General features: G+C 41.1%; 2 protein-coding genes across 2 annotated transcripts; both read right to left on the bottom strand.

Annotated features, from left to right (window-relative positions):
- Nucleotides 1–24,124: 24,124 nt before the first annotated feature.
- On the bottom strand, nt 24,125–113,933 carry FNIP1 (folliculin interacting protein 1). The gene is made up of 18 exons (XM_065410107.1): nt 113,845–113,933; nt 73,969–74,095; nt 62,718–62,861; nt 53,280–53,380; nt 52,912–52,986; nt 52,265–52,356; nt 49,796–49,879; nt 48,494–48,565; nt 47,476–47,611; nt 46,418–46,619; nt 45,528–45,613; nt 37,831–37,977; nt 33,849–34,018; nt 29,581–31,018; nt 29,009–29,177; nt 26,810–27,007; nt 26,183–26,298; nt 24,125–25,107 (listed from the first exon to the last, which is right to left on the bottom strand). Exons 1-18 carry the CDS (start codon nt 113,931–113,933, stop codon nt 25,029–25,031), a joined length of 3,525 nt encoding a protein of 1,174 aa, XP_065266179.1. The 3' UTR covers nt 24,125–25,028.
- A 7,737-nt stretch (nt 113,934–121,670) lies between these two features.
- On the bottom strand, nt 121,671–141,029 carry MEIKIN (meiotic kinetochore factor). The gene is made up of 12 exons (XM_065409028.1): nt 140,899–141,029; nt 140,537–140,615; nt 138,819–138,879; nt 136,508–136,636; nt 135,144–135,263; nt 134,867–134,906; nt 134,216–134,280; nt 132,079–132,173; nt 130,718–130,900; nt 128,073–128,156; nt 125,938–126,094; nt 121,671–121,717 (listed from the first exon to the last, which is right to left on the bottom strand). The coding sequence occupies exons 1-12, from the start codon at nt 141,027–141,029 to the stop codon at nt 121,671–121,673; spliced, it is 1,191 nt and encodes a 396-aa protein (XP_065265100.1).
- Between the last annotated feature and the right edge of the window lie 3,150 nt (nt 141,030–144,179).

Below are 144,179 nucleotides of genomic sequence, written 5' to 3'. Positions count from 1 at the left end.
GCAAGGCTTGGAGAAGTGGGGTGAATTGGGGGCAAAGGGCTTCCTGGGGGAGGTTCAAAGAGAAGTGGACTGGAAGGGTCCAGGAATTGGGGGGTCAGTGATCAGGGGTAGGTGAGTCTGGGAGGGGGATTCAGGAAAGGATCAATCCCGTGTGAGGGGGGGGGGGTTAATGAATAGGGGCCTGAGGTCAGTCGGGAGAAGTAAGGTGCCAGTGATTATGGGCCAGTCACGGGTGGCGGCGGCCCGTGATGAAAGGCCGGAGACGTCCGTGCGTGGGGGCCAGGGTCACTGACGAGGAGCCAGGAGGGTGTCAGGGACGAGGGGCCAGGGTCGCTCGGGGAGGGCCATGCGGAGGTGCCGGGGAGGTCTGGGGCTCAGGGAAGCGGGATCCGTGGCAGGGGAGGAGGCCTGTGTAAGGGAGGTGCAGGGGGTTCCCGCTTCCCCCAAGCTGCTCACCAGGCGGCTGGCTCCTGCTCGGGGCTCCGGGCTCCCAGCTCAACGGCAGCACATGCGGGAGACGGAGGCAGCCGCCACATTCTCCCCGCAGGCGACCCGGCTCCCCATGCCCGGGGACCCCTGGCAGCGTCCCAGCCACTCCGGCGCCGGCGAACGTGAGGCGAAGTCTCGGGACGCGGGCGGGCTGGATGGAAGTTACCGGCCGGAGTTGGTCTCCCTCAGCCCGCCTGCTTGCAGGAGCCCTGGCTGACTAACTGTGAATCTCCTTCGGTCCAATGAAGAAGGTGAGCGGGCGGGCGATTAGTGTCGCGCGCGGGGAAGAACCCAGACTATCCTCCGGGGCATACAAGCGGGCCACCGAGGATTCAACCTAACACGCCCCGGACGCAGTTTCCCCTGCCGTCTACCTCGATTGGAAATTTGGCCCCGACAAAAACTAGCGAAAGCGGGCACGTAACACTATGTATTAGCGAGAAGGGCGGTGGAAAGGGGGTGGACCCCGACGTGGGGAAGGGGCGGTGATTGGGCGTGGTGGCACCAGGTTCCGCCCTATCCCGGAGATTGAAGGAGGAGCTGAGATTCAAAGCCCCAACTGGAAGCATCGCGAGGGTTGATGCTCAAGGAGGGAGGGGTGCGCGCGCATGCGCAGTTGGAAAACCAAAGCGTCAGCCTGAAAGGGGCGAAGGGCCGGGCTGTGTTTTTCGCTGACTCTGTAGCCGAAGAGGAACGTGGGGTTCCTGGGGGCTCCCAGGAGGCGGGTTGTCGGGGGGTGGAGAGAATGAGGGGCCCCACAGCGCCGGGGCCGCCCTCTGCCGTGAGAGCGCGAGCGCCCCCGGCCTTTCCCAGGTCCCCGCGTCCGCCGCCACGTGAGACTGGCTCAAAAATCATAAGCGCTAAAACGGGGCTGAGCTGCTTGAGACTTGGTAAGAGTGAGGGGCTTGTCTGCCATGGCAGCAGCGCTGTGGGTCGTGCCCACCGCCGCTCCGCCCCTACGGCAGCGGTTCTCAGACTTTTGGACCAGTGACCCCTTTCACAGAACAAACCTCTGAGTGCGACCCCCCCTTATCAATTAACACTTTTTAATGTATTATTATAAATGCTGGCGGCAAAGCGGGGTTTGGGGTGGAGGCTGACAGCTCATAACCCCCATGTAATAACCTTGTGACCCCGACCGCCAGTTTGAGAACCCCAGACCTACTGTTACCTTACAGACCACTTCCGTCCTAATCAGGGATCCCAGACTAACATACTAACTACACAGAAATCTGTTCAACCGTTGAATCGCAGCTGCCTCGGAGGAGTAACAGGAGCGTGACAATAAGTTAGGATGTGCAAAGAAGAATATTGTGTTTAATGGATGCTGCAAGGGAAAACTCAGAACACCAGTACTCAATTTAGAATTAGGTAGCAGCCTCAAATTAAAGCACCCACCTCACTTCAAAGTGCTAGAGGATTTTTCACAAGCAACAATGTTGGTTTTATATATCTCTTAGCACATCCTAGAATCATAAGACTGGAAGGGACCCCGAGAGGTCATCTAGTCCAGTCCCCTGCACTTGTGGGAGGACTAAGTATTATCTAGACCATCTCTGACAGGTGTTTGTCTAACCTGCACTTAAAAATCTCCAATGATGGAGATTCCAGAACCTCCCTAGGCAATTTATTCCAGTGTTTAACCACCCTGACAGGAATATTTTCCTAATGTCTAACCTAAACCTCCCTTGTTGCAGTTTGAGCCTATTGCTTCTTGTCCTATCCTCAGCGGTTAAGAACAACAATTTTTCCCCCTCTCCTTGCAACAACCATTTATGTACTTGAAAACTGTTATGTCACCGCTCAGTCTTCTCTTTTCCAGACTAAACAAACCAATTTTTTCAATCTTCCCTCCATGACTGGCAGGTGAAGCCCCCCTTCAGGGAGGCTAGCCCCGTTTCTGCTCCTTCCACCCATCCCCTTTTTCCCTATGGCCAGAACCCCAAGACACCACCACCCACGGCCAGAGGAGCCCCAAGCCAGCTGGAGCCCCCCCACGGCTGGAACCCTAGAACCCCACCCCTTCTCAACCCTCAGCAGCCAGGAGCCCTGAGCTGGCCGGAGCCCCGAGCCCCTCCCCCTGCGTCTGGAGCCCTGAGACCCTCCGCTTGCAGCCACAGCAGCCCTGAGCCAGCCAGAGCCCCAAGACCCCCTCCCCCAAGTCTATTATACCTACTGCCCTGCTTCCCTCACATGTAATGTTTTCTAGACCTTTAATCATTTTTGTTGCTCTTCTCTGGACTCTACAATTTGTCCACATCTTTCCTGAAATGTAGTTTCCAGAACTGGACACAATACTCCAGTTGAGGCCTAATCAGTGCGGAGTAGAGCGGAAGAATTACTTCCTGTGTCTTGCATACAACACCACTGCTAATACATCCCAGAATGATGTTTGCTTTTTTTGCAACAGTGTTATACCGTTGACTCATATTTAGCTTGTGGTCCACTATGACCCCCAGATCCCTTTCCATCGTACTCCTTCCTAAACAGTCATTTCCCATTTTGTATGTGTGCAACTGATTGTTCCTTCCTAAGTGGAGTGCTTTGCATTTGTCCTTATTGCTCCTACCACTAAGAGGGGAAAAAGCAGGATCTCCAACTCACTAATACTTTCGTGCATCAGGTGTCACTTGGAGGACTTCTGTCCACATACTGACCAGGCCCAATTTACTAAATTTGAGAACACAGCATTGCAGCCATATAAACCATGTTTGGCCCCATTCTCTAATCTTCCCTACGGGTGACTAGAAATGTTTAAGTGTTAGAGTAGAATAAAGTGGAATTGAGCCCTGTACCCATAAAATCTTTCATTTGCATCTAGTATTTGAAATTAAAATCCTGATTATTGTTACCCCCATTCTAGCTGTGTGGTTTAGCAGTAATCAAAATATCCCAGGAATATATAATCCATATAGGAATTAAAATGAGTAGAATAAGTGCTACTTGCTTTTTCATGCAGTCTTATGGTATTGTAATTTATTAAAACCAGAAGAGACATCCTAGAGTAACTAGGATCAGTTGGCATATGCAGTAGGAATGAAAGTCTGTATTTTAATTTGTGTATCTCATTACACCTGTTAAACAAGTTTTTTCTAACTTACAAAAACCTGATTTTGGTTACCACACAGCTAATAACTGCTGCAGTTATTTCAGTGGCTATTTTAGCCGTCAAGTTTACTTTACAAAAAAATCTTGAGAATTTTCGGCACAGGAGAAGTGAGTGGCATGATCTCATCTAGTTACTGGTATAAGGTACATGTCTTTACACAGTAAAAGCTACACAGGTCAAAGAAGCTTTCACATGAGTAATGCTGGGGCTGGTTTTAAAGTATGTGGTCAAGTAGAAAGTTTATTCATAATGAAAAAGGAAAACTTTACTTCATTTTAAAGCATAAGTCTTTACTGAACATCATTATAATTTGCATTCATCCCAAAAGAAACAGAACAAAGCATAATATGTCATCTTTTTATGCTGAAAAACATATTAAGGAGAAGGATCAAGACCATCACAGGTGTTTTTCTAGAATGGGTTCTGCTTTAAGGTAAGATTTTCAGGCTTTAACCTCTTAGTCTACAAAGATAAGTTAATGCATGAAGAGATGCCTACTGTTCCCCTTTGTCCTGCTAAAACAGCTTCTGACGGAAAAGGATATGTTCTTTCAGTTGTTCAGTTTCCACAGACTCTCGCAAAGCCATTCTCTAATCTCATGCCTTACAACACCATGCACACACTGCAAATTCTTTCAATGTGGAAGATAGGTTCCTCACCGCTCCCAACTAGAATATATATATCAATTGCATACAAATTGCAATTAATTCTGTACATTTCTGTGTACATTTCTTGTTGCCTGTAAATTTTTACTACAGCCTGGCAATTTGGTTCCTCTGTTTCCCAAATGCACAAGTATATTATGGCTCAGTAAGCTGAGAACATTGTTTTTATGATGGTTTAACTTTGAAAATTCCCTTGAGAGGTTAATTCAAGTGATCGTTATTGGTTAAGCATGAACAGTGTGCTCACTCTTCAAAACCCAAGTATCTACATGTTCTCTGCCCCCAACAATTTACAATCAAAGGGCAGGTCTGCACTACAAACTTGCACAGCTGCGCCACTGTAGCGCTTCTGGTGAAGATACTCTAAGCTGATGTGAGAAAACTCTTCCGTCGGCTTAATAACTCCAACTCTGCAAGAGGCGGTAGCTATGTCAGCGGGATAAGCTCTTCTGCCAGTGTAGTGCTGTCTACAGAGGACATTAAGGTAGATATAACTATGTTGCTCAGGGGTGTGGATTTTTCACACCCTGAGCAACGTAGTTATACCAAAGTGTGTAGTGTAGACCTGGCCTAAATAACAGACAAAGTGTTTTGGGAGACCCAAAGGGAGGAGTTGCTTTAAATACAGTTTTAACATGCATTCTTGTGTTGGATGCATTGTTTAGTGTGAATGTCTGAACTGTAGGTGTAAGGCAATTACAATAGCTTTTGCATTTTCATGCAATTTTTGCCCCTGCAAAGTTTAGCCTTTTTATGAAATGTGACATCAGTTGGTTTTTGTATCAAATTCACTTTTTTGTCATATTTGGATGTGAAAGTTAATCTTTGTATGAATAAAAATTTGAAATTCAAAATTTCAAACTAAAGTTGTTCCAGAAACTGTAAAATTTCACCATTCTTTCCGTAAAATAAAAACTCTGAAAAGCTCCGATCGATTTTGAGACTTGCAAATTCCACCAATATTTCCACACTGCCCTAATGTTTATCCCCTCTGGGGCTAAATTCACCACCTCAGTTGTGCTCCCAGCTCTTTTAGTCAGAGAAGCCAGAGACTGGAAATCAAACCTATGTCACCTAAATGCCAGTGTCCTATATTCAACTTGAACTTTATAATTGATTTATCTTTAGTCTGCAGACCATAAAAAGCCCCTGATCTTGCAATGATCTTTGTGCAGACAGATCTCGGTATCCACATTCAGCACCATTGTTGTCAATGAGGCTGTGTCTGGATGTGGGAGTCCACCTACATGCAGCTCACTGCAGGATTAGGGCCTAAGTGATGAGATAATTTCAAAATAAAAACATTGAAATAAGATCAAACCAAGTTCACCTAAGGAAATAGATTATAACAAAAAGTGATATAAGCAAAGAAATTCATGCAGTAGTATCTATCCTTGTATAGGTAGATTTGGGGGTCACCTAACCATTTTGTTTACATACATCTTTTACTTGAGTTTCAATGCAAAGTACAGTATCAAATATAGATTAAGAATTAAAATGAATGAGATTATTGTAACATAAAACATTTAAAACTAAAAAAGCTTTCCCTTTTTTAAACAGTTTAAAAATGACATTGCTTTCCACATACAGATTTTGCCAGAAGTGTAAGACTAGAAAGCCATTTACATCTCAATAATTATAGAGATAAGCATTAAAGCTGAAGAACAACAATTTGGTTGTAATCAGCTACAACACCAAACTGAAAAAAAATAAGACGTAGCAATGTTTTACATATGGGGTATATAAGGAGAAGTCATGCTTTATCTTAAATTGTGAGGTTCCTTGCTTTTTATGTTCCCTGTCACACATCCTTAACTTTCTCTAATGTGGTGACTGCTATTGTGAATGTACTGTGAATACAATAAGTACTAAGACTGAAGGGCCTTGAGACCACATTAACATGCAAGGAGACAAGGATGACAAGTTGCAGCTGCTCACTGAAAAAGAGCAAACAAAATATCTCTGGCATGGAATGATTAAGCAAATCATATATGTCTTACAGTTTGACAGAAAGAAACATAGCTCTACAGTGCAAGCAGTTTATAACATATCTATAGGAATAGATGGAATTTATGAAAAACATGGTTATGGTTAATAATTCCTATTTTTAATCTGCTATCCAACTATTAAATCATTTGGTTGATTGCTTGTAGAATAAGGAGGAGAATTTTCACTTACGATCCAAAAAAAGTTAGAAATGATTTACTAAAGCAAACATTAGATGACTAGATTCACTTACTGACATTCCTAACAAAACTGACTATCCAAGAACACAGCACATCTGAAAGGTGCCAGTGTGAAAGCTGTGGAAATTGCAGTCCTTTATTTATGTACAGTGGTAGTGCCTTTCCCCCCCACCAACCCCCCCTGCTCTTCCCCCCACACAAACCATTTTCCTTCCAACTCAACCTGAAGAGACCAACTCTGTAAAGTACACCTCTACCCCGATATAATGCGACCCGATATAACATGAATTCTGATAGAACGTGGTAAAGCAGTGCTCCGGGGTGGGGGCCTGCGCACTCCGGCAGATCAAAGCAAATTCGATAGAACGCGGTTTCACCTATAATGCGGTAAGATTTTTTGGCTCCCGAGGACAGCGTTATGTAGAGGTGTATTGTATTCTGATGAATCACTCAACTGGCATGCCAACTGTAATTATATTGGAGATCTAAGCATCTGCCCATTAGGTACTAGACTAAGGTCACCAACCTGCCATCCAACTACCAAACTGTATCAAATTTGAAAAGCTGAATTTAGTATAGTTAAAGGTCCATTACTAATTCCCCGAATCACCTCGTTTGCCTCCAAGCACATTTCAGTATACAGAATTCTAACTAGTGTAGGAGACAGCAGGAACTGACAAGTGCTTTGACAATAGATATAAAACACTATCTAAAATATAATCAGCTGCCATCCTCAAAGCTGAAAGACAATGAAAGAACTGCTGTCCTAAGCAGAGGTATGCATACAATAATTAAGCAGTTCCGTTTCTTTTGTTTGAAATGGGTTCATAATAAAGCTCGCTACTTTAAAATTCTTGTGCCATTTTCCTTGTTTATTATACAAAGCCTATGATATTTTATTGCTCCCTCAGTACTTTGACAAAAAAAGCATTTGGGTCTGTTTAGATATCTTAGGCACCCATCAACAGAATACAGATGTCCACTTTCTGGTTGGGGGGGCGGAAAAGTATTGACAAGAAACATTCTGTGTTCTATTGACTACATTGTTTGCCTTGCCTTTGCCATTAAGATCAAGGTTATCTCTAACAAGAATATTTTCTTGAATTGTTAGCTGGACACCCTTTGCTTTTGTTCTTATAACCATCAGGAAAGAGAAAGAGGATTTGGCATGGATAAATGTGAATATTAAAAAATAGCATTCCCTTTCCAAAGGTAACATTGCTCATCACTTATAATTCAGTAGCCAAAAACCAACACATCCCCTACTCTAAGATGCAGCATCCCTTCTAGTCACTCGTGGGCCTCCCTTAAGAAGAGCAGTTCCCAGTGGTGCCAGATTATGAGATGATTTCATAAGTATCCCAACTTTTGTGAATAGTAGCTGTTATCATATAGCTGTTCAGGAGAGAAGATGCAGTGTTAATTGAATAATTATTTAGAAAGGCAGGAAGCCAAACACATGTTCTACCTATTACCACCATTGTGGTTATCCAGGATATTTATACATAGATAGCACTTCAGCTGATACTGTTAATCTGTCAAAAGAACTGAGTACACCATGTGGTGAATTTCCTCACCGAAGAGTCCATCAAAACAGAATTCTGTCCAAAAAATAAAGAGCTCTTTTCCAGTAGCTCCAACAGAACCAAAGTGATGTAATTGGAATAACCCCTCTATGCATGACAATAAGAAGAAAAACCAGTCAGAATAACCATAATAAACCACCTTCCTGAGAATGAATAACCAACCACTGACATAACATTTCTCTGGGGCAATGGATTACCTTTTCTACTTTTCATTTGTGAAATAATTCAAAGTACCAGCAAAACATTTGAACAAGGAGCAAAGCTGCAATATGCTTTTAAATGATAGTTTGGAGCAGGGAGTGGTGTTAAATGATATCTTGTACCAGTGGTAACGCTTTTGGTATCTGATAAGAGTACATACATTTTGCAATTTAAAAATATTCCCATCATCTTTTCTCTTTAGTAATGGAAATATACGCCAGTGTAGGCCAGCCTGGAGGGAATAACCAAGGGACCCTCAGTGCTGCTGCAGGATATTTCTTGCCACTTTTGGGGAGCTATAGTAGCCCCTTTGCTCACTCCTTTCCTCAGCACCCCCACCCACACACCAAAGAGAAATTAGAACTCAGATAACCAGCTGGCAGAATGGGAGAGAAAGCAAAAGTGAACTTGTCTATGCAGAAGCCAAGGGGGTCAGTTCTAGAAGCTAGTGGAGCTGCTGCAATGCTTCTGCTTATATATATATATATGCATTGCTTAATTAGACAAACAAGTAAAATGATTTCATAGCCTGAGTACAGAGCTGGGAGCCAGGAACTCCCAACTTGCTGTATGGTCTTGGGAAAGTCATGTAGGCCAAAATTTTCAAAAGCAGACTCTGATTTGGAGTGTTAGACTTGGACACTGACTCTGGATTTGATTCTTAGAGGTGCTGAGTACACACAGGTCCTATTAACTTTAATTGGATTGTCAGCACTCAGCTTCTTCAAAAACTCAAGCCCTAGCTGTCTCAAGTTGGATATCTGAAAATTGAAGCCACCTTGGGGATCTTAAATAGAATCCACTGATTTTGTCCATCTTCTCTTGACATGCGTCCTTGTTATTCTCTATTATCTGTACTCCAGCTTTTACTGGTATTCAAGAAGTAATGAGATACTTAGTTACCCCACCCAGGCATGAGCACATGATATGAAAATAACAGGCAGCACAATTCAACTATTAAAATCTCAATCCAAAGGTTCTAGTCTTCATGTGCAGAAACATGCCGCTCACATGATGCCAGTAGAACAGAGCAAGTCGCCTTTCAGCATGTAAAATCATGTTTATTTTTAACTCTAAAAAAAAATCTGCAACTGACTTTTCTTCCATTTTGAATTTTTTCCCTTCCCACTATTATATCTCGTGGCTTTGTTAAAGCCATACAGTAATTCCACATCACAGTAGGTGTAAAAGCAATGGGCCGGATCATGTCCCTGAGAATTTCAGCCCCATTTCTGAGCCCATGAAGGCCTCTTCAGTGCTGAGGTAGGAGGGTATCGAGTTGAGATTGTCCAGGCTAGGAGATGGGCATCTTCTCTTCTCTGCCCCACAGACATTAGTCAGAAACAACAATATAGCCTAGGGCTCCCTTGCACTTCTGAGGGTGCTGGAGGCAGTTGGGCCAGGAGGAGACCTTGACATCTAAGTCATGCTGCTAGAGAGCTGGGATTAGGGGAACAATGGATCCCAAAGCCAGTGCATAGACTTAGAACCTCCAGACAGATGACCCTGGCCTCCTGTGGATCCACCAGATTTGGGGTGGGTCCCATGGCCTTTTCCTGGAGGGTGGCAAACTCTGCCCTTACCCTTATGATCCACGTGGCAGGAGAAACACCCCGCTAGTGGATTTTTGCACAGGAGGAGATGCTATGACTAACATTAAGTAGTGGAGTTGGGGGCACGAGGGGTGTTACTCTGTACTTTACTTTTCAGGGAGGTGATCATATGGTTATATTTTGCTTTTTAATAATCCAGCCCATTTCTGCTGTGAAAAGGAGCACTGTGCTATATGGCTTTCTCTCTTGAATGAAAGGAAGCAGTGTATACAGAGCGCAGTAACAATTTCTATTAGTGTAATTTATCAGCAAAAGTAAAGAGCAGTGGAAATACCAGCAAAACAGAAGCTAGGAGGAGGTCATATGACTCTATGAATCATAATCTGTTGCAAACTATCAAAGACTCTGTTCAGTGCACCACTGAGCAAAACCAGCTGGCACTTAGAGTATCCAATTATATCCCTAGATATAAAAAATGGCTCCTGCTTAAGGCAGAATTAGCAGCTCTTAATTTTTAAATTCAGAAGCATGAGATTTCACAGCATTATAATAGAAAACATCAGAAAAACTAAGCACAAATAGATCAGTCAATCTGAACAACAGTTCTTATATTGAGTCAAAGGACTCTTCATTTCATTTCAGTTTGAAATTCCCAAAACTCAAGAATCCAGTGTGAACTTTGTATTTACACATTAATGGAAGCATGTCTAGGAAGGTATTTACTAGTTTAATTAAAAAGAGGGAGTCCACTGAAAGTTATGTAAGGACCCTGTCTGGTCTGAAGGAAATAAACTTAATTCCACAAATACTCTAAAGCCAATAACAGTATTAACAAGGGAAGACAACTTTTATAAATGTCAGTTTAAATTTTATACCAGAAAGTTTCCTTTGACTGCACTGGGGGCAGCATCAAGACCACTGCAATTTTGTATTCAGATATCATGCATGAATTGGCCTATAATTATCTTACCCCCTCTGAAACCATTACTAATACTCTGAGCAGTCAGAGAGTATACTGGACAGAGAAACAGGCAGTGATGTTACTAACACATACCTGAAAATCGGAGTTTTTCAAACTCAGAGTAATTTTCTTTAAGATTTGGCTAGCGGGCAGATTCTTTTCAAGGAAATCTGCATTGCATTTAAGCAATTGCCTTTCATTTCTTTGGTCTTCCACTATAAAATTGCCTTTGCAATAAAAAAAACCCACTTTTTTTATATATAGTAAGTTTGAATCTGACCAGTACGTGCTATTTTGTGGACTACTAATTGAGTCTGACTCCAAGAGAGCATTATGACTGTGCTGCATTTTGCAAGAAGGTAACAAAGGAAGTGGAAACCATTGCTCAAATGCCAGTTAAGGAGACATTAAGCCAACAGTGACCACCCGTAAGACTTTTCCAGGCATGGTCTAAAGGCAGGTTGGGCATAAAATGGGTAAAGATCAAGAAGCTGAGAGTCCTGTAATAGAAGAGGATAATCAGAAACTACAGAAAATAATAATAAGATACTAAGATATAAGAAGAATAAGATAATAAGATACTAAGAAAATACAGAGCAGTGGAAGCCCAGGAGCTGGAAAGTGTGGTAGGCAGGTAGAGTCAGGGGAGGAGTAGCTGACAGCATGAGAGGCAGTAATGGGAACTAAAAAGCCTTGGGATTTGGCTAGGAGGAGGTAAAGGTCATTTGATACATTGAGAAAAGTTCCTCTTGCGTACAGCAGACCGAAGCTATGCTCATTGCAGCCAAGCCATGGAAGGAGATGAGCTATACAGACAGAAGGGAGCAAGAAGTGGTGAACGCCACAAGGTCTGCCAGTAAAGGAGATGCAGAGATGAGACTCTTGGTGACACCATGGAAAAAACTTCTGAGCACTGAGGTCACATTCTGTTTAAGATGTAACATTTTCAAGTTACATACTCAGCTTTTCCAAGTACTAAACCCAGCTGGCCGCCTTGTTGGCCATCTGAGCAGGAAGTGGCCACGGAGCAAGTGAACCATAATGATGTAACTAATTTGACACCTTGATTGCAAGTGGTCAGTGGCTAGGGTGAGGTACATTTTTAGGGGTGGAGGGGGAAGCTGACACGGATACTGCCTATATTGTACTTATTCTGTAAATAGAGGACTTTGTCTACAGTTCTTTCAGGATACATCTACACAGCAGCTGGGAGAGGGATTCCCACATAAGGTAGAAATACACATGCTAGCTGTGCTTGAGCTAGTACCTAAAAATAGTGAGGACATGGTGGCATGGGCGGCGGCTGGGGCTAACCTCCAGAGTACATACCCAGAGGGTCAGGCAAGATTGCAGCTAACCCAAGCCAGATCCTGTGTACACCACTAATTTTAGCATGCTAGATCAAGCAGAGGTAGTGCACATACATCTACCCAAGATGGGAATTACACCTCTCAGCTACTGTGTAGACATACCTCAGTCTGGCATTTTTCCACTAGGACTAAAAATTCACCTTATTATTCATACAGTGCCACTGATGTGTTTCATACTTTACAGACCAATTACTAAAGAAGACCCTGCCTCAGGCACCCGCACTCTAAATTTGTCATAACACAATTAAGGATGATAATGAGAGAGAGCTTGGGGAGAAAGGTACAAAAGGATGAGGATTCCAACAGTGAAAGACAGCGAGATAAGTTTATCTCATTAAACTCGCCCAAAAAATTAATCTATTAAAAAACTTGAGGGGAAAGTATGCAAAGAGGAATGGGGCGAATATCAGCAGTGGAAGGGTAACTGGAAGACATGAGTCTGAGGGTGGATTTGAACAAGGAGAGTGAAGTTCATGGTACACAGGATCAGAGATGATGTTTAGAACATAGGGGGTGGCTTGAGAAAAGTCACAGAGTCATTTGCAGGAGAAAGAGACCAGGGGAAGCAACACGGTTAACTGAGCATAAAGTGTGAGCAGAAGTAGTGGGCAGCTACCTGACATGCAAGCACAGGTAGTGCTGGGCAAGTCCCTAAGGGTGAGGATGTGGAAATTAAACAATCGAATACATTAAAAAGGATTTGTTTACATTCAAGACTATTTCCCTCTAAAACTGAAGAGCGAGATCCTGGTTTAAATTGATGTAGCCACACTAAAGCTACATTGAGTTATAATCAGAAGATCGGGCCCTCAACTTTAATGCTGAAATAGCTTTGGCCTACAACTCTCAAAAACGTCTGTTACCATGGGAAGGTTCTGTTTTTCACTACCCCATAATTTAAGAAATGGTTAACATACCTAAACTATATTTTGAAAATATAATTTGCCTCTAGGCTGATGCCTTTTACAGTGTACCAGGTTTCAGAACAATGAAATTTGAAATGACAAAGATTAAGACCTTTATTTAAACCATTTGAGCCATTTAAGAAAATGGAGGCTTTAGAACAAAGCGAACACGATCATTAATTATCACAGAATAAGCAGCACAGCTGTAATTATCTTGTTCTCCTAGAATATCTTCCTGAAATTTTATCAGTCATATGTTAATATATGCAAAAAGGAACACTTCTTCCTTCCCTTTTGCAAGTAATCCACATTATACAGTATTTCCAGTTACAGCTGCTATTAATAAATCTACTCCTTGAAGATGTAGTAGTTAATTTCTCAGGATTCAGTGCATTTAGTAGTCTATTCAAAAATAGAACTGTCCCTCCATTATTGTAATTTTGAGGTGATTACACAAGAATTGCTGACAGAGTGCTTTTAAAAGGAATCTAAACCCTCTCAAGTAAATAGTGTCTTAAGTAAGCAAATAAAATCCTCAAGCCTTTTGGTACCCTACACAAAAATCACTGTTTATAAACACTTTTATTTAAAATGTTCAAAATAATGATATTTCTCACCCCCATACACTTTAAATATGGAGAATATCATTAAAAAAACCCACTATCCACACATTCCAAATCTTTCCCTCAAATTCTAGTGGTCCCGACCAGAGTCCCAGTTACAAAAACAATGCAGAGCTTTGCAGTGATCACCTTTATGTATGGATTAGATTCTTGCACCATCTTCTCAGGCTCCGTTTGCACAGTTTATAGAACCATTTTCTAGCGTTAGCAATGCCAAACCATTCTATACAGTCAGCTTATTAACCAAGACTAGAAACACTACAATTATTTTTTCTTTCAAAAACAAGAAAAACCTCCTTAATGTAAAATACTATAACAATCTCCACCTCTCTTAGCCATACCACATGCACTTCCTTAAGAAATATTAGTTTCATTTTCTGTGATGTGTAAGGGAATACGTTTGTTTTCTATTAACACCCTAGGCCAATTTCCACTTTCAGATCTACGGTGCAACCCTAAGGATGTCAATATGGTTGCATAGGTGTAACTGAGAGCTGTGAATGTAATCCATTATATCTGAGAGACAATTAACAGTAAAAACATCATAAATTTCACTTAACATAGTTGTTCAACTTTATCTTGCATTAATCAATCAACTTCTTAGAGTTCTCTGACTAGTACAAGGTAAAAAATTAGGAATTTGGTATATTCTATCTCAAGCCAGTTGAGTCAAAAAATCACAGAGGCCTCAGATCAGTGCACTAGCTTGTGATGGTCCAAGCCAGGGCTTAAATTCTCAGATTATTTCTTGGGGATCGGGGCTTCAGCCCATGGGAGGCACCCTGGTTTGGGGCTTCAGCCCTGCGGGTTTGAGAATATTTACCAGAGCTCTGCTTCAGACAGCTCCAGCTTAATTTAAGCCCTGGTCCAAGCAGAGCGCTGTGAAATTCATTATTGGTAATCTAAGCATTTCTCATGGGGGGAAAAAGTGAGTTTGTTCCACAGACATTCCTGGTAATATCAAAACTAGTGCTAAGGAGTTAACAAAAGAGAAAAGTAAGTTCCAAATTAAACAAACATTGTGGGTACATGGTTAGAAACAGAACACAAAAAGAACAGCCAAATATACATGCTGGTCACAGAAAGTTCCTTATTTTCTGTTGCACAGAACAACCCTCACCTCCCTAAAAAACTTAACTCAAATGCCAAAGTCAAACACTGTGTCTATAACAATTCAGCATCTGATGGAAAAAGCAGATTCTCTCTCCATAATCAGAAGTAGTAATTTAACAGCATAAGTATAGGAATTGGAGCTACCCTCTGACTATATTGTAATTGTTAAATACAGGTGTAAAGTCTGACCCCTAGTGGTTGCAACTAAACCCACACTAAAATATAACTTGGGACAAAGATCAATGGAGAAAGAATTTAAATTCTTAAGAAGAGAAAGAGGAAGGAAGTGATAAGAAGATATAGGACTTGTTTTTACTATATGTAGTTCCATTGAACTGGATGTGGGCAGTGTCAGGTTTCAGAGGCAACATGGTTCTCTTTGTTCATATAAAGTAATTGTTTTGTGATAGGGAAAGGATAGCATGTACAGGGAACTTCCTCCACTGCTGTCTGCTTGTTGTTCCAGCCCCGCCTTGGGTGAGGAGGAGGAAGGGGTATGTTAAACGCAAGAATGCAGTGATCTCAGAACATACGTGCATTACTGAGAGGATCTCATTAGAAAAGCTCAAGAGTTTTCTCCAAATTGAAGTTTCTAGAAACTTCTACAGACTTCTATAAATCAGCCTACGGTAGGTACTTATATGACCCCAATCAGTGTAATATTGCAGCATGCTGTGAACATTAATACAGTTCTCCCGGCAATGCCCGTGAGGTACGGTAGTATGGTAACCCCCTTTCCAGATGGAGAGTTAAGGCACCTAGATCATGTTTTTAGAAGTGCTCAGCTCTTTAGGTGACAGTGTAGGTGGCCAGGTTCTCAAGAGGGCTTTGAGTCCTGAGGTTTTGTGAAAACGTGGCCCAGAGTAACTTGCCCAAAGTCACATTGGCACTCAAGAGAACTGGATCCCTGGAGCCCAGCCTTAACTACTCGACCGTGCTTCCTTTCTGCAAAACTTAGAGCCATTCTCATGCAACCCTCAAATAGCTGCTCATGTCTCACAACTAACTGATAAATTCACCTTGTAATTTATATTTACTATTATTATAGAACCTTTTCTTCTTTGTAATTATTACTAAGGAGGTGCATTAAAAATATGCTTGAGTCTTATGGCTGCTGCTGCTACTTATGAGGCCAGCTGAAGATAGCATCCCCTCTCTTCAACTTCACCCAGGAGACGTTCACAGCTTCAAATGAGGAATAAGCAGCCGGAGGTTTGGAAACAAAATATATCCCACTTCTGTACAACTATCTTTGGTAATAAAAATTCAGGAACAAGGGCCGTGTGTGTACGGGGGGGACAGATGGGAGTGCTGCCTTGAGCTATTCTGATGCACAAGTGAGGGTGTGGGGGTACAGGACATAAGGAATCTCTTCTCCACCGAGAGCAAAAGGGCAAGATCTTTCCATCGTGCTGAAGATGGTGACAGGAAGGTTAGCAGCAAACATGCTGGCCCAGGCAACATATCCCCAAAGGAGTCTGGTTTGAACTGTAGGGTGTGTCTAGTACATGTTGCATTCGGTTGCTAGTACTATCCAGAAGTACTGACCTCTACACTATTCCCTGACCCTGCATCTCTGTGAGGAATCCTTCCCTGGCTGATAGCATACCTATTGTTGAGAACACATCAGGAAGCATCTCTTCTCTTTCCTATGCTAGCCAAGGCAGGGTTTGACCCTTTAATATACAATTGCTTCTAAAGAGAGCAAGTTTAGAACTTTCCCACAATGCAACTGTCAAATGGAATTGTGCAGGTAAAAAACTTGGTGAAATGCATCACATGCACATACAATAAATGTTTTTCTGTTACAAATAACATAAAATTACTGACCAGAGATCAGCTTTTAACTCCTGCTAGGTAGCCTAAAGGTCATGAATTATCTCTGGCACTGTCAGGCAAGAGACAAATTCTATAGTATGGTCCTACTCTTTTGTTGCTCAAAGCAGCGAGGACTCAGAGATCTGCACATACAGTTTGCATTTTCGGGGAGATGAGAATGCTTTGCTTTATTTACCACTAATCCCCCAATGACTGGTGGACATTGCGAATCAGCCACCCTCTCCAGGGAAAGGTATAAGCAGGTCAATGAGGTAACTGAGACACTGGACCATATTGTAGCTTTTCTGTAAATAGAGTTCTTTAATTTGTTCTTTTAAGAAAACCCCACACACAATACACTGCCTGGAAATCAGATTTCTCTCAGAAGGATAAAGGCCTGGGTTGATTCTGCCAGAATTTGTGCAGGTGGTTCAATGAATTTTCAACCTAAAGCTTAGTTCTGTAGACAAGGAATTTAAACAAATCAGCCAGCCCCTTGTGGCCAGGGTGCCTTTGCCCTGCCGCCTTCTTTATCCTCCCTCTTCCAGGTCCTTTTACACAGACTCCACTTGCTTGTGACTCCAATCACCATCATTACTGAGTGGGACTGATTCAGGCAAAATGAACTCAAAAGTCTATCTGAGGGCATGGCTCTTACCTCAGAGCCTGGGTGACCAAAACAGTTGCTTCACAGGGTCCTTGCTTCAGTCCTTAGGCTGTGACCCACTCTGTGGTTCAGCTTGCCACTACCCTATTCAGAGCTGACTCCCTTATAAACTTTCCAGAGTCAGCTCCCCTCAAGAACTGCTTCAGCTATCTTATAAGGTCGCAGCTGCTTAAGATTCCCTCATTTAGCAAGCCTGATCCAGGCTTCAAATCTCCTGCAGGCAGCTCCCTCACTCCCTTTGCTCTAGTACGGTAACTAGATAGCAAGTGTGAAAAATCAGTATGGGGGTGGGAGCTAATAGGTGCCTATATAAAACAAAGCCCTGAATAGCAGGACTGTCCCTATAAAATGGGGACATCTGGTCACTCTACTTTGCTTTCTCATAAGGAAAACAATATATTTGTGCTCTGAACTCCTTCAATGTTCCCATTGAATCTGAAAAACCAGTTGATGGTTTAAACAAAGAGTGCACACACCCACATATAAGTAGAGGGTGTTACCTTCAAAACAAATCTAAACAAAAAGGCCTACCTGTTTCATGGGTACATGCTGATTTTTCCTTTTACTTACAAAGCTATTCAATTTTTCTCAATGATAAAAGTTCAGTTTGGAACATACTAGGCTCTTGCATAAAGGAGAGAAAATACCAGCTGTATGTCAGCAACAAACTTGTTAGCAATTTCCTTATGTACAGAGAGTACAGACTTAGCTGGCTACTCCCATCCCATAGTTTTTAAAGATAGTCTTATGATCAGTTTGTGCTAAGCCACACAGACTACAATCACAAAGACTTTTGCTGGGCCCACTTGAGCATGGGAATACTGACAATCTTTCAGGGGTGAAAAGACGGTATTGATCCATAGCTGTTGCACTTCCACTGCTGCCCTGCCACTGACTAGGAAAAGGGGTTAACTAATGACTCTCCTGGAAAATGTAGGAATTCATTAAAAAGGAAGTAAAAATAGATTTAAAAATACTGGACAGCAAGTGTTGCAACCAAAGATCGTATAAATGCAGAACTAAGAATGAAATAAATGTTCGGTATTGTTAACATAAGTGCTTTCTAAATTCTGCACTAAGCACATTACTGAATTTACTCCTAGCATAACAATCTCTTGCCAAAGCGCCACACAGACTCCAGGCCAGTTGGCTAACCTCATACATGCAGTAGCAGGAGAAAAAACTCATGATTATCTGCTGTGGTAACACAGGCTTCTTTCTAGTCATTTATCTAGAGGAGCAGTTTTACTGGCCAAACAAGTTCAGGGACCTGATAAACATTTGAGCAGGTCTGACAATCCATAGAATATAAGGCAATAATACACAAGCATATGCACCAATACACTGTAGTAGAGCTCTACCACCACTTATACTGCTCTAGCTAAAATCTGAGCACCTCGTTATGCTCTCTGACTTCAGACCTAATACTGCAGTCCTTATTCAGGAAAAACACCTGTGACGCTGCACGCCATATGTTTTATGGAAATATGTATGAGTGTGAATATGATGTAACTGGAATATGCTTTATGCAAAAGGTCTCTTGTACAGTATCATAACAAAAGTGATAACCTACTGAATATATTCCTCCTATTTGTACACATGTATCATTCTTGTAGTTGAAGCTAGAAATATGAAGTATAACTCTGAGGTCCTATTGTAATTATGCAAAATGTGGGTCATTAATAGTGGTTTAGAATCTTGATGGCTCCCATTGACTAGGACAATTGGTTGTAAATAGTTTATTTACCTGCAAACTTTCCTCTAGGTGTGGGCCAGTCCATGGGGAATAGAGACTAGGGGTCTTACAGTGACATGTGACCACGTCACCTGATAATGAAATCCATCTTAAAACTGGTACTTTTCCATTTAGAAGGCAGGGGTGGGGACAAGCACAGACAAAAGATTCCCACCTCATGCCAAAGCTATAAAAGGGGGGTGGAGCAGGACAAAAGAGGCTGCCAGTCATGAGAACACCCCTGCTTACCACCTGAGATATCCGCTGGAACTAACCAGGACTGTACCGGGGAAAGGATTGGGCCCAGACTAGGAAGGAGTCTAGTCTGTGAAAGAAGCTTATTGGAACATCTCTGAGGGTGAGATATTACCTGTAATCAGTTTCTTAATGTATTAGACTTAGACTTGCATGTTTTTGCTTTATTTTGCTTGGTGACTTACTTTGTTCTGTCTGTTATTACTTGAAACCACTTAAATCCTACGTTTTATACTTAATAAAATCACTTTTGTTTATTAATAAACTCAGAGTAAGTGATTAATACCTGGGGGAGCAAACAGCTGTGCATATCTTTCTATCAGTGATATAGAGGGTGAACAATTTATGAATTTACCCTGTATAAACTTTATACAGAGTAAAACAGATTTATTTGGGGTTTGGATCCCATTGGAAGCTGGGTGTCTGGGTGCTGGAGACAAGTAATCTGCTGAGCTGTTTTTAGTTGAAGTCTGTACCTTTGGGGAGCGTGGCCCAGACCCTGGGTCTGTATTGCAGCAGGCTAGTGTGTCTGGCTCACCAAGGCAGGGTTCTGGAGTCCCAAGCTGGCAGGGAAAACGGGCTCAAAGGTAATTTCAGCACATCAGGTGGCAGTCCCAAGGGGATCTCTGTGACTGAACCCATCACAACTCCCATTAACAGTTGTGCCAGAGATTGGCCCCTGCATCTTGAATCAAGACTAGCTCACACTGTACAAGCTGTGTGCCAAGCAGTAAACTCAAGACTTGTGATTATTAAAAGCCCATTGATTCTTTGCTCAATTGCTTTTACATTGCCCTAACCAAAATGAAACACTAAGTCATTTGATACTTGCTATGCTGCTCAGGAGAAGGAAATGAAGAAATGGAATTTCAGAATGGAGTATGAACAGTTAATCGGTTTCTTTTCTTGCAGTCATGAAAGCTTTCATAACGTTATTGTGATGCTTGAAAAACACTTGAGTGTTTTGTTGCTGTTTTCATTCCTCCCAGAGATGTACAACTCCCCCCCCCCACACACACACTAATAGATACCATCTTACAGTATAGGCCGTGGCATGTACAATTCAAAATCCTAGCAAAAATTATTCTAATGATTTTTGCTCTAAAATAGACTGGTTTGCTTAACAGTGTTTCCACTGTGTATGTTAGTTGTTCTTAAATTCCATTCAGACTGGGGTCTGCTAAAGGGAAATCCTCTCTTGAACAACCTCCCTTTCCAATCTCAAATCCATAGCTAGCATGAGCAATAGACTTAGTTACATGAAAGAGATATGAGGAGAGTGTTGAGACCAGAGGGAGAAGCAAATTCACTTTAAAATGTGGCTATGTGGCTACAGCCCTCTCCCCGTTTTTTATCTGTGCTGGTTTATTTCCTCTTGGAGGATGTAGGACTTTGCATTGATTAGTACTGAATGCCCCTGGCACCCTCACTGGTACAATCTCTCCTGGTTAGTTCTGTGCTGTCCTAGTGTGTGTTTACTACCCTTAAGTTTTTGTTTTTGCAGCACATTCGATCATGGTTGAATTTACACCCAGGCAAAACCTGAAAAAGGAAAAACTTCTTAACAGATCTTGCTTCTGCACAACAACCCGAAGAGGCACAGGCATAGAAGTGAGCTCTAGGAATCGAAGGACACTGTGCATGCACAGTTGACACTTTCTGTGATGGCAGAACCATCTCTTGATTCAACCACTCATGCATCACCCTTGTGAAAGAAGCAGCTCTGCAGATAATCTGGAAATGAAGTGTGGATCAATGTTTGAAAACCTCATATCTATGCACTTGTCTTTCATTTCTCGTTTGTTTTGTTTTGTTTGGTTTGTTTTTAAATAAGATTGCTAAGAATAATCCAAAAGACAAGGTGGGTGAGGGAATATCTTTTATTGGATCATCTTCTCTACTCAGTTTCTAGAAACTTTCAACCTCCTTGGCTGTGGGGTTCCACTTTTCTCAGATGTACAAGAGCTCTGACTCAGTAAATGTATCTCCTGTACATCTGAGAAAAGTGGAACCCCTTAATCAAGGGGGTTGAAAGTCTCTGGAAACTGAATAGAGAAGTTGGTCCTATAAAAGATATTACCTGACCCAGCTTGTCTCTCTGATATCCTGGGACCAACATGGCTCCAAGAACACTGCAACAAGAATAATCAGGCCAGCTTTCTTCTGGGATAATCTTAATACAACTCTTTGGACGGATATTGAGGCCAACATTTTCAGACTTCCATACATAACATTAGACACCTAAATCCTAATCAGGCATGGAATTAAGTGATCTCCGCTCCTCTGATAATCATAACATTTAATTAGGTGCCCAAGTAGGGATTTCAGGTGTCTGATATTAGGCACCCAAGTTTCAAACCTGTGGTCATCATGGTTTATATTTTCACCCCCCCCCCCCCAGTAAAAAAAAAAAAAAAAAAACACAAACAAAAGAGTCCCACCAGCAAGTAAACTGACATACTGTATTTATTGCACAATTTTCCCCTAAAATTGGGAATGGTTATTATAATACAAGTCCACATCTTGGGAAATATATACAAAAAACAATAGAGATAACAAATATGTACATTTTACCCAGCGTTTTACACATACCACCATCTAAATAATTTAGAGAAAGCAAAAAAATTGTCATAAAACATCTGTCATAACGAACAAGGAAAATGTATGCAAGGTGTAAAATCCTGTTATTATTACTATTAATTATTTTTAGCAGACCAGTGTTTGCCAATTGCAACAAAATAAATGTGCTAGTCTATATGTTTAGTATACTTAATGTTTTCAGCCTAAAAATTAAGACATATTAATAGAGGTTGGGAATATTGAAGAAAAAAAATCAAACAGATTAGTTTTCTATTCACAAAAAAAGGTGTGATACATTTTAAAAAGTCAACACTATAGTGTTGTTAAAGATCCCTTTTTTTAAATTATTCACCAAAAAAGAGCATGTACCACATTTCTCATGTACCATAAAAGATAAGTTACAGGAACACTGCCCATCATGCTAAAGTTGAATTTGCATATTTACCACAACGGCAATATGGTTAGGAAAAGTGTCCATACATTTTAGACCTAAAGCTCAGATATTTGTCTCTAGCATCGGTGACCTGATAACCACAGTGGTGGCAGAGTGGCCACTTTGTCTAGGACTGACTGAACAAATGATTGCATTAAAACGGTCTAAGGGAGTTGTGTTAGGCAGAAGAAAGCTGAAAATGATTCATCTTAATGACAATTTTTTCTCTCTCAAGTAATTAATTTCATGTTGGCAGAGGCCATGTGTTTCTTAGAGTCAACCCCAATTTCAAAATAATGTCCAGAGTTTTCTTAGTGATGAGTATACAGAAGAGAACATAGTATTTTCTTGTAATAATTCATTAGGGGCTCAATCCTACAAGGTGCTGAGCATGGTGCTGATCCATCAAAGCATTTAAGCACGTGCTTAATTTTAAGCATGTGCTAGTACCATTGACTCCAGTGAGATTACTTGTGATTAATGGGACTAGAACATGCTTAAAGTTAAGCACATGCTTAAGTGCTTTGATGGATCAGGGCCAGAGTGCTCAATACATTGTAGTACTGAGTCTTGTAGCACTACTGTGATCAGGTTATATTAACTGCAAAATATGTACAATGTTCAGAATTGTAATTATTGGCTACATACTGTATTCTAGCAAAAATAGTTTAAAATTCGTATTTTAGAACGCAATCCTACATTACTGATGTGTGTCTGTAGAATCAGGCCCTTAAACATTTGTTGTGTTCATTCCAAAACCCAGATGTAACATAATCGTGGGCTTAAAAGAGGACATTTAAACAATAAGCAAAGTGACAAATTAAATCTTTAGACTACATATTAAATATGAAAGTCTTCCCTGCAGCAGTCAGCATTAGATTTTGTATGCAGAAGAGTTTCGGGACACACTGCCCATATTAAAGTTTGGCTTACTTACCAAGTTAGATCCCAATCCTACAAGGAAAATGGTGCAGGTGCAAGTCTGTCCATACGGATCCTTGTAGGAATGGAGTCCTAAGATTAAAGTTATGATTTTTTATAATACCACCAAAACACACTGGGTGAAATCTTTGCCCTGTTGAAGTCAGTAGAGTTTTGATATTGATGTCAGCCGGGCTGGGATTTCACCCATTGTTTTCAAGTTTGAATGGGGGGTGGTGGGGGGAGGAAATTGTTTTGTTTTTAAAACAACATCTGCAAACCACAACAGAGAGCATGTTACATGATTGAAAAGAAGCTTATAGAAAGAATGAGATATTATAGAATGGTAAATATAGTTTAGTGAACGAGGGACAGTACCTTTCACTTTTATTATGGATAGTCTGTGAACTCCAGTATACTGAAAATGATCAATGAAAACAATAACTGTAATTAGCTACATGAATTGGCTGCTAGGACAAGAAAGCAAAGAGAAGCATATAACGCAGTATCCAGTTAAACTGAGGTAGTAGAGCCTTTTGAAACATAATCACCCACCTACTGTACATTTACATTACTTACAGCAGATCAGTTCCACATCAGCTATTTTTACAACTACTGTGTATATGACGGCAAAACAATGATGAGTGAATAAAGGAGAAATGCTGAGAATGGAATAAACAGCATTTCCTGCTGGTAGCTACTCAAATTGGTAGAAAAGGGATTACAACAACTTGCATCATTGGGATATTTTGTCTAAAAATAATTTTGATATTTCTATGCAATGGCATAATCACCCATCCACGTTGGTAGAACTTTTTTTAAAAAAATATAGCAATTAGTTACCTGAGCAATTAAGGTTAATAGTCTATTTTTTCCTCCCCCAGTGCTTTGGTACGATTATTTCTAGCTCATTATTTCACTCACTGACTGCTGTAAAAACAATCTATTGCCAGAATATTATAGACTGTAAAAATATTAGAGGTAATAGTCATGGCATTTTTGGGATACCACAGGGAAATTTCAATCAACATTCTCTCTTTAGCGTTTGTTTTGTTTTGTTTTGTTTCAAAATTGCATTTCTTCTATTTTTTTGTAAGTCATGAAACAAAAGTATCACCATAAAGCAACATTTAAACATTATAGCCTTTGAATACCTGTTACAACACCAAGCCAAGAAAGGGGAAATAGAGTCTCGTTTGCCAGTTTGTTTGTTGGCTACGCCCCCCCTTGAAAAAAAGAGTACAAATACATTTTTAGCTGAGTGTCATTAGTAAGCTGCTTACAAAAATCATTTTTCCTTTGAGAAATATCCACAATTTGACTATTTAGTGAAAAAGTAGAAGTTGTTACAAATCACGGCAGTTTGAGAGTTAAAGATCTTAACACACTCCTAAGAGGTATCAGCCAGTCTCAAGACAGCTGCTTTCTTCTCCTGTTAAAGTTTACAATCAGCAAAAGCACTGTACATTATTACAAAGCAGTTCTTCCTTGCATTCCCTGTTTTTCATCGTACATAATTAGCCTCCTTGCAGAAATTGCCCAAACCATTTGCAGTTCTTCAGCTTTTTCTAAAATCTTGAGTTTTCTTCAGTAACCTCAAACTCGGGCTTTTCAATTACGATTATAGTTTACATTCTTTTTTATGAATGGCCAAATGGGAGAGGGGGGAAAAAGAACTCTCCAATTGTTTGTATAATATGCAGTCAGTGACGGAGACCCAGACAGCTCAGCAAGCTGTTCAGTTCAGTTGCCTCCAGCGAAAAGGAACCAGGACAAGTGTGTTTCATGTCTGTCTCCTTGTCTTCCATTTCATTTCCAGGAAAAAAAAAAAAAGTTCATCTCTATGCCCTTCAGCATTTTAAAGTAGTATCTGGGCAACATATGGAGAGTGAGTGCTTGCTACGGCTGCCAGTAAAGGGAGGTCGCTGGATTCAATCCTAAAAGGAAGAAGAGAAACACTAAATCTAACCCAAAATGTACATGTGCATTAACTGCTAGATTATCCATGCCAAGCTAAGGTATTTGCAGTTGGACTATTCAAGGCGAGAAGCTCTATATTTTATTTATAAAGCTTTAAGCTGGAAGTCATTCTTAATGTAAAATTAAAACATTTGCATTTCTGAACTCAAGGCAACATCACCATTTGTTATTAAAAATAGGAACAATCAGTTCGTTTTTAAACGGACATCAAAATTAATTCCTGATCTGCCTGGTGACTCACTGACAGATCTTTATTGTCATGCAGGAGACTTGGGTTCCATTCCTGCCTGTTCTCTTGGTCACTGAGCTAACCGTGCTGGCAAGGGAATACACTGGGGGGAATTCATCCTACCCGCTGCGCGCACACGGCCTGAGTAAAGGAGCTTTATGTGGGGAACTCAGCACAAGTTAGGAGCAAAGGAGGGAGTGGAATTCATTCATTCCCCACTCACAGCAAGCCATGGCACTATGCTGCAGCTCGTCCCTTTGCAGATACTACTTCAGCCTGTGGCCCCCCCCCCCAACACACACACGCACGTACATACACACACACACACACACATCCCAGCCTTCAACCAATACCCATCTGCATAATGGAGTATTTAGAGCTGGTGAGGAGACCGCCTTCCTAGGATCCGTTAAATGGCCTCTCTGCTTGTGCCCCATTCCCACGGAGGGGTGCTATGTGGCATACATGATACAGAGAGTGTTCTCTGTGCCCTCTGCCATGTGGGGAATGTCACCCTGGAGGTATCAAGTGCCTTGTGTTATTCAACAGAGACTGGCCACTTAAAGAATGGTTCTGATGAACTCTGGAGTGGTGAGTCCGGAGCAGGGGAAATGGAGAGGGATCTTAGAAGATATGGAGACAGCCCCAGAATGAGAAATTCATGTCAAACTAACGGTCCTGATCCTGCACAGGGATCCACTAGCGCAGACCCTGTGGCTGTGACAACCCTACTAGTAGGTGTGGAGAGGATTTATGGTGGGGGAAACATGTGGAAACTGTACTGAACAATGTTGTGATCATACCCCAGTACCACGCCCAGCTCCTTGACATGAACTCGCATCTGGCCCTTGAGGTATTCAGACAGCATCTTGCTTTTGAAATACAGCTCTTGCAGCCGATCTTCCAGGTGCATAACACACTAGGAGCACATGAAAACAATCACATTAGAAACAAAACACCTTGCAGCCCCCATACCAGCCAAATTCCAAAGGGGAACAGCACAGTCCCCATAATTCTATTTTCTATAGTGGGCCATGTCAAGGTAAATAATTATTTGAAAGCACCTGGCAATAGCAGGGGAAGACACACAGCTAGAATGATGCAAACTTTTGTTTAGATTTCTGTTCTGAAAAGTATTTTTTACGTAAAGGATGGATCTTACTGTCCTACTCCAGCAAGACTCTCACCTATTTCAGTGGAAATTTTGGTTGCATATCAAATCAGGACCAAAGACAGCTATCTTCATTAAAGAACAAAGTTTAACTGAATATCCCAAATAGGCACAACTGGAAGTTAGATAATGCACAATATGATCAACTGTGGCTATGTGGAAGTATGAGAAATATCAACTTACAGCATCTTCGTTAACACACTAATTTAAATGATATTCTCAAAACATATTCAGCCCTTTAGATCTCACCCATACTTACAAAATTTGGAGATAAATTATGCTTGTAAAGCTGAAGAGTGGAATGAAGCAGGTTGGAGACAAGGCTAGAGACTAACACCTCTTTTCCTAGTTTATTATCAATCATTCGCCTTTGGCTACTGGCCACTTGCACTGTCCATTTATCCGTGTCTGCGATAATGCAAACAGCCTCTGCAATTGGTTCATCCAAAACAGGATGCTAAAAAAAAAAAAAAAGACAGAAAAACAATAGTTTAAGTCTGAGAGTAACAAAAGACAACTCAATTTTTCCAAAAATAATTTCTTCCTGAATAGTGACGGCATTTTTACACACACTGCAATCCCTTAAAAATTGATCTTTATAACAGAAAAGCTACCACAGTTTTAAAAGGATAAAATCCTACATTTTCCAAAGTAGTTTTCTTTTTATTATCCTCTATTATATCGAATATCTTCTTCCAAGAATGAATATGTTTCAGTGCCTACAAATTTTCCCCTTGGACATTCAATAAATTTTGATGTGTCCTGTTTGAATGGAGCTGAAGTTAAATGGACGTAGGTTAAAATCATATTTTAAAAAAATCACCATGTATGCTGTTATTTATTTTTTGTATTTCACTCAGTTTGGACACTTTAAATAGTCTGGTCAGTTTCACTCCTGTTACTAGTCAAGTTTTCCTTAATGTCAGCAACAACTCTGGCAATAAGGTTTGTAAACTGTTGCTGCAGAACCAGCAGAGGGAGCAAACAACGACATCCACACTCACTCTTCTAGTGCTTTCAAACAGCGCCTTTACAAAACATTTCTCTGCAATGGATTTTTTTAAAAGAAATATTTAGAACTCTGTTGGCCCTTTTCCCATTAGATTTTTGGCTTAACTGCTTGAGAAAACATCCCTTTACCCAGAGCACCACCATATGTGGTGCTATGGTACAGTATGATTTTATTTGAAAGCCAGTGTGTAAAATCTTGTCTAATATTTTATATATCCTGCCAGTGCTTGATGTTATCGATTCAGTTGAAGTTTGTTAGGGGGAAAAAAATCTCTCTTTATTTTGTGGGATGTAAGAATGAAGCATTTGTTTCATTCCAGTAGTCACTCTGAGATACTGAACTGGTTTCTCAAAGTTCAGCTGGGCTTTATTTATCAATGGATGAAATCCATCCAGGTGTGCAGGGCAACTCAGTGGCTGATATGCACCTGATAGGGCTATGTGCAGGGAAGGGGAAGAAAACTATGGAAATGACCACAGATACGGGTAGCCAAACCTGCTGCACATAAAATGGTGCTATTACTGGGGCTTTGTGACAGAAGGGATCGTGCCAGAGGGCCTGTTTACTGCTCACAGAACGTGTTCTTTTATCTTTGCTAGGGACTGATCCTGCTCCCAATGAATTAAGCTATTGGCTTATAGGGACGCAAGATCATGCCCTTCAATGGCAAATGTAGGAAATGATGCACTTCCACCCCATACACTCCTCCCTCCAACCTGCCCAGTTTCCAGCCTCTTCCCCAGTACAGATCCTGGATTATGCGGATAGGACTCTGTTGGGGAAGAAACAGTTCCACAGAGTCCCCATTCTATAGGATATAGTAGGAAGAGAAAGGGAAATCAGAGTGCAGAGAGTCCTGCTCCCCATGTGACTCGGGGTGGGGGTGGGGTGTTTGTCTCTCTTTTCCCCACAAAGCCAGCACCGTTGGGTCATTACCTTTTATGAAAAAGAAATAACAGTACTGGGAGATCCCAGTATTTCTGAGGACTGAATGTTAATTTCACCACTGTAAGTTCTGCTCTGCAGACATTCGGGACACCAGCAGTTTGTTGGGGAGACATGAATGGGGAAGACTGTATGGCAGTTCGGACTCCATACCTCATAATCACTATCTATCAACTGGGTTGCTGCACCTAAAAGAAGAGAGACTTCATGATTTCTCTAAGATTTAACATGGATGTCTCTTTTCTCCTAGGGCATGATCCTTCTTCACTGGCTTCAACAGGGCCTTACAGTGCAAATCTGGAGCAGATAAATATAACCATGTTACTCAGGAGTACTAACTGATAGACGAGAGCACTGAGAACAAACCAGTGAAATGGGACTATGGAAACTAGAATGGAGCTGTGACAATAAATATTTCCAGTTCCAGCAGGTTTGCCAGTTCAGAAATATTTGCCTCTCTTTATTGTGAAAGATACATTTCATTGGATATAGTTTAATTACCTGCACCGCATGCGACAAATCCGACACCAAACAGTGTCTCAGTTTTTCATCATTTCCTACTCCTTGCAAAACAAAGTCAGGTACGCAAGATGAACAGTAGCCACCTAGCAAGGACCTTCCAAAATTGGCAATACTGGGCTGGATAGAGTTCACTTCAACTAATTTTGACCTGCAAGAAAGGTATATCATGGACATGTACTATAACTAGCACTGATTTCTACTCATTTCAGCTTGAGCAAGTGTGACATTTTAGTTCCAATCATCTCTCCTCTAAATGTGATCAGCTGTTCAACCACATTTTAAAAAGCAACTTCAGTTCAAAGACAGTTTAAAGTAGTCAGCCCTGTGCATAAAATACTGTAGTGGAACAAGATACGAGCCAGGGTTGCAATGCATAATTAATACTGTTAATATCCAGATCACCACTCTCTTTAAATTCATTTTACAACCACCAAGCCCAAGAGAATCTTTCCAACCACTGATGCAAAAATAGGCTACAGTACCTCAAGTCATGTGTGTGGAGGAATGAGGAGAAGAGATTATATTTGCCTGTTATTGTTGAAAATACTTACCCAGGAAAAGGGATCTCATCTTCTTCTGTCCAATCTTCGTGCTCTCCTACGTAGTAGTTACTGTTTTGTCTGGTTAGATCATGACCTGTATCTTCACTTTCACTGTCACCAAGAGCACTATCTGAGCTCTCATTTCTTGGAATGTCCCAATCAGATCCTGGGGCAACTTTTTTCTCTGAATTCTCTTTATCCCCATGGGGGACACAAATAGAGATTTTGTCTCTTTGGTCCTGCTCAGCAAAACAGTTTTTGCATGTCTCCTGGCGAACAGATTCCATAAACTTACAAAATTCACTGGGTAGTTTGCTGTTCGTTGTACCTAATTTTTTAGAAAGTTCTAAACTACTGCCGTGATCTAGAACCTCTATAGTTGCTTGCACTGGAATATCATCAATAGTCCTGGTTTCAATCGAACCATCATCCGTAAAATACTCATCAAACAAACTCATGCTCTCTGCATTGTAAGGATTCGGATTCCAATTCTGGTGCTCGCTGGCAACTCGAGGGAACGGTTCAGCTGTCCCACAGTCTCTATTTTGGTCCTCAACAGTTTGTTTTGCTTCACAGTTCTGAGCAGCACTCACTCCTTCCTCCATTGCTGCTTGGTTGTGATGCCTAGCAATTTGTTCCACGACTGCTTGACTTCGGAGTTCAATATCTGAATCAGGAGACATGGAATCTCCAATCAGGAAAGTCACCTTTGTCTGAGCCTCAGCAGTACTACAAGGAAATGCATCAGACAAGAGCTTATCCGGAGGCTTCTTTTCCACTGCTATACCTGTTGATCTTGTTACTCTGATGGCCTGGTTACCAGACTCCAGTGACTCCTCAGTCCTCCACGTTCCTGCTGTTGGCTCTAATCCCGACTCTGCCATTGCACATTTTTCCACTGACGCTGACCCTGTGCAGATTACGGTCTCCAATTTGGTGTCCAGACAAGATGTCAATTTATCCTTGCACTGCTTAATGTCATCAGCATTTTCTTGGCAGTCAGCAGCAGAAGTTGTCCTGCTCTCATCTGAAGAAGTCTCCAGCTCCACCTTAGAGGCATTTTGGGCATATTCTCTCTCTTGATGCGAAACACCCTCTGTATTTTGCCCAAGAAGAAGTGGACACTTGCAATATTTACAGCTACAGTTAGGAGTTCTCATTTCTTCAGACTCTCTAGATAGCAAATTGCTTCTGTTCCTGTGGATTGTTATGAGCACATATTCAGATTCCTCTACCTCTCCTTTTTCCAGCGTAGTAGTAATAACTGTTCCCGGCATTACTATGGCTTCATCTTCCCCATTTTCTAGAAGATGCGTCTCTTGTAGTTCAGAGCATCTTATGAAGTAAGTGAGGAAATAAAGCAATCTCTGGACTAGATCTTGTCTTTTCCCAACCACCACTGTTTTTGCTAATCTCACAGGTGATCCAATAGCCCCATACAAGTCTCCTACGACAGAAAACAAAGCAAGCATAAATATTTTGCAGCTTTAAAATAATCATGCTGTTATTATACAGATGCTAGTTTTCTAAGCCAGCACAACAATAGATGAGATTTGTGGGTAGAGCTAGACCAGTGAACCTCCCTAGTGCAGACACAGCTTATACTGGCAAAAAAAGTGCTTTTGCTGGTACAATTGTGTCTACACTAGTGCTTTAGCTGGTATAGAAATGTTGCCCAACAAAACACACACTCCTAACCAATATTTTTACACTAGCAAAAGTTTCTAGTGTCAATGTTCCCTCAATCAGCTTGGGCGTCTCTGTATTTAGGCTTGACAGGATTGACTTTAAATTGTTAGTCGTTGGTAGACATGGATTTCACATGGCAGAAATTGATGGAAAAAATCACTAAGAATTGGCAAGCGCAACCTCCCCCACACCTAGTATCCACAAGGATCTAGTGTCACTGGCCCTGTTGTCATGGCCCCACACTTTCACTTTGAGGAGCACAGAGGCCACCCCTAGGCAGGAGCCGTTCAGCCATAGCGCGGCCAGGAGCTCCTCCTTGGGGCCCTGGTCAAGGATCTCTGCTCCCCTGGACTAGGACCGCCTTCCTCGCACTTTGTGCCCCTCTGCTGCACAGGGAGTCCTCTGCAGCCCAGACATCAGTTCTGGGAACCCTCTACCACCGCACTGTCAGTGCTGCCCTAATCCGAACCCCAATATTACCCCCCTTAATCTCCCACAACTATGAAAATTAAAATGGTTAAAAACGTGCTTAAAATAAAAATTGATATTAGTTGCCAAAATTACAAAGAATTACCAATTCTGCCAGGTGTATCTGTGTTGAATACAGAAAATTGTAATAGTGCTGTTTGACTCATACAGAAGATGACGCACTGATCAGAGGAACATGAGCTGCCCTATTGAGTTCCAGGGGAAGGACGTGTGTTTTCTTTTCAAGGGGTAATTATTTTTAGAGGGACCCTTCCACGGGCAACAGCCTTAACAGCAACCGTGAAACTATGCACCGGAAAGGGGTTACTACGTCAGTCTCACCATTACAGTCCATAGGCAAGGGAACCTTTCACCTCTATGTCACCAGTTCAAGTCTGGCCCAGATTTACAGCCACTGAAATTTATCCTCTGCTATCACTTCAGAGATCTGTGGATGATGATTAGATGGGTCTCACGCTCTCACTTCAGTTCCTACTGAGCAGGGGTTTACAACACAAAAGCCAAACGGGCAAGCTCAGCAGAGAAGCCGAGAATTCAATGATCACGGAAACTGAGCTAAACTTTTACTTCTACAGGAGACTCCTCCAGATCAGGGTTTGGGGTCACTGGCAGGGCAGTAGCGGGAAACTTGTGCTGCCACAGCCTGTGCTGTACCTGTTCTGTGGCTACAGAGGACTTTGCTCTCCAGGGCTCTCTATCAAGCACCTTTAATGAGCACTAAATTCATTCAAGCATGTTTACAGTGCAGCTCTGCTCACGGTTGTCGCCTGTTATGAAAGTGAGGATCAAGGAGAGTAAATGGCCAGAGATGGTCATTCTGGAGGCAAAAGGGGCCCCAGACTGATCCTCTCTTTCTTTGCACCGGTAGCCCCACCCCTGCTCAGGCAGTACACCACCCAAGGCAGTGGGTGGAGACAGATACAGAAGCTGGGTCAGCAGCACCTGCCGGAGGGGATGAGATTGCTCCTGATACTACCATAAAGAGCCACATCCCCAGGAGGCTGGAGGAAACCCCACTCCCACCTACAGGAGAGCGAGCTGAGGGAAAAATAAACCTGGGCCATCAATCAGTGCACAAGGTGACTGTGAGAAACACTACCCAGCTGCAGCTCTTCCCTCCCACCCAGCTCTCTGCAATATTTTGAATGGAGGAGGAGTTCTACTGGGCTCTCAGAGCTGCTCTGGTTGTTTTGTTGTGCAGGCGAGTGGGGGCTTGGCGGTTTTAGAGGTGCTAGGAGGTGGAGACGACTCACAGGGAGCCAAAGGGCACTGCAAAGGCACAGCACCTCCCGCATAACGGCTCTGGCTTCCAGCAGATTCCTTGAGTTCTGGTACATGATCCTCTCGCAGGCCACCCCTGCCTATATCAAAGTGGGAGAAATTCTATGAGGGGAACCTAAGTCTTCCTTTCCCCGACCAACCCACTTCCATGGGACGTTCTGCCAGAGGGGGCAATAGGACCGAACTGTAGGAGTCTTAAATCTTCCTCTCTGTTGGCCAGCCATGAGATGGTGACATGAATAACCACACACAGGGTCTGATCCATTGAAGGCTTTCCATTGGTTTTAATGGGCTTTGGAACGAGTCCTTAGCCAGAGCATTACCTATGGGTTTTGTGCATTAATCATTCACTGCACCTTACCATTCATGGTCTCTTTAATTGACAACACAGCTGTTTCTTATTAAAATTAATCTTTTTATTAAGTTTTTAAGTAAGTAATTTTCCTGTTTCCTGCCATCCCCCCCAACTTGACTTGTCAAGGATAGCATCCCAGCAGCTAGAGAATGCAGTTTCCCTAAAGAGATCCACAAGGGGACCAAAATTCCCCATCACCATCAAGGCACTTTAAGACCTGCCCTGCATAACTTAAAAGGGACTTTGTACTTTTCTGCTGCGGCTTTATTAATGGTTGTGCTTAAAGTAATTACATAGTAAATGCAGTGTCTCTCTGTAAGCTTGATCTACAGAGCTGTATCTTGGTCTGAGGACACAGGTTTTTACTTGTAAATGATCAATGGGATTGGTTAGCAGAAGTCACTGCATTCATACACATTTATGTGATGCTCTAATGGATAGTTTGGTGAGGTTTAAGATATACCTAGTTGTGCCCACAGTGGGTTGTATGGATGAGTCTTGGCCAACATGTCCACACTCTGGGAGGAATGCTTTTCCAGGAAGATTTTTATAGGTGGCTGTCCATTTGGCATGACTGTCGGGACCCAGGCCAGGTGGTTAGTCAGAATTGCAGTCAGAAGGGCTGGTAAAAATCTGAAAATGAAACACTCAGTGTCACTTTTTCCAGTCAGGCATTCATAGCATTAAAGCAACAGCAATTCTACAATCTACAAAACGCAGGAATGCTAGCTTCCTAATAAGAACACAGACAGTAAAGACCACTCGGCCTGCTTGGATTTCTTTATGCATCAGGCTGGAAAAGAAAATGTACTGCCCCAAGGTGAGAGGCATTTCTTGGAAGGGATATAAAATTAAAACTGTAAAGCATTTCCATATTATGGGCATCTTAATTCCTCAGTTTAGCAATATTATGAGAATTCTATTCACCAATGATTCCACGCATAGCAAGCTGTTTATTGTAGCCATAGATTGTGCTAAACATCTCTTGTGAAACCAAAAGATCTGGTGAATATATTTCCTAATAGTACACAGAGTGCCATACTGCCAATAGAACTAATTGTAAGTCCAGTTTATTATTAGAAAACACTAAACATATTATAGAAATTGCATCTAAAGGTAAAGGGTAGGTTTTAATTACTTTGACATTCCACTTTAGTAAATCTTTCACTGTCCAGTAGTTCTTAGAAGAAAAAAATCTTCTCAAAACACAAGTTATTGGGCTTTATTACAGGAATAAATTGGATGAAATTCTATGGCCTGTGTTATACAGGAAGTCAGATGAGAATATGATCTAAAGAAATGATCCTTTTTGGTCTTAAAATCTGTGAATCTACGAAAAAGAACATCTCAGGAAAGAAGGATCCTTTATAGTTACTATCAAACCCTGAAAACAGAGAGTCATTGTGCTTTGTGCATAACAGTTATGCAATTTCAAACTGATAGTCTCTTGCTTTAAAAAAACGCTCCAAGTTCTGTGGCATCAACACATAGCTCTGTGACTATCAGCCAGGAAAGGTGCATCTCTGACAGGCAAAACAGTTGTCAATTGCCAAGTTAAAAAGTTGGGTGAAAAAGCTTTTTGAAAAACAGAACTACTAGATTTAATGTAATGATATAACATGGTTATTGACATTGAACCGATACCAACTTCACATTCAAATATAAATTGGATAACAATCACTGGGAAGACTTTAGATAATCCTTTTGAAAGATGAGATCAAACAATTCTTCATCTGAAATAGGACTTTTACTACTGCAGATTTGAATTTAACATCAGTCGTATGCTACTTTCACTCCATCAAGGCATGACAGAAAAACCTACAAAGCAACATACTTCATACGATAACCAAATTTTAAATTTGCATTTATGCCTAAACACTACATTAAAGTATTTTAAAAGTCATCAAGGTGACACTTTGTTGTGTCTAAATATGGGAGACAAAATTACGTGCTTCCCTTCTTTTCTTTGGTTTTGTCCATTTGTATTTCAACCAAATTGCGTTTTCCATAGGCCTTTGTTTTGCAGAGATATTAAAGATAAACTGAGTCATTCAGGACAGAGAGAGACCTTGTATCTTGCAAGTGTTTGAAGTGCTTTGTATGCTTATGGCACTCCAAATAAACAACACTGATGCATCTATAGCTAATCCTATCGGATGGGAAATTTAAAGTGTTAGTGGGTTACAGACTCTATCCCTATCCCATATTCCTGGTGGCTCAGTAAGGTTAAACTGAGTTCAATGGAGCAGAACTCCTTGATCTATTAAAGCATTATGAAAAGGTAAACTACTTTTGTTTGAATTATTTTCTGTAGGCAGTATTCTGCACAGATTCCCGCTGCTGAACTGAACTGAAAGTAATTTCTTATGTTGAGAACTGTACACTGAGTGGACATTTAACATTTAAAAAGTCCCATTTGTTGGGGAGAGAGAAAAAGTGTATGTGGGGAAAGACAAATATGACGGATCCGGGGAGGTTGTGACCTACAAAATGTCATCGTTTTCCTGCAGTCACCTGTAAGGCAGTCAACTATTGGCAAATCTTAAAGGAGAAGCAGCACCTCATAGGGCTTCTGAGTTTTAGTAGCATTTTTGTTTGGACATTTTTCCACACATTCTTCCCCCCAGCAATGCTAACCAAAGGAGCTGCAGGAGGCCAATGAGCAGAAGAAAGGGTTAATAACTCCACTTCTCCTACAGATATTTGCAGAGAGGTGACCAAGGACCTGACATCCCAAGATTCCTCTTCAGACCAACAGGTGGTGATGGTTGGCCTGACTACAATTTCAGGTGCCCCTACCAAAAAAAAAATCAAAAACAGCCCCAGATCCCTCTGGGCCTGAGTAGAACAAAGTCTACTTAAATACAGTTTTGAAGATCTTAAAAACCTAAAGGCTTTAGTCCTCTCCCTCTTGATTGCTGGCTGGAGAGAGTAAGGTGGAATAAATGAATGGAGATTTGGAACTAAACTAGAAACCTACAGGTGTTGGGTTTGATTCTCCTTCCACACCAATGTGTATTAGAAGCATTTCTATTGAAAATAATGGAGTTACATCAGTGTAAAACTGGGGTGACAGAGTGAAGAATCAGGCCCACAGACTTCAATGCTGCTAATACCCTCACTGGAGCATTTAAAGGACAAACTCCATCCTGCCCCATTTAAAACAAAAACCAAACAAAACCACACTAGAAAATATATCTTAGTGTGTACAGTTCAGAATGACTGTGGGCTGAAGAGTCTAATCTTGGCCAAATGCTTCATCCCTGTTGGAACTTATTTGGGGGGAAACATTTTAAATTCCCTCTACAAATCATCAGGGCTTTTCACATTCCACTGACGTCTGCTGGCACTCATACTGCTGCAAGAGATCCCTTACTTACAGGAGGTGGACCATGCTGCACGATAATTGTGACCTTCCTGTCAGGGGGATAAGGATTGCAAAATTACCACTCAGAGGCAAAAGTAAAAGACTCTGAGGAACAGCAGAGTCACATTTTCCTTTGAGGATGCCCGAGCAACACTGACCAGCTGCTGGATCTTCTCCTGTCCATTTCTTTGAGTTAAGAGCTGCTTTGCAGTTCTATTCTCACTCAGACTTCACATATTTGTGCGTGGTTTAGGAGTTCAGTGAAGCCAAACACTTTTTAATCTCCCATATTTATGCCTTGGAGGAAGAGGATGAAGAGAAGACGAAAGAGTGAATCTATAAGATTCCACAGTTGAGTTAACCAAGTACTTTTTTATTCTGAATTCTTAGCACCTGCTTAACGCTTTACTCCTTCAGGCCCCGTGGTGGGTTCTAATGTAGCACAAGTCCTCATTCATTCTTCATGAGGCCCTGGCTTTTTGTGGAAGCCAGGCTAACAACAATTTGTGATCAGACTCTGCCACCCATGTGGCTCTTACTGAATTTCTGACCTCGTTCATTACAGCTCTCCTATTCACTGGTTTTGAAAGGTAGATTAATGCATTCATAGGATGTTTTCCCTCCTCCCCTCACACACACACACATCTGCCCATCCCTGGTTTTCTATAGCCATCTTTTGAAGGCTTATTCTTGAGTTGGGATTTGATGAGATTGTGGGAAAGGCATCTTTAAGAAGAGACTTTTTGTTTCTTCCTCTTGTCTTGCAGACTAGAATGTTTGTGGACTTTCAAGTACATCGACAACGTAAAAACAAAACCCTGCAACTGCGAGTCTCAGAGCCCAGGTCAACTGACTCGGGCTTGAGGGACTCCTGGGCTAAAAATAGCAGTGTAGACATTCAGGCTCGGGTTGGAGCCCTAGCATCTATACGGCTATTTTTAGCCCCATAGCACAAACCTTGCAAGTCTTCTTTTGCAGCTTAGACATACCTTTAGCTCCCACTAGCTATTTCATCAGCCTTTGTTTATGTTAAACACTGACAGCACTAAAAACAAAACAACTAAACTAAATAACTTACTGATTTTTGGAGGCATTTTCCATTAAGAAAGTGAACTCCTTCATGAAGCGATGGCACAGCTGGTTCTTTTCTGGGATCCCCGACATCATGGTAAGCCAGACAGGTTCGCCAATACGTGGCATGGTATAGAGATTGCAAATAGTTGTTCTAAAATAAATTTAAGAAGGGAAGGTCATATGGGTAAAGAATTTATGACAATATTTAGTTCCAGTGGCTATTTATGTCAAACGTAAAATTTGTATCATCAACTATTAGCCAAACTCCACAGAAACAAAGAACCTTTCACTAAATACACCAAATTCACCTTTCCGCCTTTGCGAGTTAAAACGCTAGAAACTCCTTCTCAAACTGAACTGATCTCAAACACAAATTTGCTCATTGTCAAGATTCAACAGGTTCCCTATTTAGAATGCAAAGGAAATGAAGGATTCCAGACAAATAATTGGTTCAGCATTCCTTTTTTGGTTTGTTTTAATAAATTTCCTGCTTTTTATATATGGCATTCAAGCCACATAAATCCTTCCCAAGTCTGACTTATTTGGTGAATATGGCAGTTTTTGTGTGTGCATACTTTATGAAGTATTTTCATTTGCTGCTTCGTTTAGAATCGACAAATATCTCCACCAAATCCATAAGTGTATGGATTTGCAGAGAGACATACCAGTTAATTCTTTACATGTAAATTTACTGCAGGTAATTACTGGACTGAAGGGTTACTGCACCAGTCCATGCCTTTTTAGTCTTACAGAGGACAGTAAATATATGATTAGAACTTTGGCTGTTTGCTAAAGCACCAGATTAAAATCTCTCAGATTACTGCCCAGCTTTCATCCCCATCCTAATGAGTTTTGTTTTAAGTACAGCACCATTAAACAAAATATTAAACCAGCAACATTCCAACGCTGTCAGCAACTCTGAAGAAGTCAAAGGAAATGCCTGACCACTTCAACTGGATTTTCCCCAACTAAACTACTACTTTTTTTTTTTTTTTTAAAGAAGAATAGAGTAACAAACATCTTTCATCTAACAAGACATGCGTGTCTCAGTTCCTGGTAAATCATGCCTACTCAAATCTCTTGCTTATAATGGTGTTCTCCAAAAGCTCAGTGTATTGGCCCCAAACTTATCCTCTGCTCAGAACGGACACTTCTAGACCAGCAAACTGACGGTTATGCATGCCAGGAAGATGAATGCACTCAAGAAGCAGCTGCCAAAAAAGCTGAACCAATGAAGATTTAGTTGAAGATCTCTCAGAAGCGAAGCAGCTCTGGATGAGAGCAGCTGCGATGCAAGCCCATGGAAATATTCTAGTATGACAGCAGAATTCAAAGGCAGAAATTGCTCCCAGGCAATTGGGCTCCACGAAAAGAAAAGAAAAAAGAAAAAAAACCCACACAATGCCAGGAACCTCGAGCAGATGGAAAATCTCTGCCCAGACAGAACACAAAGGGCCTGTCAAAACTTCCAACATATTGTACAGTGTTTGGCACAGCAGTCTGAGAAAAGGGGAGAGGGGGCTTTTTCTCTCTTTTTAAAAATGATTCGCTCTATTGATTTTCATTTTTAAAAACAAATTCCACCCGGTGTTAGTAACATTCAGAACTGTCCCTCTCTTCCTCGGCAAAATCTCTACAGTAAGAGCTCGAGTCTCAGTTACTCCGTTCCTGCACTTGTGGCAGGAGAGAAGTGGGATGGGAGGTAGAGGGGAGAAACACCTGTGGCTTTAAAGCCACCCTTGTGCTCACCGTATTCTCAGGCAGCCTACGTGGCCCTCAGAGTTAAGTTAGTGCCCTGAGGCTGCTCTAACTTACACTCTGCTTCTCATAGCTCCGTGTGGGCTCTGGGAAGCAATGAACAGTGGCAGGGCAGTGTGCTGTGGCCATGGCTGCGTGCATGGCCTGGGGTGGTAGGGAGTGGAGTGTGTTTGTGCTGAGGTATCAGACCTTGAAGGTCTCAGACACAGTGCTGCTGCTTCAGTGCATTGGGGAGTTGATGCCTTCAGGGTAAAATCGCCACACTTATGAGTTATGGCTAGAAACAGAATTATCAAAAGAGAGCCTCCCACCAGCCCTGATTCACAGCCCCTTCTCTTCAGTGGTCTTTACATCTGGCTAGTCGAGTGGGAGAGATCCTGAGTATCAGAGTGCATATGACAGAGCTTAAAACTGGTGTCAGACTCTACGTTGTGAGACAGAGCTGACCTTAAAAAGCTAGAGGTAAACCGAAGAGCTCAACATGTAATAACCCCTCTGTGCTTCCGTTAGTGCAGACTAACACCAAATCAAGCCCTATGCAGCTGTTCAGCTGTTTTCAAAGGAAAAAGAAATTATTTCTACACTAAAACCAAGATATTAAAATATTTGTTTTTGTTGAAAGGAGAGCTTGAGTCTTGTGACTTGTTATTTACTATTCTGGTAACCGAGGCTGCATCTGCAACTGATAGTGTTTCCTCAGAGACAGATCAGATTCCACTGGCCACCTGCCAGCAGGCATGTGACTGCAGTAAAGGGAACCTTCAATACCAGACATGTAAGTAATGGCACAGAAACCAAGGGCAAGGATTAACTGCTTTGCAGCTCTGCAGACGGGGGGGAAATCCCTCCTTTAACTTCTCGGAAATATTTTTCCAAACAAAACTAACAAATATTCCTGCTTTCATCGATCATCAGCCGTGATCTGCAGCAAACACCGCATTTAACAGACCAGCCCCCTCCCCTTCGCTATTCAGACCCGAACTTCCCCAATTCTGTACGCACATCAGCACCTTAAAGTGACAAGTCAAGGAAAGTTCACTTCGTAAGAGACTCTTTTCTTGTGAAGGTTCCAGTACGTTAAAAATGGTTCACATATAGAAACGCGTAGGGGAGTCTGAACTTTAGCCTAGAACTCGCAGACACTCATGGTGTGGTGGGCGAGCAGGCATGTCCCTGGCAGCACAGGAAACACTAAAGAAAATATCATCTCTCATAATAGATTTCTCAGCTTTGAAAACATACACAGACACACACACAAAGCCTTCGGAGAGTTGTGCTGTGTGTGCCTGTGGGTACAGAGAGCACCTAGCACACCCTGGCTGCTACCAGAAGACAAATAACCATAATGCTTATTAAGAATGCAGCAGCAGTGTTGACTACTGGTTAGAGCACAAGACTATGAATCTTTTCCCTACCCTACACTCACTGTGACACCCTGGGCAAATTCTTTCACTCTTGTAGCAATATAGGAGCCCCACTGGGAGAGGCACTGCACAAAGTCAGATAAAAAAGATGGTCCATGCCCCCAAAAGACTTCTCTCCATGCCTCAGATTCTCAGTCTGTGATATGGGGGGGTAATAATACCTCAGAGAGGTTTACTTCCTTGCTGTATGTAAAGCTCTTTGAGGTTCTTGAAGGCAAAGTGTTATTAAAATACTATTTTATGATGAGAAAATCTTAAAAGCTGCTCAAAGTATTTTTCTTTTATGTTAAAATAATTTTGCTGGCTTGCAAAATTCACTAACACTTACATTTTCCCTTCCCCACTCCATTTTATTTTCCTCTATAAAATGGGCATTTTCTTTAGACATGAAAATATTACACTCAGAATGCAGGATTTTGGATTAGGAGCATGTGTGTTCTTTTTTGTCACCGTACCTTCTGCTGCTCTGGGAGAGCCCATGCAATATGCAAGACTCATGCACCTTGCTGAGTATGCATAATGTAAGGGGCCATACTGCACCATCAATTTTTAAGCAGTACTCTCCACTGAAGTCAGTAATGTAATCTGCTTAAATATCACTGGTATGAAATAGGCCTAAGTCTGGTGCAAGCATGTTAGAAGAGGTGTTTCCCTTGTTATGTTTTTAATGTTTCCTCATCTATCTGCATATTTACCACACCCGAAGATGCCACATGGATATTATTCAAATGCATAATCAGCGCTATTAATGCACTCTGTTGTCTTGGCCCTTAGGGTTTTGAGAGCATCTGAACGTGTATGCAAGCACAGTAGCTTATTTTACAAAGCACGTTTCTGCGTATCTGAGCTCTGAAGACAGCCTTCAGCCTCTGAGTCCAGTGTTAACAGCTAAATCCATTAGTAGATTAAACAATTTAAAAATATTTTAAACTGAATAACAATGCAAGGTAGATCTAGAGTTTGATGTGAACTTGCAACACATTTATTAATATCAACAATTTGCAGCAGGAAAAAAATTTCAGTCTGGGCCATTCATGGAAAAAGCTTTCCCTCTCTGAGTATGAGGTAAGAGGAGCAAACCAGGGCACAATTTCTTCTTTAGTTATATTGTAAGGTCTCTGGGGCAGGGACTGTCTTTTTGTTCTGTGTTTGTACAGCACCAAGCACAATAGGTAGGAGCCCTAGTTGTAGACAGGACCCCAGGTGCTATGATAGAACAAATCATAAGTAAGAACATGTGCAGGCAGGTAAATGTAGAAAATCTAGAGGGCCAGATCCTCTCCTGCGTTAGAGCAGCTTGACACTGCCATACCAGCACAAAGCTGACCTAAAGCCATCTTTTTCAGCCCCAAGAGGATCTTCCCTGCATAGGTGAGTCTTTGGACGGTAGCAGCTCTTGCACTCCTACCATCCCCAGCAGCCAGTGCAGAAGTGTGTAGCCTGGGAAAGTTATACGTCCTAGTGATTCATGGGCTGCTGTCAGAGCCGCACGGGGCCAGAGGCAGTTGGTGCCCATTAGATTTAAAGTCTAGCTTGGTCCGCATCTTTAACATACAACATATAAAAAGCTGACCATTACTTTAAAAAACAAAGAAACCCAGAACCAGACTAACTTCATGGTAAATCTCTGTATCTCGGAAAGTCACAAGGCAAGGCCTCTGTTCAAAATGTCTCTTGGGAATCCCCATTTGCGTGGCCAAGGGTGACCAAGGATGTTGCAGGTGATTGACTAGATGTCCCGTGGGAAAGGAGGAAAGACAGGCTGCGAGATGCAGCATTATGCTACTTACTGCAGAATTAAGCTCATGCAGAAAGGCTGGAGGGTGGGGGGAAGTGGGGAAGGGGAATTCAGAAAAAACAAGGCAGGTCCCAGAATATAACAATGGACGCTGCCTGTGTACATAGTGAGAAGAATGATCCCCTCAGGATTCCCCTTCCTACCAGCTGCCCAGAACAGATTTTTGTGGGTGGCAAGGAGAGGGCCACGGGTGGACCATCCTCATGTTCACTTTACCTCAGAGAAGTACATCAATTAGTCCTTGGTGGTAAAGCAGGGAGCCCCACTCTCAGCAGATATAAATTAACCTTGTGCCATTGACTTCAGTGAAGCTATGCTGATTTATACCAGCTGAAGATCGAGTCAAGAATGTCGTATTCTCGTTGTTAGCAAGGGGATATACTAGCAATGCCATCACTATGGGGCTAATGGTGGGGTTAACATTTCACACACACCCCCGACAAACACACACACAAAAGAAATTGCTGAATAATGCAGAAATCAAAGTGCCTATCCAGAAGATAGTCCATTTACCCCCAAATGGATTTTTGAACTCAATAATCCAGATGTTGACATTAAGATGCATCTCTTGTATTACAAACACTTTATTGATAAAAAACAAAACAAACCAAAAGCAAGTATTTTTCTGTTCCATAACAACACTTTTTATAGTTCGCAAGTTACAATACAGCACTACTATCCTGTACAGCGCAGAGAAATAAGGTTCTAGAAGGCTGCCAAAAGCTGCAAAGGGGCATTTGTAGCATACATACTTATTAACACACTTAGTTAAAATATAAGGCTGCAGCCCCAGGAAATCCATACTGGATTTAATTCACCCAGTTATGCTGCAATGGAACAATATTTAAAGCATCATGGAAACACTGCATAAAACTTGTAGCGCATCCATTGAGGGTTATTTAATCAAAGTGTCGGGAATAATCCCGTTTGACAATACTTTAGAGCAGGGGTCGGCAACGTTTGGCACGCGGCTCGCCAGGGTAAGCACCCTGGCGGGCTGGGCCAGTTTTATTTACCTGCTGACGCAGCAGGTTCGGCCGATCGCGGCCCCCACTGGCCACGGTTCGCCGTCCCGGGCCAATGGGACGAGGGATGTGCTGGCCGCGGCTTCTCGCCGCCCCCATTGGCCCGGGACGGCGAACTGCAGCCAGTGGGGGCCGCGATCGGCCGAACCTGCCGCGTCAGCAGGTAAATAAACTGGCCCGGCCCGCCAGGGTGCTTACCCTGGCGAGCCGCATGCCAAACGTTGCCGACCCCTGCTTTAGAGCCTCAGAAAACGAGCCTTTCAATCTTGCCCTATAAAGTGGGGTGTTTCATTTGACTTTTCCACGTGCATTTTCACCCTACAAGTATGCAGACGAGAACCTTCGACTTCTCGATTCAAACTGTGCACGTCATCTGCACTTCAGCTGGAGCACAACCAAACAGAATTTATTTAGAGGGGAAGAACCCATGGGTGAGTTTCTTCGGTGCTGGGCCTTGCAGAAGCACAGCACAGAACCTGCATCCTAAGGAAGGGAGCCTAAGGGCGCTTTAAGCCACCTTTGAGCCTGCCAAGTCTCCCGATGCCAGGCTGCTCCTAGAAATAGCCCCCAGGATAGCATATGCAGCCCAGGTGGTGCTGAAAAGGCTCACAGTGCTGTGCATTACAGGCCTGTCCCTCCATCCTGGACAGACAGCCGACAGCATAAAGCAGCTGCATGAAGAACTGAGGATTTGGCTCATTATGAGATGAGAGATGTTTGGAAAATATAACAACTGTGCTACGTTTGCCCTTAAATATCACATAATCCATTGCTATTCAGTAACACGACTGTAATTCTGCTGACTGAAACTAAACTGAAAAGTCATTTTTTTCAGATGAATGGTCCCGCAGGATCTTTCACTGCTAAGAAAAACACCCTGTGAGTGGAAAGCAAAAGGTTAACTACTTTTTTACAATATAATGTTGCCTTCTACAGGGCTTGTTAAATGTAGTTCTAGTCTCTCTTTTTAGGGGCATCCTGCCACTCCTACCTAAGTGATGACAAATCACTAGAAACAGACTGATTTCATTTTTCTTCCGCCCTCCATCCCCCACGCTACCTGAATTACTGAAGGAAAATGCCAGCGATGTACTCATCTGTGTTATTTCTCAACAGAGCTGAATAGATGCTAGGTTTTGATATTGCCCCTCTCCAATGTGCAGGTGTCAGAAGAAAGGCTTAAACATTTTTTGAAAGTTGCTCCTCCCCTCCAACTACCTGTCGGAAATTCCTGTAGAGCAATAACTATGGTTCCCCTCAGAGATTTGAGAGGGGGAAAGGTTACGTTCTATTCAGATTAGGAAAAGATGAACTAGAACAATTTCTCAACCAGTGGGTCGTGACCTGCAGGGTAGACCATGAAAGGCAATCAGAGGGGATGTGAGACATTGAAAACTTTATTACAATGTAAAGCAAAGAAAATCTCGCTCACCTGCTCCCCACACAGCCCTGCCCTTTCGTGGTCAAGTACTCTCTGACATCCTCTCAAAACACACACCCAGGTAAATTATACAGGCTTTGCAATGGTAGCATTAATATAGTTTTCACCCTGACTTTTACAGTAAAGGTAAATGGGTCAGCAATCATTTTTTACTTTGAATAAGAGGTTGCCAATCTGAAAGAGTTGAGAAATACTGCACTACAAAGGATCTGGAAGAACTCAAGCACATTAAAAGAAACAAGACTAAATACTCACCTGAATTCATTTAGGGCGTCTACAATTCTGTTATATGCCAAGCTCCGCTGACTGGCATCAGCTGATCTACGGCTCATTTTCATAGCCTTGAAAACAATCATTAAACAGATAACGAACACCAGACATGGCAACAGAAGTAAAGAAAATGGAAAACAAAGTCATGTGTTTGGCTTTATCTTTTATGCAACCAGTCAGGCAAATAACATTTTTTTTAAACATGATAAATGATGGTACATTGCCAACTTTCATATGTAGGGAGAGTTATATGTATTTGCAGTCTCTTTCTCCTCTGCACTTTCAGTCATTAAAGCTAGAAAAGGGTTCAAAGTTTTCATACATTCACTGCTAAAGCATTTCCTAGAAATGGGGTTTGAGACGAATTTATATGTAAAACTATTCATTCATTCTTAGAAAAATCTGTCAAGATTAGGAATCAGCAAAAAACAAAAAATACTAGAGTTATTTAGAGCCCATACAAGCCCGTTGAAGGATCCTGAACCTGCAACGCAATCCACTAGAGTGGACTCTTGTGTAGCTGAGGGAAAGAGGCAACGGAGGTCCTAAGCCACCTTTCAACCTTGGTTGATATCAGAGCTGGCTGGGAGCTGAAACTCCAGTGCAAGTTAGAGCAGCCTAAGGACTGTTCTAGCTTCCAGTGATCCTTGCAGCATAATGCAGCATGCTTTGTCCCCACCCCAACACACTCCCTATGCTGTCAGTAGGAAGCAGGGTCAAAGATCTGGTCCACTGAGCATAAATCATTTCTGGTATAACTCCATTAGCAGAGAGGAATTTGGCCCACTGTATTACAGATACATTAGTAAGATGCAAGGGAAAAAAAAGAAAAAACGACTAGAGAAAGTGCAAGAATCCCAAGAGACTGTGTTTACCTGTTCTATTGCACTCTTCAGTTTGTTCATGTGACTCTCGAAAAGAGGGAAATGTGAGAAAAAGAACTCATGAAATTTATTATTTTCATCTTCATCCTTGGAGAGTGAAAATATCACACCAATTGCGATCTTCTTTTTCCTAACAATTCCCGGGCTGGGACCAGAGCTGTCATCTGACAAATTAAAACTTTCCTCTATGGACCTTGAAGGGGAAAAAGAAAAAGCTTGAGGAATTCATTGCTTTAAATGGCAGCTTGAATTCTATGTAATTAAATATCAGAACATTTAACTTAAGCTAACTCCTTTTGTTTGCATTTGCTGTTAAATCATCTTCCTTGGTAACATCGGTGTTGTCACTCTATAAAAGCATGACACATTATTGAAAGATGGGCCTTAAATCTCAAAGTCCAGATCTGAAGTTTGTGAATTGAAATACCAGATCCGAACTCCACACTTATCTTTGCCAACGGTTTGCTTTTTTATTAGGATCTCAGGGCTCCTTCTCTTCAGAACGTCAACCCATATTTTTACCTGCAATTTGTTGGCGGTTTCTATTATGTGAAAAAACAGTAAACACTATGAAGAAATAAACCATAAAAAGCACCAGAGATCCAATTCTAATTTCACATACACCAATATAAATACGCCACAGCAAGTACTGGTGTTACACTGGTGTATGCCAGAGCAGAATCAAGGTACGTCTACACTACCCGCCGGATCGGCGGGTAGCGATCGATCTATCGGAGATCGATTTATCGCATGTAGTGTAGACGCGATAAATCAATCTCTGATCGCTCTCCCGTCGACTGCTGAACTCCAGCTCGGCGAGAGGCGAAAGCAAGTCGACGGGGGAGCCGCGGCCGTCGATCCCGCACCGCGAGGACGCGAAGTAAGTAATTCTAAGTCGATCTAAGATACGTCAACTTCAGCTACGCTATTCTCGTAGCTGAAGTTGCGTACCTTAGATCGATCCCGCCCCCACCAGTGTAGACCAGGCCTCAGACTACAGGAATTTGCAAGAGTCTGAGGTAAAACCAGCTTTATCATCTCCAGCTCACCATCTAGGGAAGACCCCATTCTCCAAGCTTGTGGTCTGACTGCGACGCCAGCGTCTTTGGTAACTGCTGGCACAGCTTCTGGTAAGTGAAGAGCCCGGGGAGGGAAATGGAGTGATGAGCAGGCTGCTAAGAGATGCTGTAAAAATTAGAAAAAACAAGTGAAACACTTTCTACATAGCTAAGGCACACAAAAGAAAAGAATATTTGGGAAATTATGGTAGCAGTTAAGAGGGACCCCACTAAATGCATCTGACATAACTCAAACATCTGACTCGTCCTTCCTAGCTATATACATTTCTTATTTTAAAAATGTCCAGTTGACAGTAAAACCAGCAAAGTGTTCCAGCACATCAGAGCTGGAACAGACTTTAAACCCTCCAGTGTAGAGGTAATAAACACCACAGGCACTGTACATATGCAGATACCTGGCACTGTCTCTCCAACCCCACAAGGGTGAGAGAGAAAATTCTCCTTCAAAAGGTAAGAAACTTGGGAGTTTCAATCCCTTAACTGCTCTCCAAAGGCAGAGGTGGAAACAGACGGGAAGGATGGCCTATTAGATGCAAGTCCCCAGTAGTAACAAGCCCAGCATCCTGAGTTTACTGGGGGAAATTACCCGTTCTAAAAGCTGGAGATTATTATTGCCCTCAATAATAACGGGGCACAATATTTTTGAACACGTTATGAGTTTGATTTGAGTCTTTAAATTGCCCAGCTCATTGGGAGTGGTTATATATTCAATTGTACTACTGCGCTCAGCGTATTTCTGTGAGGTATTTTTAAGTATATCAAGGGTGCCTAAAATATATGGATAGGTGCCCTTCTCTAGCATTTGCATAAATATAAATAAATGAATACATACATTTCAAAACAGATCATTATAGTAGGGAAAGTCAGATTTCTGGGATTCTGGTTTTAGGGACGTCACCAAGCAACAGAGAAGGTGGCTTAGGTAACAGGATAGATGGATATCTAATAGCAATCATTCATTAGTGCTCTCTAGTGTGCTAGGTTTTACCAGATCTTGCTATGCCGCTGTCTCTATCCTCATTCTGCTCCCTCCCAGGCATGTCCATAGGGTTGCTGTGAACTGTAAAATAAGGCATACCAATTAGCAAGAGAATATACATTTTCTGTCCCTGTTTTTAGTGTTCCATTTAATTAACAAAACCAAATCATGCTCATCTCATTGCATTAATTTAGATATTTTTCAACACACTGTGCAAGCCCATCACCAAGAAATGCTGCTAAGCTGAACAAGCCAAAACATTTATTTGAAAAGCTCTTACATATTTTTCTGAAGTCTGCCTCTTTATTTTAAACACAAAAAGAACCAGACCCACATTCATTCTCTCTCCTACAAAAAGATTTTGGAGTAAAATTCTAATGTACCAAAAGGGTAAGGAATGGTGTCCATAGCCTCTGTTTGTCAGAGGATGGAGATGGATGGCAGGAGAGAGATCACTTGATCATTGCCTGTTAGGTCCACTCCCTCTGGGGTACCTGGCATTGGCCACTGTCGGTAGACAGGATACTGGGCTAGATGGACCTTTGGTCTGACCCGGTACGGCCGTTCTTATGTTCTAAGGATATTAGCCAAGCAGCTAAAGCCCTTTGTAAAAGACAAAAAGAGTAACTTCGATTTTAGATGTGTATAAACCAGTAACGTTGAATAAAAGCTTTACATACAAGTTTGGACCATGTAATTAATATTTCTTCCAAAATATTTTACAACGTAGTCAGGAAGGAAAAGGGTTACTATTAAAACTTTATATAGTGAATTGCTTGTTCAACTAAGCCTTGAGCAGCATCTGTATTCACAGCCAGTCCTTATGTGTACAGAAGATCAAAAGTGTCTCAATCATAACCTTAAATGTGATCTATTTTACAGATCTGTGAAACAAAAGCTACTCAGCCATGGAAGTAAGACCCAACCACTGAAAACAAGAATTGTTCATTTTATATGAACCAAAAGTGACTACATATTCTTATAAATTTGGTTAAAACAAGTTCCAAATTAGTTTGGAAAGCAACTAGTGTGAAATATTGCCTCCAAAAATAGATATGCACCATGCAAATGGCCAAGTGTCTATAAAACAAAACTCATTAAGAACTTTTAAAGCATCTACTGCTTTCTAGGATAAAATTCCCACAAATGATAAAAAGCTAAAAAGCAGGCATCTCTGCTCACTCTGCATTTTCCCCATGCCCTCCAATTTCACAACTGTATTTTTAAAACATATCTTATTTCCATGGCTACACTACAAATCCACACCTCTCTGTTACATAAACTAGACTATGCACACAGCACACTGCAAACCTGCAAAGAAAGAGGCGCTCCGGATCAGGCGGAGCGGACCTTGTTCAGAGAACGCTCGCCTAGGGCTGCAAAGCTGTGAAAGACCTACATGGCAGAACGTAAAATACATATGAAAGAATGAGGTTAGTAAAGCAGAGCAGAGTCTGTAGGGGAGAAAAAAAAGATATAAGCCAACATAAATGCAGACCAACAGATACAGAAGAATACAGCTCTTACGCTCAGCAAGAGTTACAATCCAAGCTGAAGTACCTATGGTTAAAACACTGTATTTCCAATATTTTTTAAAACAGGATCCAATTTTACATTATCTCCCATAAAAGGGACTTTTAAAATGCAAATAATTAATTTATGCAGGAAGTTAGGAACACCTACGATCTCAAAACTATAGCTCGATTCACAGATTCTAAATTTAGCCTGATGTAAAACCTTTGTTTTAATATCTCCATTGACGAGGTGGCTACGGTACTCCACCTTCGAAGAAGATGGGGGGGGAAAAAGCATGAATAAATTAAGTTTAATAGAGTGGTGAGAAAAATTACAGGTCAGAATCACTGCTCATGAAAATTAAGAGTCAATACATGACGTTAGGCATAAGAATGGTGGACAGAAAATAAACATTACCAACTTTAAAACCATAGAAAAATTCATTATTGACAGGTAAGTTACATCAGGGAAATACCTTATGCTTGTTCTACGTACATAAAAACATAACACTGACATTTTTAATTAGTTAATTGCCAGCTGCACCAAAAAGCTGAATTTGGGAAGCTATTGTGCACCCAAGGTTTTCTATGTAAATTGATTAAAAAATTCAGAAGGCTGCACTTTAACTAAAGCTCCCTTCCCATCTCTTTAAATGACTTAGGGACTAGTTTAAATAAAAAAAAAAAAAAAAAAAGCAGGCATGTATGAAAAGACCAGTGTGTAAACAGTCCCCAACCAAAACACACAGAAACTTTTTTATATCCCGAGCTGGCAAGAGTCAGTGGGTTAGCAGCATTTTTTTTATTTAATTTAGTTATTACAAATGCTCCAGTTATAGATTAACTTCTTGGCCCTGTCTTGCCCATTGTTCCCTCTGCCTTGAAGTGGGAACTGTAAACAAACACTGATGAAAGGATTGAAAGTTCGTGCAGTTTCATTGCGGTCTCTGTATTTTTGTTTCTTCTTCTGAAATGCTGTCATTTGTTAGCCCCGTACCTCTGTGACTCCTAACTGATGTACTGACACCTCCTACAGCAGCACACTAGGAGAGCTATTTTCCTTCTTTTTTCCTGCTGTAGAAGGCCATCATTGTTATGCTTTGCTACACCTAAATCACTGAATCACAACAGTGACAATGCCCAAGTTTTAATTTTCCCTGTGGATTTTTTTTGTGGGGGCCAGGAAGGTGGAGGTTGGCATATTAACAACTTTGCCGGACAAAAGCCACTGTCTTACAAATTGCAGAGGAAAGGTGAGATTTTCAAACGTGCCTGAGTTAGGAATGTCTTTACTTTGGCTCCTAACTCACTTAGGCAATTTTAAAAATCTCACACAAAGCCCAAAGGAAATACTGAGTAATGAGGAGGATGTACAACTTTGACTTTCCACAGTTTGTAAACGTGGATGCATTTAATGGACAACAGTCTCAAACCCCTTTACAAGGCTTCCCTTGTAAATGAATTACTGGCAAGAAAAGTAGAACAAGCCTATTATCATTATTATACCTCAATTAGCTTGCAAATGATGATGCAAGTTTTAAAGAAATGTGTGCCACAACAAGGAGTAAAAAACATCTGTTGATGTTTCTGAACCTTTTTAAAGCAGGTTCATTTCTGCAGTTTCAGCTAGAAAAATTGTTTTTAAAAGAATTACTTCATTTCTGATCTAGCAAGGCACTCAAGCACATGTTTAAATTTAAGCACAAACGTCGTCCCATTGAGATTCATGAGGACATGGATGGACCCTTGTTCCCAAGAACTGATGCCATTATTTGGTAGTCAAAACCCCATTTTGTGCTAACACGACATTCATTTAGCCTCAGAGGTCTGAATGCTAGAGCAGAAGAGTATGTATGTCCACTGATAATCTTGGAAGCTGATCACTTAAAGTTTTAAAATTAACTTTTTCCAGCCAATTTTATTCTAACTACAACAGAACCTTGGCTTGAAAATTAAACTAACGAATTAAGGGAAAGTTCTGCTTATTAAGCAGGGCTGTATTGGTGTTTCTTGATATAGGCTGTATTTAAACCTCTAACCAAGATGGAAAAAAAGCTGTGTCCCATTACCAAGACCTAAGCTGTATGGCTTACTCTCCCCAAATCCATGCCAAGGTTTCTTTCTATAAAATCCCTTGCTACTGTTTCAGTGGGTTTTATTAGCTGCATAATAAATGTTCATATATGGAATTTTTCACAACAGTCTGAAAATCTAGTGCTTATTCAATTAACAAAGATACCAAGAAAGAAAATAAGCTTTTAATTACCTATGTTTCCAAGGAGTCCATTCATAATTGTACTATGGTCTGGCTTTAATGTATTACTGTCCTGATTAATGAACTCAAGACTGTCCTGCAACCTAAAAAAAAACAAAAACCCAACAAAATCAGTAATTCACATTTTGGTACAGTGCTGTCTGATTTAATTTATAGTCGGAATGGAACAGACTAGCAACTAGTGCAGGCTTTCATTAAAGTTGTGGAAAACCCCCTACCACCTGATAGTGTTCACAAAGCCAGGCCAGCTGTACAGTTAGCACATGCAAACTGAGCAGCAAGTAGCTCAAAGAAAGACCCACTCCGTAACACCTCACTCCCAACAGGTATTATTGAGTGCCTTCAACTCTCATTGATTTCAGTAGGAATCAAAAGCGCTCAGCCCTTGCAGGATCAGTCTCCAACTGCCAAAGTGCCAGCACCTGCTCTGAAGGAACAGTCCATCCCTTTGCTTAAGGCAAGGTGAGGTGGAGATGACCACAAGCAAACAGTGGAGAGGCAAGCCACAGGAAACAATACAAAGTTCCTTGTGATGTAGAAAAAAGAATTTTGAGGCTCCTGACACGGTCAGAATTCTCTTCCAAGTAATGCTTAGGTTCAGCTACTCAGACTAGTGATACTATTTCTAATGTACTCACGTGTTTAGACTTCCATAGATGCTACTTCCAGTTCGAGCTGTAAAAACCTTGCTAAGCATGAGCTGAGGAGGGGAGCTATGAGACGAAAAAAGGAAGAGATCAGTACCGAACTATTGTCCCAAGACTTCCTTTTTTCCCTCCATTCACATCCCTTCAGAGTTTAAAGGCTTAAATGTATAGCACGACAATTAGCCTAGCATTATTATATGTCTAAAACATTATCGGGATAAATATTATTTGTACCTAGAAACTGCCTCTGCTCGGCATTGGGAACATTCAGTTGAATAACAATTTTACCCCAATACAGAATCTTGTGAAAAGGACATCAGTTAAAAACAAACAAACAAACAAACCAGAATGTGTCTCACCGGATCTGGTGAATTTTCAATGTAGAACCCTTGTAGCTCATGGCCACAGAGCCAAACATCATCTCCCCGAGCATATTGGCATCAGAGGAGCATCGAGAACCCTGCAGAACAAATCAGTTAATTATTTTGTTATGCACTTGAGCACTTCAAAGGCATGTTTTCAATTAAGGCAACACAGAAACAAGGGAAAATATTTAAAAAATGCTTTGCTCTGATGGATGCAAATATCAGGTACATTTGCAACACACCATGGTGTAGGCCATTTAAAAGCCTATGATTGGCTGAGATAAGTTCTACTCCAAGAAGCAATCTTAAGGTGGGTTTGTGGACTGAACCAATCAGTACAATTAACAGAACAAACCTATCTCTATGGGAGGTGCAGTGCATTTCAGTACTGGCTGCTGGCAGTTGTTACTGAAGACACAGCTGAGTCACAAGGGGTGGAGTGGAGTGTGATATATTCTCAGGAATTGATAAGGGATCAGTCCCCAATTTCAAGGCCTAGATTAAGGGGTAGAATTCTACAGCCACAGGCAGGTTTGTATGAAATGCAACTTGTTTATAAAAATGTACAATTCCAACAGACTGCTATACAACCTATCTTCCCAATTAAGATTTCTCCTGTTTGCAACATAGGTAATTATAAAGAAAATTAGAAGACCTAAGTAGTCTGGACAATATTACACATAATAGTACAGAAAGCATTTCTAGAGGTGACCGAGTGATGCAAAAAGGGATTTGTAATTATGCTCAAATAAATTATTGATGAGTTTGATTCACAGTTATTTGTACAATCTTATGAGTTATTGTTCATGAGTATTCAGAAAGTCACTCTGGTATTTGTGAAACAGTTCACAAATACCGAAAGTCTCACAAACTTTCGTAACAATCATTTTCCATCTGAATCTTTTTACTAGCAGTAAGTTATTTGTAATTCATTATTTTCCTCTTTAAAAAGTTTCAATTATCCAGACAAGAAACAGAAAAAAAATATCAGGTGACTTAAAGTGACCACTGAATAACGAATAGTAAATTGCTGAACAAAAACAGTTCACAGTCAGCTGAAATGTGGTCACAAACTATTCCCCCTCCCCTGGTTCTCCCTTTTCCACTGCAAACAAAAACTAGGTCTTCACTTTTAAGGCCATTCATGGATTAGCCCCACCCTATCCATAATCTTTTATGTACAATCAAGCCTTCAACCCTCCACCCTTGCCTTGCCAATGATGCCAGCCAGCCTTTATCACCCATCAAGCCAATCGTCCCCCAAACACCTTACTGCTTTTGCCCAGGCCACCCCTTATGCATTGGGAGGAGCTCCCCGTAAAAATCCAAACAGACACTATATTGTCCTGCTTCAAAGGCTCTCCTTAAATCTCGCTCTGCCATTTACCAGATATTTGACAAAGGCTAGGCAGTGGGTGTGCTGTGTCTGCTGCTTCTTACACTAACAATAATTGTGTCACTGTTATCTTGTGTTCTTCCCACATCTGTTGTATCCACCTGTTGTCTCTTGTCTTATATTTAGGTTGTAAGCTCTCAGTTCCTCCACTGATTACTGTCACTCACTAGTTGTGGTACTTTTTCCCAGGTGATAACATGCACTGAATAAGATCACCCTTTTTCATAATGCCACAATAATACCATCTTTCCAGTCTTGTACCACTTGTTCTTTCACCCGTATTTCGTCAGAGTTTTATTAGCTGCTCAGGCAGAATTTTCCCTCCTGCCTCCAGTACATCTGCTTGAATTCTGTGAGCATCAGGCGTTTCCCTTGTTTGAGGCCTTTGATGGCTTCTTTAATTTCATTGGGCGTTATTGGTCCCTCTTCTATTTCTAATTTAGCACTGGCATTTCACTCAAACCTGCGCATGATGGTTGGCTCTGGACAGTTTAATCTGGAATGGAAATATTCTTTCCAGGCTTGTTCTTCATGCATTTTCAACGTCTGTCCATGACAGTCATTGATGGGCATCACCTGTGATGACCTAGTCTTTCTGAGAGGTCTTTTCACTATTCTATAGAGGTGCTTGAAATCTCCTCTCTTGTGCTGCTGCTTCTGCCTCTGCAGCCTTCTTCTGAACCAGACATTTCTATCTTGCCTGAATTTCTTCTTTATTTCTTTGTCCTTTTCTCTGCATCTTGCATCTGCCTCTAAGAGTTCTGCCTGTGTCTTGCACTATTCCGTTTTTGCCTTCAGGGTTTTCTGTTTGTCAATTACTGCCCATGTTCCAGATGTAATAATCTATGCACCTTACTTTTGCCCTCTTTGGAGGCCCACTACTTCCTCTGCTGTCTCGACTACCATCTTCTTCCAGGTTGACCATCTGTCTTCCAGACTTCCATCGGTCTGGTTCTGTAAAATACTGGAACGGTTGCTAAATGCAACCTGATCTGCATTTCTTTGTCCTTCTCTATTGCTGTAACATTCTTTTTGTCCATCTTTGTGGTCTTTTTGAGTTTAAGTTGTAATGTAGCCTCTCAGAGATAATGATCCGAGCCAACATCTGCTCCTCTGCTGACTCTGACATCCCTCAAAGACGACGCTCACCTCTTAGATATACACACATGGCCTCTCTTTACGGTGTTTGAGCCACAGAGATTCAAGAGCCATTCATCATTATAAGTCTGGATGCCTTCTGCTGCTGTGCCCAGGACACCTTACCAGCCAATCGAGTTGTTGCCAGTTTGTGCATTGAAGTCACCTATCATCAAACTGATGTCTTGATTAGGGATGTCATCCAATACTTGCTGCACCTGCTTGTAGAATGTATTCTTTTCACTGTTGCCTAATGCATTTGTTGGTCATATACTTGGGCTACAGTTACACTACAGAGCTTACAGCTGCAGCACTGCAGTGCAGATGCTCTACGGTGATGGGAGAGAGCTCTTCCGTTGACTTAATTAATCCACCCCCAACGAGCGGCAATAGCTCTCCTGCCGACGTAGTGCTGTCTACACAACACTTAGGTCAGTGTAACTTATATCACTCAGGGAGGTGGCTTATTCACACCCCTGAACGACATAAATTATACTGACGTAAATTCTAGTGTAGACAAAGTATTGGATTATTGTACGCATGTTTTGTTTGCAGTCTGGCTGTTATTATTCCTTCATTCACTGGTTCCCAAGCCAGCAGGGTTTTCGCTGTGATATTATCCAGCATAATTCCTACACCTCTTTCATGGGTTCCTCCTCCTCAGTGTAAGATTGTAGCACCATCTTGCCACTCCCCACCTACCTCATCTCACTGACACCAAGTATGTGCAGATGGTATTTTTTCATTTCTCGGGTCACTTGTGCCAACATTTCCGTACTACACATAGTAAATACATTCAATGTGCCTACTATTTTTACAGATTTGGTTGTCAGGATTCAGTGTCTCCAGTTCTCAGCTTCCTTTTGGCTTTCACCGAGATCTGTCATACTGGGGTTTTGAGCTCTATGTGCACCTACCGTCCTCAAGTAATGGCTTAACGGAGCGGCTTCTGTTGCAGTAAGGTTAACTCTGCCACTCTTAGCAACAGTGCCGGTCCCACGCTCGGATAAAAAAGGTGGATTCTGCAGCTGGATTTGCGTCCCACTCAGGTAAAACCTTACTGCAACACAAACTGTTCAGTTAATTATTATTAATCCTGTTTATTATGTTGTACCAAAGGGCCAACCAAGAATGGAGTCCTATTGTACTGTGCACTGTACAAACACATAGTACTAGACTTCCCTTCGTCATCTTCCTTGTCCCAAAGATCTTATACGCGAATAATAAAGAATAACAATAATCATGTACAGTGCCCGGCACAATGAGGCTTAATTGGGACTATTTGACTCTACTGCAATATAAATTATTTTTATTATTTACAACAGTAAGAGCACTTATGAAAATAGGGCTAAATTTGTAACAAATAATTTGACTAGCTCTGATTTGCTGCATTCCATCTCCTTTTAATTTTTATTTGGCAACTTCTGCCTTAAAATACCACAGTTCAGAATTTCACACATATTTAACACCTGGTTAAGAAAGATTTAAATCACTTGGCACCAGCTGAATGTGTCGCTATAAAGGATAATGTACACTTTCATGATTAAGCAGCAGGCAATGGCATTCACTAACATTAATCTAAACAGTAGAGTGTTCATCTGGGTTAAGTTCAGCCCCATCAGGAAGGAAGATGAGAGGAGGGGGTTGTGTACTGTTCTAAATTAGTATGTGTGTGTGTCTTTTACAGAAATTATTTCCTCAAATTACTTTTAGTAAATATAATTTCACATCACATACAAATCTCAACACTTCACTAATATCAGACAGGCCTACACCATAGTAATACCAGATATAATGTCTGTCAATGCATGGGGGAAAACTCAGACTGAATTATAGAATATAATAAAGAAACCATGGACTATCATATGGAGAAAGTGCAATAGCAACACAGTATACAAGTACTTATTGAAAAACATGTGGGTTTGGAAAATCTTTTTTAGCCGAAGATTAAGACTGAACATGCAAAGAAGTTCTTGCAGTGTGGTATGAGTAGGGATGCTCACTTACCTTCTTTGCATATTAGACAAATCAGGGGATGTTAATTCTTGTTTCCCAAATAATCCAAATATAAAAGCGAAGGCTCACAGAGTTTGTTCGATTGCTTCCTTAGGGCCTGATCCATGGTTCACTGAAGTTCATATGAGATCTTTCCATTGACTTCAAGAGTCTTTGGATCAGGTTCACAATGTACAGTAGAACCTCAGAGTTATAAAAACCAGAGTTACAAACTGACCAGTCAACCTCACACCTCATTTGGAACCGGAAGTTCAGAGTTACGAACATTTCAGAGTTATGAACAACCTCCATTCCCGAGGTGTTCATTAACTCTGAGGTTCTACTGTATATGTAACGTTTAGGAGTTTGAGCAATTGTTTTTTTCTAGATTCCAGCAGAGGGCAGTTCAGAGGACAAATATGGTGCCCCCTGAATGGCACATATTGAGGAAATAAGATTTTAAAATGAAGTAGGAATTCTAAAAGGGGAACTGAAAGGGTTTTTCTATAAATTAAAATATTTGTAAATATTCCAAAATAAGAAGTATCTGGGTGTTTAAAAGTCCAATTAATTGTGAGTATCTAAAAATAATAATTAATTGCGGTTTTCAAAACACATTCTTTTTAATCCATTGATCCAAACAGAATCCTGGCCATAATCCATCTCTGCGGGCGTAATACCATGTGTATAAAGACACAGACATCAGGTCATGGGTCCCAAACCAAAAAGCATCCCTACAGAAGTCAACGAGACTTAAACAAATGCCTGGAGTTAAGAATGAGCTTCAGTGCTTTCCTGAATGAGGGCCTTAGAGCCTAAACTTTTCTTTTATGTGATCATCAGAGTGTGAAGAGCTATGTGTTTACTGCTGATCGTTCTATGGAGATCATGGATTTTGGACAGGCTGGACCAATGGCTTCTTGACAAGTTAAGGGTTGACTCAATCACCTGTGCATAATATTTTGCATTTGACACACTTCTGTCTATTGTTATTGTGCTGATTGCCTCCTTCAGTACAAGGAAAGAGCACATGACGCCATGAGTAATCATGCATTTCCTGTTACTTGACTGGTGAGAGTTTGCCATAAGCGATACTGATTGAGCACAAAGGAGGAATGACACGTAACATCATATGCTAGATAAAGTATTGCACACAACAAGCAAAAATCTTCAGACTAAAATTAAAAAGTTACCCAGGCCAATCAACTGAAGATGTTCTTGCAGCTGATAGAAACTCATGCCACTCTTTCCTCTCATCTATGTGCTCTCTTTCCAATCATATTCATAAGTAAGCAGGGTCACTTTTTGTACTCCTGTTCTTTTTTGCCAGCAGTTCCTCTGGCTCCCCCGCTAGCTGTGCCTGACCCTGACTAAATTAAATGCCACAAGGGCTCCCGAAGCTCAGACACTTCAGAGCTGCTGCACTTGGGCACTAGGCAAAACAACAACAAGCCACATCCTTTGACTTTGTCAACTCCAGATGGCGGAGCAAAGAATTTAGAACAACATTTGCAAATGTGGGTGCCTAAAATTAGATACTTAAGTGCGCTGATATTCACAGGGTACTAAGCATGCACAGCTCCTATAGAAATCTATGGGAGCTGGGGTTGCGCACCCTCTGGGAAAAGTTAGACTAATTATTTAGGTGACTAAATATGGGTTTAGGTAACAACCAAGTTTGGCCTAAATCTAAACGACTTTCCCAATGTCACAGAGTGAGCTAATGGCAGAATCAGAAATAGAATCCAGGCCTCCAGATCATCACCAGAAATAATGAATATGTAAAGAAGGCCACTGAATTCTTCTACTTACCCTACCCATCAAAATAAGAACAAGGAGATACTATGAAACTCAAAGACAACTCATTTAAAACATAACACTTTCCGCTACTTAGCTCTTTGAATCTTCAAAGCAGTTTGCAAAAAGGATCCATTACTAAGGTCATAATATTTTAACAGAATACCTAACTTCTGCAACTCACTATCACTCCAGGAGCCCAAAAAAGATGGGGCATGAATAAAAATAGCAACTACCGCTATAAAAATGAGGATATAATTACAAGGAATATTAATCTTCATGTGTCACGGCAAAAACTGATCACTACCAGGATCATGGCTAAATTCCCATCCTCATCTCCCATGGTATCATATTGCCTAATTGGCCAGGTGCATTGTAGGTAGTCTAGGAAAGATTAGATTTTAATCAGTAAATATCACCCAAGAGCCTAAAAAAAGTGAGCGTGGCTCTAGAAAAGTACTTTTGTACATGGAACACTGAATAATGATCATTACAAACTATTAGGCACAATTATGATGATTTTTATCTATGGATATAAATTGCAGGAGTGCTTATGTTTTGAATATAAAGCATTTGAGGATTGTTTGTTTTTAATTTTCTGCCAGTGCGAAAATTTAAGTCAATAAAAACTGGGGGGGGGAGGGGGAGGAGGAAATACCCAGACACAAATTTATTATCAAAAATCATGAAAAGTGAAAATCTACTCATTTCAAACCTAATTACAGGAGGTTTGTCTTTCCCCTGCAAGATCGGGAAGAGGCACTGCCAAAGACAAAGATCCTGATGAGATGCCCTGCTTTGGTTTGGCCTTCAGATGTGCCTAATGAGGATGACTCTACCTTGCATTACCACAGATGCCTACATTTATTGTGAGAACCTTGCTGCTGTTCAACCACCTGGGCCTCCAAGTTCTAGAAAATAGAGGTCACCAAAGACCAAAGTGAAGTGCGATCAGCCAAGAAAAGGGGTTAAAAATTAAAAACTCGTATGAGTAATAACTGAAGAGCGTATGGCAAAAGGGCACGACTCTAGGGAATGACGACTTGGAAACAAACCAATTCCCTTGCTCAAATTTCTGAGCTCACATAAAAACAGATCATAAATAAATTGCAAGTGTTTGTTATTACACATTAGCATATTAGAGTCAGTAATATTTGCATGATTTGGAAATCACATTTCTGACTGGTAAATTTGTAGCATTTTAAATTTCTACTTACTGCACATATTGCACAAAATAACCTTCTACACATATAAACAGAATTGCAACACAGTTGTAAAACCCGGGTCTCATGATCAAACAAACCTTCAGCCTGGATGAGAAAAAAAAATACTAGGGCAAGATCCTGCAAACACTACCAGGTACAGTACATTCTACTGTGGGAAGTCATCTACAAGTATTAGCAATATCAGACCTTATTTAGAAGCATCTGAATGTATTCTAGTGACATTTGTGAGTGCTTTAGATGGGACCCAATCAGAATACCACACAGCAGCCTGGGACAAAGCACCATATTTCATCTTCTAAATCACCTACATCATAGTCACATATATTTAAATAAAACTATTATAAAACGTGCTATTAGCATTATGTTATTGGGACTTCCACTTTGCAACTGCAAAGGTTGCACATACTACATTATATATACATATATATCACACCTTTATTCTCCAATGCTAATCAGTGTTTGTACAAAGCCTGCCCAATTGAGAAGAGAAATAAGTAGCTGTAGGTCTAGACCAGGGGTAGGCAACCTCTGCATGCGTGCCAAAGGCGGCACGCAAGCTGATTTTCAGTGGCACTCACACTGCCCGGGTCCTGGCCACCGGTCGGGGGGGGGCTCTGCATTTTAATTTAATTTTAAATGAAGCTTCTTAGACATTTTAAAAACCTTATTTACTTTACATACAACAATAGTTTAGTTATATAAAGAGACCTTCTAAAAACGTTAAAATGTATTACTGGCACGCGAAACCTTAAATTAGAGTGAATAAATGAAGACTCAGCACACCACTTCTGAAAGGTTGCTGACCCCTGGTCTAGACATTGGGGAGCATAATGTTCTCTTGGTTACATAGGACACTGTGGGGGTTATGTTGTGCCAGAGGAAGCACACCAAGAGAAATGGAACAGCTCTTCCTCTCAAAACCACACAAAATACCCTTCCAAGAAGGGCAAAAGGGCAAATAGGACTTCAGTCACCCTATTGAAGCTATGGAGAAGAGCTGATGGGAAAGAAAAGACAAAGGGAATACATTTCTGGTCAAATATAGCAACAGCTAATGTGATGATGGATAAAATCAATGCAGAAAGTTTGTTCATTTATATCACTGATGGGTTGAGACATCAGTAGTACTGTACCTCAAAATAAGTTGTGTAAGGGGCAACTTCCCTCAAACATGCAATTAATTCATTACAAAGAGTATAAAGGCTCAGTTCTATTTTAGGATGGCTTAGTATAAAATGCTTGTGATCCATGGAAGCTGAGATGACAGAAATATATCCGTGTCAGATGACTCTGGCTACTCTTGTAACCAAAACCTCCACACTTTTGTAAAATTTAACTCAAGTTATATAGCACTGTTACATAGCCTTCATCTACAGATTTACAGCTGTATGTTGCCACATTACCTTTTTTTTAAAGTTTCCCCTGACACAGAACATTTGACTTTAAATATATTTGTAATTCAGAATATTTAAAAATATCATGAAGCCTAGGGTCTGTCACTAGAGAAGGGCCCATACAGGTCCAAATACTCAAAGGAACAAAATGTCCCAGCCTACCATTATGGGTCCAGTCCCAAGTCTCATTTCACAGATGGGGCTTATTGTCCAGGTCCTGTTCAGATATGGCCCGAAAGGGCAGACCTCTCATACTCTGGAGATACTTCTGCCATTCAAGGCAGCGCTCTTGAGAGAACAGTTTACCATGTTTTAGTGCCCTGGAACCCAAAACCCTAGTCTCGATTCACGATCAAACTGCGACCTTAGTCTAAACCTTGAAGAAAAACTCCTGCCTCAGGCCGTCTCTAATTTTAAGCATTTAAAAACATTTGATACATCTGTTGCAAAATTTGACAAGATTGAAATAATATAAAAGAATTCTCACCTGGTATTTTGGGCATTGTTCTTTCGTATCGGAAGACGAGGAGGATGAATTGATGGAACTGTCCAATGAAGAGGAACTGTCTCCTCCAGGCTTCAGTTGGCAACATTTCCCAAAGACTCTCACCTGAGCATCACTACAGAGTTTCTGAAACACAGACCACATGCCTGTCATTAGATTTCACATCCCTACAATCATTGTTTAATGGCACTAGAACGATCTGGTCTTGTATTCCCAGTTTAGGAAGCATATTTAGTGGCAAAAAGGTTATATGCCAAGGCAAACACTAAGCAGAATGAGGATTTATTTCTCCTCCAGACTGGCTACAGGGAAGGAGGCTGGGCTGCTTTACTTAGAAAACTGAACTGGTAGCTAATACAACACTCCTTGTTCATTTTCTTAAGAAACTGCAGGCAGTGAAGCTGCTTTGAAGTTTTACAGAGAATAATTACTGGGCACAGGAGCAGGAGATTGGGTGGCAGAGAAAGGGGTGAATGCAGGGAGATATTCCAACTGCCTTCTCCCCACCTTACGTACATACTAGTAAGTGTTTATAAAGTCTTGTGGTTGGCATAGCACTTCATAGATGCAGATGACAATTTTAAAAATTCGGCTTTTGAGCCCTAACAGTTGTGAAGAAAAGCCTGAAAATGCACCCCAAGTGTAAGCAGAGTCTGCAAAGGGCCAGAAACAATAGCTCTGAGAGGTGTGAATTGCCCCAGGCATCTCAATGGGATGGGCGTCCTGCCAACACCACCTCAACAGGGGGCTCTGTGCATGTGTCAGCTGGCAGAAGGAAAAAACTGCAGGGAGGCCCAGCCCATTCATCCAAGCAGATACATACCAGCTGCCAGGATAAGTACTAGGTCCCAGGGCAGCCCAGAGGGGGGGGCAAGTGGGGCAATTTGCCTGAGGCCCCGGGCCCCAGAGGGGCCCTGCAAGCCCTGGCCTGGCAGCGGTCCAGGTCTTCGGCGGCATTTCGGCAGCGGCGGGTCCTTCAGTGCTTCCGAAAACACGGAGCGACTGAAGGGCTCCGCGCCGCCGAAATGCTGCCGAAGACCTGGACCGCCGCCGGGTGAGTACAAGCGCCGCAGCTCCCCCGCTTTGCCCCAGGCCCCCTGAATCCTCTGGGCGGCCCTGCTAGGTCCCTGCCACTCCTACTCCCACCATTGGCCCTGTGCAGGGAGAAGATGGTCCCCTGCTGCTCCTGGGGGAGGTGAGGTGAAGCAGAGGGAGAAAGGAGCACCATGTCTCTGCCCCTCCCTCCCTGGGCGGGGTAGAGGCCAATGCAAGTGGCGTGTGGGGCTCCATGTGTCATGGTGTATGTAGGCCACCAGCTTGCTATAATCTGGCCCCAAGTGTAGACAGGGCTCATGCGCTCACTAACATTTTTCCATCAAGTTGCCCACACTAGTGTTTGCACTGTTGCTACCACGAGTGAAGCTACTCCAGTGGGAAAGGTTAAGGAAAAATGTATAGACAAACTAGTGAGTCTGTGGCAGAGCTGGGAATGGAAACCCATTCTCCTGACCCCTAGGCTTGTGCTTTAGTCACTGGCACAAGTTCCCTCTCAGAGGAACCACCTCCCATTATGACACACTAATCCTTATGGGAAGCACACTGAAGTCATGCAGTGTGTAGATTTGCTAGTGGCTCATATTTTTGGCTTACGCCTAGTACACAATGCCTGGAACATGTGAACGATAATCATATGACTTTAGTAGGAACTCGTGAACTAGAATTGCATTTTATCTCTGACAAATAACAATGTCCTGGGCTAGGCTAGGCATCATGTGATAAAAAACCACATTGAATCCACAGGGTTACAGCAGCTTGTGCAGGCAAACCACATTTCAGCTTTACATTTTCCATCAGATGTTGCAAGTTCCCATAAGAAGATGTGATAATAACTTGGCTTACTTCAGGTTAGAAATATATTAAATGCATTTATGTAAAGGGAAAAACTTCTGTGCATTAAATGACAGTCTAAAAAGTGAACATTTTGCAAAACCTAATCATTTCTCTTCACTAGCACTTGAATATTTTCAGCATAGTAGCTTTTCCCAGATCCGCTGATGAGATCCGTCTTGAAATTATAGTTTGCTATAGAGGGGAACAGACATTTGATCTTTGCAGTGGAACGCAAAATGAACTAAGGAACCTGTGAAGTAAAAGAGGTCAAATGTTCAAGATCTTTTAGATACCATCTGTCAGCAGCTTACAAGTAGCAAATCATCTGTAAAACGCAGAACACTGACAAATTTTGGAACATGCAATTTTAGAATCCAGCATGTGCTTAAGTATAACCCATTGGACTATGAGATCAAGTATCGGTAATGCGCCTCCTCTCTGTAGTTACGGAATTTGAATGTCAATGAAATATTAGATGCTACAAATTGCTAGATATTATGCAACAAGGGAATAGGCCCACTTGTGTTCCAGTATAATATTCCAAGCATTTTCAAGTCAGATTTCCCAAAATAAAGAGGTAACTACAGAATTCAATAAGCTGCACAAGCAAAAGTTTCAAACCTATTCTCTTTTTTCCCAAATGTACATAGTGCAGCAAATCGAGTCTCTAGATAAAATACTGCTAGCAAATCTCTGCCATGCACAAAGTTGCCAGAAAGGGGAGCTGGGAAAGGGGGTCTTTGCATCCCCTGGCCAGAGTTCTTATGCACAAATTGCTGACAAGACTCAGCTGCAGATAGATATGCACTAAAGACCCACTACGAAGCAGCTCTCACCCCAGTGGCCTTGCTTCTGGACTTCTACCACGTACATCTGCAGCAGGCTCTTTCCTAAATCGTCTTCCCCAACCTGCCTCAGCAATGCCTGATCCTGCTAAACCCCTTGATGGTTTTACAATGCACTGTCACTGGCTCCATCAACTCTTCATTGTATGGGCAGGGCACAAGCAGCACTTTTGCTTCTTCCACCACGAATTAAACAGAACAAGATTAAAATGAAAATAATGGACTCTTTAAAGTTATGGGAAGCCAGAATCAATGGGATGAACCCTTTGCAAACACTCATGGGAAAGTCAGGGTAAATGCATGTGGGGGAAGGTTTCTTCTCCTGCCTGTATAGGTAAGGGACTCTGGTTTCGGAGCTATTGATCCCCATGTGGATAAAATGCCTCACCATGCCCCAAAGGAGAATTGCCGTAGAAGTGAGGTCTCCATTAACGGAGCTCAGACTGAGCTAACATTTCCAACATCTCAGAAGTAACAGTCTCCATTAACGGAGCTCAGACTGGACTACACAGAAGAGCTAGCATTTCCAACACCTCAGAAGTAACAGAGCTGCTGGGAGAGGGGAGCGTAACCAAACTCAGGCTGGCCCTGGAGCAAGCTGCATCCTGACTGACTAGAGAGGCCTGAAATAAAACAGAGAGAAAGTCTGTGAAAGAAAACAGGGAGAAGGCTCTGGAAGGCTGTAGGACTCCAAAAGTCAGACTCTCAGCAACTGCAGGAAGGATGAGTTTCCTGAGGCAGGTGATGGAAGCACCAAAAATGAGAGTAGGGTAGAAAAATCCCATTTGAAGGGGACCTAGGGTATTGGACCAAAGCCAAGCAGTGTGAAGGGGTGGGTGCGCATAAGAGAGAGAGAGAGAGAGAGAACATTCATCATGCATTTTATTCTTTTGTCTGCCATAGTAGGTGCTCAGATTTCACTGCGATGGGGACAATATAAGAAACCAACTATCCAAAAAGAACACTAAGCTGCCATCGCTTGAGAACTGTCCATCCAACAGCCAGGCTACTTGAATCCTCAGAAACAAAGGGACCATCACGCTGATGAAAAATGAATCTAGAGAAATTAACTCTCACAGTTTATGAACATCAGCCTGAATGGCTGCTGATGTCCTGAACTGCGGCTATAAAAATATGAGTGCATCCGCCTAGAATATTAGATTGTTGCACATTTTTTCAACTGCCAGGTGTTTTTTAAAGTGAAGGTAGCACTCCTGAAAGTTGTCAGCTTTGTTCCCAGTGTCGTCTAACTCCTGAAAGTATTTACAAGACAAGCAGGAACAGTGACCGGGAAAAACATCCCTCTGCTGGCCCATCAATATGCCTCCAGTTCTGACTGAAGGGAATACTGAGGGCTGAGACGGCAGGATTCAGTATCTGTGCTGCAGAGATGCCAACTATAACAGTAGTCTCTTGCTCCCCGAAAACTTGTCCACGAGGAAACAGTTTGAGACCATCATCTCAATTTCACAGGTCACCTCCAGGCAAATGGCTCCATATTCTGTTACTAATCCCTTAAGCAATGTAATGCCCAACACTTACCCTATGCTTAAGCATAATCAAATGTGTGGGTAATCCTGGCCAGTTGAAAATTATGTGCCTTTTTATGCTTTTTAACCAGTGTGGCAGTTGGAGTCAAAGATTCCAAATGAGGAGGTCACGGACTGCACTAGCATTTGGTTAAGTGTCACTGCACCAGAAACAGTGGCCTATGCAGCGCGGTGAAAATGAAACTCAGCAGCTCCCCAAACCCTCTTGCTCTTCCCAGCCTTGTGAGTAACTCTCTGACACATAATGCAACTCCATGCAGTATCTTTGGGGACCACTGAATTTAAATGTATGAATGGTTTAGGTATGAATGTGTTCTGCTCTATGTGGGAGGGTTACCACAGCTCCTCCAGGAACTAAAAACAGTGGCAGGCTGATTAAGGCACATCACTGAAACTGTAAACAACCCCAGAGAGGTTCCACCCCTGTGGTAGTTTGCATATATTTCTTCCAACTGGGTTTCTCAGAGACCAAGGGACAAAGAGAAAACTTGGGCTATATAAAGGCTAAGTATAAACAGACTTAGGGTCTTTCTTTAGATTCAGCAAACAGACAGGACCACTGATCCTAGGGGGACCCCAACCCTGGAGGGAGGGGTTGGAAGGGCATTGGTCTACCAGGACCCCATAACGTTGATGGGCTGTTTCTGGTACATTAGTAAGCATGTAGGAACCTTTATTGTTTTTATATGTTTCTTCTGTAATGCTTTTACCCTAAGAATATATGTATGCTGCTTAGAAAGAACAATGTGATTACGAGTAACTCCTGGCAATACACTGGTCATAGCCCTCGGAAAGAAAGCAAAGCACAGGCACTGGCCTTTAGGTAGACTAGCTTCCTGGGAATATCACAGTATATGGCACCAGTCAGAAGAGAGTGGCTTGTATCCCTACCCAGAAACGGGGCATGGCTGGAAGTCTGGTACCTGACTGGGCCTTCCTGGAGCGGACCACAGAGTGTGTGTGTTGGGGAAGGGGGGTGGATACAGGTGTAGTTACCCTGAAACTGTGACAAACTCCCTTGTCCTCCATCATCCAAACTCCTAATGCTAGACTCTCGTTTACTCCTTCCCAAGTCCAATCCAGCTGTCGTCACATCTTGTTCCTTTGCAGCATCTCTAAGCTCCACCCTTTCCTCTCCAACACAACTGCTCAACAACTTGGTTCCCTTTTGCCTTGTCTACTGCAAACTCCTTTTCTCAGCCTCTGCCTTCATTCCTTCTGACTCTTCCTCCTTCTCCCATTCCCTCTATTATCATTCTTTAACCTTCTTCACTACACACCTCCTTGCAGGTTTCCCCTTATGCTTAGAAAATTCTTCCACTTCTCATGTGCCAGTCAGCAACCATTTTCAGTCAAATCCCTTTTTGAGAATGCCCTTCACCCACTAATCTTTGAGCCATAAACCACCAAAGGACAACACAAAGCAAAAACGTAACTAACAAGACATAATGACAAAAACAAAACACATGCACTCTGTTCTCTGGGGAAAGCACTGATGCAGGATTCCCCTCCTAGCGTTTACTTTGACCTCCTCCCTCGCCTCCATTTTGTGGCATCACTTCTGTGGTGTCCTTGTCAAATTTGACTGTAAGCTCCTTGGGGCAGGCACCTTGCATTGCTGGTTGTTTTTACATACCATACACATTCATGATCCTATATAAATAATGAACAATAACAGCTGAGTACAGAACTGTGTGGTCCCTGCAAATGGCCAATGTAAATGCAGTGTCAAGGTTGAGAAGTCAAGCACTCAGCTCAAACATCAGAAAATACAGAGTGAAGGCTGAGAGCTCAGCACTGGCTCTGTCCTCTGGGGCCTATACCTTAAAATAGGGGTGAAAAATCTGTCTTTCCATTGCATATTTGCATCCAAATTCAAACCAGGTCGGATATTAGTTTTTCAAGGATTTCTAAGGAACATTCTTCCTGCTCGTGTGCACATAAATTTTCATTGGGACCCAGTGAGGAAGCATATTTCTAACTAATCTCTGGGTTTGGGTTTTGCAGATAGAAGGAAACAGCAATAAGGGAAAGGACGCTAGGGGAGAAGGAGCAGGTTCAGATGTGACGCTACCAGGAGGCATTAAAGTGATAGACAGACATTATCCCCTAAAAATAAATTAATAAGGTGGCATTATGCACAAGCCTCATAGTTGTATGAAGTGCAAACACTGAAATCTCTATGAAGGCAAGTAGATCAGATTTACAAAGCTGCCAGGGAGGAGTTTTGTGACTGTTTCCAACACCTGACTGACTGATAACTAGGGCCCTACAAAATTCACGGTCCACTTGGGTCAATTTCACGGTCATAGGATTTTAAAAAATTGTAAATTTCATGATTTCAGCTATTTAAATGTGAAATTTCATGGTGGTGTAATTGTGGGGATCCTGACTCAAAAAGGAGTTGTGGGGGGAGGGTCACAAGGTTACTGCAGCGGGGTTGTGGTACTGCAACCCTCACTTCTGGGCTGCTGCTGGCAGTGGCACTTCCTTCAGAGCTGGGCAGCTGGAGAGCAGTGGCTGCTGGCCGGGAGCCCAGCTCTGAAGGCAGAGCTGCCGCCAGCAGCAGCGCAGAAGTAACGATGGCATGATATGGTATTGCCACCCTTACTTCTGTGCTGCTGCCTGCAGAGCTGGACCCTCAGTCAGCAGTCACCACTGTCTGGCCGCCCAGCTCTGAAGGCAGCGCAGAAGTAGGGGTCACGGTATTGCCACCCTCTTAAAATAACCTTGCAACCCCCCTGCAACTTCCTTTTGGGTCATGGCCCCCAATTTGAGAAACGCTGGTCTCCTCCATGAAATCTGTTATCTGTATGGTATAGGGTAAAAGCACACAAGATCAGATTTCACGGTCTGTGACGCGTTTTTCATGGCCGTGAATTTGGTAGGGCCCTACTGATAACATGTGAATGATGTAGGTGTTATGTGTGGCTATTTGGTTAAGGCGTTGGTAATGTCTGCACTTTTCATCACACTCTGCCCTCATGTACTCTGTATGCAAATGATTCCTGTTCTGATACATCTTCTCATGATCTGATGTCACAATGCTGAAAAGGGCAGTCTCTTTCTCCTGAGATACTGGCAAAACCAAAGTGGAAGAAGCCTTGTCTAATTTTCTGCTGCTCGTAGGGAAAGAGAATAGTCATCAATTAATTCCAGCACAGTACCTAAGAATTGTGTAAGGCCCCTGGATACAGAAGGCTGACTAATCAGTAGGGACATAAAGTTGGGAAAGAACCTGTTGTGTCTAGTACCAAAAAAGGCACAGGATACACAAAAGGAAGTCACTTTGCCCTGTCCTACACGCCAAGTGCCCAGGCATCACAGCTGTCTAACGTGGATCTCACATCTAAGTGACAATGCCTGGCACACTGCTCGGCCAACATTCTCAGTTCCTGCAGCCTGCACAGTCCTTGCCACGCGGCCCCTTCTCAGCCTTACCACAGAAGTTTAACCCTCTAGGGGTATGTCTACACCGCAAAAAAACCCTGCAGCAGCAAGTCTCAGAGCCCGGATCAACAGACTCGGGTTTGTGCTGCAGGAATAAAAATGACAGGGTAGACATTGGGCCTGTGCAAATCCATCTGGTACCGTAGAAGCTTAAATATTCAAGAGACTTGGTTGTCTCAGACAAGTGGAGTCTCCCTCTTAATGGCTGTCAAATGGCTGTTGGTACCGAGATCAACAGGGTCACTGGGATTGGATCTTTCCACAGGCTGGAACCCAGGCGCCAAGACTCTCCTCCTTTGCCAGGTTTCAGAGCCCAGGCTCCAGCCAGAGCCTGAAAGTCTACAGGGCTATTTTTAGCCCTGTAGCGTGAGCCCCACCAGTTCTAGTCAATTGATCTGGGCGCTGAGACCCATGGCCACAGGCCTTTTTTTTTTTTTTTTTTGCTGTGTAGACGTACCCAATAAGACCCTGGAAAAGTAACAACTCTCCTTCAAACTGAACTATAGGCAGTTTTCACCATGGCCATCAGCTGTACTATGATCCCAAAGTAATAAAACACACAGAGTCACTCATTAGGGAGAGTGTCTATTTGTCCCTTTCTTTGTATTCCATTTGTTTCTTTCAACAGTCTTAATTTTCTCAATCCTGTAAAGCCAAGGAAGAACGATGGATTTTTGCATTGTAGGGTGAAAGCAGACCGTTATGCAGACCTCAGACTGCAAAGTCAATGTCTGCAATTAGTTAATTCCTCATTCAAATGCAAATTTTAACATACAACGTTTATATATTTCTTCCCCTCAAGTCATCTAGCATAGCAGCAATCATATGGTACCTCAGATGGAAGGTTATCACCCATTAGCCTTCACTGTAATTCTGTTGTGAGCATTCCAAAATCTCATTTATTTGGCTTTTTGGATTATCAGAGGGCAAAGAGGCAAAAGAGAATTATTTAAGGATTTCATCAGACATTCTTTCTGATATATAAACATTTCCCACACACAAAAAACGTTATTAGGATGTCCAGTAATGTTAGATTAGATCCCACTAGAAGAGGATACTGCTGGTTTGCTGGACAATTTAAGACCATCAGGGTCAGCTTTTAAATTCTTCATCTAACCAAAATTTAAAGCCAAGCATCCATCCAACTGACTGATTTAAACCAAATTCTCCTGCCTGGAATACACGCCTCTCTGGAAAAGAAGCCAAGGTGTGCTTTACATTTCATAACCATATCATCCCTTTATAGGGTTTAAACTGACTGAGCTACATTCACCCTTGGTTCATCAGATGTAATTCTGATATATGCAGGGGATTATGCATAGACAAAAGACAGCTGAGTATATCTTGGACTGCTGCAAGCACACTACTACTAAATCATCGTTGTGTTTAGTTGCATTACACTTTTCACACACAGCAGAAAATCAGGGATATACAATTTTTACACCGCTAGCTACATATTAAAAAGAGGCATTCTATGATAACATGCTGCTTTAAGGTGGGATTTTCAAAAATCACTCAACAATGGCTTAACTCAGTTTACTTGAATAGGAACAGTTGGGCCAGTGCTGAGTGCTTTTGCAAATCTTCCCCCTTAGTGTATTTGCAAATGCACAGAGGTATTAATCATATTAGGAAATCCAGGGAAAAAGCAGAGGACATTGCCTTTGGAGAGGCAGTTAACAGATACTCTTTCACAGCGGAGAGCGCCCATCCCACACAAATGTCTTACTGCAAAAGGGCAAGAGTGCCTTGGAATGTGCTTAGAGCCAAGATCTAACTTTATATATGCAGGGAGTGTCCTTGTTAAAATCATAATAAATGGGAGAGAAAAATCAAACCAACACAATTCCTTGAAAATTTCCAATATGTACTAGTAACTATACAAGTCTGTACTGCACTAGCAACATGCTGAGTTAAGGATTGTTGTGCACATTTTTACCTGCAAAATGTAATAACTCTTGCAAAGATTTGCTGAAAGAAGGAAGATTGCATGAGATGGCCAGTATCGGAATCATTTCATTAAAGTGAGACTGAAAGTTGGGGAAAGTGGCAAGAAATGCATCATCATAAATTCCCTTTCAAATACCAAGAATGTGACCAACAATAAAATAAATGAAGTCACAAGTGGCTAGCACTGGGCATTCCAGATTTGCAGGCTGGGAACAATTTTTCCCCTGCATCCTTACCTCCTATTTCTTCCCTGTTAAGAAATGGCATAAAAAGTAGAGATTGTGGTGATGTGATTTCAGATGCTTGTCACCCTAGTGAAACAAGTCTATTTTTAACGGAACTCTGTCGCTACCAAGCTGTCATGCTGAACTATGTATTGTAATGAAACCAATAATGATTGAAAATTGGCTGTGTAAGTAGAGACACTTTTTAGATCTGCTCTGAGGACTCCAGTAAATCAACAGGAATAGGACAAGGGGGTCCCTATTACAGACTGCCACAAAGCTTTGCTTAATTAGCACAGCAATACCACAGGCAGATCCAATATATATTTTGTTGGTTATGTACTTTTGGACATTTAAATTGGTCTGTTTCGCAGTGGCACTTGCTACTGTTACGGCAATTAAGCTTGTGTTAAGTACCTAACACCTAAATTCCCAGGAAGAACAAGGAAATCCAGGTCTTGAACTGTGGATATAAAATTGATGTATTCAGCTATGAAAGTCATGAAAGTTCATGCCCAAAGCCACACAAATTACTTCCCAGAGTTAGAGTGAGGTAGCCGGCAATCAGAACTCGGATGAGAAGCAGCATGGTTTCAATAGGCGGGACCATCTTCAAACCTGAAGTGAAGACAGGGGTTTTGTGGTAATGTATTGTATTGTCCCACTTATAGAACTTAGCTGTATGTGAGATCCTAATGCAAAACTAACCATGACCACCAATTTGCACTCAGATAATGACTTCTATTTGAAGATCTTAATGGCTTTGCAGGCGTTTTACATTTTACAAAACAGAGAAAATGAGGTTCAGAGAGAATTCACACAGATAGTCTATGGTAATGCTGGCCTAGAGCTCAGCTTTCCTGTGCCTACCCCCAAGAACATCCTCCTTCATCCTGCTATAGCAATTACACTGCAAATTCACAGATCAATAAACAGCAGTTCATTCCACTGATGAAAGGAAAAACCAAAAAGATAAAGTTTTCAAGTGACTTTCCACCAAAGAGCTGGTACAATAGTTAGAAGAAGAAATTTTCCACTGCCTCTCCGTCACCATACATGGCATTGCTCAGGCCAAAGAAAGCAAGACATCTCTTTGAAAGAAAAGGTTAAAAAGTCCACGAATAAAAAGACCACTGTTGCAGGGAATCACAGAAGCTCAAATACTTTGCAACACAATATTTATTTTAAAATAGCATAATGTGGATCTTTATGTTTGAAATGTGAACATATATACAAAGCATTTTACGTATTAATCTTGTGCTACTTTTAAAAGATATACAATATACTGTAATCAAGTTTCAATTAAATGATTAGCAATGCTCACCGACACGGATACGTCCTCGGTTTTTCTTTTAGAGCTGGAGTCAAATAAGACAGTTCGCCCTCTTCTTTCACAGTCCTCATACACAATCAGTCGGATCTGACTTGGGTCAAACTCCGGCAAAGGCCAGCTTGAATGGAAAACAAAAAGGACAGAAGTGTCTATTACCACAACGAGTTATTACATCATTCCTTTAACAATTGTTGTATGCCTGACTTTGTTAAAAAATAAAATCCAGTACATGCAATGGCAATTTATTAAATATGTTGAACCTATGACAAGCATCATGCCTATGTAGATAGAGGGCCAAATCACACACTGGTGTAAACTGGTTTAACTCAGCTGATATCAGTATTCATCATAGTATCAAGGGGTTCCCAATTCTCTCAGATTTACTGTGAGTCTGGTGATTTTTAGTGTTTTTTCTTAAAGCCCCAGCTGCTGGAATCAAGAGATTGCATGAGAACCTTGGCTTTCATTAAAAAAAACAGTGGTAGTAATTTTTTATCCCTCATGGTTTCAGAGAAAAGTTTGAAAACGTAAAGTGAGTGCACCCTAAAGCTTCAGTAATCTAAAGGCAAATAAAGAGACCAACATTTTTTTCCAATCTCATGATTTTTAAGCCAAACCTCATGATTTTTAATGCTTGGGGTTGGCAAAGCTGAGTATCCATCAGCATTTAACTGCACAACTGAAAAGAAACACACAGAGAAGCCACCCACCCTCCCCTTTTATAAGGGCCCAAAACACTGTGAAAAATGACAGAATGTTTGTGTTAAAACACGATTACTCTGGTGATGTTATTATAGATGGGTCCAAACCAAAACCCTAGATTAGAATCACCCCAAATACTGGACAGTCTACAGATGGATGTGGCTTGGGCCTATCTCCAGTTATTATAACTGCTGCATTCCGACGCAGAGAGAAAGACAATTCGGGCCACCATCATAGGCATTATAAGATCTGGTGTTACTAGACAGGGCCTTTATTGAGATTGTGCTTTCTGGGTCCCCTGAAGACACATTTATCCCCAGCAATTCCTCCCGTAGCCTGGTGAGCCTCTACAAGCCTTCTGCATTCAGGACTCCAGTGACTTAAATTAGTGTGAGCTCTGCAAATTGATAGCTTGCAAGGGGTCAGGTCCACAGGGTACTTTTTACCTTACTACAGATGGTATTGCTTTTACGGCTGCATCATAAACTTAATGTTATTTATATTTTTAGCGTGTGGAGTAAAGTTTGCTTTGCAGCCTAAAGAGAGAGGGAGGCCATGAACTGTGATTCCACAATCCAAATAAAAAAAACCAAACTATTATGGTAGGGTTGCCACCTTTCTGATGCCTGGTAACTGGACCCACCTCTGCCTCTTCGCCCAAGCCCCACCCCTGCTCCACCTCTTCCCTCCAAAGCCCCGTTCCTGCTCCGCCTCTTCCTCACAGATTAAAAAAAAAAAAAAAAACAGACACAAATGGCACCCAAGACACACCAGCCAAAATCCAGACTGTCCAGGTGAAAACCGGATGGGTGGCAACCCTATATTACGGAGTAACTAAAAATACTAGGAATCTGTAAAAGAAATTCATAAGTGTTACTGCTAGATTAGTGGCAGCCTGGGGGAAATTTAAGCAGCAGCAATAAATACAGTTCTCTGGGCCTCTTGGGAGAGGAAGTCCATTTCCTAACAGCTTAACCCCACAATTTAGCAACAGAGGAGAAAAAGAGAAGCTGCAGACAGGATACTATGCAACAAACAGTAAGAGGGAAAAAATACAAGAGAAAACTTGAGCAATTTACAACTGAAATAAGTTGATGTCCAGAGGTTTGAGTGTAAGAGCCTGGTCTTGTCTTGGTGTATGCTCATCAAGCTAGTTACTCTCAATGAAAGCTGCATACCTCAAAAGGAGACCAGACCGCTAAATAACTGAAAACTATACAAAAAAAGTACTACTCTTTGCTAGGACAGCTATTAAAATGGCACAACAGAGTCGGAGTACAGTGCTTGCAAGCAACGCTGGTCCTCTGCCCTTCTCCTACATCTCCTACCAGCAGGCCCAATCCTGCAGCTTACTGAAATCAATAGGAATTTTGCCATTACTTCAGCAGCAGCAGATTCTGGTCCATTAACACTGCAGGTTCTGCAGCACTAAACAGGTTCTGACTGATAGCTGGTGTGAGAATCCATTCAAGATCTGGTGATGCTCTGCTTCATGGGAGAGGATAAGTGTCACTTACTGTGACACACAAACACACAACTATTGGTTGGGATTGCACCAGAAGAGGGTTATTTAACTGAGATAGACACCAAACCACTACATTTGGGATTGTTTGGCCCCAAGCCAAACCCCTACACCCAATCTCTAGTTACTGAGGCGAGGCCAGTAGATAATCTCACATTCACAGCCCCAGTAGGAACATATGGCTGGGGCATCTCCTACCCCTAGGTAAAGTGGGTGGAAAGTTTAGAAACCATTCTCATGAGCTATGCCATTGACACTATTATAAACAGGTAATAATAATAATCCATTGCTTGCAAAAACATTATTTTCACTTGCCCCACTCCTTCAATGCATTTGAATTTGCTTCTCTCTTAAATAAAAGCAGGACTTCTATTAGTCAGTATTTCTGACATTTGACTTTGAAATCGCTTCACTATCCTGGCAAAGAAGGGCAGGAACCGTTCCAGATGTTCAGGAAAGTCTGCTCATAACAAGCTCCAAGAGCAGATTACACACTAAGAGGAAAGTAAGCTAAATATAAAACCCTTGCTGCATTCTGCAACATATTTGATCAAGATAACAAAAGCCTGTTTGCTTCTCCGTTTCTGCACATGTCACTTTAACTTTCTTGATACAAGTATTCAACGTGTACTGTAAATCATATTCGTGATAGTCCCAGTTAAGTGTTATCTGTGTTACATAATATAGCTCTAACACACAGCTTTAGCCTTGCAAAATATTCTCTGGCAGTACTGGAGTGTTCCCTGTATCAGAAGAAACTGAAGAGTACTAGCAGACGGTTCAATAGGACAGACAGTAAATAGAGGGAGGCTGGCCCCTCAAACTCACACCTGTCCATTCAGCAGTTAGGGTATGTCTATACTGCAATTGGACACCCATGGCTGACCTGTGCCAGCTCACTCGGGCTCAAAGGGCTCAGGCTCACAGGGCTGTTTAATTGCAGTGTGGACGTCCGGGCAAAGGCTGGAGCCCGGGCTCTAAGACCCTGTGAGGTGGGAGGATATCAGAGCCGGAACCCCGCAAACCCGAATCAGCCGGCACAGGCCAGCAGTGGGTGCCTAATAGCAGTGTAGACATACGCTTAGACACACATTTTAGCAGGAAACAGGATACACAGAGTAGTTTTGCTCTCCTGTTTAGCAGATGTAAAGTATTGTTAGGCTGACATCTAAAAAGAGCATCTGGAGAAAATATACAAACTACTGTCTGCTATATGTAGTGCGCCCTCCCAAAATAAATACTGCAGGGCAATACTCTGGGACAGACAGTCAGTGGTGTAAAAGAAAAACTTACACAGCTAAGGATCTGCCCATCTGTATTCCCAAAGTGTGGGGGATTCTCTTCATTGCACAGGAAGATGATGGTGCAGTGGTTAGAGCACTAGTCTGAGACTTGAGGTTCAAGTCCCTGCAGTGCCACAGACTTCCTGTGTAACCTTGGGCAAGTCACTTAGTTGCTCTTTGCCTCTGTTCCCCATTTGTAAAATGGGTATAATGGTACTTCTCTACCTCATAGGGGTGTTGAGAGGATCAATATATTAAAGACGGTGAGGCACTCAAATACTACCGTAATTGGGGCTACCTAAGATAGAGGGCCCAAGCAAGGCTGTCAAAACCATTTAGCTCTTAACCTGAGACTCAAAGGATGCAAAAGGACTGCCTTGTATAATGCCCCTCTATTGCTGGCAATTTCACTTGTGTGGCATAACAACCTTTGGGGAAATTATGGTAACACGCAGAGAAAACTTTTTCTTTGGGGAGAAGGAGAGCGAGAGGAAAGATTCATGGAAAATACATTCCCTTAGCTACCCATATAGCTATATGTATATATTATTTTCTTAAATGGTACCTTACTATGAAGTGTAATTGATATTTGGTTGAGGTTTTCACAGCATTCTAGGGGATTTAGACTCAGATGTTCTACTCATGTTAATTGAAAGCCATGTCTAAACCTTCCAATACTGCTGTGAAAATCAACTGGTTTTGCTAATGAGACGTTTCTCCTGCATAAGCCAGCTGCTGCTACTTGATCTTCCTGTGGAGCTGATTTTAAGAAATCTCAGTCTGTTGTCATGATAGAGGACTGTGATGTCACAAATTTCATATTCTGACCTCACTGAAGGACCAACAGAGGAAGATGGGATAGACCATTTCATTTAGCACCACAGAGCACCCGTCCTGATGGTTTTATTGTAGTTTCCATAGGCCTCAAATAAATAATAATTCATATAGGGTGAGATTTTCACACGCACCTAAATAATTTAGGAGCTTTTGAAAATCCCATCCATAATCAGCAAATCATATAAAGAATATGGCTGTTTAAAGATGGGAAATAAGAGAAAAATAGTCTCTTTAAAGGTTATATAAATAAACAGATTCTTTAAAACGCAACTCAAAAATTTAAGTCATTTTCTTTAGATCTTAGCAATGAAGTGCTGGAGCCTGGCCCCTAAATGGTGAAGAATGACTTGGTTCTACAGGTAGACTTCCAGATATCACATAGTAAGTTAGTCGAACCTGCTGCAATTAGATCGTAAAGATGGACTTCTCTCCAAAGGGTAATACTACACAACACAACCAACTGGGTGCATCATTTTTAACTTCATCACCTTAAATGTCATGGTCATTTCTGCTCCTGCACTGAAGGTGGAAGAAGTGGGGGCATAAGCAAGTCTCAGAATACTACCTGGCTGAATCACCAAACTAATAAAGTAATTTTCAAAAAGTCACAAATGTTTGCAAATCTTGTTAGAAGTAATATTCCTAAAACATCCACTCATGGAAATTCAATGGTCAGACATCCTCTTTGCTCTTCCTTTCCCCTCTTTGAATCCCATTGAATGTAATTTGTTTGCAAAACTATTTAAAACACCAATGCTGAGATTTGTTCAGCAGTATACAAGTCACCATTCTGAATTCCCTCTGATAAAGGATTTTCTCACACACCTCTAACACACAGCATTTGTTGCTATCACAAATATTTCTCTTGGGGGTGATGGGGTGATCTTAAGATGATGTTATACTGCAGCACTATGGATTTAATAAATGAGACAACACACACAAATCCTCCCTCAGTCCATTAAAAGTTCAATTTTTTTTCTGTAACTAGAAACACACAAAGCCCCCTTGTTCTTCTTTATAATATCAACAGAACCTTTTTCACCACAGTAAGAAATTACCTTAATGTTTTTTCTCTCTTGGCAAAGATTTTACCTTGAATAAGATTTCATGTCTAAATGACTTGGGGCACTACTAGGTTACTTTTTAATAACTAACACAACATTTTTGGAAGTACAAATGAATTCAGAGCAAACTAATCAAGACACCAAATAAATAGAAACCCGTAACTTAAATTACCAAAAAGCCAAACCTCTTTAAACAAAGATATGGCCAGTTCTCCAAACAGCAAGCTAAAACTATCAGTCAAATTATTGTTCTCAACATCATGTTACCCATAGGTATGAAAACTGCCCAGTGATGAATCACTTCGAACTATTTTTAAAAGCATCTACGCAAATGATATTTATAGTTTACAGCAGCTTATCTGTTCTGCATGTTTTTCATGTTAGCACCTTTTTAGAATGTTGATAGAAACAGCCATACTGGAATAGAACTTTGGTCCATCTCGACTGGTGCCCTCGCTCTGATGATGACCAATGCCGGATGCTTCATAACACAGCTAGCGGTACAATGCTATGTACTGGGGGGAAATATTTTTTCTTGGCCCAGCTGGTGATCAGTTACATTCTGAAGCATGGGGATTCACAGCCCTTGTGGTTTTAACTAATTTACCTGCAGATGCTATTCTTAGAGGAGTATTATTATTATGTGTATGGCAGTTGTGATTAGAGTCCCCAGTCCAGGACTGGGACCCCATTATGTTAAGTCTTGAACAAACATATAACAAAAAGTTTGTCCCTGTCCTGAAGAGCTTAGATTCTAAGTCTAAAGGTGTAATCCATTTCTGAAATCTTTCTAAGCTGTATGCATTTAAAATATCCTGCAGCAAAGAGTTACACAGTTTATCTACAAGTTACATAAATATATATTCTTTCTATTAGGTGTACATGTGCTGCCTATTGATTTTGAGAGCCCTTCAGTTATTTTATTATGGGGGAAAGTAAACAGGAGCACCTTATTGGCTTTCTATGTACCATTCATTACATTATCTCTATTACCTCTGATCTTGTTCTATCCCTTGTCAACTTAAGTACTTCCTTCCCTTTACCACTCCCCACTCCACAATCCTCCAGACATTTTTGCTGTGTGCTCCTGGATCTTTTTCATTCCTATGCCTTTGAGAAGATGTGACTAAAAAAAAAAAAAATGGAATGCAGGACTTGCAGTGAGGACATACCATGTTCTCTAGCATTTTCTCACCACAACTGAGTAACTCACTCACTGTTTTGACTGCTACTATACTTATACAGATGTATGTTGAACTATCCAGGACGCATAGATCTTCTTCCTGAAAGAGTACAACTAATTTGTAATCCATCAGGTATGTAACAGGTGGTATGTTGACAGTGTTTCCAGTTTTAATGTAGCCATTTTTGCTAGGGACACCAGAAATGCAAATGAAAGGAATTATCCAAGAATGAGGAATCCAGTTCATACCACTGCTTTGCATGCATGGTGTTTTTAGCAGGGAGGTCTACTTAAATTTCTGTGACATAATATGGCCTTATGGTTGCAGATGGAGGAAGGAAATAAGCAGATTCCATTGCTAGTGCAATTACAGGACCAATACTGAGAAAAGTTTTGCAAGGTACAGTTGTCCTTAAAAGGTCTCAGGCCACTGCAGGGTTGTGTGTTCATTTTGGTGAATTTTAGGATGTACGGCCCAATCCCGCAGAGACAATTCTGAGATTTGACAAAGGTCACAGTCAGTGTCAGCTGATTGGGAGGGAGCTTACCCTAATGCCCTAGTCGACACTGTCTCCTACAGCTGTGAACTTAGTCTGGAATCTTCCAGCAATCAAGGGTCTGTGGCTATGGATGGTTGTCAGGGAATAACCAATAATCTCTAAAAAGCAACAGAGAGTCCTGTGACACCTTTAAGACTAACAGATGTATTGGAGCATAAGCTTTCGTGGGTGAATACCCACTTCGTCAGACGCATTAATAATCTCTAATGCAGGATCACTGACAAGCTTTTAACCCTAGCCATTCATTGGATTGAAAAGGTTACATTTTCAAGGCTTGCCAGGAGGAAGAGGGCTAGAAACTGACTTTTCTTGTAAATGAAAGCTGAGTCTGCTCTTTTACATTTCGTGGTGCTCCAACCCTGGAGGGAGGAAGGGCACAGCTGCAGGCTGCAAATGCCAGCTTTGTGTCACATCTATAAATCTGTCTCATTGATCTACCAGTTTAGCAATCCTCACTTTGAGTAACTGTAATAGCCAGTCTCTGGGATCCTTGAGTTGCTTGCACTGTGCACATACTGTACCACTGGTCACATAGAAAGCAGTCAGACGTTCTGCACTCTGTACAGTATACCGGGACCTAAACTTCAGCTGGTTTCCACCTTTACTGGCTCCTAAATTCTAACTTGCTGTCTGATTCCCTAACTGCAACCTACACTAACTTCAGTTTGTTTTCAATTTTAACTCCCACCTGTTAGTCACTTGCCTCTGTTTATCCATTCAGCTCTCACTGGGATGCCTAATTCACACTCTAAACGCCAATACACTCCAAATGCCTTTTTAAAATGTGGACTTAGTTCTTCTTTGTGGGCCCCCGAGCAAAAGTACACAGAATATAAAGACACAGTATAGACTGGTTAACCATATTATAATTAACATGTTAACCTGAAATCATCTTGAGACTGTGAAAACAAATACCCTAGAGGGTTTGTGAAAAGGATTAAATACGTTGACCATCTTTACAACTTGACTTCCAGCAATCAAAAATTTAAAGTCAACACTAGCAATTCCTCAAAACAGATTTTGGGGCATATTTAATGCATGCCATTCCAGAAAACACCTGTTTAGTTTCTAGGGGATTTACAAACACACACAGACTTTCCCTAATGTGTTCTTTTGGAAAACCACTCTGTAATATATAAAAAAAACACACAAAAAGCAAGAATAGTCCCTCTAGAGTAAATTCATTAGCACTGAACACAACACTTCATTATTTTAGCACATCAGCATTAGCCTTTGCAAAATTATAGCAGATGACATTAATTTAAGGTATTTTTAAAATGCAGAATAGTGCCACTCTATATACAGCTATAGGCATTATTAACTATATGTATTTTAGAAAGCATGACATTTCTACAAAGAAAGTGTTACGGCAGCAAATCTATTGTTAAGATATTTAATAACCAAATTGTTAAAATAATTTCAATAATGTGAGTATTTATCGTACCTGGGAAGCATCTTTGTCCCCCAAGCAGTTCCACTTTTCAAAATCCCTATAAACTCCTGTTATGCCCAGCTGCCAACCCAGGTTAATAATAGCAATGAGCCATATTCATCCAAAACCACAAGACTGTCAGGTGACATATTGAGAGGTCTGAATTTAACTCAAACAAAAGACTCTCCATGCTGCAATGCAAAAAGCTTAATCCTGGCAACCGGATCATAAAACCAGCCTTAAAGAAAGCAGATCCCTGAAGCAAAATATGGGCTTTTGCACAAGGATCCATCTACACTGTCCTATAGTTTCATAACCAATCTCCTGTCCTTCCATTCTGCTGCCCAGTCCAGGATCTTTACTAAAGTAAACATGGTCTGTTTTTCCAGTTCCTCGAGTGTATTACTGCGGAGGACAGAAGATCAGTCTAATTCATTTGATAGCTAAGTGCTGCTTTGGCAGTCAACGTAGGCTGTACATGCCAGTTTAAATCTATCCTTCTTCTTTAGCGAATCCAATATGGGTTGAGCCTCATGACCAGAATCCCCTGGCAACTGCAGTTCTAAGCCCCCACGATCCACATTTGTCAGGAATTCAGACTGATCGAAGAAGAGGGGAGAAAAACAAAGCAGCTTGCTCTCAGACACCTCCCCCTTGACATTCTTGGAAGCTGCAGGATGCTCCAGTCCAACCCTGGCTGACAGGCTGAGCCAGGCGAGTGGAAAAGCAAGCACTAATAGCCATCATGTGACCCAGAGCTGTCAGTATATGCCACCTGGATCTGCAATGAGCCTGCCAGCCAATCCCAGCTCTGCCTTAGTTTCATCCCAGCTCTGCCTTAGATTCACTATTAAAATAAGGCCTTTAAAGGTTTAAACAGTGTAGGGTGCCTGCTTTATACTGGAAATCCAAAAATGATGCCTACAATTATTCACATTTATTGCACAGGTTTGGATTGTTGATACACAGTTATAGTGCAGAACTTAAGTTTATTTCATGCTTAGTGAAAACAGAAACATTTTATGTTTTCTAGCAACCTCCATCCTTCCCCACCATCAATCTCCAATAGGAACAAAGAAGGCACTGTAAGCTCTATAGAGGCTCATTAAGATTACAAGTAATCAGGAACAGTCAAGACAATTGGATGGCAATATACAGTTTAGAAACAGGAGATGTGTAATAAGACCTGCTAAGAAATCCTGACCAGCTTCAGAGCTGTAAACAAGGTTTCATAACTGTTCTTGGGGTAACCCCTGGCCATAGAAGGAACCTGTTTGGTAATACCATCACAAGAGCAAAAAGCTCAGTGTTTACAGGATTTGTCCCAAAATCTTTGGAATTGGGTGGACAGTGAAACATCCAGAAAGGTTCAGCATGCGACAAAAGGTGTAAAATATTATGGATGTGTGTGTGTGTGTGTGTGTGTGTGTGTGTGTGTGTGTAGAAATAGCTCATATTAATTTTCTTATTATCTTGAACTATGAAAAAGTAGGAAATATGCAGAGGTAGAAAATTAACACACAGTGGGGACCACCCTTAAAAATTTGGGAGGAGCCCCACTTTAATTTTACTCTGTATCTGGAGACTTAAGGGTTTAGCTAGCACCAAGGATACCCAGGGAGTTATCAGAATTAGTTTTCCAACATTAGGATTTTCTGCAGCATCTCCCCCATCGCAAAATTCACTGCTAATGCTAATCCCTTCATTTCAGAGAAGCAGAATGAGCTAATACATAGCTTCATAAACTTCATTCCTGGAGCCTGTCCTGCAGAGGATTTCCTACCTTCCAGGGTGAATTCCATTGAAGAACACAGAGTTCCTGTACAAACAGATACCCCTGTGGAACACGCAGAATGTTAGCACATAGGGGTGAATTCCTGGCTCCACTAAAGTCAATTGCAAAAATCCCACTGGCTTCAGTGGAGCCAGGATTTCACCTCAAAACTCTACTTGAGTGGTGTCTTTTTGATCCCTTGTAATGGGAGCAGGAAATGTATACTAGAAGTAGAAACTCAATATAATATCCAGAACTACAATCTCTTGTGCTCATTACAGTGACAAAATTAAGGACCAAAACTCTGATCTTGCAAATGGTTATGCATATGTTTGACTTAACACTTAACTAGTGAGTAATCCCAATGGAATCAGCAGAACTACTCAAATGAGTAAAACCAATCATGTGAGAAATTGTTGGCGGGATTGGTGCCTTAAACCCAGATTCTGCCTTTCATACTCTCAACTCCCTTTCAATGGGAATTATAAATGATAACATTTGACCCTGAGTTATCTTCTTGCTTACCAAGAGGCACAGCCAATAATATAGTAACTAGCTCTTGCTAGAATAAAATTGCTCGAAAACCATCTATGTGACGCGCTTTGTATGCGCTGCTCTCTATAAAAGTCAATGATGTCAAAAGTGACCTTTTTCCTAGGGATGCAGCAGTGAGGAGCTGAGCCCAATGTATTATGTAAACATTTATTTACAGGAGTAATGCCTGAAGTTTCCATATTATCTCACAGTAACTTGATGCACATTAAAGAGATGAGCTTTGAAAGAGGACACAGCCACAGACTAACAAGCGAGCAGGAAAAAATCTGAATGGATATCACTCAAGATGTGCTACGTGAAGTCAAACCTCATAATTGTAGACAGACAGCAACAACTGCCACATCCTCTACCGACAATACTCTGTATGTTTCAGGAAGGCCATGGGATAAGTTAGAAACATGACCACCATGATGCATGCATACAAAAACAGTCCACCTTCTCCTGTATGGCTACCCGAGACACATCCTGTTCCACAGAGATATATGGATAGCAACTGGGCCCCACTTCACCTGAGGACCATGGGAGTTTCTGGTCCCATAAGGAGCACAAGATTGGGCCCCGAGTTAGTAAAGTAGATCTAATTACACTATTGGTTATTTCCCACATACAGTTGTGTCGTCTTCCCTGTGCTATTAGCATGTAATTAATTTTGTGATCGAGTTGCAGCTTCTATTACTGACAGGTGCCTCCATGAAAAAGGACTTCTAAAAATTTTGTAGTTCAGAGAATGTTGCTTCGTTTCCCATTTAAGCCAATGTTTTCTCATTGACTTCAACGGTGGATACAGACGCTCAGCACCTCTGAAAAATCAGGCTGTTTTTTTAGGGGCTTAAATATCAATATGTATATGAATTCAGGCTTTCCCAGCAGCTTAAAATTAGCAGCAACCAAGAGAATGAGGAAGAAGAAGACAACCTATATTTCCTCAGCAACATAACTGAAAGAGCTGCATTTTCTACCAATCTAGAGAAATTTTTAAGAAGATCATAGAATCATAGATCCTGTCAACCTGCTTAGGCCCCCAGATTTATCTTTCTTAAAGAAAACTAGACCCTATGGTTTCCAATGAGAATGCTTCTATATACACCTCTACCCCGATATAACGCGACCCAATATAACACGAATTCGGATATAACGCGGTAAAGTAGTGCTCCGGGGGGGCGGGGCTGCGCACTCCGGCGGATCAAAGCAAGTTCGACATAACACGGTTTCACCTATAACGCGGTAAGGTTTTTTGGCTCCCGAGGACAGCGTTATATCGGGGTAGAGGTGTATATAATAACAAAGCTTTAACGTAGGACCGAATCCTGCAAACCCTTTACACATGGTGCTCACACCAAGTCAAGAAGACTTCAAGTTGGAGTAATTACTTTTATTGACAGTGTAAAGTGGCTTGACCCTAAATAAGAATCTGACACAAAGAGTCCTTGGGCAATGCCACATGAGATTAACCTTCCTTTTCACATGGTAAATGTTTGAGCTTGAGCAGGATGGCTGTCCCCCTTTAAAAACTACATGAAAAATTAAGAAAGTAAAGATGCCTAAAGTAAAAATAAACTATCAGAGAAAGAATCTGATGCATAGTTAAGCTACACTGGAACACTGGTGTTTGTTTTGTATCCAGTTTCCAACTGCCATCTCCTATAAATAAGACATGAGACACCAAACAAACCTACATAATACCAACTGGTACTGCAAGACAACAGGGCATTTTTTCCCCTGCCAAACAGTTATTTTATTGTGCACTCCCGGGTAATCAGAGAGCTGAATAATCTCTCCCTGTAGCTATGAAAAAATAAAGAGTAAATAGTTTAGTGTTGTGTGTATTTAATGGAAAGTTTTGGGAAAAAATCCCAACACAAATCACTCCCGATAGATACAAATAGTTATTGTAATAGAGTGGGGAACATGAACTTGTCTTCACTTAGGTCATATATTTAAAAAGCAAATGAAATTCTCTTGTCTGGAAAGGAAGCCTTTTTTAATTTGTTGATTTTTTTCTGTGCAATTCTGGCAATGTTTTCTTTGATCCTTAAACCCATGTACAAAACTTCTGCTTCTGTCCTCCATCCCTTCTTCACAGTCTTAAAGACAACCTAACATTCAGTGGTGAAGCATCTGCATTTACCGTCTACATAAAATTACCTTGCACACAATACGTCGGATTCCCCCATTAAAACTAGCATCAACCTTTCCTGCAAGTTCCCAACACTGTTATTAATATGAAAAACTAATTTTGGCTGTTTCACAGGGCAGGACACGAAGCAGTCTCAATGCAGCTCAAGGTACTTGAACAAAAACAAGGTTACTAGCTTAAGTTTATGACTTGCTAAGTCTATTTCTTACATGAATAAACGGTGAATTAGCATTTTAAATTTTGGAGGTCATATATATGTCCAATACATCAAAGAACTCAAAAAGGGCTCACTGTGAAGATATGAAAACATTTACTATCAATAGAAGAGAGTCTGAATACAAGATCTCTGCTGCCACTGAATCTGAAGGTGTGTGGGCCAGCTTCTCAGCGGCTATAAATCAGCAAAATTCCATCACAGAATTGTCAATATCTAGCATTCAATAATCATGAATCAGGCCCCCAAAATAACAAAATTACCTTCAGAATCATGAGATTTTAAAAACAATAATACACTTTGGGTTCTTTTTATTTCCCTTCTGGTTTTTGAGCCTTTGGGAGTCATGTTCTCGCTTTTCTCTGCAAGAAGGCTAGAAAAGGTTTTTTTTAAATCAATTAAATCTGGCACTCTCATAAAAATGCGCCTCCGGGAGCCAGAGGTTTAAGAAAAACAAGTATTGTAAGACTCTTGATAAAACTTGTGAGAGCTGGCAACACTGCTATTACTTCCACGGAGCTATGTTGATTTACACCAGCTTAGGATCCTGCCTATCATCTGCTTCTATATCAAGAAAAAGTAAATATTTTATTAAACGGTCATGTACTTTCCTAACAAAAGGACCAATTATAAAAGATTATGGATAGAACTATCCATAACCTATAAACACTAATGTACCTATACAGCATATATCCACACTCTTAATATCAAAACACTTCGCTGGGCTGGCCTGGTGGCAGCAGACCAGGCACAATATGGGATCCCTGCTTTTTACACAAGACATGAAGGTGATATCATTGGGATCCAAACAAAGGTCACCAATTGCACCGTGTTTTCCTCCTTCCCTTCTGGTCAATTGATAGAAGAGCATTAAATGAAACCATCTCTTTTCTCCTGTAAGGGTGCGTGTGTCTATTCCCAGAACTCAAGGGCTCTGGAAATGACAGAATGACTGGGAAACTGTCACGTCTGCCTGAAGAATTCCCCCTTTGCAGCAAACCAAGTTGACTGTATTTTTTTCCATTCCCCTGTCTCCAGCTACAGCTCAGCCAGTCCACCCTGGAATGCAAGAACTCATCTCAGCAATACAGAAAGAGAGATGGATAGGAACTCCCTCCTCACAAGGGGACGTTCTCTGCCATTGCTCTACCAGACGACTACCCGCCTCAAATCAGTACCGCCAACTCTCATAATTTTATTGTGAATCTCACAATATTTGGTGTTTTTCTTAAAGCCCCAGCTCCGGTAGTCGGGTGATCACAGGACAATCTCAACTTTCATTTAAAAAGAAAAAAGTACCCAGCCCTCGTGGTTGCAGAGAAAAGCTTGACAAAGGCTCAAAAACCAGAAGGCAAAAAAAAAAATGTTGTATTTTTAAAATCTCATGATTGTTGAATGCATGGAGTTGACAATACTGCAGCTGCTATGATACAGTATTTGGAGCATCACTGATTTGCTGTGCTGATTCTAGCAAACTGCACGCCAGGCCACTCTGGTCTGTAACTTGTTGGCCAGCAGAGCAGATTTCCCCAAAGCCAGCAGCCATGCACTGCTTTGTAACCCAAACAGACCATAGCCAACAAACTCATGTTCAACAGGACTGCTGTCCAGCTCAGGGGATACACATATGACCCCTGGTGGACATCTGCATCCTGCAACTACTGTGTGAGGAAAGACTCCAGCTGTAGGGGATGAGGGCGGGCAAGCCAGTCTCATGCAGACTGAAGTTCCCAATAGGGTTGCCAACTATCTAATGGCACAAAACCGAAAACTGGACACCTGACAACCCTAGTTCCCAATGACCATCCCAGAAGATCCACACATGCCGCTCTGGAGCCCAGTATATGACAGAGGTTCCCAGCATCAACGAAGCAACCTGTTTATATATTTTAAAAACGTGCTGCAGGGTTTGTTTCCCAAATCTTATAAGGGAAAAATACTGCCTTGCTTGTGAAACGGATATGGCTTGAACATGTAGTGTGGGGATTTGAGCATTCTTTGGCCATAGTCCACGTCCATATAATTGATTAAGGTGGCTGCACTTGTGACTAGGCGATAATTGAGAACCCAATAAATCTCCAGACAAGTATGTGCCAGCCGGACTTGGAAAGCGATTGCGACAGAGCCTCTGTAACTTGATGCAATTAAAAAAAAAATCAAAATTAAAATAGGCTATTAGTTATTTTTCACCCACAAATGCCAAACCAGCCTGAATGCCTCATCCTGCATTCCTTGGCCACCAATTGCATCTACAGCTGGAATCAAAGGGAGTTTGTGGGGTCAAAAGGACCGATATCTTTTAAAAGTCCTCCGATGTCTTGAAAACACATGTGTAAACTCAACCACTCCAACAGCTCTGTCCACTCCCCTCTGTCGCCCCACCCCATGTATCATTCTTAGAGTGTAGATTCTCCTGCAGTTTATTCAATCTATTATCCTGGAGAAAAAAAGTATTTGGTAGTGATTCAGGATTTCTCAGACAAGGAAGAAGACAGACATCAGCAGTGATCCTCCAAAGATTCACAATGATCAGGGTATGAGTAACATTTTACTCCATCCCTCATGTGACCACTTAATTATGTGTTGATTCATTCAGTCATGAGATACGAATGAGACGCAAGCAAATAAGGATGCAAGCCCTAACGCCAAAGAAATAGTCATGCCTGTTCTGCCAGTTTCTATATTAGCAAAGTACAGAGGGGACATCCAGTTCTGACAGGCAAAATGGACATTTCTTTACATATAAGCCAATCTCCAAATCACTTCAACCTTTTGCTAATAAGCAAACATTTGAATGGTCTGGGAATTGGATGCCCCAGAGACCCCTATTCATTTTATCCCCGTCACTGAAGTTAAGACCAGCTGGGATATTCTTATTCTTAAATTTTTTAGACTGAACCTTGCAAGGAATGTAGGTAGAACTCTCTGAGAGCAGGCCCTTTCCTCTGGTGATTCAGGTCTGAGTTGTTTCAGGATATGAAGCATTTATTTTATTTTAAGCGTATGAGCAACTTTCCTAGGATACGATCCTGGCCACAGCAGTATTTCTCAGGTTTCCTTTTGCCAAACAGCTTTTTTGTACTGGGCCTAGCTGCTATAGCAACAGATTCTTTAAAAAAAAAAAAAAAAAATCAATTTTCATTATAATGTAAACCAATTTACAAACGGTGTGGATACTTACAGTAGGAAAAGTTGAGGAAATTAATCTACATGTATTTACTTGAACTAAAGCCTGACATATTGACACTTAAAATACTTTTAACACTTTCAATGTAAAATCTGGTTTCACAGTTATTTGACACAGCATTTCATTGTTACTCAGTGTACGTTAACTCATTATGTTATTGGATCATTTATAAAAATATTCATATAAAACTAACATTAAGTAATGGTGAATGAGTGATTTTTCCACAGACTATATTTTATTTCATTTGGATGTGTTAGATACCTACAGCTTATTTCCATGGGAAAAATACTGCATGGGATCTTTATATACAACCTTGAATCTTTACTAGATAATTTATTTCAATAGTAACATTTTTAGACACTTGTGGCCTTATCCTTCCTCTAATCATAAAGGTTCCTTTACAAATATTAGGCCCTAATTCAGCAAGCTATTTAAACATGTGCCTAACTCTAAGCATGTGAGTAGTTTTACTGAAATCAATGGAAATATGGTATTTAGGGGCTGAAAGTAAGGCACGCATTTAAACACTTTGCTGAATCAAGGTCTTTGGAATGCGCCAAAAATTCAGTCTCAGTTACACAGGAACAACTGCAAGCTAAACACAGGTGTTGATTATCTAAACAAGTGTAACAAATTAAGATATAAAGAATGAAATACAGTACACTTATAAACTATTTATGGTGATGTTCCTATACACTCACATTGCATATTAGCCAATGAACTTCTAACACTATTGAAAATAAATTATGGCCAACACTTGTCATCTCATCACTTCCAGTGATTCTTTGTCATTTGTTAAGAGCCAGGCTCTTGGCTTTGCACAAGACAAACAGGGTATGTCTACACAGCAAATGAACATCCGCAGTTGGCCTGTGTCACCTGGTTTGGGTTGCAGGGCTGTAACGCTACAGGGTAGACATTCAGGCTCAGGCCCGAGGCTGGGCTCTGGGACCCTCCTCTCTTGCAGGGTCCCAGAACTTGCGCTCCAGCCCAACCCCAAACATCTACACCACAATTTTACAGCCCCACAGCCCAAGCCCTGCAAGTCTGAGTCAGCTGACCTGGGCCAGCTGTGGATGTTTAATTACTGAAGTCCCTGAACAACTTAAAATTTGAGCGCCTGATCCTGCAAACATATTACGGAGTACAGCAGTCAATACCTGTGTTTAACTTCAAGTAGTCAAGGACAATATTCATGGCAATAGGAGCGACATTCAGCAGCAGCTGTTTGAAGGGTCAGGACATAAAAGAAAGATGCATCTATCATAAGACGCCCTGGGAAACAGACAGGAAGGTGTGAATTGAGGAGGTTTGTTTTCCCCCCCTCCCCCTCCTCTCATACAACACTGGGATGGAGAAGACATGAGAGGTTAATGTTTGTGGGCACTGCTCTCTATCTTTTCTACTTCGGTGGCCCCCACAACCATAGTGCCTGAACACCTCCCAGTCTGTAAGATAGTTCTCCTCACCACACTCCCATGAGGCTGGGAGATGCTTTTTCCCCATATTACAAATAGGAAACTGAGGCACAGAGACACTAAGTAACTTGTCCAAGATCACCCAGGAAGTCTGTGGCCAAGCAAGTTTTCCCAAGTTCTAAACTATCTTTCTTCTGTAGTCAACTTTTTCTTGTCAGCGTTGCAGAAGATACATTTCAATTTACTTACAACTTTTGAGCCCAGTCATCACTATCTAATTGTAATTAACTTCAGCAAAGGGGCACTAAGCCACCAGTCTCTGGGAATACATCTTCCTTATGCCTTAGTTGATATAACAGACAGCTGTGTCATATGATTAAAAAGTATATAATGATCCTTATGAAAACCAAATTGTTCAGATTGATTAAAAAGTAGTTCTGATACATGCTACTAAAAATCAAAAGCATAAAAGAATAGCTCTGAACATGAGATTAATTTAAATTATATATTGGATTTTCATTATAGTGATAAAGTCAGCACTCACTGACAAACGGGGATATGACCAATCCAAGATGGTGTATCAGAGCACCCTTAACACAAACCAAGATGAACATGTCTCACACAACTAGCCTCTTGTACCTCAATCTTTACATAGTCGTCTAACAAGTACTATTGCTGCCCTAAAACTATCAAGACAGTCTTGCTGAGCCTATGCTTCAGTGACAGGGACACAGAGAGATCAGAGTCAGGATAGTAGATGTAAAAAACAAAATTAGAGTAACTGCAGTTCTAGCATCAACTGTGCTACTAACAGCAATAGAAACCTTTGGAGAATGTTGAAGCACTCTATAGCCTGGCCTTAATGGGGATGTAAAGATAGACAACGGCAGTGGACAACTGAGCATCCTGGACAATTTAACTTAAGTAGCTTCAGATGTCTCCAAACGGTACTGTCTCCTTTTCATTGGTTTTGCTGATTTGTGGCCCAATTCTGCAAGCCCCTGTGTGCACAGAACTCCTGTTTGTTTCAGTTCTGTGACCGGAGGGTGTGCAGACCACCTCCTTAGTTCAGAACAGCCGCCCACCTCTGAAGCAGGTGGCCAGTTGTGCATCCTTTAACAGATGTACTGAAGAATACCGATGCCTCCTAAGGATAGCAACTAATAAAGTGGGACTATACTGTAGTTTGTCTTCAAGGAGGCATAAGGAACAGCTGCCATATGAGGAGAGATTAATAAGACTGGAACTTTTTAGCTTGGAAAAGAGATGACTAAGAGGGGATATGATATTAAAAAGGTCTATAAAATCATGACTGGTGTGGAGAAAATAAATAAGGAAGTGTTATTTACTCCTTCTCATAATGCAAGAACTAGGGGTCACCAAATGAAATTAATAGGCAGCAGGTTTAAAACAAACAAAAGGAAGTATTTTTTCACACAACGCACAGTCAACCTGTGGAACTCCTTGCCAGAGGATGTTGCAAAGGCCAAGACTATAACAGGGCTCAAAAAAGAACTAGATAAGTTCATGGAGGATAGGTTCATCAATGGCTATTAGCCAGAATGGGCAGGGATGGTGTCCCTAGCCTCTGTTTGCCAGAAGCTGGGAATGGTTGACAGGGGATGGATCAGTTGATGATTACCTGTTCTGTTCATTCCCTCTTGGGCACCTGGCATTGGCCACTAACGGAAGACAGGATACTGGGCTAGATGGACCTTTGGTCTGACCCAGTATGGCCATTCTTATGAGGGTATTTCTCTGCAACTTAGTTCAAACTCAAGTAGTGAACAGTCCCACTGAGTTTCTACCCTACGGGGTCTAGAGGCTGGATGGGCCCCTTCATAATTAACTTGCAAAAGAGACAAGAGAGTCCATTTCTGTCTGTTTAAATACTACAAGAGTCATGTGGGTACTGTGAAGAAAAAGTCTAGACTGCTCAATTCTCCATAACAAGAGTGATGCTGCTCACTGCTTTTCCAATTTAAGATCTCTAAGGTGACCTGAAACTATTTCAGGTAGTCCTATATAGAGCAGACACTGAAAGAAACTACATAACTTGACTTTATTATTCTATAACAGCAAGGAGATCAGGACAAATAAAGAATGGACATCTGAACACACTGAACAGAAGAACAGCTCCATTGGAGGTTTGCAAAAGTATTCAACCTCTGAGAAAAATGGAATAGCCTGGTAGTTAAGAAAAAAAGTGAACCACAAACTTGATCCTATAAAATGCAGAGCGCTCTGGTCCCCCGATCCAGCACAGCACTTATGCATGTGCTTAGCTATTAACCTCTGGGTCATCCCACTGATATTATCAGAATTATTCACAGGCTTAAAACTAAGCACAAGGATAAAAACAGCAGCCTAGCATGAGGCTACAGGTGAATGCCCAGACACTTCCTGGATGAGGCCTTGTACCATTACCAGGAAGGAGGTGAAGGAGCATTGTCACATCATCAGTGCTTCGCTGCATGGAACTGCCTAGTCAAATTCAGACTATTGAAAAAATAAACAAATACCAAAGTAAAGACAGGCCAAATCTAGACCCTGAAACCTGGATCCCTTCACATTGCAGTTAGAAGGGAAGGTGGACTGCATTTGAAACCCATCTCTACCACCATGGTCAATCAAGTTAGATCCCAGACTGGAAAGGGATCTGTTTTATAGTGCAGGTACAGCTGAAATCTCTGTTCCAATACATCATTTTGGGCCAGCATCTCAACAGAAAAAATTACAAGATGTTTTCAGAATTACTGAACCCAGACCCAATCCAGATTCAGTCTTCTCAGGTCTGCTTTATATAGAGTTGACTTGAATGTCAAACACATGCTGAGGAAGGGGAGGGGGTATGCACAGAAAGGTTTTATGAATGAGGTTTTATAGAATCACATTATTGCTCCAATCTACTTTTGAGTAGCACTGAACGCATCATCTTTTGTCTCTCTCATATGCTCTTTTCATTGAACTCAGCCAACTGTGAACAGCAACACGGGGAAAAGGAGAGTTTATAAGCTGTTGCAAAAGGAGAGTTTATAAGCTGGAAAATGAAGTATTATTAGATTGGTGGTTTTCTCCTTGGGTTTATAAATTATGCTACACCCAGCAGTACAATAATGAGGGTACAAGGTTGAAAATAATAATACACAGTGCTTGAAAAAAAAAGGATATTCAGATATTTATAGCCAAGATTTTCAAAAGTGACAGGTGCTTTTGGGTGCCCAACTTGAACCATCTAAATGGGGATGGGATTTTCAGAAAAAGCCAAGCACCCAATTTCTGAAAATCAACCTTTTTTTAAGGTGTCTCAAGTAGGATGTCCAGAATCATTAGTCATTTTTTAAAACTGTAGCCATGAACATACACTGTATGGAGATCATGGGTAAAATTTTCAGAAATGCCTTATGATTTAGGAGCTTACGTCCCACTGTTTCAATGAGACTTAGGCTCCTAAGAGTATAAGTCACTTTTGAAAATGGGACTTCAGCTCCTAAGTACCACACATTCAAAGGTATAAGGTGCTTAAAGATGCAGATGGGCACCTAGTGGGATTTTCAATGGGAACGAGGCACCTAATCTTAGGCACCTTTGAAAATCCCACAAGGCCCCTATCTGAATCTCCAGGTGCCTAAATACATTTGAAAATCTGGCCCTAAGTGCTTATGTCACTTTGGTTGGTTGGTCAAACTTAGTACAAAAGTTCAAAACAGAGAAATTTAAAATTAAGGAAGGAGCAGCCACCTTGTCTCACCTTTACTGCGTGTAGGTAATGAAATACACCCAATCTGTACACATTAGAACAAAGCACTGTCTTTATCACTGGGTTCAGGCGGCACATACAAAACAAATCAAATTTGGCCTTCACAATGTATGCAGTCAACAGAAATAGCTGATAAAAGCTACATTGTGCAGTTGGATAGGTTGTATTCTATAGAGATAGACTAAAAATATATGATAAAATCCAGTCGTTTTGTTGCCAACACTAATGAACTAGTTCAGAGTGCTGTGTAAGTCAACCTAGGCCAACACAGCGGCTTGTCTGGCATGGCTAGAGTGACTCCTGTCTGCCTCTTGGTGACACAATCATGCTGTAGCAGAACAAACCGTTTCTGGTGTAGTGCTGATCTGATCCACTGCAGGATACCCACAGTGTCAGCAAGCACATTTTGTTTCGTTCATGTAAAACCGTTTAAAAAAAAAAAAAAAAAAAAGCTTGAACAAAAACCTAGTGTTCCCCCTATTCCCCGGGGAGGGGCAGATTTGGCTTTACTCTCTCTACAGCGCAAAAAGGAACACTAGCATTTTTTGTCTAGCTTTTTTCCTCTATTAAATCAGTTCACGTGAGCATTTGGAGGACGGGGGGGGACCCTACAAAAGCTGGTGCCACGGATATCCTGTTGTGAACCATTAACAGCATGACAAGAAGCCATTTATTCTGCTGTATCAATTAGAAAGAATGGCTCACAAGTTGGATGGCTTGAGTTGTCAATACCACCAGGCTGTGTTCAGACTGGCTTTTCTAAAGGCGCTGTTGGCAATAGAATTGCTTGCTCTGCCCCTGTCCCCTGCTCCCCTCCTTGGCATTGTGTATGTCACTTAAAATTATCCGAGTAAAGATCCTAGCAGCTTTTGCGCTGCAGCCTGTGGTGCAAAAACAGGAGGGAGGGGCAGCCAGAAGGAACATGAAAGAGGGAGAGGCTGAGACAGCAGGCCTCCAAGAAAGGGGGTAATTTGGAAAAGGACAAAAGAACAGGGGGGAAAGTGACCTGGCTTCACTTGTTTCTTTAAAAGAGAGAGAGAGAGAGAGAGAGAGAACATGAATTTCTTTTCCAAAGCAGAGGAAAACTGATGTCACTAGCAGAGAGAACAACAGATAGAATTCAAGGAAAATACAGAAGAAAGAGGTGTGTGGAGCATTCAGGTGAATTAATTCTTTCATGTGTGTCTCTCCTCCCTCCCCTTTATTGTTGCACTACATTTCAGTGTAGTTCCCTTGAAGGCTGAGAGAGAGAGAGAGAGTAGGGTTGAAAGAGAAGTTGCAGAATGTTACCACTTCACATCCAACTAGGCTGACCAGATAGCAAATGTGAAAAATCAGGACACTTTGGGGGAAGCGGGGGGAGAGATATAGTTGTGTATATAGGACAAAGCCCCTAACATCAGGACATCTGGCCACCCTACATCCAACATTCACAGCAACGTTAGTTTTTAATTACGTGCCATTTTTAATGTTACTTCTTTCAAACAAACATGGATTCCAAATCCAATCTACTGCCGTTTTCCTGCAGACATGCTGAAGGTGGAGACAGCACATGCATCTGCTGATAAAGAATAAAGGGGCACAAGTGAGGACACATGGGGTACCTCCACATTGTAGCTGGGAGCGAGCCTCCCAGCTCAGGCAGACAGATTCCTGCTAGCAGGGCTCGAGGCAGCTTCCTAAAAACAGTTGTGCGGATGTTGGAGCTCCAGCCGGAGTTTGGGCTCTCCTGCCTACGGGGTCGGGTGGCATAGCTCAAGTCTGGTCTACCCTGGCTGGGGGAATCGTTCCCAACTGCAGTGTCGACATGCCCATAGGGAGCAGTCTCTGGCCAGTGCATTGTTAGTAAATGCAGGAAAGGAACAAAAATGAGATAACTTTAAAATATCTTTGCCTCTTTTCTCCCCCTACCCTTTTCCTCTCTTACTTGTTGATATTTTAAATAGTAGCACCATATATTTATGTAGCACCTGTTATTCCAAAGGAGCCCTTACAAACTATGGCCCTGATCAGGGAAACAGGTGGACTTTTGTCCCCACAGGGATCCATTTACAGGAGCAGGCCCTGTGTATGTATATACATACAGAATGCACATTGCTCACTTCTAGGGTGAAACAAAAATAATACACAACTCAACGCAGACAACAGTTTATGGCCCTGATTCAGTGATGTGCCTAAGTTTGTGCTTAGTGTTTTGCTGATTAGGGATGGACTTAAGCATGTGCCCACATATATCAAGGTCTAAGAAAGCAAACGTACCCAATTAAAGCAAATATACCTAATTAAAACTCAGGGAGGAGGGGATCTGGGGAAATAGGGTCTTGTTTCTTGCTCTAGCTCAGTGGTTCTCAAACGGTGGGTCTGGGGTGGCCGGGGCTGGCTTCGACTTGCTTCAAACTCCAGCTGGAGCTCAAGTCACAGGCCCCCTGCCTGGGGCTGAAGCCCTTCGGCTTCAGCTTTAACCCCTCCTCCCCCACCCGGGGCAGTGGGGCTTGGGCGGGCTCAAGCGTCAGTCCCCCCTTTTGGGGTCATATAGTAATTTTAGTTGTCAGGTGGGGGTCGCGATGCAATGAAGTTTGACTTGCTTGGCTGGTCTCTTTTTCTTCCTGTTTCATTCTGTTCTGATCTCTCTCTCTCACCCCTTCACCCTGATGGGTTCTCCATACTGGGCCCCAGCTTTCATGGCACTGAGTGGCTTTGACTCCTATAGACTTCAATTGGAGTTGAGGATGCTCAGCACTTTGCTAGATTGAGCCCTTCAGGTTTACCTTTATTTCGAATTTTCTTCTGTGCCGCAGTTACATTCCCTGTTTTCTGTGCTAGTTACCTGTCCATTCAATAACTAATACACTTCTTGAGTTTTACTTTGTTTATATGGCTCCCTCTCCCATTTGGTTGCCGACTAGTGTCCTCTCATGAGCACAATTTATCTGACTTGTTCTGCAGGCTACTAAAGGAAAACAAAAATGAAAGGCAGCCTTAAAATGAAAAGTGCTAAAGGAAGGTGGAAAAACATCTCCTTATGCTAATGGCGAATGGCATTTTACATTAATTCTCAGAAACAGAAATCCCAGCTTCTGTCCCCGAAGTTTGAAAGAATCAGTCTTATTCATCTGAGAAAACACACACACACACACGCACTTCACTTCATATGGCACTTCATTAATCAGGATATAGTTCAATACACTGATCTTTACATTTTACATAAACACATTTAGATTAACCAGTGCATCTAATTTATCTTCATTTTATAATGCTGTAGTGCTTTTGTTCGCTTAATTTGTTCAGGTGGGAGGAGAAAACCTTAACATATAAAGCAAGTTAACTTTATAACCAATGTTATTTTGGCTCATCTAGAAAACAAGTTTTTTAAAAACTGCAACACTTAATTATGTTATCCATCACCCCGGAAGAATCTGCTTCAGCCTACTCTGATCTTTGCCTCTTTTAATACTAGGTTTTCTACGTATGTGTGTTTCAAAAATGTGGATCTTGCCTATTAAAGATCAGTGCTTTGTGTGTGATCTGGATTCAAAAGATGTGGGTAGTTAAGAAACTGAGTTTATTCTAGTCTTTTCAGCTTCTTCATAACCATCCAATTTGTCGGTAAGAGGACTTCCTTTTCTACTAAGAAAGTAGAGTAATTTCCAGTAACTCGAGTCAACTGAAATATGTTTAAGTAATGAAAAACGTTTTTCTGACTGACTATTTTAGTCACCTATCAGATCAGTCTACCTTTAAATAGAAACAGTCAGCGCTGTAAGCCAAATCACCGGCCTAAAATTGGAGACATTTCATTTAACTCTGCCTAATAGATACGTAGGTTTAGAACAAAACAACAGAATGTACCTAATAGCAGGAGAACTCTGGCACATATATTTTTATGTTCACACAATGTCATTTCACCAATATAACGTTCTGAGAAAGAGGACAAAGCACCCTCGCTCTGTATTTGCACACCAGCTCCCCCTTCCCCCCACCCCCCAAGCAAATGCATTTTCCTATCTGCCGCTGAACTTCATTAACATCTAACCTGGTATCAAGCATCACACTATTCACTTTGGAAAGAAGCAAACAACCCCCTCAGCAGCACATCCAAATGGCATGCACATCATTCGGAGATTACGTCTTCTAAGAAGTGATATAAAATAATTGACAAAAAAATTAAGTGATGCCAGACGTTCATTCACTTGCTAGCCATGCAAACTTGCTTTCTTCCGGGCCTGACTTTCACCCTCATAGTAAATGTTGTGCTTAAAAGTAGGCCTGAACCCCCCACCCTCAAACTTTCAATGCATGGACCCCCATCTCTATTTTAGACTTCAGGAATAGCTATCCATGGACTGTGTCAGAAGGGACAAACAAACAGAGGTATACGATAGATGGTGCACACACTTGCGCTAGCTAGAAAGCACAGTGATAAAGCAACAGACTAAGATTCTGATGTTCCTTGCTATAGGAAAGAATTCCCACTAAACTCAGAAAAAAAAAAAAAAAAGAGAGTTGCAATGCTGAGGTTAAAACAAACAAAAATAACAGCAGCAGCTACCGCTAAAGCTTTGTGCTGGATCACTCCCTGGATCAGGTGTTTCATCAAACAATCCACTTCATTTCTTAAGGGAAAAGTGGCATAGGATATTTAGTGAAAACAGGCCAATTTAGCCCTGGCTTAAGTGGGCGGAATGTCAGGATCTTAAACTGGGGCTGTATTTATCTGCATTTGTTATACCCTCCTCAGTTTCTTTATAAATTAGCTCAGACAGGCAGCAGAACCCTGAGATTTGGTTCCTGTTCCTCACCCACTGTGTATTACACGCGTGCGCGTACACACACACACACACTGAAAGGTAATGGTGCTTGCAACACCATTAAAGGTTTATATTTTATTGACACTTTGGCAGGAGTAGTAGAAAGACATTCAGAGACATGCTGAATTAAATATACATGGTTTTGAACAAATCTTGTATGCTTCCTTTCAAGGGTGATGGAGAGACTGGTGACTCGCTTACAGACAGCCCCCCAACCTGAAGCAAATACCAGCAACTACACACCACATAACAAAAACACTAACCCAAGAACCTGTCCTTGCAACAAACCCCGTTGCCAACTCTGTCCACATATCTATTCAAGGGACACCATCATAGGACCTAACCACATCAGCCACAGCATCAGGGGCTCGTTCACCTGCACATCTACCAATTTGATATATGCCAGCATGTGCCAGCAATGCCCCTCTGCCATGTACATTGGCCAACCCGGACAGTCTCTACACAAAAGAATAAATGGACACAAATCAGACATCAAGAATTGTAACATTCAAAAACCAGTAGGAGAACACTTCAATCTCCCTAGACACTCAATAACAGATTTAAAAGTGGCAATTCTTCAACAACAAAAACTTCAAAAACAGATTTCAACAAGAAACTGCAGAACTGGAATTAATTTGCAAACTGGACACCATCAAATTTGGCCTGAATAAAGACTGGGAGTAGATGGGTCACTACAAAAAGTAATTTTCCCTCTGCTGATACTCACACCTTCTTGTCAACTGTTGGAAAGGGGCCATCTTGATTGCATTGGCCTCGTTAGCACTACAAAGGTAATTTTCCCTCCCTTGGTATTCACCCCTTCTTGTCAACTATTGAGAATAGGCCACTTCCACCTTAACTGAATTGGCTCGTTAGCACTGACCCCCCACTTGGTAAGGCAACTCCCATCTTTTCATGTGCTGGAATATATATTCTGCTTGCTGTATTTTTCACTCCATGCATCTTATGAAGTGGGTTTTAGCCCACGAAAGCTTATGCTCAAATAAATGTGTTAGTCTCTAAGGTGCCACAAGGACTCCTCATTGTTTTTGAAGAATACTAGGGTCAACTGGACAGAACAGGATTATTTCTCTTACATGTTCTATTCTGGTTTCAGGCCACAATTAGTGCTGGAGACATAATGGAAACATCATGGAGAAGTATATTGGAGGCCATATGGAGATGGCACTGATGGATGATGGATGATGTTCATGCTCCAAGATGGTTAATTCTGATGAGGATTCCTTCTGGGGGTAATGGATAGGAGACAGCATTCTATATTGATATATCTAACACTATCAGCTGGTAATGCCATTGATCACAAGCTGTTGCTGATTCATGTGCAGGAACTATCTGGGGTGTATGGGTTCTCTCTATAGCAGATCTGTTCATTACTAAGTGGCATGGGGACATCAATCCAGAGAGCCCTCTAATCTGAGGCAAATATGTGGTCTGGTTTATCAACATGGTTTCAACCTATATACAAAAGCCACTTGGAGTGACAGCCTAAATTATGATTTTAGGGTTTAGGTTTTATTTGGGCACCCAGAGGTCACCAAGCACAGGCATCTAAAAATTAAAGGCTATTACATGTTCACAATACAGTGAAGAGAAAGAAAAGTCATTTTGGTGGCACTTGTGCATTTACTAACTCATGTGTTTATAGAGAACTAGAGCCAGGGAAGGAGGCACCGACTTCCTGAAGTGTGAACTATTCTGAGCTTGTATGTGTGTACATTATAAGATAATACACATACTACAGGCTTATGCGGTACTTTGAATACTATTTCCTGTTGTAATTCACACGTTCCAACAATGAATGTATTTTGCTTTTGATTACAATGGGAATTATTATTATTAAACCTCTGAAAAGTACATCATTGTATTCTGAATAATATTATCTACACAAGCTACTGGTTTCGCAATGTGGGGGGGAGAGGGGGAGGAGGTTGCCAGGTAATCATTCTTCTCCATAGGTGCAAATTATCCCACATAAAAGTCTCAGTTGAACATGAAGTAAAAGCAAAATGCATCATTTAAAAAAAATCCTCTTTGAAGCTGATACAGTAAAGGCTACATAATGACTACAGAACAGAACCCACGTCTACATTTATTTTTAGAAATAAATGATTAATCCTTCTGAGGGACTGCCCCTTCTGAATGGAATCTTTATGGTTGAATCCCTTAAGCAGTTAGTCTCACATTTGTATTGTGCAAATGAGTTTTTCAAAGGAATATTTCTTAAATACAAGTGATGTTACTACTCAGCGTAAAGTGGAGTAACTGATGCATTAGCGAGGGATTTACAAATGACTGAGATTATTTTCTGTTTTTAATTGATGGAATTTAGCTGACGTAATTTCTTTTTTCTTCCAGGAACAGTTCCAGAAAATTGTCATTCCCACTGTACCCCAACCATTTTGAGCTTTACTAAGGGCCAAATTCTGCTCTCAGTTACACGAGTGTAAGTCCACCGTAACTGGATGGTGGATTTACCCTGGTGTAACCAAGCACTGGAAGTGACACAAACGTGATTTTCTGGGAGTCAATTTTTCTGGGAGTTACACAAACACGTGATTTTGTAGACACTCTGTTACAGATGTAGCAACAGGAGAGAACGCACCCTGCAAGCACGAAACTGCCATGTACGTTATTTTCCACTTGTAAAATATGCTATAAAGTAGTCATTTTTAGAACTAAGACAGAATTACAGCAAAATAAAATCAAGTTTCAGCCTCAAACTCTTTTGGGCCAGTTTATCCAACAATTCACTGTGACGGAAAGAAAAAAACTGAAGCCAGTATGCGCTCTGAGTGTGTGTTCGCTCAGCAGAATAGAATCATAGAATATCAGGGTTGGAAGGGACCTCAGGAGGTCAGCTAGTCCAACCCCCTGCTCAAAGCAGGACCAATCCCCAGACAGATTTTTACCCCAGTTCCCTAAATGGCCCCCTCAAGGATTGAACTCACAACCCTGGGTTTAGCAAGCCAATGCTCAAACCACTGAGCTATCCAAACACCAAGAGCCAAATCCCCTAAAGAAAAGCGTTGAGGGGATGGAAAACCCCGTAAGTGTCAACGCAAGTAGTTCCTGACATCACTCCAACAGCGGTTGGGGTTGGGAAGGGATCTTCCTCCCCCGGCACACATCACAGAACAAATCGGAGAGAGAATTTCAGGGGCTATTGTATACTTCATGCTCCCAACCCCTCGAGCCCCTCCACCTAAGACCTGACATGGAGGAAGAACAGAAGGATGCTGTGCAGAGCACCTCAAACTCCTCTAAGAGCCCTTCCTACCTCAGTCATCAAACCCACACTCCCTTGACTATGGGGAGAGGTGTTTGCGTTCCATTACGTGGAGGTAATTTTCACATAAGGTAACGCTGACAGCATATCTGCAGGCTCTGAGGATCTCGCTCTCTATCACCATGGAAACAGTACCCACCCCATGCCTCCTCTCCCAAGCCCACCGAACCCTAGCCTTCCCCACGTCACAACATCTGGCTTACTTGCCACCATGACAACCCAATGGAGGAAAGGGCAGCCAGAAATCCATGTAACACTTTCTTCACAGAATGTGCTACACAAAACAAAAAGGCTGCCAAGCGTAATCAGAGTAATGCATGAAAAGCTACCAATCAACCATAGGAAGAATCTCTGATCAGCTGGCAAGAGGATTAGAAGACCTAGGCCATCTAAGCAGATACTGTGGAAGCCATTTTAGTACATTGGTTAGATCACACCGCATAGGTCTAACCTAGGGTCACCAATTCTGGTTGGACAAATTCCTGGAGCTTTCATCACATGACATAATCTTTAATTAGAGATTAAAATTTAATTCCTGGAGACTCCAGGACAGTTCTGGAGGGTTGGCAATCCTAAACCCCTTAATATAATTCATTTGCTATAGCTTCATTTCAAATAACATTATCCTAACGAAGAGACAAGACACTGGGAGTGGAACACAGCGAGACACTGCTCCAGAGGCAGCCTGGAGCAGATCAGAGATTAGATCGCAACCCTTCTTCATAAAACTCGTGCTGTCCCAGCATGAGGAAGTGATAATGCAGAGAATACAGGAGGCTGATACAGGCACGTATCACAACAAACTCGTGATCTTTACAACAGCCTACAGCACCTGATCTCACAGAACACAAAAGAAGTGCTTGGCCACTGAAAGAGCCCGACCAAGATGGAGGGGAACAAAGGGTGACTTCAGTGTTTTGAAGTTGGTTGCTTTCACATCTTTTAATTCCTTTTTTAAAAAAAGTTTAAAGGCATTTGCTAATCAGCAGCAGGGGAGCAGAAGGATCTTTTCACCTACTCAGTTTCTCCCTTGAAAAGGGCCAGATTGTGACCATCCTGCACACCACAAAGGAGAGTGTAAGGTGCTACTTGTATCACTGGAGGGTGGAGGACAGCCGCCCCAGAACCACTACAACCTCTCCCATACATGCAGAGGAAGTGGGAGTAGAGCATACACAGGGTATCAGACTGGTGCAGGGAACATTCTCCCTGGAGCATGGGGCAGTTTTCAAAGGCACAAAGGGCAGCTAGGCTCTTAAGTCCTCCTGACTTGCAATGGAAGTTAAGTGCCTAACTACCCTCTATGCCTTTGAAAATCTTCTTCCCCTGTGACTTGCTGTATCACAATCTGCTTTCTGGAGCAGCACAATCATGCATTGCCCCATACATGGTGCTTGCAGCACAGGCCAAATTTAGCCCTAACAGACCTTACAGGGACACTGTGAAACTGACTATAAACAATGTGCCATCAATACATAAAATAAACAAACTGAAAAAAAGTAGATGAGACTCTTTCCCCTCTCCCCTCATCTCTTTCTTACTTATTAGCTTGACACTACAGTAGGTACAACATTTTCAGACAGAAATGTGATTTTCAAATTGACATTGTGCCTTTAGCCGAAATCCTTATTTTTGCCCACCTGGAGAGGAATGCAGGACTTCTAGACCCGCAGGGAATTCCAGACTGACTGTCACAGGCCTGGTATAAAGTAGGACTTGGATGGTGGCCATCTTAATAAAAAGTGTAAGCACTTTTGAAACCCTGCAGGGATGCTAATCTGAACCTATTATACTGTTTGTTTCTGCGCTCAAGGGTGAATCCTGACTTAAACAACCAAAGGATACATAACGGATCAGATGATAGAAAATGCCTCAGCAAAATAAAGAAAGACTATCTGAAATAAGTGTTCAAGAAACAGAAATGTAGTTAGAGCACATTAAAAATATCTTTCATAATGCTAGCCAAAGTGATCATGGCTGGAGGGCAACTTCAGCACAATTTCTAGTGAGAGCTGAATACATAATAAATCTTGCAAAACTCAAGCTAATTAGTAAGCCAAGAGGTCAGAGACTTTCCCACTCGTATTATAACAAAGAAGGATGGGGAAAAGCCAGAGAGAGAAAGAGAAGAAAAAGCAAGGTTTAATAAAAAATCTTAGATACATTTCTTTTTTTTTTATTAAGTTTATTTTTTTTTAAAAAGCTTCATCAGAATCTGGTGGGACAAGAAGTTATAAATTGCTTTTTGGCAGAGCTAAAGCCTTCTAAACTCAGGAAGGCAAATCTGTATATAAACTAAAGTTTCTCTGGCATTGTTGGAGGTATTGCCAAATTAAAATCAGATAAGGCTCCTGATCAAGATGAGTTTTAGAATTGGCTTTAATAAGACTTTATTGAAGGGACTTGAAAAATTTTGTAAGCGGACAAGTTTTCTGATACAATGTCCTTGGCTGCACAAGCTTTAATTCCAAAAGAGGACACATCAGCTTGACTGGCTGATAGCTCAGCTGAGGAGTTATTTTAAATTCTTACTAAAGACTTTTGTTAACCATATTATCCACTAGAACTGGAGTGGCTTTCTAAAGTGATGGAATAATAGGTTTGATTCTCTGGGCCCAGGCTGGGCAGACACAAAGCCACCTATTGTTGATGGATGCAGAAAAGGCCTTTGACTGGGTGGAGTGGGGCTTTTTGTTTGCAGCAGACGGTAACCATAAAGGGGTTTTTGGCAATAACTATATCAATTGAGTTAAATCACTCTGGATGCTCAAGCCCAAAGCCTGATAACACAAAACCTCCAAACTGTCTGATTCCCACAGGCTCTAAGCTTTCTTAGGCACCTCATAAATCTTTCCCTTAAGGAAGGGCATGCAGAAGAATATTTCCTATCACCATCTCTATTCTAAGAAAAGGAGGGGGAAACAACATAAAGTGGCTTTCCACAACAACACCCCGTCGTTTGTGTTGTTATTGATTACAAATACTGTGAAAATCTATTGAAAGGTTTTGGGGGAACTGTTTGGCTATAAGATGAGCTTTAAAAAGGTCTTTCACACTCTTCATTAACCTTACTCCATCATTCCCTTTTAAAAAAAAAAAGTCACCTGTGTCCAGTCCTGAGAGGTACCCCTCATGACTAGAAATCTGTTTCAGACTTATTCATTTCCATTAATTTCCAAGTTATGATGGGAGAGGGATGGCTATGCAGATGAATTGCTTCCTCTGGCTTCTAGAGCATCTTTGTATCATGCTACCCATTCTCATTCCTAGGTTTATTCCAATTCCCTTCATAATTTCAACTGCCAATATTATGTATAAAGTAAATCAATAAAATAAAATAAATCTCAGGATACATTTTAAAGCTACTGCAACAGAAGATGGAGGGTTGATAGCGGATACTTGCCTCATCTGCTTTCAGGCAATATTACTCTACAGCCAACCTTAGATCTTTCATATATACTGGAAACTTGACAAATCATTATCAATCAAGCAGTTTGTGCTCCAGAAAGACCCCAAGAAAAAGTATGTTTCCAGAATCGCTGCAAGTGGTCTGGTCCATAAACAAGCAGGGGACACAAAAGTAATTTATTCCCTGTCTCTCCCTATTTGGCAAATTGTGTTCTCCCTCAGATATAGAAACACCTAAAAAGAGCATCTGGTGGGGAAATGTCTGCAGAGATACTCCCTGCTGTTAGGAGGAGGAGGAATTTGTATGGTATATTTTTAAGTTGGAACAATTCCCACATATTTGTACCCCTATAACAGATGCTTTGACAAGAGCAAAATAAAGCTGACAGGCATTCATGGAACACCACCAAGAACTGGAAAATTATTCTTTAGAGCTCCTGAGATCAAACAAGATACTGAGAGGTTCTATTGAGCTCAGGCCTGAAGGAACTAAGGGATAGCTAGATGCACAAGAGAACTCGAGTGCGCAGAACTGTTCTGTGTCGCATAAGGAAGCTCAATAGCTCTGTCATACACAGAGCACAAGAGTGCATCAAACCACAGTTAAACATTATAGGCCTATATTTCTTTACGCTAGTGGGGTGAGTCTATAATGAGGTTGAGGACCCATACCTTAAAAGGCTCAAAGTGAGCAACATACTTGAACTATATAGAAAGATGTAGCCTGATGTTAACCATGAATATCCCATTAACTCCTGAGTTTTTGACTTGTAATAAAAGGAATATTTCATTTGCAGAAAAAGTAAAAATAAACTGAATGATGAGGCAGCTGGTAACATACAATTAAATGCAGCACCGTAGTGCACTATTAGAAATCCAAAAAAAAATTCCATATTTACCCACCTTCTGACCCTGCCTCCAGCATTCAGTAATATAAACAGCACAACTAGGATGTATTGTGAAGGTGACAGTTTAGCAAGATGAACAACAGATGCTGCTTAATTTAATAAGATTTTTTTTTTCTTGCTTTATTTTTCATACATAGGTTGGTTAGAGAATTCATATTGCATAGGGTTAATCTAATGGCTATTTTAAATAAATAAACACCCTCGATTTTAAATCTGGATGGACTTGTTTTTAACAACAGGAACACAGAAACATAGGAATTGCCAAATTACCAGACTGGATCAGACCAGTGGTCAACCTAGTCCAGTATTCTGTCATCAACGGTGACCAGTACCAGATGCTTCAGAATAAGGTTCAAGAAACCCTGCAGTAGTTAGTTATGGTGTAAGGTGCCCTAGGGAAAGTTTACTCCTATTCCCCAATAGCAGAGGTTAGCTTATGCCCTACCGCATGTTAAAGGTTAATATCCCTTCCAAAATTCCTAGGGGTATTTCTTTTAACGTATAATTACTATTACAGCTTGGATATTCTTGCTATCCATAAATGTCTAATCCTTTTTGGACTCCTTCTCAGCTTCTGGCCTCAGTGAGATCGCAGTGAGTTCCACACCCTAGTTTTGCATTGTGTGAAAATATAATTCCTTTTATAAGATTTGAATTTGCCTTTTGATTTCATTTAATATCCCCCAGTTCCCACAGTATGAGACAGGGTGAACAGAAGTTCCCAATCTACCTTCTCTGTACCATTCATTGTCTACCCATTTATCAGGTCCCCTCTCATTCATCTCAGCTAGCGTTTTCAAAGGAGCCTGCGGAAGTTAGACACTGAAATCCCATTGAAGTTCAATGGGAGTTGGGCACCTAACTCTGAAAACCCTAGCACATCTCTCTGGTAAACATGCCAGTCTTTTCAATATCTTTACATATGAGAGCTTATCCATGCCTCAGATCAATCTCAGCACCCATGTCTGGACTCCCTCTATTTCTGCTTTATCCTTTTTGAGATGAGGCGATCTGATCTGCGCTTTGTATTCCAGATGAGGGCAATACCATTGATTTATACATTGGCATTACTTTACTCTCCATTTAGTCTCCATTCCATATGTAACCTAAGGGCTTGTCTATACTTACGCGCTGGTTCGGCGTCAGGCAATCAAACTTCTGGGTTCGATTTATCGCGTCTTGTCTGGACGCGATAAATCGAACCCAGAAGTGCTCGCCGTCGACTCCGGTAATCCTGCTCGGCGCGAGGAGTACGAGGAGTCGACGGGGAAGCCTGCCTGCCACGTCTGGACCGCGGTAAGTTCGAACTAAGGTACGTCGACTTCAGCTACGTTATTCACGTAGCTGAAGTTGTGTACCTTAGTTCGAATTGGGGGGGTTAGTGTAGACCGGGCCTAACATTTTACTTGCTTTTTAAACCCTGTGGCTGCACAGCGAGGTCTTCCATGAGCTGGCTGCAATAATGTTCTGCTTTTTTCCCTGTTAATACAGAATGCACTTAGGTATCTCACTAGATGAAATTACTTCCTGAATTATAAAAAAAATCTTTGGTATAAAGCTTGGGTAAAATATGGGTGTTTAAATACATATTAGATCAAAATGTGATAGTGTACATACTTCATACAACTTAAGTGCTCTTAACACAACTCAATTAAGTGTAGTTATGAACTAGCAGGCAAAGCAACTACTTCTCTAAGGAGAAATCTTGCTATATCGCAGTTAAAGAGGAAGACATCAGAATCTTCTTCATGGCTTCTGCTAAAGATTTTACGCCTCCATTTCGTGCAGAACTGGGTCCTCAGATTGAAACCATATTGTACAAACACTGCAAATAGTACTCACACAAGTAATCAGCGTACCAACATTAGCTGCATTCCACATCACTACTCTAATTGATTTCAATAAGACTACTTGTGTAAATAACGTTGAACATGTGTGGGAATGTTTGAAGGATTGGGCCCTAAACTACTAATTTAGGGAGTGCCACATTATCAATCACAAAACTCTGGAACTTCTAATTTAATTAACACTCATTCCCGAAGCATTTCCCATCGTCTGACTTGATTCTGCCTTGCAAGACTCCACACACCCATGGTAAATACATTTTGGGGGGGAAAATATTGCTTTCATTAAAATATTGTAAATTCAGTAGAATTTGTGCCTCTTCTGGTAAATTTTCATAACAATTTTGCAAGCATGACTCAAATGCAAAATGTATTCATAGTTTGGGAAGAATGAGTAACTTGCACCAAGTTACCTTGATATCACTCACATGTCAGTTACTCAGTTCCATACCCTTGCATGACAATTGCTCTTAAATGTTCTATTTAACAGTTGGTTGCAGATTTGTTTTTAAATGCCCCCAGAGCAATAACTGTTGCCTCAAAGGAGGCAATAAGTCCAGACACACAGACCAAGACTTTTTTGCCCCTTTAAATACGTGACCCAATTTTTCAAAAATTAAACTGATGGGTGCTTTAAAAAACTGGGCCTCTTTCTTAGGAACCTCAGTAAGGATTTAGGGCTCTGATCCTGTTCCCATTGAGATCAACGGCAACGGTATCCTTGAGTTCAGTGATGCAAGATAATGCCCTATGTGCCTAACTTAAGCACCGATTCTTTAAAATCTCATCCCTAATATTTTAATAAATACTTTGTCCTTCTATAGCACATTCTTTCAAAGTTTCACAGATAAGTTCATCATCACATGCCCTTCTTAGCTAAGAATTATCCCCATTTTACAGATAGGGAAACTGAGGCAGAGAGAAATTAAGCGACTTGCATAAAGGAAGTCTGTGGCAAAAATAATAATAATATTCAGGTCTTATAAAGAGAAGCTAGTGTTTTAACCACAAGACCATCCTCCCTCTCCTTTGAATTTCATATCAACACACAACAAACATTCGGAGGATGCACTGGAGTTTTAAGTGCTTACCAGCTACTAGTAGGGTGGCCCAGATCATATGAGAAGTTTGGTTTCCCTTCATGAAATATGAGTCTGATTCTGCACTCATGCAGTATTTGGAACTCAGGCAAGGCCTTATTTAAAGTAAAATACCTGTTTCCTACCTTTATGGCTTTAAAGGAATTCTGTGCACCGTCCAAGGGTCGAATGTACTTTCACTTGCCTTTGTAAGAAGACAACTATTATGCTGATTATTGGCTTTAGCATGGTACTTTACATAGGCCTGTTATTCAGAGTTTTATCATTGGAAAATTCAGTTTAGCAAAATATAATATTAACAGAAGGTTAGGAAGACACCTTTTTATTAACATTCCATATAGTATGTGTCTCCATTTAACTATATTTTAGAAATAAAACTTAAAAACCTGAATATGACCACTAATAGATTCAGCATATAAAAATATCTTAATTGTACTACAGGGAAAAAACGGTAATCTGAAAAAGACATGTCCAGTTCTGGCACACAATATTCTGTGTTAAAAGGAGAAAAAAGATGTTGGAGGATGATATACTAATTTTTTCTTCCTTACAACAAACAATCCTCAGATTATCCCCAAGTGTGTGGAACGCAGCTGTTGAGTTATACACCAAGTCCTCAGTAGAAGTTTATCATTAAGAAGTGTCTTAGCAGCATGAGAAACAGGTAAGATATACAGTAATTGGCTAGAACAGCCCTTGAGCCCTCTCCCAGTCATGAGAGCTAGGTGCAAGATATTAAAGTGATCGAGAAAACACACACACACACGCACATTTGTTAAAAAGGAATTTTGGACCATCTAATATGTCGGTAAAAAAAGGAACCACTCAACAGGAAAATGAAATGAAGGTGTTTTAGCAGCTATAAACAAACTTTGTTAAAGGTATATTCCAACATTTACAACATTGGATTCTAGGTTATTTCCAAAAGTTCTCACTGACTTCCTAAGAACATGGAAGTTTAATCAGTATGCTGTGAAAATGGCTATGTTGAGACAATAGTGAGTGTGTTTACCAATTACCACCCCAGATGCTTGCAGTGACACAGTCTTTACAACCAAAGAAACGTTGATCAACAGATATACCATTCCAGAGGGCAGCCTTAGGACTACACATTTGGTGTTACATCACGCAATGAAACTCAAAAAGATATTCAAAATATTAAATGAAGAGAGGTTCCAAGTAGCCAATTATACTATTCATGCCAATAAATGCAAAGAAAGTATCGTTTACATTTTAGTTACAAAATCATGATTGTATCAGAGGGGTAGCCGTGTTAGTCTGAATCTGTAAAAAGCAACAGAGGGTCCTGTGGCACCTTTAAGACTAACAGAAGTATTGGGAGCATAAGCTTTCGTGGGTAAGAACGTCACTTCTTCAGATGCATCTGAAGAAGTGACGTTCTTACCCACGAAAGCTTATGCTCCCAATACTTCTGTTAGTCTTAAAGGTGCCACAGGACCCTCTGTTGCAAAATCATGATTGTGTTTTAAATTAATAGTTTGCAACTAGACCAGATTTTTGCTACTCCAACTGTGACTGGAAACTGATTAGGATTACAGAAATCTACTGGGTAGGTACTTCTGTGTATCTATTACTATTATTATTTTATAGACACCCAAAATACCTTTTCCTAGGTCAACCTTTTAACTTATTTTTTAAATTTGTATAGGTCACAATATGGGAAAACTGCAGAAAGAGTAGTTCTGGTCCCTGATTTTTAACTTTTCACTGGAGTCGTCATAAAGAACTGCAAACTCAAGTCCTTATACGAGACAAGAGTCCATGGACCTCTAGGGATCTGCTTTCTCCAGACAACAACAAAAACCCATAGACTGTTAGGATTTCAGAAATAGAGAGGGAATTACACATACAGCCAGGTCAAACTGAAACATTTCATTGTAAGAGGTGAAGAGGGAGGAACATTCTTGGGGGGCAAGCGTTTTTTCTTGAAGTGTTGTGTTTGGCACTCTTTGATGGATTCAGTTTTGTTGTGGTTAGATCATGACAGATTTCAGGAGTAACCCTACACTTCTGTTGGCAGCCACACATTTCGCATTTGCTCTTCCCTTTGACTATTTTTTTAAGGTCGCTCTTGCCAGATAGCAACCGCCGCCCAACTTCAAGAAAGCCAAAAGAATGGCGTGTTTTTTTTTAAAGGGGCTTTAGACGCATCAAAGGCGAAAAAGAAGGGGGGGGGGATTTGGGAACAGGGAAAGGGAAGAGAGAAGAGACCCCAACCCACGCCGAAAGGAAGAGTCACAACCTGATCAGAGAAAGCAGCTCATCTTGGGGGGGCGCTAACCAAGGGGCTACTTCTGCTCTGCAACTTTTTACAAAGAGGACGGCGATGAAAATGAGATTCATTGCAGAGCGACGGGCTCGGAGGACTGGTAGCCCCAAGGGGCGCCGCAAGAGGAGAACACACCGAGGGCACCTTTACGAGGAAAGCTCTCTGGAGAAACAATGTTGCACGCGTCCTCCTAGTGCATTGCTATAAGCACATCAGGGGTTTCCGTCTAGCTTATTGTGTGGCCGGAGGAACCCAGGCCAAGAAACCTCTCCACCCCCGGGGCTCTCCTGGGAAAGGGGGTGGGGAGGACGAGGAAGAAGACATGCAAACTACATGTGTGTCAAAGGGGGGAGGGGGGTTGCAAGGGGCCCAGGAGCCAACTCAGCAGCGTATCGAATCGTGCACACGAGAGTGCTCAGAGCGCGCACAATCAGAAAGGGAATGAGACCCCCCCAGACCCCCTCCTCTCTGGCCTCTTCCTGGGGGGGGGGGCTACAAACAGGCTAAAAGGTAACAAACTGGCCCAAGTTGGTGAGCAGGGGCGAGACAGAGGAAAGGGCTCCCCCCGCCTTACCTGAAGACACACTCCTCCCTGGAGTCCCGGGCAGGGGAAATCAGCCCGTACTTCTTGTTGAAGAGTTTCTGAAACAGGGTGGGTGGCATTTTGGGGCACGCTGCTCCCCGTTGCCCCCCAGCCTCCTTCTCTCTCCCTCCACCCAGCGGAGGTGCTGGGGCAGCAAACTCCTCCGGCAGGCAGCTAGTTCCGCGAACCCGACTCCATTTGGTGTCACAGTCATATGACAAAAATTAGTCACTTGGAGCTGCCAGAAGAGGAGGATCGCAGGGAGGCGGGCCCGGGAGGGGTTTCTCCGGCGCCGTGCACAGCTGAGTGGCTGAGGACCCAGCACCACGTGCTCCGGCAGCCCGGCTGGGGTTTGGTAGGGCAGGGGGAGAGCTGGATGGATCCTGCTAGTGTTTGGCCCCAGCTCCCACTGGCTAAATGGAGAATAAATCTAACCTCGCCTAGAGCACCGACTATAACGCCGGGGCCGCCCGGATCCCATTGCAGCAGCGTTGCAAAAACCTCCATCCTGCACGTAGCCCCTGTTGGATCCAGCCAGGATCCCCCCGATTCCCCCACATAAATCCAGAAGGAGTGTGTAGACATCCCTCTCCCAGCAAAGACCCCTAGGCCCTGTCCGTCTCGGAGCAACGGTGCTTCAAACGTCCAGGACAGGCAGCCGGATCCCAATTTTTGCTGTTCCTCCAAAAAATAAAATAAAAATAAACCCCCTGCCTCAATCGAGAATAGGCTAAAGGTGCAACAATCGAGCCTCATATACCCCAACGACGCAAAACACTGGGCTCTAGCCTCTGAATTGCCCACCCAATCGTATCCGCACATTAGGAAACATTCCCATTTTCCAGTAGGATCTGGATTATTCTGGTGGACCCAGAGAAACTGCATCTGTACTGCGTGTATTAAAAGTGGGGAGGAGGGGCTGCAGCCATAAATACACCAAATCCAGCAGGATGCAGATGAAACAGAGTCTTTGCAGCTTTCTTCTACCAGGATTTACTGGGGGGCAAAATTTCTTCTTCCACTACTAGCAGTGCCACTTGTTCTCTATTTTGATGGTACAATTCCTGGGTATTCAGATGCACCAAGAATGGCTAACTAGGATTTCTATTTAGGCAGTGGAATTTGTGGAGGGCCAGAACCTGGCAGGATCCAGATGCCAAATTGACATATTTCCAGCATTGCTAGACCTTGCTACATCGGTGTGTGTGTGTGTGTGTGTGTAAGAAAGAGAGAAAAGGTATATATGCTCTTATGTGGTAGAATTATGGTGATTGGGGCTAGAAATTGGCCAGGTTTAGAACAGTAACTAGACTTGTTCTTTATTTAGGCAATGGGAATTGTGGACTTGGGTACAAAAAACAGGAGGCTCCAGGTTGATCCAGCTTTTTATCTTTTCTTCCTTTTGTGCATAGCGAGTTGCTATTTAGAGATTTAAGAGATCCTCCCACAGTGCAGGAAGCTGAATGAAAGCAAAAGTAGTATTGACGCATGTGGGCGGTTCAGACTATGCAATACCAGGGGAAGGAAGGTGAAAGAGATTTGCATGAAGAGGAAGCTTCACCTTGTAAACAAACATCACAAAATACTACCAACTAGTATTAGAGTGGTAACAACAAATTAATGTATCAGGGAAAAAACAGACCGGGTGGCTGAGGTAGTAACTTTTATTGAACCAACTTTTGTTGATGAAATTGAAAAGCTGGTCCACGAGGAGAGATTATTTCATTCATCTTCTCTCTCTAATATTGTGGGACTAACACAGCTATAACAACACTGCAAACAGGAAGAAAACACAGTTAGAGCAAGTACCCCCGTTTAGCCTAAAAACTAGGTTTTACAAAAATCAAAAGGAGCTAGAGGTTTCTGCACAATCTATTAGTAAATACCTCATGAAAACATCCTTAAATAATGTAGGACAACAATTTTTAACAATTTAAATAAAGGACAACAATTTTTGGGTGCATCTTAGGATTCCTCATCAGTGTCTACAATGCAAACATTGCAGCATTGTACAAATGCAGAACTAGAAAATGAAGTTAACTAAAACCTAATTAAAGTGAAACTCACTAACCTCATTTCATTCTCCAAAGCAAGTGAAGTAAAACAACATGTAAGATTATTAAGAGAGTGTGTTTATCTGAATTAATCTAAGCAATTTCTTTTAGTAACACTCAAAGAATGAGTTTTTAAATTATATTCTATTATTGAGACAGGGGCCTTAATTACCCTTCAATATGCACTTTTATAACCTCTTAAGGTAACTGCAATGAAAAGCAATGAGAGAAACCTTGGTTTCTTTTTTGTAGTTTGTGTATAGTCAGATATCCAAGTCCAGCAGGAGGACCTCTTTGCAGACTGTACCTTGCCCCACATACAACTTTGCCCCTATTAACTTCAAGAGAGAAGCTGTGGATGTGGTATACCTAGACTTTAGTAAGGCATTTGATACTGTCTCGCATGATATTCTTATCGATAAACTAGGCAAATACAATTTAGATGGGGCTACTATAAGGTGGGTGCATAACTGGCTGGATAACCGTACTCAGAGGGTTGTTATTAATGGTTCCCAATCCTGCTGGAAAGGCATAACGAGTGGGGTTCCGCAGGGGTCTGTTTTGGGACCGGCTCTGTTCAATATCTTCATTAACGACTTAGATATTGGCATAGAAAGTACGCTTAAGTTTGTGGATGATACCAAACTGGGAGGGATTGCAACTGCTTTGGAGGACAGGGTCATAATTCAAAATGATCTGGACAAATTGGAGAAATGGTCTGAGTTAAACAGGATGAAGTTTAACAAAGACAAATGCAAAGTGCTCCACTTAGGAAGAAAAAATCAGTTTCACACATACAGAATGGGAAGAGACTGTCTAGGAAGGAGTACGGCAGAAAGGGATCTAGGGGTTATAGTGGACCACAAGCTAAATATGAGTCAACAGTGTGATGCTGTTGCAAAAAAAGCAAACAGGATTCTGGGATGTATTAACAGGTGTGTTGTGAGCAAGACACGAGAAGTCATTCTTCCGCTGTACTCTGCTCAGGCCTCAGCTGGAGTATTGTGTCCAGTTCTGGGCACCGCATTTCAAGAAAGATGTGGAGAAATTGGAGAGGGTCCAGAGAAGAGCAACAAGAATGATTAAAGGTCTTGAGAACATGACCTATGAAGGAAGGCTGAAAGAATTGGGTTTGTTTAGTTTGGAAAAGAGAAGACTGAGAGGGGACATGATAGCAGTTTTCAGGTATCTAAAAGGGTGTTATAAGGAGGAGGGAGAAAACTTGTTCACCTTAGCCTCTAAGGATAGAACAAGAAGCAGTGGGCTTAAACTGCAGCAAGGGAGGTCTAGGTTGGACATTAAGAAAAAGTTCCTAACTGTCAGGGTGGTTAAACACTGGAATAAATTGCCTAGGGAGGTTGTAGAATCTCCATCTCTGGAGATATTTAAGAGTAGGTTAGATAAATGTCTATCAGGGATGGTCTAGACAGTATTTGGTCCTGCCATGCGGGCAGGGGACTAGACTCGATGACCTCTCGAGGTCCCTTCCAGTCCTAGAATCTATGAATCTATAAGAGAGCTATATATGGAAAGAGGTTCTCTGCCCCAAAGCCTTTCTAAGAAAAGGAGCCTTAGTTTCCCCTGTTTATATGATTTTTTCACACAGCAAAAAAGGGAGAGAATTCTTTAATATGAAAATACCGTTCCTTAATTCTGTAATGGTTTCACAGTTGTATCTGGGACAACTTTTAATTCATTTTTTGAGATTGAATAGACTTTAAATTGATGGAGTCCCTTTAAAATGGATATTCCCTCCTCTACCTAGGATCTGATCCAAAGCCCATTGAAGTCAATGGGAGCTGACTCTTTACAGATTTGGGGTCTACAACAGACCCAGCCTTCAGAGACTATGAAATGACAAAAATTCATTTGCACATGCTCTAAAGTTTATTGCACGTATCAGTGACTCACAAAGACTGTATAATCCTATTATACCAAATATATAGATATATATGTATGTGTGTGTATCTATCTATATCTACACATACATATACACAGGAGGCATCAAGTATTTTTCCCCTTAAATTGGAAGCACTTAAAATCAAAAGCACCCATCTGTAAATTACTTTTACACTTAATAAAATAATTGTCTTGCTTACAAATTCTATTTAAAATCTAATTGCTAAGTCAAATCTCTCTACTAAACATGTATCTATATTACATATTTCAGTGATTAAAATAAATAATTCTAGTGTAGTTCTTACATAGGCTATGATTCATCTGAAATGACAGTTAAAATCCTTCAAAGATATATTTTGGCCTAAATTTTTCATGGAGAAGTCCCCTTGACTTCAATGAACAAGGACTGCTCCTATGAGAGCTGCCTGCACAATTGGGCCCTTAAGCATTATACATGGGACTGACTGTGACCTGTAACCTTTCCCCACTAATACTGAGAAGCCATTTTCCATTTCCAGTGAAATTTTATGCAGTCATTTTTCTGCCTAGACTCAAAACATGGGAAAATGCCTAACTGGTATAAAAAACAGAACAAGACTGGATGCTGTTGTGGCCTCAACATGAATAGAATTTCCTTCCTGGGGCAAAAGAGGAGCTAAACTGGTAATTAATTATACTAAATAAAACATTTAGTAGCATTTGTCAGGGTCAGAGATGAAAATGATTTAAAAAGCGTAACTGTGTGGGGGACAAGAAGATTTTAGCGCCCAATCCTACAAACATCTAGCCATGTGAGTAATTTTACTCATATGCATAAGAATTCAGGCACTCGGTAATTCTCTCAAGTTTTATGCTATGCTATTTCTAGATTTAGTCATCCCAACACTGTGTCTCACTCTTATTTGCTTCACTTTTAATGTGACTGGCATAGAGGTGATCATATGGCATGAAAATTAAATTTAAGATGATGCAGATCTTAACAAAAGAAACATAAGTCAGATATACAGCTTAAAAAAAAACCAAACCTTCCAGGGGCTCTAAAGTTTAAGTGTAACAATGACCCAAGCAAAAGCTTATGATATCTGGCAATAATGGTATTAGGAACAATTTCTTGTTACAGTGATTTACCAAATGCACACCAATTGGTTTACCAAATATGAACGCACTCTGTAATACTGCATATAATGGACAAAGATTTTCAGTGTGATGCTATAACCTTTATAATATAGACTTGGGGCCTAGTTATACATCCTTTGAAGTCAAAGAGTTGCAACTGAAATGACTTCAGTGAGAGTAGGATCAGGCCCTCAACTTTAATCAGTAAAGTTGGACATTGGTAAAAAAAAAAAAAAAAAAAAAGTTATGCTTGGCTTTGAGAATCTCAAGAAATTCTGATTTGCCAAGAAACTAATGACAAGGGATATAAACTAAGAGGTTTAGAAAGTCACACAATGTTGTTTAAATTATTAAAAAAGCAGGATCTGTATGCGTACAGGCATCTGAAGGGACAGCCAGTGTTTGTCATCAAGATCAGAAAAATCTGTGGGTATCCAAGTCAACCTTTCTAATAATAAAAGAAAGGTGCATGGGGGAAACAGTATTCTAAAAACCTCTTACCCATGGTATTTGAAGCATTCAGCATCTTTAGTAATCTATGGACTAAATCAATGGGACTGATAATCTAACCTGCAAATCAGGTGCATGCTCACCTTTGCAGTCCTGGAGGAGATGGGAAATAAGGAGCCTTCTTCTGAAGCCATCAGGAAATACTATTAGACTCCTCTCTTTCCTCTACATACAGTGCACATCAAATAATCTTCATGGGGCCAGCCTCTGCTGAAAAGTTGGTGGATGCCCAAAGTGCATAGGAGGGGGACAAAAAAGGGGTCATTCACATAGCCTAATGGCTTAGAACTGCTCTACATACCCCACTCCGAGCCCAGTTACATCCAAGGCACAAAATACTCTATTTTGTAACTTAAAATAAGGACTTTTGTCAAGAACAAATGTAAGCCTTTACTATATCGTATGCAATATAAAGTTTAAATTAAAACTGAGAAGCTGCATGGTGCAGATTCCTGGATGAAATCAGAAGCATGTCATTCAAAGTATGTCACGGTGTTTGTGTCAACAGTGGAGAACCGTTCCAGGAGGCAGCAGAGGGGAATCTCATAAAACAGTGACCTTGTTGGGGTTTATGTTTTAGAAAGTATCAGGGAGACTGGGTGGCCTTTAGAGTGTTAGTGGGGAAAAAAACCCTCTATTTTGTTTATAAAACCTACCTTTAAGGAAGTTCTGCTGGGAACATAAAAATTGATTCAGGATGGAATATGGTCAAGATAATTAATCCCAGAGCAAATTTTTACAGTATTATAAAAGAAACCGACAGCAGCACTCACTGCAACAACGATGAGTTGTTGAATATGTGAATGCTTTACATTAGGGTTTTTAAACTCATTGTGTGTACTAAAGAATGCAATCTAGCTAATCATCTCATTAAATAGGACTGAAGTGAATGCACAATGGGTTAAATGCACTGCACCTGTGTTTAAATACATAAGGCTAAAAACCCATCCTCGGTTGATGGATTCATAAGGGGAAGCTAGTGATATTAAGGATCAGTCTAATGTTAAAGAATTAGGCCAGGGGTAGGCAACCTGCGGCACGCGAGCTGATTTTTAGTGGCACTAAACTGAGCAATAGTATCTGGAAACTTACTGCAGAATTAGAAAATGTCTTAGATCAAAGGTAAAACAACTAGGCCCCCCATCTTGCAAACATGTACATTTTATGCATGCAGGGACGGCTCCAGCCCCTCAAGCAGGTGCTTGGGTGGCCAACGGAGAGGGGTGGCACGTCCGGCTTCTCGGCGGCGGGTCCCTCGCTCCCTTCTTGGAGCGAAGGACCCGCTGCCGAATTGCTGAAGACTGAAGCGGCGGCGGCAGAGATTGAGATCAAGGCTTCCCCCCCGCCCCGCTTGGGGCGGCAAAAACCCTGGAGCCGGCCCTGTATGCCTGTATTAAAATGTAAGCATGTGAGTAGTTTCACAAAAGTCAGAGTATGGTATTATTATTACTACCCTGCCTAGTCAATACAATTACTCGGGTGCTGAATTTTATGTACATGCATACTGCTTGCAGTATTGCAGCTCTAAAGCTTCAACCTGCAAACTCTTACGTGAGTAGCCTTTACTTAGTCCTATTGATAGACTTCAGTGGGATTACTTGCATGAGTAGGGGTTTCCAAGGTCAGGTTCTAATACGGTATTTCATCTAGACCTTCAGAAGATATTTTTCATATGGCAAGAGCACCACGATAAATTAACTAGTGTCTGTTCAGAATGATCATATCAGATGCCGTAGAACAGGACTGAGGTACATGTGCAAGCTGTCTACTTGGATCACATCAACACTAAGTTTCTCACTTTCATGAACATTATTCTTAACTACAAAAAATAATCAGGACTTCAGCACCAGTTTTAAAGTTTTCATAACTTTCTTTATAAATATTAGCAAGTTGGCATATCAATCCAAATGTTTCTATTTAATACAATTTAATCACCCAGCCCTCCATGCATATTTTTTCAATTAATTGAATATATCCTAGAGAACACTGCCTGAGTCAAAATATTACTTATTTGTACAATTTTTTTAAACAAATCATTAAGAACTTCCTGCAAGGCATGTAAGAACAGGCCATTTCAAATGATGCCTCAACAACTGACATCTATAGATAATGGACTACACTATACAATGCAAGTTACACTTCTGTGAGCCTCCTCTTCTATATCGTGATCATATACTTCTGCCCCTTACAGTGGGACCTTTAATTCTTTCATTTGACTCCTGAAGAAAACCAAAGAGCTCATCCATGGTCACTGTAGACCCAGTTTTTGGTACTTGTAATAACATCTGAAAAATAATGTAAGGGTTAAAATAAGTTTGTGTGTGTAAATTATCCCTCTCTAAAATATATCAGTCCAACAAATTCTTTAGTTAGTCTGTGGCATAACTGGTATGTATAGTGAGCCCTCTGCTGAGTGGTAGCAGGTATCAGGGCCTTACAGGTCAGCTTCCTGTTAGAGGAGAAATCGGCAATGCAAAGTTTGGGTATATCCTTAATACAACTTGTTTATTTTGCATTATATACCCCAGCCCTTGACAGAGGTGGTCACAAACAGCATGCAGGCAATCCCCCCTTTTAAAAATCTCAGCCAAAACAGCTTCCCAGGAAGCTACTGTTTCAAGAGCTGACTAGTTAGAAAGATTAAGGAACAGAGCAAACTCTTACCTCTTGCCACGACTCCTCTAAAAAGAAATGTCAAAAAGTATTTCTTTAGAGAAAGAACGGTACTCTCACTATGAGACCTTGTAAGACTATGTGCAACTGTGCCATCTGGTGACCCTTAGGATAACCGTATTTAAAATTTGTGCAGCTATTTGTTCTGCAGACATATTTTCCCTAAAAGTTACAGATCAGAAATACTGTCCTGATCCTGCTCTTATTAGTAAGTGGCTACAGCCTACATACAATAAGTATTTCTCAGTGATTGCCAGTACATGCAGAAATGTACGTGCGTGACAGTTACATGGAAATGAATTTCAGGATATGGTTCTAGGAATTCTTTAGGTGTATCCATGTTTCTGATAGCTTAACAAGACAAAAGCTTGAGAAGACATGCTTACAGCAAGCTAACATTATTTTGAGTTTAATACCTTAAGTTTGCCTTTTACATACTTACCAGAGGCCTGAACCTGGAGCCATTTGTATACAGAATACCTCAAATGAATTGACATCTACTCTACAGAACTATGATCAGATCCTCCACAAGTGAAATTTAAAGGGGGGTGAAGGAGGATCACAGAAATAGATGAAGTGGAAGTAGACAGTATATAGAGAGGGGAAGTGGAAAATGTATGCAGAAAGAGGAACAAAAACAAATAGGATTTAAACATTTTTGTACAGCTATTAGAAATTTGACAGATTAAACACCAATAGTGTAAGTTTTTAGTAAATATTAGTTTCACTTAATGTATTAAATGTAACAATTACGTAAAGTTAAATATCAGTCTCTAAAACTTTTAAGTTAATAGGAGCTGTTAAGTGCTCAGTACTTTTGAGAACCTAGGTTTAAACATTCAGTTCTCCAAGTCTTATATACAGAGTCTCAAAAAAAAAAAAAAAAAAAAAAAAAAAAATAGACGAGTTTTCTAATGCAGTGTTTATAATTTGAAACATTTCAACAGAGCTATAGCATGCCAGAGCTACAATATGAAAAAACGTAATAATCTGTTCACGGAAAGTAGGGTATTATGGGAAATGTACATATGAGGCTCAATTCTACAAGATACTGAACACACTGACCCCAATCCAGGAAAATTTAGGCACATGCTTAATTTTAAACATAAGCATATTTCCATTGAAATCAGTGCAATTAGTCACATATGGTTAATTTTAAGCATATGCTTAATGCCTTAACTTCAATGGGAATATTCTTATGCTTGACGGTAAGCACGTCTTTGCTGGGCTAGGGCCAGAGTGCTCAGTCCATTGCAGGATCAAGCCCACTGGAAGATAGCCAAGAACTACTAATTTCTACCACCTCCCCACAAGGAAGTGTCTGTCAAATGAGTTTATAATGGACAGTGGATATTTTTTAAAAGATTTCACAAGTCTACTTGTGACCTGATCAGAATTTGATTTCAGATTTCAAAGTAAAGGCTACATGCAAACCCAGCCTACTAGCTTGCTAATGTTTCTACTACGAGAAAAAGCTCAAAAACCTAGAACAGCAAAGAAGCTCAGAATTCCCCTACTGCTCATATGACTAAGCAGTTTGTAATGCTTTATAAATACTTGTACATCTTGATTTAGAATTGGATCACATTATGTTTTACAAGTGTCCCATTATTTCTGAACCAATGTTTATTTTAGTTACTTACTACCAGTTATTTTGGAATAGGTTCTGCATTTTCCTAATGCCATTGTGCACAAGATGAAAAGAGAACGCTCCCTTGTCTCTATACTCCTATATCTATACAGAGGAGTAGCTATTGATAATTTTGACACATTTTTAAAAGCACTTAGCCTATGTTCTAGAGATGATCTATGTATTCTTGTAACGTGGTAACATATAAACAATATAATCTTTTGCATTAAAAACTTCCATGAGCCATTTTGTGCTAGTGTCTCGTCTCTGGGCTGAAGCTAAATAATGCCATAGTCCAAATGGCCAACTAGCTGTAATTAGTTTTTCTGAAAAAGTGCTTGAAACAAATAACGTTCTTAAAACTAGAAGAATGACTTTAAACTTAACTACTAAGTAGAGACATGCCATCCAGTGGCATGCCAAGAAATCTGCAAATGAAAAGTTCACAGTATTAGTGAGACCAATACTAGAATATTACATCCAGTTCTGGTGTTCATGTTTTAAACAGGATGTTGAAAAATAGGGAAGGGAGCCACAAAAATTGTTTGCGGGCTGGAGAAAATGCCATAGAGGGGGAAATTATTCATCTGATCAGAAAAAATACTGAGAGGTGACTTTATTACAGCGTATAAGTACCTTCATGGTGAGAAAATAAGTTACTTAAGAGCACTAATCTAGCAGGGAAAAGGCAAAACAAGAACCAGTGTCTGAAAGCTGAAGCTAGACAAATTCTAATGAGAAATAAAGCACAAATTTTTAACAGGGAGGGCAATTAACGGTTGGAATAAACTATCAAGGGAAGTGGTGAATGCTCCATCTCTTAAAAGTCTTCAAAATCAAGACTGGATGCCTTTCTGGAAGATCTGATTTATTCAAACAAGTTATAGGGCTCAATACACTGCGTGAAATACAACTTCTTGTGATATACAGGAAATCAGATTAGATAATCTAATGGTCCCTTCTGGCTGTAAGATATAAAATGCAAACACTGAAATATAATAATTAGGTACAAATAAGCTATGACTTAAGTTACTTAAACTCAAATATATTTTTTAAAAGAACTTTCATTGTAATTTCTAAAGAAGGTAAAAGGAACATGTGTGGGGTCCCAATGAGCTTATCACACCTTAGAAGATAGACCAGACAAAACTGAGTGCTTCCAAATACTCATTCCGCTACATAAATATCTTCACAATTCTCTAAAGTTCATGCTTATGGTATTTTTGTGTCAAAACATTTTGTGAGATAGGGTGATGAATAGATTATTAAATTAAGCAGCTGAAGTACCAGATTTAAATCTTCAGAACAATATGCCTGTAAGAGATATTACTATTTGAATTAAAGGTAGCACCTAGGAACCCCAATCTCAGATCAGGGCCTAAGAACCATACAGAGTACAGACAACTGTTCCTACACTAGAGAATTTATGGTCTATGTGTTCGACAAGATACAAGATGACAAATGGGATGGAGGAGGATGATGCAACAAAATGGGCAGAGTTTAGCAGAAAACTAGAAGTCTCAGCTGGCCACTAGCCTAACCAATGCCAGAGTATGATTTGTAAACATCATGGCAAATGTGGGTTTTAAGGAAGGATTTAGAAAAGATATGATGGCAGCTTCATAAATATTGACATGGAGTTTTATTCCCAACCATAGGGCAGCATGGGCCCAAAGTACAGAGGTACTTGAAGCATCAGAAAGGTGGGTAAGTGAGGCTTATCATTGGAAGAGCAAAGGTGTGGTAGAGGACCAATACCTTGATAAGTTGTGTAAGTCTAATTTTAATGCCTCCTTCCTGTCCATTTTGGGGTGTAAAGTACCCATGAGGACACATGTAATCTCTGTGGACAAGCAAATGCAGAAACTGCAACTTTCTGTGGCTCTTGCATGGAGGGTTGGGTCCAGTTAGAGTATGGGGAGATTTCTTGAACCCTCTCCCATCCTTGTGCACCTATAATGCACAGTGATTTCACTACACAGGTGTGAAAAGTGTTTCGAAGAGGAAAGCTCTGTCATTTTATTGAGCTTCCCAAATGAATCTTATGGAGAATGTCAATGCTTCACTGTTGCACCACTTTATTATAATTTTTCCATCTCTCAGATGTAGGGGGAGGTGTAGTTTTCTTTAAAAAAAAAAAACCCTCCCACACTCAAGCAAGTATTTATCATTTGCATATGAAAATTTTCTATATTCTGTTACCTTCAGGTATTCCTTCAGGGGGATGCAATGTGTTTCTGTTTACTGGAGTTCGGTGAACCATGGAGATCCTAAGCCCTGGTGAAGTTTTAATAATAGAGCAGATTTCTTTGTTTTTTGTATCTGATTTCTTGTTTTGTGTTTCTTTGTTATGCAGAGACTGAAAAGAAGAGTGAAGCAACTCCAATTATAGAACAGCTATTGACATGTAAGTGATCTTCTCATATACCTTCTTTAAGGGAAGTTCTTGATATCAGTAGGAGTTTGTACAAAGAGGGAAGAATTGAGCCATTAGAGATTACAGCTATCAAGGGATATTACTACAGAATATTAAACTAAGATTACTCTTGTACATTTAATGAAATACTATAGTAACAGTTCTCAAAAAATTCGAGACACTTAAAGTCAAGCATTTAAATATTTCTATCATTACGTTCTAGTTCAACTGTGTAATATTGTAATACTCTAACGCATTCTATCATGAAACTATTAGGCCAGGGCTAAAAATTAAAAATATATACGCATCAAGATTACAACCTGATAAATAGTTTTTTCTTCTGAACTCAAAGATGCAGGAGCAATTTCTTCTGAGTTTACATATGGACCCGTTGAATTTAGGAATAAGTCTTCACCAAAAGAGGCCTTGTGCACTGGTGACAAGTTAAACTACACCTCAACCAAAATATAAGCAATATCAGTAATATGTACTTAAAATTCAACTGATTTACTGGTAAGGTAATAAACAAAACTGAATTCAAATGGGCTAGCTCCTAAGTGAGAGATGGCCTGTGCTGAGAGAATAGGATTAGGAATCTCAAACTCCCAAATCACTGAAGAGTCATTGTGGCCTTGGGCAAATCATTTGCGATATGTCTACATTGCAGCTGGGAAAGGAGTCTCCCAGCACAGGCAGGCAGACAGACGTGCAATAGAGGGGCTCATGGTAGTGCACTAAAAACAACAGTGTGGATGATGTGGCATTGGCAGAAGCTCTGGCTAGCCTCCTGAGCTCAAACCCACCCAATCCCTTGGGTCTGAGTGCAGGCGGCTAGCCCAAGCCTCAGCCAGTGCCACATGTCTGTATCAGGGCTGGGAATCTCCCTCCCAGCTGCAGTGTAGACGTATCTTTATGCTCTGATTTAGTATCCTCGTGTGTAAAATGGGAATAACGTTAATACGTCTCTCACACGGCTTGTTAGGGTTAATAAATTTGAGTTTCTAAAGCAGGTTCAGCAGAAAAAGCTTGCTGCATTATTATATCAACACAATACTGGAGAGAGCCAGTACATCTTCGTTCTGAATAATTTGGTTCCATATTATGGAGTCTTCCTATTGAAGGAGCATCTCTCTAAAACTGTGCAGTTTATGTCTCGATTCTTCTCATGTGTCCTGCACAAAGATAAAAACTAATGCATTAATCTAAGGAATTAAAGGTTTTAAAAATGCAATTTAAATATGGGTGGCATTTGTTTTCAACAAACATTTTTGAAATAATATGTTGGTGCAAATAAAGCTGTAAGGCAGGGGTAGGCATCCTATGGCACATTCGCCAAAGGCGGCACGCGAGCGGATTTTCAGTGGCACTCATACTTCCCGGGTCCTGGCCACCGGTCTGGGGAGCTCTGCATTTTAATTTAATTTTAAATTAAGCTTCTTAAACATTTTAAAAACCTTATTTACTTTACATGCAACAATAGTTTAGTTATATATTATAGACTTATAGAAAGACCTTCTAAAAACTTTAAAATGTATTACTGGCACGCAAAACCTTAAATTAGAGTGAATAAATGAAGACTCGGCACACCACTTCTGAAAGGTTGCCGACCCCTGCTGTAAGGTGTTCATTTAACTATATAAAATCATTTTAAAAATCAAACATTCAATTTTAACAAGTAGGTATGCTAAGAAACATCCAGTTGACTGGATTTGCTGCACAATTGTTTGTAACTTAAAAATGTGTCACAAATCAGGTAATTGCATGCATAAGTGAGGCGTACAAATTGTACATCTACTTTATTCCTAAACAATCCTAATTTATAAAAAAGATTAACCATCAACTTTAACACTTTCAACTGTTTTACCATATTAAAAAAAAAAAAAAAGATAGTACCCACTAGTGTTTTGTATATTCATCTCACCTCTAATTCTTCTGGCTGAAAGTATGCTGTGCTTGTTAGCAATTGTCTATTTTTTTCTGTGATCAATACTTTAGAATTCATTTCCTGTTTAGAAATACAATAGAGCATGTAAACATCAAAAATACTCTTGGCAATTTCCTTCATTAGTAATTTGGGGTCCTATTCTATTCCCTTTGTACAAAATGGCACATTCTGGGATTCTATTAAAATTCTAAGAAACTGATCTAAAAGGTAAAGACAAGTTACAGTTCATCCTACATTCATGTTACTTTTGTTCTTGTATTCTTTAAATGAAGGCATGGAATCAGTTTACTGCAGCATAAAGGGACGAGAGTTTACTCCTCAACCCCACGGTCAATGGATAGATTAGACACTTCTTCCCTGGCTAGTGGTCTGATAAGAGTTCTCTCTCTTCCCTGGATTCTCCAAATCATTCTGAATTAGGAAACAAGATAGAAGGTACTAGTTGTCAGTGACACCAACTAGTTTTGTCACCAAAGCACTCCACTTCATATCCACCCACAACTTTCAGAATTAATTTAGTTTCATGTATTTGCCCTTGAGAGAATCTAATCATTTTTAAAAATCCAGACTTGTGACTTATTTTGATTTTCTGCAGCCACATGAATTCCACTTCATATGAATTCTGCAGCCACTTACTGCAGAGGGTGAAAAGTCCTCTGAACATGTATTATTCAGGCTTTCAGTTTTGAGTGAGGCATAATTCAGAAAGCCTGATTCTGATTTGTTTTGGAATTTAATAGTTGGAAAAGCCTAAACATACTGAACAAGAAAGAGGAAGCATACAACATACAAAATGATCCAAAAACCAGCATTTGGAGGCCCGAGGCTGATGTTATTTTTAGGGTCTTCCCCCTCCCCCCACACACACACTTTGTTTTGTGAATCAAACTCAGTATGAAGAAAAGGGGGAAAGATAACAGAAAAATGTAGAAATGGTGGAAGTGCTAACAACTTTTTCTGTTTCAGTTTTCACCAAAAAGGTTAGTAGTGATCAGACATCTAACAGTGAAAGTAGGAACTGAGGAAAGTTTGAAAAAATTGGGTTTGTTTAACATGGAGAAGAGAAGACTCAGGGAGGGAGACATAACAGTTTTAAGTACGTGAAAGATTGTAACAAGGAGGAGGGTGAAAAATTGTTCTCCATAACCTCTGATAGGACAGGACAAGAAGCAATAGGCTTAAATTGCAGCAAGGGAAGTTTAGGTTAGACTTTAGAAAAACTTTGTGAAAGTCAGGATAGTTAAGCACTGGAACAAATTGCCTTGAGAGGTTATGGAATCTCCATCATTGGAGATGTTTAAGAATAGGTTAGACAAACAGCTGTCAGGAATGGTCTAATTATTACTTAGTCCTGCCTTGAGTGCAGAGAACTGTATTAGATGACATACTGAGGTTCCTTCCAGTCCTACACTTAAATGATTTTATGCACTTTTTTGCCTATTTCTTTTCAAAAGCCATGAAAAAGCGTCTGGGAGCTGCAGGGAGCCCGTGGCCACTGAGCTGCTCTGGGGTCCGTCTGCTGCCACTGCTGGCAACTGGGAGCTGTGGTGGGGCCCTGGCTGCCAGCGGTGGTGACCCCTGCCAGCAGCGGTAGCTTGGCAGCCCAGGGGTCGCTGGCAGTGGTGGCAGCTGGCCAGTTGCAGGAGGTCCCGCCACTGCGGGAGGGTCCCCTGCCGCTTGCGGAGGCTGGTTAGTTGCGGGGCCCCCAAAGTCACAGAGGTCGCTGGAAGTCACAGACTTCCATGACATAATCTTAGCCTTACTTATAGTGTCTGAGACAGACATGTTGCATGCAGCAGATCTGATTTGTTCCAAAGCATCACAGCACTGGCCTAACTCTGCTCCCATTGAATTCCACCCTAATTTCTGCTGCTGCACCAGACACACAATCCTCAAGGCCATACAACAGGTCTTCCCGCAGCTCCCATTGGCCGGGAACAGCAAACTGCGGCCACTGGGAGCTGCAGACGGCTGTGCCTGCGGATGGTCAATGTAAACAAATGGTCTCGCGGCCTGCCAGCAGATTACCCTGATGGGCCGCATGCGGCCCGTGGGCCGAAGGTTGCCCACCACTAGTCTAGACCAAGCTTTTTGTTAGAATTCCTAACTGTTGCACTACCAATGATCAAAGCACTAATATAGACCAGCTGCTGGCATCTTTACTACATACTCAGAGCGGGTGGTGAAGATGCCACTTGGCGTTCTACACTAGCACTCAGTCCACTGGTAATGAAAGAATGGAGATGTTAACCAACCAGAAGCTTAGTATACACAAGACCAATGAGTATAACCTACACTAACCAGATTCATTTTCAGCAATATAGGGCCTGATCCTGAATGCCTTGTGCACTCAGGACACTTATGTTTCAGTGAGAGTTCTGGGTGCACAAGGAAGGCTGAAAACGGACTATCGTCTCTGTAAACGTAAGCCTAACTTTCACTGCTTCAAAGTGAATATATACTCCATTTGCCTGATAATACAGTACTTGTCATTTTGAGATTGCAGCTTTGTATCAACCTTCACAGCTTCCATCATTGCCCAGTGGAATTCTCACTTTTATCTGTGGGAGCTCTTCTCATTTTAAGCCTCCATGGGTAAACAGCACAGTAGAAATGCTTACCATCTCAAGGTCTGGTTGTTTGGATGGCAGCACTTCTGCTGTCAACTCATATGATTTAGTTGAAATACATTCTGCAGGAGATACACGCTGATGGCATGAAGATGTCTCACTCTTTAACAGGCTGCTGAATTTTACTTTTTTTCGGCACTTCATGTTTTTAGGATTAGCAGTTTGGTTATCAAGCTATAATGAGATGAACAATTATACTTCATATTATAAAATGAACCCCCATTGTCAGGCTCTGAAGTGCCAGACAAAAGGATAGCACAATAATACATCGATTCTTGAGAGTCAGATCATTGCCTTACACTACGCTCCTAGGTCTAGTAAGTTATTAGGCACAGTTTAACCGATCAATGTACACAGTAGCACCTAGCCATCCAATCAGGGCTCCGGGTTCTGTTGCACTAGACACTGCACACGCACACTCCCTGCCTCATAATGCACACAAATCTAGTATTACTTACTGCCATGGTTCCAGAGTGACCCCTCACTCAGTCTCTCCATGGGCACCCCTTTTAAGTGACAGGCCCAGTGCCTACACTACTCTCAGAGTGGAATCCCATGACCTTTAGGTTGAGTCATCTGCTTACAACTCCCGTTTACCAACCATGTTTCCTCAGCAGGTCCAACTGGGCTTGGACTCTGCTATAGACTTCCCTTTGGGAGCTGTGAACAGTAGGTAGATGCAGTGACATGGAACAGTCTCTTCAAAGCCAAGCATTATTTATCCATAGGAACATAGTAATCACAGTGAAAGGGGTTAAAACAAGATATCTACATGCCTTATTGCCTTATCTAAGCTTAAGATTTCCCTCAAATTTGGGTAGGCCTACTTATCCCTACCTGCTCCCCCCTTCTTCTGGAAGCCAGTTTACAGTCTCTCTGCAGACTGTCTCTGCCTCTCAGCTTCAGGGCTGAGGCTTTTAACAGTGTCCACTTTCTTTAAGGTTTCTTGCCTGAAAAGCCCTCACTCTGTCCCAAGATAGAGATGGTAGTGCCTCCTTTGGATAGAGACAATGAACAACAAAAGGTTTTTACACCTGTATTGTCAGTTAAGAACTAGTAATCAGGGTTGTCTGAAGTCATTGTCTTTGAATTCTTGCAGTTGTGCAAAAATCACCCAGGACTGAATTAACTCTTTGCACCCATGTAACAGTCAGCAAGCTAGAACACCTAAAAGATACAACTATCTCCCAGGTTCTTTACACTTACCATTTCCAAAGACCTGCTAAAATAATTGCCTTCAAAAACATTCAGGAAACACGGCCTCTGTCAAGATATTACACCTTTTTCAGTTCTCCTAGTGATATCTGGGTGCTCAAATTACAACAAGGTATATTAATCATTAAAACCCTCACCTGTCTCTTTGGTCTTGCAGGTAATGAAGAGAATGTACTGATTTTTATATCCGGAGTTTTTTCCATAGTAGACACAAATCTACACACTTGTTTTCCTATGATGAAAACAATGTTTTTATTGGGGAAAAGGAGCATAGAGGCTCTCCATCCCTACATTGTAAATTATCCCTTGAAAGAGAGAATCAGAGATCATGCCACAAAATCCATATGCAGAGTTTGCTTCTCTTGCTCCCTGATTTTGCTCTATTCCTGGTTCAGTGTTTGGTGGGAGAAGTTTAGAATGCTTTTCCTCCTCGCCTGTCTCCCTACTGCTCCCTCTGCTGCTGCCCAGCTCTGCACACAAACCACAGAGCAGGGAGCAAACACTGTATAAGTCAGGAAGGAGCCTCTGATGGGGTCTGCCTGTGCTGCTATTTTCAGCCCAAATTAACCAGAAAAAATTAAGCAGTTTTTTGGACCATGGTCAAAACTGCTAAATTAGTTGGAATTCATTCAGAATTTGAGCTATCAGGAGCCACTCATTATATTAATAGGAGCCTTCACCTTCAAATACCACAAACAAAATAAAAAAACAGGACTCACAAAATATAAGACTTAGCAGTCCTGTACCTGGCTAAGTTAAACTTTTTTTAATTTTTTTATCCATAGGGGAAAGGCAAGAAATTGCCTTTTTCATTGGACACTATATGTGATTAACTGGTATACAGAGGGGGTTTGGTTTCCCATAACAGTTGACTGGGTGTTCTGGATGAAATCTAGTTCTCTTTCCAGAAGGGGTTTTAACAAACAGGTTCCCTTCCCCCTCCTGCTCATAGCAAAGCTCAAGCTCAGAGAGATAATGGGTCAGGCACAAGCCTGGCTCTAATAGGGAGACCTGGGCTGTAAGTTTCATATGAAAGATAATGGAAGTTTCTATGGTTTTGCTTATAGATAGCAAGAGATTTGCTAGCAGCAAATATTGTCAATGGCCAGTGATGGGACACCAGATGGGGAGGGCTCTAAGTTACTACAGAGAATTCTTTCCAAGGTGTCTGGCTGGGCGTCTTGCCCACATGCTCAGGGTCTAACTGACTGCCATATTTGGGGTCAGGAAGAATTTTCTCCTGGGTCAGATTGGCAGAGACCCAGGTGTGGGGTCACCTTCCTCTGCAGCATGGGGCACTTGTCACTTGCAAATTTAAAGTAGTGTAAATGGTGGATTTTCTATAATTCAAAGTCTTTAAATCAGGATTGAGGACTTCAGTAACTCAACCAGAGGTTATGGGTCTATTACAGGAGCGGATGGGTGAGGTTCTGTGGTCTGCAATGTGCAGACTGTCAGACTAGGTGATCATGATGGTCCCTTCTAATCTTAAAGTCTATTGAGTCTATTAAAAACAAAATTTTACTGTTAATAGACCTTCATAGCTTCTTTTCTGAAATTTAAGAACTATATACACCTCTACCCCGATATAACACAATTCGGATACAGCGCGGAAAAGCAGCGCTCCGGGGGGGGGGGGGGGGGGGAGGACGGGACTGCGCACTCCGGTGGATCAAAGGAAGTTCGATATAACGTGGTTTCACCTATAACGCGGTAAGATTTTTTTGTCTCCCGAGGACAACGTTATATCGGGGTAGAGGTGTAGTTATTTTAGATTTTTTTTTAAAAGCATTTAACCTCAGTGCTACTTGTCTGTGCCAGAAGTTAAATACAGTCAAAAATAAAAGCAAGGAACTGCTTCTCACCTACCCCCTGCCAATAAGACCAATAAGTCAAACCCCTTTCCCCACCAATATTAGCCCTTTTCTTCCAGTACATTCATTCAGAGTCTCTATATTCCCTAAAATAATCCTTCCTGCGTGCTGAGATCTCTCAAACCACACTGAAGTCACCGGCAGAGAAGATTAGGTGGCAAATTAAAGTAAGCAGTTATCCAATTAACTGTACTACCAAGACTTGCTGTCTTGAATAGCAATGTTCCTTATTGGTGTTCTGCGTGGTAGAGGGCTAGGCTGTCACTAGGTTAGAGAGGATCTAGTAAGACAGAATTCTTTGGGAATCAGCGTAACTGGTAGCAGAGTCCAAATAAGTTTAAAGTGGAATAAAAGAAAAACTAATTTGCAAGTAGTACAACTATTTTAGGCCATATTTTACCTGCTACAACTGTTGAAACACTCATCAAGTCAGAAGAATCTTTTATGCATTTTGATGGTGACTTTCTGATAACAAATTAAAATTCTGTTATAAGTATCTTAAAATTTAGACAGCAAAATATTTACAGAAAACTAATCATACAGATAGCTCTAAACTTTCCTCTTCATTTTTATCAAAAAAGCTTAGGAGTTCAATTACATTTTTCTAATGTAATTTTTCAGACAAAACAGCTGATCAAATGAGTCAAATACTTAGTTTATCAAATCAAGTAGATTAAATTATAAAATCCCTTCATAGTTTTAAAGACCACAGAAAGCAAAAAAGTCACTGAAATCAAATACTATGTAGTGAAATATATCCAGAAGACAATAGAAAAATGTAAGTAGTGTGTAGTGGAATCAATTAAAATCCAAGAAGGTAGCTTGTTTTAGTAGACATTTGTCTCAACCCTGCAAACACTTACTCACCCACTTATCTTAATTGATCAGTCCCACTTAAGCCATTGGGGCTGCTCAGAGTGAAATCAAGCAGGGGCACAAGTATTTGCAGATCAGGACATTAATTTGCATGTACGGGACAAAATAAGGATACATGTGTGTTTTGTAGGTTTATTATTAAAAATTAAGTCAAATTCTCTGCTTTACAGATTACCTCCCAATGTTTTGGTCTTGATGACCCTCTGAAATGGGCTCTAAAAGACAAGAAAGTTTAAATTTAAAGATAGCTATGAAAGGTAGAGGATATCCTACTGCATATTAATATTTATATAAAGTGTAAACTTGGTGCTATTCACTACAGTGCAGAAGGGCCTTTCCAATGAATTAACTAAAGCAAAGAGACTTACAGGGTCTTTCATAGAGTTCACTCTATCTAGTTTTAAATTAAGTGAAATAAGCATTTGAAATAATTTAATATAAAAAGCAGTTACCTAATATCTCTGAAAGATTTGAAAGCTGCGGCATCTTATCTATGGTCACTGCTTTGCTGGTGTCCAGGAGAGTAGAATTCTTATATTTGAGAAACTCCTCAGGATTGGAATTATTTCTGTCTGAACACAGAAGATACAGTTGGAAGTTGCCTTTCACTCTAGTTAATTCTGTTACCAAATTTAGTCTATAATGTAGACCTGTGATGTTTGTAAACTAAGTCCCTCATTTAGGGTGACATACACTCAAGTAGATAGGGAGCATTGTGAGGTCCTCTGCCAACTGTTGCAGCCAATCTCTTCCCTACATACCTTGCAGAAGCAAAAACCCATAATTTCCTTCTTAGTTTTTTTTATATAAAAACAGCTGAAATCTCTCTGATGCAATGTAGTAGGTCAGTGTACACTGCAAATGCAAATTTTAACCCAGGATCTCAAAGCATTTAAAACATTAGGCCTAGACTGTCAAAAGGCACAATCTGTAGGCTTATTCTGGCCAATAGCACTTGAACAACATGGATTAGTGCCCACAAAACAAAGATCAGACTTTTGACCATTTAAAGCTATGGTCTTTGGGAAGGCAGAATGAGTCTTTAACTAGATAGTGAATACCAAGTGTGGTTAATAGTCTAACATTTTTTTGCGCATCAAGGCAACATGCAGTGTCTATGATATAGGGAATGGGATGCACCAGAACTAGGGGGATCTTTCAGCATTTACATTGTGCTCCATGTTTAAATGTTCAGTGTCTTTATTTTGCTATCCTATGCTGACACCTGTCAGAGTGGACATCCTTAAAGGAGTACATATACATAGAAAAGTAAAGTTTTGTTGCATATGTTTTTCTATTGTATACAAGTTCAAAATATCTTTCCCTTTGATTTTTTTAAAATGCTAACTTTACCTGTTTTAGTCCCTAATTAAGCTTTATGAACTTTAAAAGAAATCTGATTAAGTCACTGGGCTAGATCCTGACCCTATTCTAATTGCTGTGCATTGCTCAGGCCACCCTATCCAGACACATTTTGGGAGAGGATGGGGATGTGGCCAGAGCATGGGGATGTGGCCAGAGCATGCTGTGCTCAGCTATCTCCAGATAGTACTAAAGCCCCCAAGGAACCATTTCTGCCAGCCTTTAAAACTACTTCAAATTATGCATATGGCCAGTCAGCCCCTAGATTGGAGGATCGAGCCCCTGTAGATCGAGCAATGAGCACCGCCTGGCTCAATCCTGAGCTCTGACCCAATGAGTGAAAGATACAAATATTCCTATACAATAGTATAATTAATTATATCTATGTGTCTTTCTACACCCATCATATCTTTCTACATCAGGCTGAAAATACAATTTGAAAATTAAGTTTTACCTAAACTGTCTTCATCCCTGAATATTTCAGGTGATGGGCAACTGTTCATGCTATCAGTAGACTCTGTACTGGAATCCAGGTCCAAACAGTGCAGTAGAAAGGTAGACACGCCTGTAGGCAGAGTCATTCCTGTAATTTAAGAGGAAAAAATGGTTGAAATATTGCCAATGGACTGTCAGGTAAGGGTATAAGTTCTGATCCTGCAATGAGCTAAATATCTTCAATTATTATGGGTAGTTTTAAAAAAACCAACATTTTAACACAAAAAAGTGCAAACTGAAACCTGGCTTATGTTGTAAGCCTAGAAACAATCTTTATTCTTTAAAGGAAGTAGGTGTCTCAAACTCTTTTCATGCAAGATTCATCCAGAGAAAGAGCCTGTAGGTTAGGGTCAATTTAAAGGGGACTCTTATACAAGCTCACACTGCAGCAGTGCTCCTGGTGTAGTCATATATACTGTCCTTTAAATGAGATATACTAAATCTATAGTAGATCCCTTCTGGCAGGGGTCTAATGGAAGTCTAGGTAGAATCTGAATATCCCATGGTACTTTTCAATAGAGTAGGGATAGCCCTGATTAACAGGCCATCACTCAAAACTGTTCTTCTAGACAAAGGACACCGATCTATTAGAGTAGCTAGGTAATCCTCCCAATGACATATTTTGGAGACTGGCACAGAGCTTAAACATGTTATCAATTATCCACCTAAAAACCTCTCTATATAAATTAACTCCCAGATGTAAGCTAGTTACACAAGAGACTCCATTCCCTTGGGTATAGCCAGAGCTGGCGCTAGGCATAAGCAGACTAAGCAATTGCTTTTAGGGCCCCAGGCAGCTCAAGGAAGCCCCCTATTATGTATGGGGGGGGATCAAAAATATTCCTGCGTAGGGTCCCCAATGGGCTAGCATAGCCTCTGGGTACAGCATAATGGCTACCTGCTTAGATCATCCTGTTATATTCAGTTGGCCTTCTTCAGTACACTTAGAGACTCACCGAAAGGCATTATTCAAGTTCAAGGGTTAGAATTCTATCACTTTAGGTTTGTCTCTCGTCATACTGTTGTCTGGGACACTTGACTACACCAGAGGTATAACTGAACTGAAGATTGCAACTGGAAAGATTAGGGAAAAATTGGACAAAATAGATGAGGGAAGACCTCTCTTCCACCTAAACCTCAGATAACTACAGCCAATCTTAAGAGGCCAAGTAATACCTATCATTAAAATGCCAAACCATAACCATCAGGACTACATTCCTATATGCTCCTGGAAAGTTAAGAATACAGAGAAAGAGGGCTTTTCTGAGAAGTGTTGAAGTTTTTGTAAGGAGAGTCCTGTTCATAAATGAAGGTAAAAAAACATTAGCCACTCAGAAGTACTTTGTAACAAAAGTTGACCAAACACGTGTTGGAATCAACAGAAGTAGAAACCCAACCTGGATTCAAACAGCATGTACTTTCTGAATGTAATATGCAGTGTTGTAGCTATGTCAGACTCTGGATATTCAAGAGACAAGGGGGGTGAGGAGAATTTATTGGGCCACCTTCTGTTGATGAAAGACAAGCTTTCAAGGTCATACAGAGCTCTTCGTCAGGTCTGGGAAAGGTTCTCAAGCCCCTCACAGCCAAATACAAGAGCAAACAGATAGAAATGTGTTAACTACTTGTGCTAAACTTGTCCAATGCCTGTTCTTACTTTCAGGTGATGTTGTAAACAAGAAGCGGGCAGCATTATCTCCTGTAAATGTAAACAAACTTGTTTCTCTTAGCAATTGGTTGAATAAGAAGCAGGACTGAGTGGACTTGTAGACTCTGAAGTTTTACATAGTTTTGTTTTTGAGTGCAGTTATAGAACAAAAAAAAAATCTAAGTTGCACTTTCACGATAAAGAGATTGCATTATGGTACTTGTATGAGGTGAACTGAAAAATACTATTTCTTTTATCATTTTTACAGTGCAAATATTTGTAATAAAATATAATACAACACTTGTATTCTGTGTTATAACTGAAATCAATATATTTGAAACTGTAGAAAAACATCCAAAAATATTTAATAAATTTCAATTGGTATTCTATTGTTTAACAGTGCAATTAAAGCTGCGATTAATTTTTTTTAATTAATCGTGTGAGTTAACTGATTCATCAGCAGCCCTACTTTCTGAATGTAGGGCAGTCTGAACTAGTACAGGAATAATGCACAAGTCAAATTTAAGTTGTACTGTAATAGCAATATTTATAGAACTGTCCTTTAATTCCAATTTTTAAAGTTGTATGTATTCTATATATTAATAGCCTAAAATGTACTCACCTGAAGTAGTCTCACTGTTTCTCAAACTTTCTTTACTTTCAGAGCTGATATACAGAGATTCCTAAAATTAACAAGGGAAGACGCAGATGAAAATAGTAACAAATCTAGATCAAGAGATGTATCAGATTTGTTCTTATGTTATCAAGGATTCAAAAGAAAAGCTTTGAGAATGATTTTCTTGCAATAAATTTGTCACTTAGGTTTACTGACAATTAAACCTGCCAGCGCCAAATAGCCAATATAGTTGTATCCTACTGTTTTTCATGCATCATTAGGAAAATTGCCATCCGACTTATTGTTCTGAATCTACTGTTAGTAAAAGTTGGTTTTATCCTAATTTTTTGCTTGATATAACTTCCATTGAAGGCCTTCTGCAATCAAGGAAATTTCTACATAAGCAAGAAGTGCAAATATATGAAGCAAGAGAACAAACAAAACACACACCTTCTAGTATCAGAGGGGTAGCCGTGTTTGTTGCTTTTTACAGATCCAGACTAAGAGTCCTGTGGCACCTTATAGACTAACAGATGTATTGGAGCATAAGCTTTCATGGGTGAATACCCACTTGGTCAGACGCATGTGTCTGATGAAGTGGGTATTCACCCACGAAAGCATATGCTCCAATACATCTGTTAGTCTATAAGGTGCCACAGGACTCTTTGTTGCTTTTTACATACCTTCTAGTTGACTTTTGCTTACAAGTAAAACTGATTTGCACAAACATGAAGTTGATTCTGTAAAACACACACAAGTAACTTTATGCACGTAAGTACACCTCTACCCCAATATAACACGACCCGATAGAACACGAATTCGGATATAACGCGGTAAAGCAGCGCTCCGGGCGGGGCTGCACACTCCGGCAGATCAAAGCAAGTTCGATATAACGCGGTTTCACCTATAACGCAGTAAGATTTTTTGGCTCCCGAGGACAGCGTTATATCGGGGTAGAGGTGTAGTCTTATAGAACTCAAGGGAACTACTCACATCCATAAAGCTGAATGTTTGCACAATCAGGGCCTAGGTATTGAAGTAATTGATGGAGAGTAAATAAGGAACACCCACATGTTAATTTTACATTAACATTTGAGGATAATCATTTTACAGTCAGAAGTGATGGGACTTAGTTTATAGGATGTGTTTGAGCTAAAAAGAATTTTGTAGAAAAAGTGGTTTTTTTTTTGCTGTAATGACATTATCTAGCTATCATGTAGTACTTCTGATTTGTTAACACCTTTGTGAAGTGCTTTGAGATAAATATTATCCCAGTTTTGCAGATGGAGAAACTGAGGCAGAATCATGACATGACTTGCCCGAGATCAGATAGCAGCTAGTTAGTATTTCTGCATGTTTACCAGTTATACACCAGTTTGTGTTCTGGCAACCCACATAGGGTGACCAGATGTCCCAATTTTTGGGTCTTTTTTTTTTTTTTTTTTAAATATAGGCTCCTATTACCCCCCACCCCCTGTCCCAATTTTTCACACTTGCTGTCTGGTCACCCTAAACCCACAGTGCAAAAAAAAAAAAGCCATAAAGCCAAGTTCAGCCCTAAACAAATGTATGTGACTTGCAATGACTTTGCTGTGAGTAATGCTTGTGTAAGCCCACAGCAGAAAAGTACTCCCCCCCCCCGCACATCTTACCCTCCACCAAATAGCACCAGCCAATAAAAATTAAGATTTAGTAAAAGGTGGTGGAGTGGAAAATGTTCATACCCTCAACAGCATAGTGCTTTTTTCCCTGATGTCTTCATTTTCTTCCATACCTGTAATTTTCTCATCATTTAATTGATCACTATGTTTGGAAAAAAAAACACAGCAAAACTAAGCTTGCACTTGCATTACACACTAAAATTTAGCTTATTCTACAATTTTTAAAGTTAAATTAGAGCTCATTCTAGGGAAGTCCTTAAAAAAAACAGCCTTTTAGATAGTGGTCAAATAGTTCAATAGATAACTGCTATCAGAATTTGGTCAGCATATCTCCAACATTTATCAGACAGTTATGAATTTAGCACAAGCAGTTCTGAAGTATGGTAATGGATAGTGGTATATTTTGAATGCGTGTTACCGCAGACCTCTGATCAGATGAACTGTTTGTTTTGGTCGCTTCAGATTTTTCGTTGATTTTTGGTAAGGCTTTCACATTGGGATTTCCCTTTGCACCTACAGAAAAGTGAATATTTAAATTTAGAACTAAGACTACCATTAGCAAAACTATCAAATTCATCTATAATGGGCAGGGTCATAGAAGACAAATGACAAGTTAAAAAATCTTATTTAGAGACAGTCATCAATCTTTAATATGTTTGCAATATTGGGGTAAAAGTCTGAACGAGGATCCTACCTTGCTATTTCTTCCCAGGTGATTTGTTTGCTCACATACTAATGTAATGAGACAAATCACACCATCTGGCTTAAAGAAATACAGCAGGCTGTTCAGAGTATGACAAGTCTCACTGTGTGTGACCTTTTCACAGGAAAACAGAATAAAATTTTTTGGAAGTGACATTTTCTGTGGGGTTTGCAAAAGTTTTGAGCCCAACTAGATTTTAATAACTAACCTATTATAAACTCTGAATTTATAAGTCAGAAGTCTTTTAACACAGATTGGTTACCAATGATAATGTTACATACAATCCTGATCCTGAAAACTTAGAAAAATCAACACCACTCTTCATTGCTTACATCCCAAACATTGCAGTACAATTTGACAAGTCAATTTTATCACCAAGTTAGCTTTACATTGGGGATATGGGGATTTTTTTGGGGGGGATGACAATATTACAGAAAGCTAACAGACAACATAAATCCTGAAAAATTAGACATGATAATTTCAGCATTAATAAGGTAAGATGTTATTTTCAGACACATGTAAGGACATTCCTTAATGAATTCATCATTTTAAAGAGGGGTCTGAAGCTTCACCTCCATGCCCATTTCTTCCTATTCACAAGGGGGAAGGAGAACTGAGACCAACCACTACATAGCACTCTGCAGCAGCCCCTGGCTGGGACTCGCTGGATTTTGGGATTGGACAGGATTAAGAGCCAAGAATCATCCCCTACCAAGCCCCTTCCCTCTGGATTTTTGTAGATGTTTACAGTTTATAAGCATATTAACTCTATAGGTCTTCTCCAGGACTGCTATCAGCACCTACTCCAGTGTACAAGGTGGCTCAGCCAATGGAAACAGCTCCTGCAAATAAGAGTGGGAACCAGCAGAACAGGGTCAAGGCAGGAACCAATCACAGGGTTATTTTAAAAGCTGCCTTTTAAAGAGAGTGTCTCCTTCTGAAATGAATGAAACTTGATAGTTCTTTTGTGGGAAATGAAACAGCTGATCTAGATAAATCATGATCTCACCCCATCTAAGCAACTCACACAAAGACCTCCAGTTTAAGTTCTCTCTGTAGTCAATGTTTATATACACAGATTTTTAAAGTCCCTAGACCCTTCCAGCTGTAACTCCCGGACCTGCCAAGTCTCAAAGGAGACTCTCTTCTGAGGATTAGTACGAATTCAGTTTTTGAAGTGCCTCTCCTTGGTGATTAAGGGTTTTGTCATGTGTTTCAAGAAGGGTCACATCTTGGGTGGCATAGGAAAACAAATTATGTCCCTCCATGGAAAACATCTATGAATAACAAACAACTATTTTAATCAGTCTAGAAGAGCTATTGATTAAAGTAGAGAGCAAATCAAGACTGCTGAGTTCTATTACCAGGTCCACCTCCACTTTGTGACCAAGTCACTGAATCCCCAGTTTCCCCATCTGCAAAGTTTTATTAACTATGCTTTCCTACCTGTCAGATAAATCTCCCACAAACACACACTTGAATGCACTGCCTCTTGCTGCTTGGAATACTCAGATTCACAAAGACACCCTTTCCTCTCTACAGCCTACTGACTCTTGATGTTACATACATCAGGAGCACATGACCAGCAAGCGGGTTTTCCTTTTTAAATCCCAATTTAAATGTACAACAAATTTACAACAGCAGTTTAACAACATTTGGACTGTCTTAGGGGAAGATGAAGATGAGCCATTTTTATTCAACGTATAATTTACTGATTTTTTTTTTTGTGGTGAGCACAGTACTTCAATGTGCATCTATATTTTGACAGGACTCAGGCCTACATTTTCCCTTTTCTTATTAGAAGTAGAGTCATAACATGAAGGTTACATGACAAACAGAGCAGTGGTGGCCAGGGAATGTACACAGCTGATATCTAGGTCACTCCTTGCACCTCTCAAACTATCAGAGCCCAAAACTGTTGGACCCAATGTGGAACCAAGACCCAGAATGGAGAGATGAGAAATATGCCTTGATATCCCACCTGTCAAGCAGGAGGGAAAATTGGCTATAGGCACTTAATGTTATCTCATGGAATGCACCCTGAAGAACAAGAAATCCATTATAGGATAAAGGGGGATGTTAAGGTTCCAGGACTCGGAGCATTCACTGTCTTGGTTTAGCCATCCTTTATTCTGGAAGTAAATTGTTTATATTTAAACAAAAAACTCCAAAATGCACATAAAATCAAATTGGGTCTAGAGAGAGGCACAGTCCCCTAATTAATGTGGGAAGGGTGAAAGGTAGCTAGTAATGCCTCCTGCACAAGTTACATTGTAAGAACACCACAAAGGGGCCTCACTGTGGCTCTAGTGAGGACACAGACAACCCCCTCCCTTCCCCAATACCAGGATCTGGCATGAAACATCTCTTAATAGCGTTATCCCTCAGCATCTTGATAAGCCCACCCAACCACAAACTATATTTTTGCCCATCACACATTTTAGTGGTAGTTAAACCTCTAACGTGTGTGTCCAAGAATGTTAAAGGAAACTCAGAGGGGGGGGATGAGACGGAGTAACAGTTACTACTTTGGGCATGGGACTGGAAGAGGCGTCGGCAGGGCTGGAGGGTACTGCCTTTTCTGCTGCCTTGGGGAACAGATACAGCCACCCCTGGTACGGGGGAGGAGCAGTACACGTTCTTCTGTTTCTGTCGGGCATAGGTGCGCAGTTTGAACCACTCCATCTTTTTTTCTTTCTCCGCCCAGCAGTGCCTGCAAGTGAGTGGGGGGGGGGGGGAGAAAGAGAATCAGAACAGTCAGGAGGAGCTTTATGTCATCCCCAAAACCTGCCCCAGGGGCAGGGGAACCCCCCTCCTCCTCCCCAAGCCATCCCCTTACCCACCCCAGAGACAACCCCTCTCCTTCCCTCCCCCCAGGCCACCCACCTAACCCACTTCAGGGACAGGCAACAGAGGGTCCTGTGGCACCTTTAAGACTAACAGAAGTATTGGGAGCATAAGCTTTCCTGGGTAAGAACCTCACTTCTTCAGATGCAAGTAAAG

This window comes from Emys orbicularis, chromosome 8 (genome assembly GCF_028017835.1).
Source record: "Emys orbicularis isolate rEmyOrb1 chromosome 8, rEmyOrb1.hap1, whole genome shotgun sequence".
Lineage (NCBI taxonomy): Eukaryota > Metazoa > Chordata > Testudines > Emydidae > Emys > Emys orbicularis.
This window is presented reverse-complemented; position numbering and strand designations above follow the sequence as displayed.

Excerpts from the sequence above, each read along its gene's own strand:
- FNIP1 (XM_065410107.1), bottom strand. The coding sequence starts at position 113,933 with ATGCCACCCACCCTGTTTCAGAAACTCTTCAACAAGAAGTACGGGCTG. Across the intron at positions 74,096-113,844 it reads AGGGAGGAGTGTGTCTTCAG|CTGGCCTTTGCCGGAGTTTG; the intron begins GTAAGGCGGGGG and ends TTTCCATTCAAG. Across the intron at positions 53,381-62,717 it reads AACAATGCCCAAAATACCAG|GGTTCTCGATGCTCCTCTGA; the intron begins GTGAGAATTCTT and ends TTTGTTCTGCAG.
- MEIKIN (XM_065409028.1), bottom strand. The coding sequence starts at position 141,029 with ATGGTAGTCTTAGTTCTAAATTTAAATATTCACTTTTCTGTAGGTGCA. Across the intron at positions 135,264-136,507 it reads CAGGGATGAAGACAGTTTAG|ACAGAAATAATTCCAATCCT; the intron begins GTAAAACTTAAT and ends TTCTGTGTTCAG. Across the intron at positions 134,907-135,143 it reads AAATCTTTCAGAGATATTAG|AGCCCATTTCAGAGGGTCAT; the intron begins GTAACTGCTTTT and ends CTTGTCTTTTAG.